Source organism: Triplophysa rosa, linkage group LG5 (assembly GCF_024868665.1).
Source record: "Triplophysa rosa linkage group LG5, Trosa_1v2, whole genome shotgun sequence".
Taxonomy (NCBI): Eukaryota; Metazoa; Chordata; class Actinopteri; order Cypriniformes; family Nemacheilidae; genus Triplophysa; species Triplophysa rosa.
In genome coordinates, this window is record NC_079894.1 from 10419573 (window position 1) to 10527050 (window position 107478).

At 38.5% G+C, this 107478-nt stretch overlaps 2 protein-coding genes across 3 annotated transcripts; one reads left to right on the plus strand and one right to left on the minus strand.

Moving 5' to 3' along the window:
- Positions 1–34660: 34660 nt before the first annotated feature.
- tox (thymocyte selection-associated high mobility group box) lies at positions 34661–89526 on the plus strand. Of its 2 annotated transcripts, none has more exons than XM_057334098.1 (10): positions 34661–35105; positions 60500–60565; positions 62918–63022; positions 74896–75132; positions 80620–80871; positions 81977–82207; positions 83606–83686; positions 83802–84143; positions 87650–87795; positions 87990–89526. In XM_057334098.1, exons 1-10 carry the CDS (start codon positions 35007–35009, stop codon positions 88024–88026), a joined length of 1596 nt encoding a protein of 531 aa, XP_057190081.1. In that variant the 5' UTR covers positions 34661–35006; the 3' UTR covers positions 88027–89526. The 2 variants fall into 2 exon arrangements, with proteins under 2 accessions (XP_057190081.1, XP_057190080.1); XM_057334097.1 differs by having other exon boundaries at positions 34662–35105; positions 74893–75132.
- Positions 89527–94710: 5184 nt separating this feature from the next.
- LOC130554717 (cytochrome P450 7A1) lies at positions 94711–97522 on the minus strand. The gene is made up of 6 exons (XM_057334546.1): positions 97260–97522; positions 96682–96922; positions 95997–96601; positions 95566–95696; positions 95297–95475; positions 94711–95176 (listed from the first exon to the last, which is right to left on the minus strand). Exons 1-6 carry the CDS (start codon positions 97340–97342, stop codon positions 94877–94879), a joined length of 1539 nt encoding a protein of 512 aa, XP_057190529.1. The 5' UTR covers positions 97343–97522; the 3' UTR covers positions 94711–94876.
- Between the last annotated feature and the right edge of the window lie 9956 nt (positions 97523–107478).

A 107478-nucleotide genomic window follows, 5' to 3' on the forward strand; every position in this document is an offset into this window, starting at 1 on the left:
TTGGTGTTTGGTTTTGATTCAGGTTTTTTATTTTCGAAACACACAGCAGGGCCGAAGCCTTTATTGAGTGTATGAGGGGTGATTTGTGCAAACTGTGAAGAGGCTTTGGTAGAGCACTTTTCAACACTGGCAGGGCACTTATCACCATTGATTTTCCCTCTAGGTCTGGAACAGGGAGCTGGTGAGGGGTATAGTGTATGGGGAACACCTGAACTTGTGGTTCGGGTGCCCACCCTCACACGGAAAAAGGGGCCCTTGGGTTGAGAACTTTCTCATCTTGGGTAAAGGGGGAAGAAAACTCAAACTTACGTCCAATGGGCTGGCCGCCTGTAAACCTGGACCAAGAAGCCCCTGAAGGGGCATATCAGGTATGCCTCTTGCGTTTGCCATCCGAAGTGGTGGGGTTAGGGGGCTTCTTTGCTGCGGCTGCAGCTTAAGATGACTTACCCCAGGTCTTAGGTGGCTGGTTAGTCTGCTGGCTAGGCTGCAGGCTGGGTTGCCTGTTGCGGGACTTGTGTTTGGCCGCATTATCAAACGGCCGATTTGAGGCCGGGGCCTGAGGGGGACGAGAGGGAGCCTGGCGTGGAGCAGTCTTCCTAGGCAAGCACAGCTTAAATGCCTCATCCTCCTTCTTCTTATCATCACAGCGCTGCTGCATTAGGGCAACCGCCGGACCGAAGAGAGCCTGGCCAGGCTCCACCGGGGCTCCTGCAATGCGCCTTTTCTCACTGTCGGGCAGACCAGAGAGATTTAGCCAGAGGGCGCGTTCCCCCGTAACTGAAAGAGCCATAGAATGTCTGCTGGCCTGGACGGCCATACGGGCATTGGTAGGCTGAGAGGAGGGAGGAAACATTTAGCGCTCGCACCGACAGAGCAGACGCTTTGTACGAGGTCTGAAAAACCGAAGCCGTAAAGCGGTCCATCTTGTTCAGGAGTGCTGGCTTGGGGGGAGCCAGAAGACCTCCCTGAGAGGGGCTGAGGTGTCTAGCGATGGACGGCTCGATAGTGGGAGGGTCACCCATACCGAGCGATGCCATATTCTTAACCTCCAGACCCGTTAAGCCATGCTTCAGGTCGAGCGGGTCGTTCCAAAAATGGCGCATGTGCTTAGCGCACTCGGGGACAATCGGCAAGAGCTGTTTCCGCGAACCGGCCGGTGGGCCGAGGAGTTTGCCGTCGTAGATGTCCCTCTCCTGATCGGCGGTATTCTGGAGCGGCCGCTCGCTCATACACCTCGAGGAGGATCGCGTGCGGTTGTGCAGCCGCGCCGCTAACCGGAGTAGCCTGGACGGACCTCGTCCTTTGAGCCATCGAGCAAAGAGGGATCTTCATCTTCACCCGAGCCGGAAGGCTCACCATGAAACGATGAATCCCTGGGTAGGATATCGTCGAGTAAGCTCTCATCGCCTGGTCGGCCCAACTGAGAGACGGCAGACTCTGGGAGGCCACCAGAGCTGTATCGCAAGCATCCGATTCAGCATCCGAGTCGCACTGTGCTTCGGCGCCCTGGGTAGAGGCAATCTTAAGCCAGCGCCTGAGAAGCTTCTTCGGCAGGGCGAGGCAATGGCTGCAGTTTTCCGGCAGCGAAAGTGCTTCCTCGGCGTGTTTAAACCCCATACACATGAGGTAATAGGGATGGGTATCCCTTGCGGCGATAAGGGAGTCGCAGGCGGCAGGGCATGCACGCGGAGCAGATCGTTTATCCATGCGGAGAAACAGGCGGGCAGCCTGGTAATAGAAAGGATGGCGAGCGTGGGTGGCAAGCCGACCAATCGAAAATAAATAGCAACCAACCGTAAATCCTGACAACACGCCTGGTGAAGGCTGATCGGAGATATGTCCTTCTGTAGACCAAGTGAAGTAGGACAAGCACAGTAAAGCTGCGTAGCAAAGAGGTCACGAGAAGCGAATGTCAACTGAGGAAAGGTAGCGCGTGTAGTAGCTTTTATGCAATAGGTGAGGGGGTGGGTCCTCACCTGGCATAGGGCTCTCGCGCTCCTGTCTGTCTAGCCAGACTTGGTGCAATTGGATGCTTCTACAGAGGTCAGGTACAGATGCCCTTCCCATAGGTGGATCTCGAAATGAGATGATGATAGAGAGCAGCACTTAACAGCTATTTAAAACAGCAGTAAACACAAAAACACAACCACAGAACATTTAAAAGAATTGTAAAAAGGATAAATCAATGCTATGAGGGGCACCAGTAAGTTTGTCTCTTGTTACAGTTCTGACTCTTCCCTGTTGTACCCCATCTCTATCTCTTGCATTACGACGTCCGCTTAACATTCTGTGGGATATCCCTTTAAAGTGGAAGTTCACCGAAAAATCAACTTTGTGTGATTTTTTTACTCACCCACATGACTTTAAACATGTTTAGAGAACTTCCGGCGTCTTCGGAGCACAAAAAAGATATTTAGGTGACATCCGAGGGCTTTCCAGGCCTCCTCAATGAAACCATGGTGTCAGTTTTTGCCAAGGTCCAGAAAAGTACTAAAGACATTGTTAAATTGATCCATCCGCGCATAGTGGCTCAGTTGAATTTTTTTGAAGTGACGAGAATGCTTTATGTGCGAAAAACAAACCAAAATACAGACTTTAATCGATATATTCTCCTCTGTCTTATCAGTGTATGGCGCGCGTTCACGAGAGCACTTCTTCGTCTTCTGCATGTAAACACAGATTTGCACTTACGCGTTGTAAGTCAGAGCGCCGTCATCCAATGGGGCAAGCCCCATGCGCAGTGGCGGTTCTAGACTACTGTAACTGGGGGGCCAGGCAGGGGCCACTTATGCTTTTAGGGGGCACACTAACATGTGTCATGATTAATTTTCAGTCATTTTTCACTGTCATGTATTACTGTTTTCTCTAGAAGTAAACTAATAAGCTAATAAAACAAGTTCAGCTCAAATTAATGTTCCATGGTCATTTATTTCACAACACATTGTATATAGTCAAAATAACAATGACAACAATAATAACATTTAGGCACTTTTCTGCATCTTAAATGTACATACATGAATGAAAAACTACCCACAAACAAGATCCAAAAATCAACTTAAGCAGTCATCTAAACATGAGTCACATTATCAGGTATTTCCTTTACACAAAGAAAAAAAACATGAATTTCAATTTTCACTCGTGATATATGTGGTTTTGGCACACTTTCATGTGAATGCCATGTTAACTAAATACTCATGTAAAAACTCATGTTTTTCACATGGAATTTCAGGGTTACAAAAGTTGTCTCTCTGCACAACTAAATCACCTTGCTGATGGGTCCTCTGTTCTTCTGGACTTTCTTCATTCTCTAAGCTTTTGTGCATTTCTGACTCTTTTTCAGAAGCATCTTCTTTCTCCAGCCTTGACTGATTATTATCTTTAGTTTTCTTATTAAAAAAGGACATTGTGTCCTTAGAATTTTTTTCTTCATTTAAACTGCAAATGTTCTCTGGCAGCAGCTGATTCTTTGTATAGGCACGAGTCACGACTGCTTTATATGTAGATTTAACATGCGCAACACCGGAAAATATAGGTCAGTGTTTTAATATGATGTGTAATGATATGCATTTTCATTATATTTTTACACAATATTTCCATTACCTGTATGATGTAGACGTAATCTCGCTGCAGGCGCACAGACTCGACATTGTTTGCGTCTTGCTTGCGTAATCTTCCTTTTGGCACACAAGCATCATTACTGCCACTCGCAGGACAAACTGTGCATTGCACCCGAAATTGCTCGGTTGTGGTAAAAAAATCCAGAAACGATTCCCGATTTAGGGGGGCCAGTGGGGTTGCCAAGTGTGCTGACACAGGGGCACTAGCCCCCCCCTAGAGCCGCCGCACAAACCTGTCTACTTTTGAAGTGCTTTCGTCCAAGAAGACGACGAAGAAGTGCTCTCGTGAACGTGCCCCATACACTGAATCAGGGAAAAATCTGGGTTTTTCTGTGGGTAAACCCATAGTGGGCTGGCCCACAGAAAACCCCCACTGGGGCCCAAACGGGCAAAACCACGTTGGCCCTACATGGGCTAACCCATGCGGGACCCACTTTGGGTTTGGTGTGGGTTTGCCCTGCCCACACTGTCCCACAGTAAACCCACACTGGGCCCGGACGGGCATGTTTGCTGGGTAGCAGGTTTAATAAATAAGAATGGGTACATTTTACCCGCACTACCTATTTGTTTAGAGTAACAAACAAATACCATGGTTATGGCAAATAACCATGGTATAAACGGGATAATCCACGGCTAGCCATGCATTAAAGGATTTTAATGCCGCTTCACCTCGGGTGGTTCTTCGCCTCCACGTCTAGCCGTGGATTATCCCTTACGTAAACCACACAAACCAGTACGTTTAGTCTCTCGCCTAAGCCTCACATAGTTTGCTCATCCCAAAAAAATGAATTAAAAATGTTTCGGTGGTGGCATGTAATTGTCTGTGGAAACCCATTTTAAATAAAAAATATAAGACTTCAGGACTGCATGGGATGATTAGATCACTGACTGTTTTTAGATGAAAATGGTGTAGGGCGCCCCCAGCTGTCTATGAAGTAAACTACATCATTCAGAAACAACGTTTTGACGTTAATTGCATTCAATTTGATAAGTGAGTGCAACTTCAAGACACTCCATAAAATATAGCACTGACACAGTTTATTAAGTGTTTATTAAAAGCATTGTGTTGCTTATGAAAAGCTGATAGTAGTCACGGTGTCACATCAGAGAGCAGAATCACCAGATCTTTAATGAGGATGAGGACATTTATCTTGGATCATAATTTAAAGCTCAGCGATGCTGCGTGAATTGCATACGGGAGGGCTTTTATGTTCATGCTCTGACATCATGGTGAATGCTTCATTGAGGTAGTCAAGCTAGTGTGTCACGCTAAATGAAGTGTTTCACTCCAATAATCAGCAGGAAGAGTCGCACAATGCTCATCAGACAGCTAATTCCTCAATCTTCTTGTCCTTATTAAGTCTTGATTAGAGGGAAATTATGGCATGGCAAATAAACAAGATACAGATGTTAATATGTTAATAGCTCCCCCTTGGGCCTGAAAATGCCAGATTATAGCAATCATTGACAAATCCTATTACAAAAAATGGAACAACACGCACGCACGCACGCACGCACGCACGCACACGCACGCACGCACGCACGCACGCACACACACACACACACACACACACACGCACGCACACACACACACACACACACACACACACATATCATATCCTGTATATCATATTCCCTATCCCTAAACCTAACAATCACACAAAACTGTCTGCTCTTTTAGATTTTCAAAAAAGTTAATTAATTGATTTATAAGCTTGTTTCCTCATGGGGACCAAAAAATGTCCCCACAAGGATTTTGGATATTGCCATCTTTGTGGGGACATTTTGTCCCCATACCGTAGGGTTTACCCTTCCAATCCCCCCCCCAACTCACACACAGATTTGTGTTGTGTTGATTTTAAACACAGCAAGTTACAAAAAGTATTACACACATTTGGAACAACTCAACGGTAAGTAAATAAAGACAGAAATTTATTTTTGAGTAAACTGTCTCTTTAAGATAAGCGTGATTGCTATATACCCTTTTAAATATTGTGGACTCTGTTAAATAGTTTGAAATGTTGTACTATATTTGTAAAAATATAAAAATGCCATCAGAAGTCAAATATGTACACACAGGAAAGGTCCTAATACACATTCAAAAGCATACATACACTTCACACACACAGATTGTTTTCTTTGACCAACCTTAATGTGCTCATACAATCTTCTCTCACTTTACTGACGTTCCTTAAATAAAAATAAATATCTGGATTCTAAATACACACATAGCAGAGCTCTTTATTGTGTTGTGTGCCTGTAAGTAAACAGACCCATTATAAGCACTGATGAGGATGCATGAGCACATATCAGACACTGGAATACATCCCTTATTGCACTGAATGACAGTGTCCCAAATCTGCTCAAACCTGTTTTGATCAAATAAGGTGCTACAACGCAGGTACAGTAAGACTGAAGTGTGTAACCTGGAATAATGCAACACAGTCTCACGGCAATTTGTGACATGAATAACTCTACAGTATCTACGTAGAAGATAAGAACAAAGCAGATATAAACCTAAAGTTTGAGCTGAAAAATATAAGATCTTGCATATGTTTTAGAAAGCTATCTTTTTATTTGAGTGGCGTGGATACATTTACAGAAGTAATCATAGCACACAAATCTAAGCAAGGTGATCCGAATATCCTCTGTTTGATGGTATTTGTTTTCCTCCTCACTCTCTCTGGTTTACAATAACACGTTAGATGCAAAATTTACACACCAGAGGGCTGACTGTACACTTGTAGTTATAGTAATGAAACAGCAGGGGGAGCTCTGAGTACGCGATTCTTTATGAGGGGATGGCGGATTAAAAGGTTTAAGGCCACTGGCCATCTAATTGAATGATTTGCCATGACCTTTCACGGTCAAATTATTTCATTTGACATTTCTTATAGTTTATTTTATAATAATTATGATTATTTTGCCAAAATAACAAGAGCTTTAATTTCAGATTGATTAGAAACATGCAAGACTAATGTCAAAAATTCCCCTTTAATATTTTCAAATTATACAACAGGTCGGAAAGTGCACTGCATAGATATTCAACTAAAACAAGCTCATGCATTAAAACATGGCTGTATAAAATCTAGCTCTTCATTGTTCACATTGGACGTAATTGCAGTTGCTCTAATTGATTTGTTTCCATAGCAGAAGATTAGGTGGAGCCAGATGTACCCTCGAGTACAGAGGTATTGCTTCACCCTTTTGTTTTGTATTAATTCACAAGTTTATTGATGTCATTCCCAGAATGACCTTTTGCTATTACAGCTCTAATACAAAAGAGCTTAAAGCCCAAACAGATGGTTGCTTCATGGGTTGAGGGACAACTCAACGCCCTTGTAAAGCTGGTGCATTTCCAGTCCACATTGCTACTCATTTTAGCAACAAAAATATACTGTATTGGCCACATCGGAGACAGAGAGGTCCCTTTACATACCCCCTGCGCAGATAAAAAAATCACTAGTTTCTTTTTTTCTTGCATGTGAATAGAAAAGGACCATAGTTCAACAAAGAGAAATTCCTGAGAATGAGAGCTAAATCCCAAAGGTCCCAAAGCCCCAGGCAACTATACCTCCACAGACATTTAGATGGAGCAGTATTATGAAAAATTATGATAAGGTGTTCTAATGAGAAAGAGAGTGGTATTGAGATAAATCACACTATAGTATTTGTAGTATATCTTGTTTGTAGACAATTCTCTGTGTATGACAAAAAATTCATATGTGGTGAAGATCAGCATTTCTTTGGAATGGAATTCTGAGAGGGGCATAATAATACCAGACATAAATCAAACAACAAAATCTAATCCATTTCACCATGACCTTTGTGCCTAAAAGAGAGAATGTGTGCAGGGACAGAGAAAAATAGGGAGTGGAATGACTATTGTTCCATTAAGCTGCTCTAAAAATAACTGCCATTTCTAACCAATGAGCTGTGGGTTGCTATAACGTCCATATCTTTATGCCAATGAGGGAGATATAAATGTGCAGTATGGAAAGAGAGGGGGAGGGAGATATTGATCACTCACTGCCAAATGGAATTGAGTGTGCTTGACAACACAGGGCTGGGGGTCTGTATAAGAACATGGCCTTCAAATTCTGCTTATAGGCTCGAATAGCAAAAACTTTCTATCTGAGAATATTCAAATCATTTTTTGCTGTTTCTCCGCAATTAGGATGTGTGGGCGGTTTACACAGTTGTCGGAGTCTAGCAATGGCAAAACACAAACAAAATGGTGTTGTGTTTTCAGACAATATTTCTCTGTTGTAATGTAACAGTTGTGGACTCTATCAGATAAGTTTACAAATTAGGCTGTTAAGAATTTAAAGGTCCAGTGTGTAATAAGTTTGGAGGATCTATTGACAGTAAAGAAGTATATTTTACATAACTATGTGTTCAGAGGTGTATAAAGACCTTACATAATGAAGCGTTATGTTTTTATTACCTTAGAATGAGCTATATATATCTACATACACCGCGGGTCCCCTCACATGGAATTCGCCATGTTGTTTCACCCCAAACGGACAAACTGCTCTACAGAACGCGTTTCGTAAATATTTTATCTCCTTCGGCAAAAATGTGAAAACGTGACAACATCTTAGTTATGTGTCAGCTGCCGTAGTGGCTTCAGAGGGAGGGGTGGAGGGAGCCATTGGTTGCAATTCGCAATCTCACCACTAGATGCCGCTAATATCAGTTCTGTTTAAAAATCTTTCACAAGGTGTACAAGAGATTTTTAAAGTCAGCATGAAACGGAAGTTGCGATTGACTTCTTTTCCGCATCGTGATGTTTATCCGAGTGAAACGGCTTCTGAAATTTGAAAAAATTTAGGGCGGGGCTTTATTTTGCCTTTCCCTTTTTGAATGGTTTGTTGTACGTTGGGCCTGGAGGGAAGGGCTAAAAATGCCTGGCCATTGGACAGTCAGTTTAGTCCTACCTCTTTTTGTTGCTGATGTCATGTGGTGAAGAGTTGTTGTTGAGAGGGGGAGAGAAGCTTAATGTTTTCGATTAAAGATTACAAGTGCAAATTAATTTTGAAAAAATAATGGTGTGCACGTGTAACGGAGGCCAGCTAGTGAAGAGCTGTGCAGTGTGTAAAACCTCACTCCCTGCCTTCAAGAGGCGCTCTAGCGACAGATGCTAGAGGCTGCGGTCTTCAGCCTCCTCGTTAGAACGCCCGACTCCCATGCCGGACCGATCCGGTTCGAGGCCCGCCAGTATCCGGTTACACACGGATAAATCATGTATAATAATCACTGCAACACTGTGTAAAACACTTAGAATTTTCCTGTTTGATTTCATGGTGACTTTAAGCAGCCTCCCTCACATTTCTTTTAAGTTTATAAATCGCAATTTATGAGTTTTCATGGGCACTCAGACTTTTTTCAAACAATAACAAAGGTTTTCAGGTACAAATGCCATTGTGAAGCATATAGCAAAAATAGATCATTCCATTTTTAAAGTCTGTTTGACTGTACAGTTTTATAATTATAAAGTTATTTTGTTACATTTTTCATTCTTTAATGTTTGTGCTATCAAATGCTTCTTTTTTTACATGTTTAGCATGTTTTCTTTTGAATGACCATGCTACTGTATATGGTCACTGCCTCTCAGTATAAAAACATGCGGCAAACAAAAAAAGTTTTACAGCACGACTTAATGTTACAAGCTCCTTGCTTTGAAATGCTACATATACACGTTTCCTTTAATGACAAAATCTGTCAAACCCACACACCTTCACAACATGGGTGTTTATTAGCTATCGCAAAGAATCACACCTTGGCCAGAAGCAATGGATGTAAATGGAATGGCACTAGGTTTTAGCAGCCATTCCAGGCAGGCAGCAGAGCATTATGTGGACAGATTGGAGTTGATACGTGATTGTGTGAGGGCAGGGACCCAGAAAATGGGCAGTTATTGAGACTGGGCTCTGAGGGGAGGACAATGTTCCATTCAATTGGTGAATGTGACACAAGTGTTGATGATGAAATGTGAAAGGGAGAGACTAGAAACGATGGAATTTGGTCCATGGAGCCTCCCAAGTTTGGAATTTCATCGCGCTTTAAACTTGCTTAGGTTTTGAATCAATACATTTGATTACATCCATATATAGATTTCGCGTATAAGTCTGACTCAAGTTCATGTTTGAACATATACCTCATTAAAGAAATGCATCTGAGAGAGAGTCGGGCGTAATTAAACCCAATGAGGGGTCATTTAAGTATGGCTAGAGGATAATCAATATAGATTTTTCGACTGTTTTGGAAGTACATTGATTAAACGTCACGGAAGAATAACTGATGCTTGTAGACATGCGTTACGCTCAAAATTAAGCTTTAACCCAAATGTCTGAACATATAGTGCTGAGAAGTGCCGGGGTCCTGACAGGACCCTGCTAAAGGGGTCACTGTGAACTGTACTCTAACAGAAGCAATGACCCAGCAGAAAGAGATCATCAGAGCAAACTAGGTCTGTTGCCCCTCAAGTGGGCTGTGACAGTGGAATCAAAAGACCATTAGAGTGGTATAAGATCCTCCACTGTCATTGAACTCTGTTCTTTTCTTTCTTTCGTCGCGGCACTCGCTGATTAGCTCATAACAACCTCTGATCTGGAGCCCACTGTCAGACCACCAACACTCAAGAGAGCAAATAGAGTAATAAACCCAAATGCTGCACCTTAAAACGTTTGATGATCTGTGCACAATACAATCCATTCATCCACAAAAACCTATAAGTGGTAATGAACGAGTGTGAGGTTGTTATAAAAGTGGAGAGGTGGGTAAGCTTTGCCATGTAGTCTCTAGCCAAGAAGAAATGAGAAAGCAGGAAAACCTCATTTACATTTAGTCATTTAGCAGACGCTTTAATCCAAAGCGACTTACAAATGAGGTAAACAATGGAAGCAATTGGAACAACATAAGGACAACAAAAAGCATAAGTGCAATACTTCTTATTAAAAAAAAAAACAATTTACTAATGCACACGTTTCAAAGTCATACCACTTGCTGTACGTGATTTGCATTTTCAATAAAACCAGCCAACATATATGATATTTTTACATCTTGATATCTTTGACATACAATGCATTTTTGGGATATAGAAAATTTAGAGATATGCAAAACAGCTTTTAGCATTAAAAACACATTTTTAATTCAGAGGCAGTTGTTTATGTCTGTAAAAATTTGATTATGTTAAATAATCAATAAAATATACACCACAGCGACACAGATTGACACATCTTAGCCCACTTTCCCATATACTGAAACTACACTGTAAAACTTTGCTGTAGTTTTTGCAGCAGGTTTGCCAGTAACTTACTGTAGATTTAATTACTACTTAACATACTTTCCAATTAATACTGTTTTCAATTACTTTAATCAAAATAAAACGCTTTGACTTTTGAGATTCAAAATGAGCAAGAAAAGACTGGCATTAGCACAGCAACACTGCAAAAAATGGCATTCTTCCTAATCATTTTTCTTGTTTTCTGTAAAAATATTTAAAACTTCTTAACAAGAAAAGTGACCCAAAATATTTAGTCTTGTTTTATGAAAGAAAAATATATAAACTAGGTAAGTTTATGCTTAAAACAAAAATGTACATTAAATCTACAGTAAGTTACTGACAAACCTGCTGCGAAATCACAGCAAAGTTTTACAGTGTGTGTGGCTGTCTCTGACAGTTTCATCAGACACACGTGCTTGGACCGTAGGTAACTTCCAGTCTGTGTTTGGTTATAATAAAACAATTTATTTTGTATTTAATTTACTTTGATATTCCTTAAATTGAATATTCTATTATATATTAATTGTATTAAATTAAATTACAACTACACTCAAGAGTTCTTGCGGAGGTCTATCGGAAGTTTGGGCCACATATCGATTGTTTATGTTGTTGACGCTAAAACCGTCTATAGGATATCAAAACATTTGCTGGCATTTAAAATATTAATATTCCAGGTGATTTCCCAACAATTCATTTAAGCCTTGTGATTTGCATCAAAGACGGTGTACACATGTATGTCGGCTGTCTCATGTCCTTCATTTTCCTCTTTGCCTCTTGAAAAAGTCAATGTTGTGAAATGTTCGTGTTTATTTACATGGCTTTGCTGAAACAGACTCTCCTTTCACTTTGACAAATCAGCACAAGTCTTTTGGACACAGGAGGGCCAGACTATGAAACTCCAGCAGCATTATGTATATTTTATTTAGTGAGGTTTGTACCGTAGTAGAGTTTCACACCTCCGGTAAGTGCGGTAAGTTATGCTTGGGCCGTATTCTGTTTCACATTCATAATGAGAAGGAATGGGAGAGAGGAATGTAATCACAGCTGCCCCTTATAAAACCCTCCTTGTGTTTTGCAAACCACATGCCACACTGGCCTGGCTGTGCCAAGTCAAATAACATGCATTGTGTAGTAACATTTACTGCCAGACAACAGCTTGATTGAAGATATTCACTTTAAACACAATCTCTCATTATGCTTGGAGGCTCTTGTGACTTGTCATCAATATATTGATCAACAATTCGTCATACTTGGGATACGGTCTGGGCCTGCTGCTCGCTAGTAAATAACAATCATTAAAAACAGTTGCGTATGACGTTCCTCATCCATCAAAAATTCTAATGTTTGTTATTCTTACAATGTCAATGGTATCTCAGTAATAATAACATAAAACTTTTCAAAGTCGACTCATATGTGAATATTGTTTTCCTTAAATGAAAGCTGGTTTCAGCTTATATAAATATTTGAGATAGAAATAAAAATGAACTAAATTTAGGTCATAAAGTTCAAGAACCATGTTTTAACTTGGTCCCACTTTAAAACAAAAGAGGATTTAGAAGAAGTTGCATCACTATATTTCACTTAGAAAGTATGCTTAAAAGGATAGTTCACCCAAAAATGTATTTATATATTTATATAATTTATTCACCCTCTTGTCATTTAAAATATGTATAGCTTTCTTTCTTCTGCAGAACACAAAAGAAGAAATTTTGAAGAATGTTGGTAACAGAACAATGGGGTACCCATTGACTTGCAATGGTTTTGTGTCCGTACAATAGAAGTGATTGGGTGAGTAAACTACACACATTTGATTTTGGGGTGAACTATCCCTTTAATATAAATGCATTTTTTATATTTGAGCTATGCCCAAAACACACGATTAAATTGCAGAAAAATTAAATACATTTTATATAATAGACTGAGTGTTGTAGTTCATCGCAATATGCTATTTCACCTGGTTTGTAGTTTGTACATACCGAAGACATCCAAGCAAATCATTCTTTCAACAGAATTTCTATCACACAGCTGCTCCGCATATCAACACCACCCTCCCCAACCAGACCCCCATCACAAGAGTATACACAGCAAGAGAAGAGGGAAAAAAACAAGTAAAAATTGAAATCCAAAAACTCATCTTACATTGTTTGCTCTATAACATTCTGAGCAGAGGATATCAGATGCATGGCCAGACTGAGCCCAGGTGGAGTGGGAGTGCAATCACTCCAGAAGCAATAAAGAGCTGAAGAGATTGAGGTCTACACTGATCAAATCACACTGTTTCTTCTCATCAAAACCAGCACACTAATATTGATCTCCAACGTAAAAAACCACACGCACCTGAACTCTTATTCTGAAGTCGTCACGGGCTATTACCACATTCATTTCCCCCTCTCCATTTCCCTTTAATTAATATCAAATTGAATTTCTAGTGCTGCCCTAACAACTAGACAAATCGAATAAAATATTTTCTGGCTTGATAAAACAATACATCCGCATGTAGGAGCCGGCGATGTTCCTTGCTTCTGTTGTGCAGAAGTAATCATTACACTGCTGGTGTCAACAGCATAATCAAATCAGATTATACACGGGACTGTGTTTTGCTTGCTGTAATTGATTTACGTTGGTGTTTACTGATTTGTTGTGCAGTCTGCTCGACTCCCTCCCAACTTCATTTTAAAAGCACATTGCTGTACAGATTCTGTATACACAGACGTTCTAATAAGGTAAGAGACACGGGCTGTTGGTTTGTCCCTAAAGCTTTGAAAGGGTAGATGTGAGCAATGTGAATGTGGTACAAAATAAAGCGTAAAAAATGTGAGTTGCGTCACGAGTCATGAGATATATCAACATTGACATGGACTTATAAAATGACTATCCCTATAAATAAATGTTATAAAAAATGTTTTATAGTCTGTTTTACGAGGTGCAGGCTAATTCGATTTGCACTATGAAATGACATAATGTGAATTGTACTAGAAAGTACGATTGGTGGAAAATGCGATACTGAAGCCCCACCCCTAAACCTAACCACCACTGGCACGAAGGCAAATCATACTAAAACTTTTAAATGAGATCGTTCAAATTAATGTGAATTAGCCACCTCATACCAGTTGCCATGAGATGCTGTTTGCTAACATAAAAATGGATTTGCACTATTTCTAGGTCACTAATCAAATTGAAACAAATTTCTTTGTACAAAAAGGTCCGATTTTCTTGTCGCCATTGAAGCACACAGGATGCAATCTTGAATCGTAACATGGGTCATCAGGTTTTGCACAAATTTGTGTAGTCCGTCCCAACTCGAGCACATGCCGTTATAATGCAAAAGTGAACGTACCGAACATACCGAGTACTGTTTGGTTTGTTTAGTCACTAATGTCACACAATTGTTATGCTGATAATACATTTTTAATGCACATTTTTAATTGGATATGAAAAATAAATTATGGACTATATGGGTAAACATTTGCAACATTTGCGGTTTAATATTTAATATGCAATAAATTACAGAACTACACGACTACCATTATATATATTGATTATCATGTTAATTATATGCCATAAATCTTCCTATATCTCTGTCTATCTTTGTTATGCTCTCATTACATTGATGGTAAGTGCTTATTGACTTATGCTCATGATATGGATTTGGTGGTGTTCCTGTAGGTATGTTAGTGATTTAAAGTCAGTGTAAAAATGAGTCTATAATAAGCATTAAATATGAATATTAATGTATAAAATAAATACATGTTTAGGTACTTTCCTACTTAAAATATTCACGTCTTTCGTTTAAAATATTCACGTCTTTTGTTTTTGTTATGTACTGCATAAAATATTAAGCTCACAATTATTGAAGATGAAAATATTTGCTACTTTATTTTATCATAACAATTAAGTGAACATACGGGTGAAATGTTCCGCTTTTTGGTTAGAGCAGATGTCTTTCGGAGTGAAAGGCTTTAACTCAAATCAAACACGGAAGTAAACTTTCAGTCCCTCACTGACTGTGCCATAACTAACTTTGGACTTTGTTCCCATAATGTTAGTTTTCAGTTTCAGAAGATTCTGAAAGTCTTGCGTTCCCTTTACAGAACTCCACCCTCAAGCCACATCACAAGCATACATATATTTTTAAAGTTTAAAAGGTAATAAATGAAGTACACAAATGTCCCTGACTACATTTAGTCTACATGTTGTCCCAGAAAAGAAATGCGGTCTTAGGACAAGACACGGTGTTCCCTGAGCATACTAATCTTCTTTATATCGTTCTTCACTGATATTCAAAAAACCTTGGCAAAAAACAGCTTCTTGCACAATGCTGACTCACTCATTTCCATTTCTGACTAAAGCTATTCAAAGACTGAGGTGATATGTGCGTTTCTGCATGCATCAGTGTGTTTGTTTGTGAGTTGTTTGAGAAAGATAGAGAGAATTTAAGAGAGAGAAGAGGAAAAAGGAGGCTTTTGACAGCACACCATGGCATCTGTCTGAATGCTGGGATTTTTAAAATGGTAAAAAAAAAATGTTTAGTTGACAATCACATTCTGAACTCATTAATGTTTTACTGAACAACAATCAGAATACTCACAGTCTGAGTAAACAGATTTACCATGAGCTATAAGAAAAACTGCATTTGACTCTGTAGGCACACACACAAGAATTATGATATATTATGTTGTATTTCATAATGTTTATTGATGCAAAATAATGCACCAGTTTTAACTTGCAGTTGTTATCATTCCATGTTTCATGTACAGTTGGTTGCTAGTGTCTGTTCTACCATATAAGAACTGCCAAATGAAGCTAAACGTTTTGAAATGAACCAGTGACATACTGTATGCACATGACCTTTCAGTCTCCACCTTATTCAAAAAACTGCTTAACTATGCTTTCTGCCCATTCCAAGTGAAGCGGACATTATGAAATGATCCCAAACAGATAGGCTGTTATTTTTGTCCTATGGAGATAACTTTACCCCCACGAGATACTGACACAATGGCAAAAATCCCAGTTTAAAAAGATTCAGATGGAAATCAATTAGAATGTGACGTCAAAAAATCGTGTTTTTTAATCAGTTGAAAAATATACATTTAGAACATATTACAGGATTGCAATAACATATTAACATATTGTATTTAAACATAAAACTATCATCTTTTTACTTGCACCCAGTTCCCTGATTCTAAACAAGTCACCTTAAGCCGTCTCCTTTAATTCCAGCTAATGCAAAGCATGCTTTTCTTACAAACACACCCTGCCGATACAATTACAGATCTCCACGGCCATAATGTTGCTGTCTACTGTAATAATATCATGTGTGTGGCTACTGAAAATAACCATGAGACAAAAGCCACTAAAGCATAACTGCAAACCAACAGCAAATTAAGCAGAATTTCACCTTGACAGAGTTTCCTTCAAATCATTTTCACTGACCTTGAAACTTATTTACAGTATGTATTTATCTTCATAAAAATGTTCCTGTGAATGTAATCACGTCCAGATGATACATAGAGGCGATTTTCTATTAGTTATGTTAGACAGCAGGAAAAATGCAGAGAGAGACGGTTGCTTTGAGAAGGTTTTTATCCCTTCATAAACAAGTGTAAACATAGAATGAATGATGTCTTTGAGTGAAAAGGAAGCAGTTCTGTTGGCTCTGGGCCCATAAATACTGTGAAAGAAAAGAGGAAAATGAAGTCATATATTAATGTTTGGTAATTGCAGGATACAGTGAGTATATAGGACAGCCTTTGGACATCATTCGAGCTGGACTCGATGGCATGTAAGGAGAGCACCAATTTTCGGTTTGGCCTCATGCTATTAGAAGTCCTGGAGGAATGTAAAACCACACTGTTTCTTTTTTTGTACATTTCAAAGAAAACGAAAACTTAAAATTAAGATTAGTTGTTGTTTTCTCAGTGTGTAGTTTTAAAAAAAGATATGAAAGGTAAGAAAGATGCTTAAAAAAGTGAAGGCCCTTTCAACATAAATACCTTAAATACTTGAAAATGATCTCTATGTTAAAAGTGTTTGGCCATATACATTACATGTTTGACTTCAAGTGCTTTAACTACTTAAAAAGTGAAGACTATGAGGACAAAAGTGCTACATTTCTAGATTTTCACCCACTCTGAACAGACTTCTTTCTAAGATCAACGCATAAAACATCTAAACTTTAAAAAAAAACGTTACTTGTCACATTATTGTATGTACTGCAAACAACTGAATGGAAAATGTTTATTCCTGTTTTTACACTAAAGTGTTTTATAGACAGTTTTATCCTTAACTTACTGTACAGTAATAATACATTCACTCTGTTTGTGTGTTCTTTGGGAATCAAACATGACCTTGGCATTACAAACACAAAACCCACCAGCTGAGCTACAGGAACGTTCCTCATTGACATCACCAACACATGCTGTTTAAAACTGTTTTCACAACATTAATGTTTAGCTGTGTTTGGGTTTAAGGAGCTATTCTGCAGTCTGACTGACAGTATAGGATGGGAAAGTTCAATGTGCAGGTGCTTTAACCCTTCAGATGAGGAGTTATAGCACAGTAACATGAAAAGAAGAAGTGAGCATGCATCCTCATTACCTCTAAATGCAATTAATTATTTATCAATGCAAACTCCGACTTTACATGTTCCTTCTTTTCCGAGAGAAAAAAAATCTGAATTTGTATCATATTGAGAGGGCCGTATTAATAAAACATCAACGCTTTGCGATGTAGTCATCTTTATTCCTTAGTACATCTTTCACCCCGGCTCACAATATTCTCTTTTGGTGCCACAATGCAGGCTAATGAAAAAGAGTGACAGGGCGGATTGCTTTTTATTCTGAGAATCAGGGTGGAATACACCTCATTTGAACACACCTGGAGGCTGCACAAGGAGGTTAGCGTCATTGATCAAAGAACAAACTGATTCGCCGATGTGAAATCTCTGACACGCAGAGCCGGTGTATCCTATTTCAGGGACAAGGACCACATTACAGCCGTTCCTCTTCGAAAAACACACAGCAACAAACTGAGAAGCCCATCTTAACCCAAGACTCAGCAAACAATATATATGCACTGATGAAGGTGGAACGTTCAAATAACATCCCTGCCTGGGGTTCAACCACACCGACACCCCGCGCAGGAACCGTCTATCTCAATTTTTTAGCTAAATGTGTTGTCTGAGAGGAAAGAGAAAGAAAGAATGAGAAATCTAAATTAGCCTGTCGACAATAGGTTGTCTAGATGCACAAATCCTCTCTAGTCCTCATGCATCTTGCTTCTCTTTATTATTGAACTCCATCTCACTGAATCAAAGCAACAATCAGTCTGAAATCTCAGTGTGCTGAAATCTCACTTGATTCTTTGAAGATTTACTGTAGCGAGCTGTGCAAGTTGAAAGTGGTGACTTCTGTAAATGAGGGTTAATACGGAGACTAGTTTTAACAGCCATGAAATTTTGCCCAGGGCATTCAACGATTCAGAACTCTCTGTAATGACACGACTGCTGCCAACATGAAAATTCAAACTACAATTCATTGGTACTGACAGATGGAAGAGACTCAGAGGTGGATGAGTTTCACAGTTCGGAATGAAACAACGGATCGCTGGAATAGCATTTTTTAAGTTGCTGTGAGGTATTTTATAAACATTATTCTTCTTCATCTGCATTTTAAACTACAATCAGTGAGAGTGAAGCTTGTTGCAGCATAAAATGTTTGTAGCATGGTTGTTAGGAAACCTGGCCCATTGTGAGCGTAAATGTTCAAACAATAGCTCTGGTAGTCATATTTTTCCAATTATAAGCGAAACTGAGAAAACAGCATTAAAGGCAGGATGGGTGAAAAAAATGTCATGTTGGTTGGAAATCTCTTTACATCCTGATAGCAATCAAGAAGTATAGTGGTCAAATAATATTTTTATAATTATATATCGTCTGTGTAGGGCATAGGACCAAAAAACGTTCGCCCAATCAAAACGTTCTTGCCGAACGCGGTGACTGGTCATGTGTACATTTTCAGCCAACGTATTTTGCATACCACTGCGCACCCTGTTCACGCAGACATCATACATCATCAGCGCGCTCATGTCCGCTGTGTCAATGTAGAGAGAATGTCGGACAATCAGCAACAATCAAACTTTCCTGCGGAAGCGACAACAAGTAAATCTACAAAACGAAAATCAGTTTTTGAAAAAGCAGTGACGAAAAAAACGTCTGGATCATGAAAGAGGAAAAACTCGAATTAACATCGGTTCATCTTTTACACGATGGAGACAGCTCCGGCAGGCAAAGGATCTGAAAGAGGATAACTTACCATGGTTGCTCTCTTTCTTTTGGACAGGTGCTTCGAAAAGAATTGAATGGATTTAGTTTGTAATTCGTTACATGGATCTACGAAATACATTCATGTGTTTGGAGGAGGCGTGGCTTTGGGCGGAGAATCGCATAGAGGGTGGGATTATAATTTCAGTGCTAGCGTTAGCACCTTTCCAAATCATTATCAACCACCCCACCTTTAAAGCAACAACGAGCCGTTTTTCGACCTTAAAATAATCTCTCTAAAATTATTTTAGTGGTAAAACAACTCTTAACTGGACGACTTTTACTGCCGCTGCTACCTAAGCAGCCCTCTATCGGCTGAAATCACACTTGTAACTTTGGTGTGCGGGTAAATTCACAAGCCCTGCCCATCACCTGCTTTACGGCATACGTCACGTTTCACTTATAGCCTGGGTGAAGTTTGCCAACAAATAAGCCAAAACGATCTAGTTCAACGCAAGTCTCCAAACCATCACCATGGCAGAGCCAGCAAAAAAACAAAGAGGAAAAGAGAGAGAGTGATCGGACATGAGCCCTAACACGAATCAATATCTGACAGATTTACACTCGGTGACGCGAGCTGCAAGAGGCAATGGCGGAGACCTAACGTTAGCCTTCCTGCTACTGGATTTGAAATTCTTATATGTACATTTTTTTTCTTACTGTCCTTTACTTTTGAGCATATTACTAATTTAGCTGTGCTCAGGTTGTTTATAGGCGCACTAACGTTACTGCTTCACAATTTATAACCGTAAGGTAGACTAGAGATAATGTAATGTTGCCGTACGTAGCATGATCTTGCCTCGTCACGAATTTAGTGTTATGCTTGTAAACGATGACTACCAAACCACAATAGATGTTTTATGGTCAAAAGTTGCTGATTCCTTAGTTCACGCACGTAGTACACTAATGTTATCGGTATCAATAGTTACAATGCTAGGCACTATTCCCATAGCGAGTTGAGTGTAAGTTATTGATTGTGCTTTAGTACATGCACAGTTTATGAAGTGACATGATGTAACAGTCAACAAATTCACGTATATTGCACTGCCCACATGGAAGCGTGTACAGCGACAGTATTTACGACATTGATAACAGACAACTGCGCTTATCAACCACATGGGGAAACCATACACCAAAACAGCTCGTTGTTGCTTTAAGTACTAATTTATGACTGATGCTATCAAGGCCAGATTCCCCGCAACATTCATAACTATGAAGCAACAGCAGCCCAGAGCCCCCAGAGAATATAAACAAGGCATTTTCAAGAGCTCGCAAAGTTGACAGTAACTTTAAGCTTTTTGCTGCTAACCGAAAGAAAAAAAGTCATTTCACACCACACCACCAAGACAGAAATCAATTAAAAAACAAAATACATTGCCAGAATAAATCCTGCTGAAGTAATGAACCGACCATTTGTGAATTTCTCAAATACAATTTTGTGGTGGAGTTTTGAAGAGCGTGTATGGAAGATTGCCATTTTGGATTATGGGGAAGCTTCATTCATGTGTTATTGATTATACTGGTGATGTTCTTTTTCCTCTTTACACATATTTCATGATTTATTACCCATGATTTATAGTAATATATAAGTGATGATATATTTGTATTTTGCAAATAATGTATGCAAGTCAAGTATTTGGAGATGGTTTTCCATTAAAGGGATACTTCACCCAAACATGAAAATTCTTTCATTATTTACTCACCCTCAAGTCATTCCATAGATATTTTGAAGAATGTTGGCAACCCCATTGAAGAAAACCACCATGGTCTTCCGCTGTATGGACAAAAAACCACTAAGACATTTCTCAAAATATCTTGTTTGTGTTCCACCGAAGAGTCATACAGTGGTTTTGAATAACACGGGGGAAAATAAATTATGACATTTTAATTTTTTGTGAACTACACCTTTAAAATGTTTTCATTAAGATGTTCATGACACGATGGAGACAGAGCCACCTTCATAGCTGTTGCAACTGATTTTTTAATTTATTTAAAAAAACTAAATGATCCAAACACAGTTCCTGAACAAATTCAGATTCATGAATGTTTTGCACGTCTGTTTTTATACATCCCTGTGGTGATATGCTAATTTTAGGGTTTCTGTGGCTCAGTGAAGACTATTGCTCACACTCTGTATTGTGGCAGTGCTCTCAATTGATCTCATTTCTATAAAGACAGAACTCTTGGATTAGAAGGACATTCTTGCCATTGGCACTTTGTGTCTGTCACAATGAATAGAAGATTGGTCGGTGAATTTTCCATGTTGCTAACATCTGAAGCTTCATTGACTGATAAAGACTCTTGTGGCGGTTATTAATGGCCGTTACATGTGATTTTCCCCCTGATATTTAAAGGGTAATCGATCATGAAATGTGTTTGACCCATTTTACCTCATGTCCCACTTTTGCTGAATTTCCTTGCTATATTTATAAAAAGTAACATATTATATGCAATGAAATATAAAAATATACAGCCATCCAGATGCCTAAAGCTAGACCCTTTATATAAGCAGAACTGCCTCATCTTGTTTTGAAAAACATAATATATCGACTTCCCTCAATAAAAACAAAGTGGATTGCATGAACCAGTGTGTTTGTTTACATGGTCAATAAAAGTGAGACTGTGTGGCTGCCCTATTGATAAGAAAATAGTTCTCAACACACCTCTGGTGCAATTCATCATACCGGCTATTAACGTCCAGTTTTTTTGTCACCAACAACATCCGTGGACGCCGCTCCCTGCATGTATCGACATTTGTTAAAGCTTGGATTTAACATTCGTGTTCTCCTTATTTACTTTATAGAGTAGTGGAATGTGATCATGCTCAAACTAGAGTAGGGCAGTCCATTAGCTATACATAAAGAGACATAAAGTGTCATTAGTAATAAAATGAATAGTCAAGAGATGTAGAGTTTAGTGTAGAAATAAAACATGTCTTTGCTGTCTTCGGGACAGGAGGAATAATTTTGCGAGATAGTTAAGAAGCATCCTTCACAAGCCATTTCAGCTGACAGCCTATTACATTTCAGATTGAGGAGCTGAAATGATTAAGAACATTGTACTATGTTGCCATGACAGCGTGCGTTTTTTCATCCTTAGAGTGTAATCACTATAGTTTCAATGATGTACAATCAAACCAGATGATAATAAGCAGTGGAGACATGGAGATATTGGGTTTGGAGGGAGGTTTCCATGGCAACTGAAATAATAATCCCCATGATTGATGTTTTCTTTTGCGTTTCCCCCTTTGTATGGCTGTAAGATTCAAAGCCGGTGCTTTTTCCCTTTTTTTCTTCTCCACAGTAGCTTCATATAGTTTATTAGTCTGTCAGAATAGTTTATGAGATGTTGTTGCAAAGGAAATAACCAAGTTCTCTTGCTTAATAACATGCCACATTTTCTGTTTACATACTCTTTGGGTATAAAACAAACATCAATGGATTCATCTTTCTCAAACACATTTTCCAGTTGCATCCTGGGTAAACAATTTTGCTGTCTATTAGCATCCAGGTCACACGTAAATGTCAGGGAGATAGGGCTTTTGGGCAGAAATGGAAATAACACACACAGAATGAGTTGCCACTATTTGTTCATGAAAGATGTTAAAAGTGTGACACCCAATTACGCCGACAATAATTCTGCAGTCTGTTATTCTTTACAAATAAAAATCCATTTCTCTTCGTAATGAAAATTTGATCAACTTGAAATAGCTTTAGATAGTGAATAAGTGGTAGAATTGGTAATGCAGCGCTGTAACCTTGTGCGTAGTACAGTAATTAGATGTGTTTGTTTTGTGTGTGAGTGTGTGCTAAAATATTAAAGAACACTGTAGATGCTCTTTCAAAATAGAATCTAGCACGCTAACACACTTGCATTAAGCACTGTTACACATGCTAAAAGCTAACAGGCAGAAAAAACATAGTATAGTCTTCAAGCTTCATAAGATATACATGGCACAGAGGCAAAACAAAAGGTGACCATATGGCTCATCTGCTGTATTTTATTGTCATTCATGTCATTATCTGCTAAAAATCTCCTCCTTCATTGCTTTTGTTATTAATATCATTTCTGTTCTGTTACACTTTTGGTATTATTAATTATACAGTTTCTTTGAATTTCTTTTCATGTATGCTTTCCTAGAATGCGTTTACATACTTTCAGTAGAGTCATGGAGCATATAAACCCCATTTCTGCATTCCACAGACATGAGGCACTTGGTTCTTTCAACGCTATATGGACCACATGGAGAGAATGTTAAGGGCTGAGAAACATGCTTAAACATTTATCACCAAATACAAGAAAAACATATTTGGGCATGCATTAAAAACAAGAAGAATCTCCAAAGTAGTTTTTAAAGACTACCAAGTTATCCCCACCATCAAAAAGTGATGGTAAAAATATATTTTAACCATAATGTGAATAATATTTAATGCTCTATAACTATACATTGAACTCTGCTACTTGAGCCTGATGAAAATCTTATAATAATTTAATCACATAATGATTAAGACTAAAACACTAAGACTAAAAAATCACTACCAACAGTCTGCTGAAGTATAACTTTATGACATAAACTTGCATATTGCTGCTGTCCTTCTGAAACCTCGTATCTCTGTATAAGAGGATATGAGATTTATACTTTGTTTTTGTCACATTTGCAATAGATAGCATGCTTGGCAAAATTGAGCTAGCAAATGTGTTGTCATGATTTCCGGTATTGTGCGCACCTGTTTTATATTATGCTTTATTGCTAGCATTTATAATATAGTTATAATTTAACTAATAATTATTATAATTTAGAATTATAGGTCTGCTTAATGTACTCTATTTGCTCTTTATCTAATAATAATTCATTACATTTATATAGTGCTTTTCTTCTGGGTACTCAAATCGTTTGACATGGAAGGGGTAATCTCCTCAACCACCACCAATTTAAGTTATTGGAAAAGACATGGCTCCTTACTGTCTTTAACTGTTTTAGTGCAAAATTTCTGTATTGAGAGAAATGCATAAAGTTGAGTAAAAAAGAACAAACTACATACTTAGTAGGGCTGTGCAAAAATATCGATACATGTAACTATCGCAATATTATTATCCCTATTTTTTCCGATAGTGTGTCGATAGTGATACCTCTACTATCAATATATTTTTTAAAATCATGTCATATACGTACATACGGCCAAAAGTAAGTGGAAGCGAGCATGGCGAAAAATATAAGAACGCTTCGAGCTCTCAGAGCTGATGTGCTTTGGTTTTCAAAATAAGTCATGGAGTAATGAGTTATATAAAATAATGCTGTTTGTAGGCTTCGCAAGTCATGACACAAGTCACTGCAGTGCATTAGACAAAAAGTTTATTAAGAAAAATAACAATGACATTTATTGTTCTTTCACGGATGTGACACCAGCACATTTACAGCACGGATGAACCAGAGGTTTAATACTGTGCCCATGTTTAGTGTTTTAACTGTAATGCACCACAACAGCCAAGTGACTTGCGTGAGCCACCTTATTCCGTTATATATATTTCAGTTTGAGAACCCAAACCTCTGATCTAAAGGTCCATGCATCCCACATCATGGCCACTCTGCAGAGGTAAGGGATGTTTTTACACTTATCCTTACAGAAAACCCCCGGTGGTGCACAGTATGTTGTATTTCTAGCTCTACTTTTTACATTTTCTATTTAAAGTATTGCAATATATCACAAATGTGTATCGTATCGAAATACATAGCAATATATTGTATCGTGACCCATCTATCGTGATATGTATCGTATCGGGAGGCACTTGCCAATACACAGCCCTAATACTTAGTAAAGGACCGAGTTTGGAAAACTGACAACTCTTCTGCTACAAAATCTTTAAAGTTTTTAACATATGAGTGCCTGCACCATAATGGTATGGAGTATGACTGCTTAATGTTACTACTAATGTTACTAAAAACAATGCTAGGCAAGTTAAAATAAATGAGCTAGCTGACAACTACTCACTATTAGCTAAGACCGACTTAATGCTAACCTTAAGTTAAAGTAACTAGTTACTTGAAATCACTCACCACCACAATGTTGTAAAATACTGGAAACTGAGTCATCTTTAAACCAGAACTATTGGAGGTGTGCCAGTTAAAGAATCCAGGGACATAGTAACAAAAAGTGTGAATGAAGCTTCATGAAATAAACGGTGTGTAAAAGCTGCAGGCCGAAGCATCTCAGAGAGAATAAGCATGACTGAGCGTGTGATTATCTGTGTCTGTCGTGACATGTCCGCTGAGGAAACCTTTAACTTTATCACAGTATCGTTTCCATAGTTACTGTGGCAGAGTGATGCAAAACAATGAGCATCCCACTGCTGTTCTTATCCTATATCGGCACTGGAATGCCTAAGATTCAAGGACCAGAACTAACTGTTATAATTGAGAGAATTGTGAATAATGAAAAAATAACTATGCATAAATTGTCGCTTTTACATTTTACGATTCTTTCTGCATTCTGGGCAGTTTTTAGATAAAAAGCTTAAACGTTTTTGCATTCCATTTGACTTTATAGATAAACCCTTTCTAAAAAGTCCAAAAAATTACACGACATAAAGAAAAAAAACAACAGACAGTGTTAATAAGTTGTCACAGAACAAGAATATGTCAATAACGGAATTTTGACAAAAATGTCAGATAGCACATAATAATTCCAAGGTGGCGATATATTTTATGTAATTTTTATGAAGATGTTATAGAATGCTAGAAAAAATTGTCATTGGTTTATATAACAAGTAATGTCAATAAATCATCAAATTAAAATACAATTTAAATATAAGTCATTTTAAGTTGAAAAGAAATCAATTAATGCACACATCTAGAGCACACGGTCTTCTGCAATGCCCAGATGTGGAAAATAGACATTCCCACACCGGTAAACACAGATATTAGTCCATTCCATCTGTACATGAAATCATTAACATCAAGTAATAATAGCTGCAATGCAATCATATTTTAGAAAACTAGTCCCATCCAAAAAGTGATTATGGCAGGTGGTATGAGGTATAAGGTGAAATTCATGGAGGTGTCTAGGTCCGAGAGTAAGCTGTAATAATGTGACCATGCATATCGTCTTGCTGTTTTTCAGAAAATGGAAAAAACACTGTACTTTTAAAATGATTACTCAAAGTTGACAAGCACTTTTAAATACTTTTTATTGGTTAGATATTTGCAAAACCCAGTGACAAACATAAATGGTGACTAATAATAATGATTTATGGCAATAAAATACAATAAAAAATATGAAGATACAAGGTTTCAGAAGGACAGCAGCGGTATGCAAAAGTGATTTGTTTATTGGTATTCACACACATTCATCTTACCTTGAAACACTAATATCCTTTAGAATTACTGTTTATATTTGGCTTTGAATGCCTGTGAAATAATCTGGGTTTTTTGAGGGAGTTTCCACTAATTTCTTCTGTTTTCTGTGCAGCTATTTGTTGAGTGGTGAGCCGTATTTAAATGAGCTACCACATCGATGTACGTCTACTATTGTGGTATCGTTGATTTCAGATTTACCTGACTTAATGAAATATTCCCAGTTACATCGCATTTAGCACCTGGTCAAGCTGGATTGCGTGTGGTTAATGACTATGACACACTGAAATAACTGTTTTGTGAAAACACCCTAATATCTAATAGCCTATCTGTCCAGTGTGTTTGGCCTCTATACAAAGTCACGTACATTTCACCAAACAATCAAGATGATCTAAAAGATGGTAAATGCAGTCTTTATAAATGCAACTAAAACATGGTAAATGCAGTCTTTATAAATGCAACTAAAACTTACAAAGGAGTTATTTTTTGAGATTTTGTGCTGCATTAAAAGAAGGATTTTTAGCTGAAGATGAGGAAGAGCAGAGTGAACTGGAATGTATTTGGTCTGAGAATGATGAAGAGGATGCCAGAGAGAATCTATTTTCCATGAGGCCCTGTGACATTATTTAATTTAATGATGATGTGCCGCTTTAAGAGGCTGAATCAATCTCATTGTGTCATTGTGTTAGAGCGCTCAAGCGTGTGCGAGTGTGTGTGTGTGGTGTGTACCATGTTCAGCTGTTTGTGTGACTACATGTGTGTAGTAAGGTAATTTCACTGTGCGTTTGATGGTATGAGGTGTGGTCTGATGTTTGCGTTGTTTGTGTCTATGTAGATTTTTGTGTGTGCTGTATTCTTGTTTTATTGTGTGCGTGTGTGTGTGTGTGTGTGTGCGCGTGTGTGTGTGTGTGTGTGTGTGTGTAATTGTGACAATGGGGTCAAATCAGACTATAGAGAATAGAATGAAACCCAGTGGAACAAACTGCTTATGAGGGCGAGTACCCCCACCCTCCCCCCTCCTCTTGCATCATGTAATTCAAATACTGGCTATAATGCATCAATTCTAACTAAACGCACACCTCATGCATACTTTCATTGTCTTTTCATTGTGAGATATTTTTAGAATAAAGATAAATCACTTTGAGAATACCAAATTAGCTTCCTTACGTAGACTTATTCAAGGCTTTTATGAATGCATATGAATGAGGACCTACAACCGTGAGCGATGGATGATAAAGCAGTCTCTCTAATAAGAGCTAATGAACCAATGACAAACTTTATCTGTAGTTGGAGCGCATAGGGTGCTCTGCTGGACCACTAACGTTTCAAGCTAGCCTATTTATTGTGTAGTAGACGTTCTATATGCTACATATTACACCATCCTATATATAACAGTGTTTAAAAATATATTCTGTAATAATGTGTCCTGAATCATTATATGGGATATATGTTTGAAAATATATCTGATCTTATTTTGATATGGCAGTACATTTAATGCATTTGTTTCTCTCTTCATTATGCTTTTGTGGTTGTGGCTGTTGTTTTCCTGATCCAGAAATGAGATACAAAACAGATATGTTGTAAGGAATATATGTGCACACAAAAGCATACACACATGCATACACGTACACACACCCCCACACAGTGTGGGCTGTGCAGACAGCTGCGCACACACAAGTCAGTCACCAAAAACTGTCTGTGACATAATGCCACAGCACAAAATAAGTCTCATGAGCTTTAATGTGGCATCTGAGCGACATCTAATAATATAACATGAAACAAGACAACAGAAACGCATTTGTACTGACAATAAAAAAGAAATTGAGTTTTAAATAGCTAAAGTCAAACTACTCGTATTCTGCTCCTTCTGTTTTGAATTATTTTTGAAAACCATCAGCATACATTACCTAACTCTATGTTCTGGCTTCACGTTTTGGAAAAACAACAGAACCCTAGAAATGAACTTCCCACTCTAGTGTAAAATAGCAGCCCTGTCAAATTCTTACATCTCCAGGCAGTATCTCCAGTCTACACCATGTGACAGGCAAGAGACTTCCCGATCCGAAATCAAAAGCAAAATTGAATTTGATCTGATAGATTCAAAATAATCTGGTTGTCTTGGTGACGAATGTGAAAATCAGAAACAGGAGAGTCAGAAAGGGTTGATATCAACAGAGAACTGGACAGGCTGTCATTGCTGGCACAGTCAATTTTTATCTGACACACTGCACACACGCATACACAGTGCGTGAAATAACACATGGACTTGTGTGCTCCATTTCATCGCTTTACATGCTTATTGATATTGATACCAAGAGGTTTGCTTACACAAATTAAGAAGCTCATTTTGTCAGGTAAAATTCACTTTTTAATTCTCAATGAAAGAACTTGTGTAGCACTAAAAGGATATTCAGCAGGTTAACTAAAATGTTGAACAAATGGACCAAATCCATCTTTACACCAATATGACATAAACTTGTCACTGAATATGCGAGAAAATGCGTTGGCAACAAACGCATTAAATAATGATGAGATTTATGGAGAGGGAAAAGGATAGAAATCTTGAATGCAGAATGGCCCCTGAGCAATGAAAGTGCAAATATATTCAATGTACACTACTTGAAATTCATCTATTGAAAGACAGACAGATCACCATGCAAGCGCGCGCGCGTGTGTGTGTGTTAAAGTGTATGTATATGTGTGGGTGGCTGGGTGGTTGAATAGTGGGGGAAGATTACATTTGGTGTTATATACATTTCTTTATGTAACAGAGCTCATCAAAAAAAGAAGAGAAGGAAACAGTGGAAGAATGAAGGAGAGAATAAATTTGAATGTATGATACAATGTATTCAGCCTGATGCAGTGATGATACCTCACTGTACTGTAGGTGAGATGCATTCACTGGGAATTTGCATGTAAAAACATGACCCAACGTAATATTTATGCACACATGTTTTATGAATTCATGGTTAAAATTAATTTCTTATTTAACATTAAAGAGTATTAAAGTTAATGTTAAACACATATCAGTGACTGTACTGTATTATCTGTACTTAACAGTACAAAAGTCTAGCTGCATGCGTGACACTATAGAAGTTGTATGTTTCTGTGTACAAATATAAAAAATATACAGAACAAAACCTAACAAGAAGTCAATTTGATTATGACAATAAATTATATTTACATATCCATGTTCTCTACTGTTAGCGTAGGTAAACAAGAGCACGTACTTTACATTTATAGATATTTGATATATTTCTTTATGTTCCCTAAAATCAGGGTATGTGCATACAAAGTATTTTCTGGCTATATTGTGAATGTATTATATGCACAGTTAGAAAGGGATTGTGTGTTAGATTAGATATAGATTTGTGATGTATATATATTCACATAGATCAAACTGCGCAGTGGCTGGGGGAGGGTGTACATTTCTATGGGGGAAGGGAGCGTGTGCGAGGGGGTTGTTTGAATGTACTTAATAGGTAATACAGTGGGGGATGGGAAGTTGACATTCAGGAGATGCCTATTTCTGAGGTAAAGTTATAATTCCAAGTATGCAGTTCTGGCACATGTTCAGCTCGCTCAAACACACAAGAGACAAAACAATAGGCAACCAGAGTGCTCATCAATTCTAATAAATCCTCCTGACACCCAAAACCCCTGTATCACTTAACAGACAGAACATACTATAAAAACTATTTGGATACGGTGTTTTTTGATAAACAGGCACCGAACACCGAACAGGCAACAAATCACAGTGAATTCTGTTGAACTTGAAATGAAATTCAGTTGTACAGAAGTTGGTTTAGCACTGCTGGTTATATGTGTTGCTATTAGATTGTTTAGATGTTTCACATTGTGAATTCCCATTGATTTGTGGTTCTGTGTACATCAGTTGAAATAGCATATTGACTAAAATGGAACTTCCCCGTGGACACAACCCCCAACCACTCCATATACCCTTCCTACATGAAAGATTCGCTTTCCTCCAAAAATAGTTTGATGGAATAAAATTGAACAAATAAACCAGTCTTGCATTGTTCACCTCTTGTTCTACATTTCATTAATTAACACTGTGTCCGCCAATTGAAATAAGTCTATTTATGAGCTCTATCATGACGTGAAAGCTGTGTTAGCATGCCAACACAATGCTCCAAATGCCAGCTGATAGTCAAAGGTTAATGGGATAGGAACCTCATTGTACATTTATTCACCCTATGTGGGCAACATATTGTTCTTGGGTAAAATGTCAGCACAACTCAAATGTTAATGATTTCTAGAATTTTGTTGGCTCTGAAATGACCTGAGCTCAAAAGTTGTATCTACTCTACTAAAATGTATCTCTTCTTTCTGAATTTCAAAGTGCCCCCTCTAGTGGCTGGAGTTTCAAACTCAGAAATTTGCTTGGGTTTGAATGTCAAAAGACAGAAATTATTTTTAAAATGCAATATGCTAGACATTATTTTGTTTTTGGTTTGTTTTAAGAACACTTTATGACCTTTAATGGTATTTTTTTGTGTGGCTGATGTTAAATTCCTTTTTCATTTTGTTGCATTGTTTTGTTGCATTTATGTTAAAAATAAGAAACACTGGGCTGTTTTAGGAAAAACACTCCACCATGCATGCTTTCCATGAGATCATGTTGACCTCTTCACTAGGTGGTATACGTACTCATAAGTAAGAGCAAACAGGCCGTGTTGTTGTAGTTGCAATAATAGTGTGTGTGCGTGCGTGCGTGCGTGCGTGCGTGCGTGTGCGTGTGTGTGTGTGTGTGTGTGTACAGGTTTGGCTACAATGAGGGCCAAGTACTTGAACATTTTTGTTTTGAAGAGGTCCTCACTATCTGAAAAGCTCAAATCATGTTTTGCTTCAAACTAACAATCTCAACAGGTTTATGTGAGGGTTAGATGCCTACTCTCTCTCAATATGTTGCCCACATCGGTACCCTACATCTGTATGTATACAGTAGTAAATGTCATTATCATAGTATAAAAACCACTATGTCGGCGAGTGGTCTGCACTTATATAGCTTTAAAAGTCTGTTTGTGTGTACAGATACATTTTGTCTCTTGGAAACAATGTTACTGTATTGTGCATTCCATTGTCTGTTTTAATAATTAAAAATAGTGACGATAAGTTTAATGGCCAATAATGTCACAAAGCCAGGATCGTTTTTTTGGCTGCCAGTTACACACTGTTCAGAGATTAACTGCCTTAAAAAAAAAGCGGACACGACTTTAACCACAAAAAGCAAGCTGTTGTGTGCACTAGCATTCCCAATTCAGAAGCTCCATATCCAAACTGAACCAGAGCTAATTTTACTGTGTCTTTTGATGCAGAGAGGCAGCTGTAATGATACACTCAGATTTGGTACATTTGTTGGCAAAAACATTACAGCAACACTGTGTCGGCTCTATCATCATCAGCCCTGCCATCATCATCATCATCATAATCAATGAGAAATGATGAATAATGCCAATTTCTCCAATGTAATTGACAAGAAATAGGACCACCTGCACCATATTCCTCTGCCCTCTTCTCAACTCCTTTATTTCCATTTGTCAGTGGAAGACACACTCATTTCTCTAAAAGCATTATGCTCTGTCATGGCAATATTTTGTAGTTTTCTCAACCCAATTTCTCAGCAAATGACAGAATAACAGAAATCTACCTATCTGTCTGTCTGTCTGTCTGTCTGTCTGTCTATCTATAGATTGACAGACCGGCGGACAGTCAGGCAGTATATTTTAAACAGACAAACAGTGTTTTCCTCTCAGAGGCACATAATCTTGTCGACAAAATGAATAGAAATGTAGGTCTAAATGAGAAATCATTCTACTGAAAAAAAAGGCAGAAGAGGGCGAGCTCAATTCACTCAGGGATTACAGAAATGTGCTAAATCGTTGAGAAAATCTAGCTTTATAAAATGATTGATGTGGTCAAGTAGAATATTTGTGTGGACAAAATCCTAATTCTAATCAATACAGACCACGTAAATTCAAAGGAAACGTGGAAAACATGTACTTTTCTTTTTAATGTGGTGCATTTTTGCAACACAAAGCAAAAACCAGAGCCAAAACAGTTTTTCTCAGTCGCTTTGGAGCATTTCTCAGATCACAAATGAAATTTTCAAAACTAGTTATTCAACCTTCACATCATCTTGTCACTTGTGCACATCAGAAAAGTAGTTTCTTATTATTTTGAACAAGTTGCAAATGCTTTAGTACATTCATGCAATTGATTATGTACAATGGTCTGTTGTTTCCTATATACATTATCAGTTGCTATTGTCATGTTACTCAAAATGTATCATATAGTTCTCTGTGCAATTGTCTTACCCCTCTAAACATTTAGTCATTTGTTCATCGTCTTAGTCATTCAATGCAAAATGGTTAGACCAGTTGTCAAAATCTATCAAGCATATTCAGTTTTCTTACACTTACAGGGTTATTGACCCAAACTGTGACTAGATTTACTTTGTTCACAGGTTGCTTTCACTGTTAGAAACTCAGATCCTTTATTCATACAACACACACACACACACACACACGCACGCACGCACACACACACACACACACACACAGATTTTCCACAAGGATCTCATCTCTGATGAGGAGAGGGCTCTTGTTTCAAGATGATTTACAAAAGCATGTGGTCTTTTCGGATATCGTTGCATTCTACTGCTGCGTTGCAAGAGTAAGACATCCCAAAGCCAAAGGGGGAGTAGAAAATATGCAGTTTGATTCCTCATACAGCACTGCATACAGTTCTGCCTGAGGGGTCTCTCCTATGTTTATCTTTTTTTTTGCAATTTTTCCCATTGTGCTGTAAAATAATGTTGCATTTTCTTCATCACATGTACTTTTTTCAAGCTTGATGTGTAATTTGTTGACAGACCAACAGAACAAGTGTAAAGTGAATCCTATTCAATCTTTTGCTATCAGTGTCACACATACAGTTACGTATAACTTTGTACTATTGAAAGTGAAATAAGTCAGTCTTGTGCATTATCAATGAGTGTCATTACAAACTGAAGCCATAGTTTACATCCGAAAATACTCAAAAAGAAATAATAAAGCACCCGTTATATTGACAACATGGCTAAACATTTTGACTGTCTTGTTCACGAACAATGACACAAGGACTTGCTATTTTCATGGGACTGACATGGTCACTGATGTAAAAATGTATTTTGAGAGATGAACTAAGGATTTTGAACAAGTTACACGCTTTTTCAGAAAATCCATGATGTTGTGCAGTTTGTACAAATTGTTCTGAGAAATGCACATATTATTTAGCTAATTTTAAGAATGATTCGAGAAATGCTCCAAAGCGACTGAGAAAAACTGTAATGTAAAGTAGACTGCAAAAACTGGTTCTTGAAGAACGCATCTTGAACTCTATGAGAAACTAGTATCTAGTATAGCTCAGGTCGCTCTTTAAGCTTGTGCACAGAGCTGCTTACAGTAATAGACTGTTGTGTGGTTTGGTCTGAGAATGAGTAGTGAAGCCTGTCAGCTCTCTATTTTAATTCTAGCAGCTTTGGCTTTAGCTCGCTCTTCTGTGAAATGCTTATCTTCATGATTATACATATTTCTTAAGATGTTGCCTATGATGAAAACGGTAGAAGTGAATTGACTGATTTGCTATTATTTCAGAACAATTATGAAAAAAACTAAAGAAAAACGAATTCTTGCTTTCTATCAGTGGCAAGCTAAACCTCTAAACCTCAGAAAACATCACTATTGTGAAATACAATAGGTTATATCTTACATCTTATGACTAACTTGGACGTTTTGTCATCTACAGTACATCATTGTATGAGAACTGTGAATTCTGTAGCTTTCTTATAATGAAGGATTCACGTAAACATACACAATTTCTGTTTTCGCCCAACATTAGCTGTGTAGGTTGTAGATTATTTTCCGAAACTAAACAGCATCATTCCGTCACAATCTATGCAGACAGTATCATGCAAAAGTCATGCAAATTCTCCATTAGGTGCGCACTTTGCAGCGCCCCCTATGTGCCGCGCGGAGGCACAGCCGCGTTTCTTGCGAGTCTTTTGTGTTTGAACACTGGCAGAGCGCTCGCTTCTCTCCATACAGCAGTTACACTGAGCCACAGCTGCACCTAGAAGATACACATCTCTACTCTCAGCAGTCAACACAGATACTCACATCAAAGCAGATGCTCTTGTTCTCTCCAAGCTCGAACGCTTTTTTTCAGCGGCATCTCTCCGTTGTAAGACGCCTGCGTTAGAGGTTCATATAAAAGTTTTTGTGAAAACCGCGGAACGGATGTGAGGCGCAATAGTGTGTCTCAGTCTTCAGTTTTCACCTTCTTTCATTTGCGTTGCGATCTCTAAGTGAGAGAGGAACACGATTTCTAGTGGAAAGGCAATAGGGACCGGTTGATGTTTTTACTGAAATGGACGTGAGATTTTATCCACAGCCGCCACCACCATCAGCAACAGATCCTTCCCGACTGGGACAGTCACACTATTCGGACTCTGCGTATTGCAATAAGGTAAAGATTATTTCACGATGCATGTTCTTTTGTGTAAATGCAATGAATTTGTGTTTTGCTTGGCTGAACGTGAATGGACACTACTGTTGTGGACTTGTCCAAAGTTTCACTGACTGTCACAGCGGGTCTGAAAGTAGGAGCGTTGAGCGCGGGACCGAAAATGTATGCAAACTTGTATCCACCGCTTACCGAGTTTAGGATTTTGTATTATTTTGTATCGTTTATTACATGTATGTAACATGTACATGATGTTTATTACATCGCAAAGTTTAAATGCGCTGTTACGCGGCTGTCAAAGACAACGAGCGCGCGCAACATGGTAACAATTAAAGATGTAACGTTAAGTCATTAACTTGGTAGCTAGAAGTGGCGCGCGTTTTACAAAATACACCTGCTTCATCAGCCCCAAACTCAACATGGACATGAGCTATATAACTATGTTCTTTGAAAATGCGCAAGGAATAAATAACATAGGCATACACTTTTTGACGTTTGTCTTTGACTTTAAAGTCTATGGCATCATTTATTCCCTGTGGAACAACAAAGATATGTGGGGTTTGTATTCCTCTCCCTTTCCTAATGATGGTGCTGTTACTGTGTGAGTGTGTGTAGTGCTTGTAGGATAAAAAGAGAGATGGGGAGAGTGTGTGTGTGTGTGTGTGTGTGTGTGTGTGTGTGTGTGTGTGTGTGTGTGTGTGTGTGTGTGTGTGTGTGTGTGTGTGTGTGTGTGTTTGAATGAGGAGGGGGTAGGGTTACTGTGGGGTGATTGGAGTGGGGGTTGGGGTTGTATTATTCCTTTCAGTGCTTCTTGATTCACTGCCATAGGTCTCATATGCACGTCTAAGTGTAGTCACATACACAGTAACATGTTTTATGGATGAATCACACGTTTTGGGAGGCACTATTATGACAGGCCTAATTAAAAAAAAGTAAAAACACTGAAAGCACAATTTCACCAGCATTGTCTCATTTGTTAGATGTAATTTTGATGCAGTTGTAAATTGTTAATATCTTTGCAGAGTTTATAAAACCACTTCAGCAGAGCCAGAGAGAGAGCGAGAGAGAGAGAGAGAGAGCGAGAGAGAGAGAGAGAGAGAGAGAGAGAGAGAGAGAGAGAGAGAGAGAGAGAGAGAGAGAGAGAGAGAGAGAGAGAGAGAGAGAGAGTTGTGGGAGAGAGAGAGAGAGAGAGAGAGAGAGAGAGAGAGAGAGAGAGAGAGAGAGAGAGAGAGAGAGAGAGAGAGAAGAGGTTGGTGGGGGTAGAGAGGAAAGGAAGAGGGAGGGGAAAGGCTTTCAGATATAATCTATGTAGTGTAATTTTACTGCAGAAGCAAGTCAGCCTATATCAACTCCACTCCAGAATTTTCATTTTAGCAATTCAGAGAGAGAGAGAGAGAGAGAGAGAGAGAGAGAGAGAGAGAGAGGGGGGGAGGGGGAGGGTTGGGTGGAGCTAGAGTTATAGAGTAAGGGGGGCAGGGGGGAGACATACACAGAGCAAACAAGTGAGATTGTGACAGTGGTGTGTGGTATCTCTAGAACAAATAGACAGAAATTGATGGTATGTGGCTAAATGAGGGTCACACTGCCACTGAGGATGATTCGGTCTGTGCACATAGTCCCCATCTGATTACCTTCATCTCTACCTGCTGTACTGCTCTCCTCACATGCATCCCCGAAGTCTCCACTGGGTCTATCTGATGTGGATGGGAAGATATAAAAACGAACAGTGCGTGCTGTATTTTTATTATTCATATAGTAGGGATTTTAGTTCCTCGGTTTATGGTTCAGCCTTAGAGACAGATTCTGAGCATTCTGTGGCTGTGCACTTTGTTGTGGAATTTCGGCATGCAATGTTTATGTGCGTTGTATAGCGTAATGCTTTTTGTATAGCTCAAGGTGGATATATTGTGCCTCAAGTTACGCTATTGTAAACTGTATATTGCTGCAAGGAGGAAAAAAAAAACCAGCCTTCAAATTTGAGTACACTCTCTAAACTCAATGCTCCACACTTCTATACAGTATGGGCCTTATCGCTTCTTGCTTATCGTGTCACTTACTAAGGCATTTGTCACAAGGCACAATGTTGCCGTGGTAAGAAAGCGTTTGCTAAGCAAATAAATGGAAAAGCAATTAAATATGAATTGGGGAAACTCACAGAGGTGCCAGGCGTCCACCGGTGAGGCCGTTCTTGATTTGAATCAGCATTACTGCACGTGTCACCTCTGATATGTGTTTTGATACGAGAGCACTGGTGTGCCGTTGTCGTTGCTGTTGAGAAAATCAAGAGTGGTCTTGAGGAGTGCTCTAGAGCGAGAGTGTGGCATCATGGGTAGGATTGCATTACAGTCTGTTTGGGATTATGAGATGCAGCCCCTGACCATTAATGGCCAACAAAACTACTCCGCTGAAGCCAACCTATATCAAAGTCTATGATTTATTTTATGCCTAATGACTTTCAGCTGGTGCTCAATTCGCTGCCCTAATGGAGTTTGCAGGCTTGGAGTTATTACAGCCAATGAGATAATGCAAGCAAGCTGTTAACACCACGCATGACTCATTGTCTTGTAAGCCTGTCGTTGACGTGGGTTTATGGAATGATGAGACAAGGTTCTCGCTCGTACGCTTCCAAATTTCACAGTTCTTGTTTGTTTACTGGCAGGGTAGAATAAGAGGTTCTGTCAGTCGTTGGGATAACAGAAGTTCAATTGATTTGGTACCTGCGAGGTTTGAATGATGCTTATGAATGAATGCAGTTGATAGAGTTGAAGAGGATTTAATCGCTTGCATGTTTAAAACAACTTAAAGATATTTAAGAGTTGGCGAGCGCAACAGGGCTGCAGATTTTCTTTTGACACAGTTAAGAAATACCCAGTAAACATATGGTTTTAGTTTTATTACAGTTTGACTAGAGACATAACAGACATCTTTAAACATGTTTTCTATGGCAAATTCAATTTTAAATGGCAAAACCACAAGATAAATTCAAGCTCTTTTGATTAAAAATACCCAAAGGAACATTTTATCGCTCAGAGTTTGATGTTTTATTCCTCAGGAGATGTTTCATGTTAAAGTATTAACTTTTGTCTATGTTTTCTAAAATTGCTTAGACATAATACATAATACATAATGTGGTTTGTGATTTAATCTCAGTTTGTTACATTGTCAAGATCTCTTCTAAAATTCTATTGAGACATACAATATGAGAGATTTTTGGGTCTTTCTCAAACGAAGACCCATGGAGACTTAAAGTTCACGCAGAAATGGAAATTCTGTCACTATTTACTCGCCCTCTTGTCATTTTAAACCTGTATGACTTTCTTTCTTCTGCAGAACACAAAAAAAAGATCTTTTGAAGAAAGTTGGTAACCTGACAGCATTGGCACCCATTAACTTCTATTGCATCGACACAAAACCAATGCAAGTGAATGGGTGCCAGTTAACAACATTCTTCAAAATATCTTCTTTTTATTTCTGGGTAAACTATCACTAAGGGTTACAGTTGGTCTCCATTTAATCTCATTCCTGTGTGGTAGAAACAAAACAGATATCATCTGTCAATTTTAAATGGACCACAACAATTTTGACCACAACAATATAGTCCCTTGAATCTTTTGTGTGTGTATTTGTAATTAGTCAGAAAAATGACTCTTTGTGGAAAAATGTAATATTGTTGGTACATTCCAAATGTGATTTCTGGTCTTAAGGAGATTACATTAAAAACGGATGAGAAATTAGATATCCAAAATATGTATTGCTGTCACGCACCATGCATGCCCTGTAATATAAAGTGTGCTATGTGCGTGTCTTAGCCGCAGGCATTTTCAATTAAGTCAAAATTACTGAGATCTTTGGTGGTCCTGGATGTCAGAGGGGTCTCGGGATGTCGACCCTGACATAATACGCTGTCTTTTGTGTTTGTTAGTCAAGAGCAGCACTCAAACTCCACTCTTAAACTGCCCCCACCCCAAAGTCCTTATACTGCAGCTGCAATGGACATTACATGCATGTGCATTTTTAACAAAGGAACTAACAGTCTTATCATCTGAGTGGAAGCTGATTTGACTGTGAGCGAGAAGGCAAGCTCTGATAATTTCTGTTTACCAGGTCACTGCTCTGAAGAAAGAGTGATGCGATGACAGGTGAGACTGAGTGGACATTTAATTCAAAATGATGAGAGGAATTATGTTTGGTATTTCGTGTTGTATCGTTCGTGTGATGTCTTCATTGTAACTGGCTTTGTGTAAAAAAATCTGAACTGTTTATTGCCATTGGCACAAAACGAAACGCATTAAATTCACCAGATGCCTTTATCAAATGAAACTTGCAGTGCATTCGAGCTGTATATATTATTAGTATGTGTGTTCCTCGGGAATCAAAACCATAACCTATGTATTAGTAATGCCATGCTCTACCATGTTTGAGTAGTTTTAAGAGCATTGTACTGTAACTAACTCCGCAAACTCCATCTCCTCCTTTAAAGAGCGATGTTCTTTCACTGACGGATATCTGGGAGTTTTTCCTGTGTCAACAGCTTATGTCAACATCACACCGGCAGGCCACGCATGGGTGGATTGTCATAAATGTGAGATGTTTACATAGTCTGTGATCTTTGCTCATGTTGTGCCTATGTCATGCTCCAAGCACAACACAGCACAAAGAGCTGCACATCATCCCCGTTTGATTTCCATAGGATGATACTGCACGTCCACACCAGCGCAGGTGTTTGTGTCAATGATTGACGTTTTATGTTGTTGTCAGAATGGCCAGCAGTAGTCACTGCAGTTCCCTGCGAGCGTGCACCCTGTTGAATGGCAGTGTGGGTTACACATGGCCGGTAGCCCTCGCATCTCCAGAGAAAATCATACATTACAGCGATCCTGTTTGAGAGCTGCTAAAAGCTTATTCAATAAGTAAAGTGCATTAGCATTTTGTTGAGCTCTGAGTCAGTCCATATAACATACAGAAAGATGACAGATGATGTTGAAAAATAATGCTTATAATTGTATAAGTTAGTATTGCATAGTGTGGGCTGGCATAGCTTTTTATGTAGTTACTAGTTGTCAGTTATTAAACCTTGGTGAAAGAATAAACCGTACAACCCCAATTAATGTCTTGTCTCCACAACATCCATATATTCTCATTTAAGTTAAACTTAATTGCATCCAAATGTGGTCTTGCTGGTAACAAAAGCCATTACTGTTTGAGTTCCCGTTCAGTGGCTAGCTGGCACGGTTCACTGGCTACTGTCAGAAAGGATTTGCTTCTGATTGACAGCCTCACTGGAATGTGAATGGAGTTTTTAATTGCATATCATGTGTGCATATCTAAAGAGACAGGCTCTGTGGATCAGGCTACTGTTCATTACTACTTTACAGGTCAATGTACATCCGCGTACACATGCGCACACAAATAAACACAAACACGCACTTATTATATAAAACCATTACATGTTGTGTGCTTCATCTAACTTTGTTGGCCATTATACGGTAGGAAATCTGCTTAGTGTGTTTGCTTTGTCTTTATGGGCACGTCCAAGAGAAATATTCCTCCATGCAGCTATCGTATACATAATATACTTTCCAAACACACAGGGACTGTAGGAGAGCGCAGATTATTTGCACAGCGTAAATGATGTACTTTATCAGCGACTGTGCTATCGCAAAACTCAACCGGCTACTTGTTTTTAAATATTAAAGGAATAGTTCACCTAAAAATGAAAATTCTGTCATCATTTACTCACCCTCTTGTCACATGAATTTCTTTCTTCTGCAGAACACAAAAGAAGATGTTTGTGTCCATACAACAGAAGTGAATGGGGACCAACGGTTTTTGGTGACCAACATTCTTCAAAATATCTTCTTTTGTGTTTTGCAGAAGAAAGTCATAAAATGTCAAGAGGGTGAGTAAATGATGACAGAATTTTAGTTTTTGGGTGAACTTCTCCTTTAAATATTAACATAAACAATCTCTGGTTATCAATTTTTTCTAGGAGGGTTAATTTAACAAGATTTATTATTATTGTTGTCAAATGATGTTGTTGCTTGTTACAGGGACCCAGAGGGCCAAACTTGAAAGACAGATAAGGTGCCATCAAGCGAGTTGCTTTGGGAAATCTATCAGAGATGATAGAACTTGTGAATGACAGGGATCTGAATAATGAGAAGGCCTTGTGAAGAAGTGAAAAGTGGTTGTCGCATTCAGTCAGAAGGTGCAAAAATGGAAAAGATGGAAAAATTCGTCTTGGGTTGGTGTGTTTTTGTCACTGTGGAAAATCTGAAGTCATAAACACAAGAATTACTGCTAGAGAGACAACATTCAGTTACATTTTACGAGCCTGAATTTTGGAGACATGTTTATGTTGTCTGTCTGTCTGTGTTTACGATGTTTTTCATCAGTTCCAGTACGGCCCTTTCTAATCTCCAAGTCAGCCTCTGCGCTTAATTCAAACAAATGTGACATAGCATTGTAGCCATATTTGTTACAGAATAAGATTATTTTCTCAATATAATTAGCTTTCCATCTCTGCAACCGTATCAGCCAGTGCAGCGTGATGCAGAAAATGCCAAAAGATCAACTCATTAAGTAGCTGAACATAATGATCATAAAATCTGGACATGTGTTCGCTTTATTTTGGCTGGGGAAATGGGTTTTCTCCAGCACGCCATGCGCATCGAGAAAACTCTGGCACAAATCTGTGATTGCGATTCATTGGCGGCATCTCATTTTTTGGGTCTGCTTTGCCCAATGACAGTCTACATATGAATAGCTGATTAGGCTCCCAGTTTGAGGAAACATCCAGACAGATGGCTCTGTGAAAACCAATCCAGAATAGCTTAATTGTTTGGTTTAATCTCACTATGAAACATATTGCAATCATTTTCACATAAAGGATTTTTTCCCGCAGAATCTAATGAAAAATGTGGTGCAGATCCAGGATTTGTGGAGCGGCGTGAAAACATCCCAAACGTTTTCCTCTGCCATCAGTATAATTGCTAATATCTTCAAAGGTCCCTCACCATAATAATTTATTGTTTGTAGCGTTTGAGTGCACGTAGCGTCAACATACGACTGTGTCCCACAGTTTTTTCGTCCACTTGCTTCTCTATCATTTTATGGCATCTGTCTGAGTTTTCCCAGTGTTTGTGTGTGTGCGACAGAGGCCAGCATCTGTTAAATACATATTTGTGCATGTTTGTTGGCGTGGTTTGCGTGCTATTTTGGCCACGATATTAGTGCCAGTCTCTCCATTGTGTGATGCTTCCTTGCCTCCCAGCCACACATCAGGACCCATACACACCATCTGTAGGTGAACTAATGGCCTCATGCGTTTCCCCTCATTCAACTCGGCCTTTGGTGTTTAAGTGGCACCTGTCAGTCTTTTGTTGCCTTGCCCTGTCCTCCTGTGATCAGCGAGGACACATTGAGAGTTCCTGATCGCTGTCTTGTGACAAGTGTAAGATCACATTTCAGTGGCGCTAGAACAGGTGGGCCCCGCATCGTTCTCCTCGAGAACATAATCATCGAAATGGACTCCACGCTTTGTGGTTTATCATTAGCTGTAATCAAAACCCATAAGCGCTGAAAGTTGGGCGGTGCTTATAACATCAATATTGCACTAAACGTGATGCTGTGTGTACTATGACGGGCCATTTTGATGACTTGTTTTAGATTGCTGTTTGTAAAATCATGTTATATTATTAATACAGTATTGGTTCAAGTCATTGAGAGTTTAATTTGGAAAGCTACAGCAAGCTATTTATTCCATAACAAACATTTGAGTCTGTCTTACTTCAACATATTGCATTATAAAATGTATTGTTTCGTACATTCGAATAAGGATTACATCACAGAATTTTCACACGACCCAAATTATATTATGATATGGTTCACTTTGTATCAAAATAACAGTATACAATAAAATCCTTTAAAATGGTTTGGTCTGTTTAGTAAAACCTATTGTATGTGAATGAAATGAACAGTATTTAAATGACTTTTTGATTTAGATCTTGATGTACGCAAGCTTGAAGAAAAAGATTATTCATGACACATGAATAGTACATCTGGCATTTCAGATTATGTAACACAAGCAAATAACTAACAAGTAAAACGAATGCACAAATTCTTTTGTACTGTATGTACCACGATATAAACTGTATTTTAAAACCTCAATTTCCAAAAACAGGCTGACACATTTGACCATTGCATGACATATTACTATCACTCTGCTCAGCCTTACTTAGACTTTCTTGAAATCACAGACATGCTGTTTTTTCTTCAGATTTATAGTGTGCGTATTTTTGAAAGTCCTCTGAACGTTTCCCTTACATGCAAAATTCAAGCGAAAAAATAAAAAGACGTTTTCAACAAATATCTCCTTTTATTTTTGTTTGAGGTCAAAATCGACCCAAAATAACAGACTTAAAGTTATAATTGCACGCTTGACTCTTAGAGAAACTCCCCTCAGCTTGTTCATGGTCTAGTGAAAAGCTTTGAAGCCAGTCATTTACCCAAGTTATTATTTGAAGGGTTGAGCCTGATCGATGTTCCATATTTTGGGTGTTTACACTTTTAGAGGACACATTCAGCCATCAACCTAAATTTAGGCACGGAAATATGCGTTGCTCTGACTGCAGCGTACGAGAGAGCAATTAATTTCAGCCTGGCAAGTGCATATGCTGTTCATAAGCAAAAGAGAAGGTAATTCAAAGAGACTTAAACCTTATCAGTACCGCTACAAGTGAAATGGAAATGAAAGGCCGCGGACAAAGAAAACAAGGAGCTCATTTCAACAGGAAACCAGCAGAAAGTCATACTCAATTTTGTTTTGTATTAGTCATACCTTTTTTTGTGGTTTCCCACTGAAAGAATAGAAAATGGCCTCGGAAATGCTTCCAAACCCATTTGTTTCATAGAAACACGTTGAACACGTTGTGGTCGGGTCTAACATTAGATTCGTTTGGATATTGTCTGTCATCACCATACAAAAAACTCCCTTTGATCCACTCCCATTATTTTATTTTAAACATTTCTCCTGAACGTTAAAGTCTTTCACAACATTTCAGCATAACTTTGAATAGAAAAACCATCTCTGTGATTTTCATAGTGTAAGAAAGACACAATATACTAAAATCTGTCTAGAAGGGCAACTCTCTGTCATCACAAATATAACACCAGATCTGTAGAACAATTTATGAGTTTGAGAAGCCTTTCCGTTCGTGTAAATGCAAATAAGTATTATTACAGGTTTGCTATGGTTTTTAAAAGCTGGAAATTGTTCCTTTGTTATTTTAATAACATACCATACCTTCCATTTCAGTCAGTAGAGGTTTATAAGTTGAACTACGAAACCATCCCTGTACTGAGTCTGATGGCAGTGGAAACATAGTGTTTTGCTCTCTGCAAACAAGGGCCTGAAGAGAGAGAGAGAGATAAAGAGACACACGCACACGCACATATACACACACATTCAAATATATGACCCCAGTGTAAATGAGGAACAGCTGCACCATTGTAATTAAACATGGGCAAAGAAAACTACACAAACAAATGAACCTCACAGCCGTGGGTCCTGAGGCACATTAAGGGGGGTGGGGGAGAGAGAGTTACAAAGCTTCCTACAGGTGGTTAAAACACAAAATTGCTTCTTGGAAGACAAATGAAGCACCCTATAAATTTGACATATAGGAAGTTAATGCTTTTAGTGCTGTTAGCAGAGATCGGGCGACCGCAGTCGCATTTGACACGTTTAGATTCACTGGGTGGAAACTCGCAGTGCTCAGCTGTGGTGAGATGAATCCAAATATTATTTTAAACCATCATCACACTGCTATGCTGTTATATTGATCGTTCCCAGTTTGTTTCTACTGATGTTTTATTTACTGTTAAATATAAAAGAGAACAGCTCATCCAAACATGAAGATTCTGACGTTGTTTATTCACCCTCGTGTCATTCCATTCTTATGTGCTGTTCATTTTTCTCTGAACAACGTTTTCTGTTTTGTTTTTATGGATGCTGTGATCTGTTGTATGGCAAGTTTGCATTAAAATTCTTCTCATTAAAATAATAATTGAAAACATTAAAAGCATATGGGTTTGAAACACGAGGGTGAGTACATAGAATAGATTTTCATGCTTGAGTGAACTATCCCTTTTAAGTAAACATGAAAGCAAAAAAATCCTTGTGACAAGACGGATGGAAGTGCTCACATGAAATTGCTTTTACCTGTGTTATGGTTGTGGTTTTAATACAGCGAGTATAAATATCACGTCATTCGGGTTTTTTTCAATCTTCGACCTCTCACAAAGTCTAGGCCGAGCCCTGTGAAGCATTACTCTGCTTGATTAATATGATTATCCGTCATGTTTTCTAAAGGAAACTTCAAAGTAAATTTGCAGCTCAGGTTCAGCCACAATCAATACTGTAATTTAATAGAGATATTTTCGTCCTCTTAGCAAATGCTGGCTATTTGCAGACTTCACTTCAAGAGATGATGTCCAAAGCACCATTAGCCAATTAAGAGAAGAATGACAGGTAAAAGCAGGCTCTCAGGTTTACCCCTTATCAATAGTTTTATTGTTAAATTCAAAAATGATGCACCGCTAATAGGGATACAGGTGCGAAGCGCCCTTGGCGACGTCATGGAGACCCGTGTGATGCCGATCAGCCCGAAACTCATTAGCCGGGCCAGATTTGTGTGATTGCTCAGGATGCCAAAATCTCGCACCGAATGGATCTTCTGGATGCTTGTCATGGCAACAGCATGTATCAATAAAGCAATCTTTATTTCCTGACAGGGAACAAGACCTGCATGCTAATGGCGGAGCTGTTTTTGCGCCTTAGCATAAACGCAGCAGTCAGACTGGATTTAGCTCACCCATACATTTCTCTGTTAATGCGCGATCGTCGACAACAGGTTTAGATGATTGACACGTAATGGGATGTTTGTGCCCGGTAGTGTCCGAGCTTGTTTTTCAGGGTATGTTTTTGGCGGCAGCTCATTGGTCAGGCCGCATTAATTCCTACGTGTTTTCTTAGCAGGGGAGGTAATGAACAGGAAGTGATTGTGGTCATGCGTTCAGATAGGAGAGCTTGTGTCCCAGCATCCCTGATGCTTATCACCCTCCACACCAGGGTGGCAGCTGCAGAGGAAGTACATATAGCTCCATAGCAACAGCCCAAGAGATGACAATTCACTTTCAAAAAGCTCATTCAAAGCTCAAAGCCCGTAAAAATCCATCTCTGGTTCAGCTTGACACAGAGCTGTCAAATCAATCGTTTATATTGTTTTCTGTTACTATTCGCAGTATGAATGCAGCATTTACATTATTTCAACTAGTCAGGATTGATTCACAAATATGTATAATAAAACATTTGAAATTTGTTTTTAATAATATCTGTTTATTGAACATTATAAATGTTTACTATAAATACAGATTTGTATGATGCTGCGTGCTACATTTTAGCAGCATACCTTGAAAACACTTACATTTAGGCCTGTCACGATTATGAAATTTGGCTGACGATTAATTGTCTAATAAATCATTGCGATTATGACGATTAATTGTCTGTTTTAGAGCTTTGACTTTTAATTCTCATACATTTTTTATTCAGCTTTGAAACGACCATATTGTTCTGAATATAAAGACTATGTTCTTTTTCTTGGAAATACGTAGGAAAAAAATGGGTCATCATACTTAAGGTTTAGGCTTTTACCTGTCAATAATACAACCGCCAAATACTTGTACATTAAGTAGATTGATCAGGAGTCATAGAAAAGCTTCTAGTCTGTTTTTTTCTCACTTTCAATAAAAGTTACAATAAAAGTTTACTTCTATGTTAATGAGATTTTGGTAGACTGGTTTTCACACTGAAATAATATTAAATTGTACTGCAGGTTATTGTATATGCTTTAGTTTTTTTTAAGTGATTGTGTTGTGGTGGTACATTTAACAAGTATTACCATGCTTTAGTTACAATATATACAATAAAATATGCAATATGCAGATGCACTACAGCTTCCCCTAGTGTCTTCTATAGAGATGTGCAATAATTGCGATGATCTGAAACCATTGCCATGAGGTCAAACAATCGCGATGAGACGATTATTTAATAATCGTGACAGCCCTACACTGCAAAAAATGACTTTCTTACTTAGTCTTTTTTTCTTGTTTTCCAGTAAAAATGTCTAAACATTCTTGAATCAAGAAGCATTTTCTTGATGAGCAAACTGACCTAAGAAAATAAGTCTTGTTTTTAGTCAAAAATATGAAATTTCAGTGAATTTGTGCAAGATTCTTTTTCTTACCCCATTGGCAGATTTTTTTGCTTGTTTTAAGCACAAATTCACTGAAATTTCATATTTTTTGACTAAAAACAAGACTTATTTTCTTAGGTCATTTTGCTCATCAAGAAAATGCATCTTGATTCAAGAATTTGTAGACATTTTTACTGGAAACCAAGAAAAAAAGACTAAGTAAGAAAGTCATTTTTTGCAGTGTACTTACGTACATTGTTTGTGCAAATAAAATACAATCAAAATACAAATAACTGCCAAGGACAAAAAGGGTGAATAAGCTTTACCGTACAGAATTTGATAGAACAACTAATGTTTAAAATTGAAAATTCAACAACCTAACTTTCCCATAAGTAATTGACACAGCCAAACAGAATAGTGCATGAAAGTATGTATGCATACATCGTCAAAGCATGAGCTGTAGATTGAATGGAACAAATGTTCAGGAGATGCTTGGAATATTTTTTCTGAGTATGTCCGGCACTGATAGCATTCCTGGTCTCTCATGTGGTGTCACTGTAAAAGGCAGGGCAGCTCTGGGGATGTGTAGCACTGCTGTGCTGTTGACTGAGGATGAGAACACAGTGGCCCATTGTACCGGGTTCAAATACAGGGGCCGATGTGTGAATCCGGTCAGCTCCTGCTGGGAGCTTTTGTCAAGCGAAGTAGCGCGCTCAAGGGTGCTTCTTTCCCCCTCCAATACTCGCTTGGATAGGCCTTTCGTACATCCCTCTTTTGATTTGTCATTATTGCCTGGGACGGGCCGCGCAACGCCCCTTTGTCGACGTGGTGTCAGGGTAAATGATGGATTAGCGGATTGATTTAGCCAGATATTCCACTTAATTGTCTTTCGTGTTTTGCAAATTAGCAGAAAAATGACTAAACACGATTCTCATTGTGGCTTTTAGTGTTTTTGCCAGATGGCAAGAGCTGTGTTATTGATTAGAACTGTATGTTAGACTTAAACAAATGCAAACAGAAGAGTTCATTACGTTTTCATTTACAGGCATATGCAGTTGATAAAAATAGCTTGTTCATTGGATCTAATGCAGCGAGTTACCTGCTTGATGTCAATCAGGTGTGATGGGGGCACATCCTTATTTCAAGCGAGGCAGATTTATATTTTAATAAGCCACTGTGTGTGGCATTCAGCCATATGGTAGGTAAAAAGACGAACGTAAACCCAACATCTGAATTAATCACATTGGAGGTTAAATTCAATTTCATGTAATGGGACTTGGCACAGGTTTTTTTCTCCAGCACAATAGCTGAAATTGCAGCCCTTTCAGCTGGCTGCTGGCATCTGTCCACCCAGGTCATGCTGGCTCCTGCCTCCTTGTTGTCTGTTTTTTTCCTCGGTGAATAAAGATACAGGCAGAAAAATGTTAGTCCTTTCAGTGTACCGCACCTGTTGACTTTTTTCGGGGTCTATCATTTCTGCGATTACCGCGATTTAGTGTAGCGTACCTCCCCAAAATGCTACGCAAATTCTTTTGTGTCCAGTTTCTTGATGCACCAGGAAAAATTCTTAGAGTCTGTCGAAAGTGATTAGATTTCTCGAGGGTCCTTGCCTCAGAAATACTACCCTACATAAATTACTCATGCTCTTCTCTCATAGGCTCGGGGAACGACTGCCAGCGCTGCAGTTTGTGAGCCATTTGCCTGTTTAAAGGTTGGTGTAGTGAATTTAGTAATATAAAATTGGACTTTTCTTTGAAGGGATACTCCACCCAAAAATGAAAAATTTGTCATGAATTACTCACCCTGCAAGTTTGGAACAACTTGAGGCTGAGTAATTTGTGACAGAATCTTCATTTTTTGGTGGAGTATCCCTTTAATGCACGCTTAGTAATGCAGAAAATACATCTGAAGTAAAGGTATATGGAGAAACAAAGGAAGTTGCTTTTGTACCTCAAGAGCATGTTTTGTATAAATCGCTTATGTTTGATGTATTCGTAACGGTCTGTGCTGGTGACAGTGGTCTGGTGTTTTGTGTCATGAAGAGGTTTCATGTGCGTAGCTCTGTGGTTGAAGTGCATTGTGGGACATTGTTGTAGACATATGTCGGACTGCATCCTAGACACCATCGCAGCCTTTAAAGTAGCACACACACACACAAAACTCCTGTTGAGATAAAAATAACGTGACCTACCTTTCAGCTGCAAACAGCCTCAACTGAGCAGATACACTTAAACACTCTCCCACACAAGTTAAACACTGTTGACCTCACGCAGCTGCACCAAAATCTGCACCATTTATCAAAATATCGAAATGAAACAGACACCAAAGACAAACAAGGAGAATAAATGTTGTCTTTGGGCTTTCAGTGCTAGAACAAACTTGTTCAAACAGCCTTATCAAACCAGATTTTCCCCTCAGCCAATCGTAAAATAAAGCAATTAAGTGGTCATGTCACCATCTATTGGTCTCTGGTGAAATATGCCTTAATTTACCTCCGTCGGGATTCCTGAGGCAGTAAATTATGATACACTGTAATTTTGTCTCACTGTGAAAGGATATTTAACAAGCCACTGGCTGCTCACTCTGAAACTTAATCATTTTCATCCCCATCCCTCTTTTTTTCAGGTCAGCTCTGTTTTAGATGAGATTCAGTGTTGAAGCGTATCTAAAGACCTGGTTAGAGGAAACAGACATTAAAGGTTCTCTAATGGTTTAAAAGCTAATTGACGGTCTCTGTGTAATTGTGCTGGCACCAGTGACCAACACCACAAGTGGTTTAAACTGATAAGGCACTTAAAGGGATAGTTCACCCGAAAATTACAATTCTGTCATTTCCCAACCTCTGTGTTATTACAAATTCATATGACTTTCTTTCTTTTGTTAAACAAGAAAATATAATTTTTGGTCATTTCTCATAGAAGCCGTCAAACTCTGAAATGCCAAAAAGCATCTTTTAGATTTGACCTCCCAAAGCTATCGCATGGCTTCAGATGACTTTAAATATCGCATAAGTCACACAGACCTCTTTCTTGATACTTTTATGGTGCTTTTTGTCATTTTAGTGCTTCACAGCCGCAGTCCCACTCCCCGCCACTTTTACTATAAAGCCACGGAAACTATTTCAAAATTATTTTCAGTTTTACTGAATTTACTGTATGTGTTTAGGTAAAATGATCAATTTTGTTTCATTCGGTAAACTACTAAAAATGCTAAAAATCCCAAATTTCCAATAAAAACATTGTTTCTATTTGCATTTATTTGTAGAAAATGAAAATTGGAGAAACGGGTATTTTTCAGACTTCAAATACTGCAAAGTAAAAAAAAAGAAGTTCATATTCACTTTTAGGCAATACAACAGTAATATTTAGGGAAATATTTTTTTACATTTACATTTATGCATTTGGCAGACGCTTTTATCCAAAGCGAATTACATTGCACGATATTTACATTTGTATTCGAGTGTGTTTTTAGTATGTATCAGAAAGAGCTTTATTGCCAAGTATGTTTGCACATACAAGGAATTTGTTTTGGTGACAGGAGCATCTAGTACACAGAAACAGCAACAACAGTACACAGAGACCATAACACAATAGAATACAGTACACAGATGATTTATGTATGTATTTTTATGTGATAACCTTGATTTTATCACAGTTTTCATGTGTCTTGTCATGCTGTCTTTCACATTGCTGTTGGATGACTTTATGTCACTCCCGTGGTTTGATTTTGTTGAAATTCAACAGACACTGGACTGGAATGACCACAATACATCTGATTAAAGGAAAATTTGGAGTGGTTTCTTAATTTTTTTCCGCGGCTGTATATTAAAGATATCCTTTATTTTTATCTTTTGTGTTTCACCAAACAAAGACAGTCATACGGGTTTGAGTATTTGACGACAGAGTTTTCTTTTTTGAGCGAAGTGCATCGACGGAGGTGGGCGAGCAGAAAAGCAATATGTCATCGTTCATGAATCATTAAACCAATGAAGTCAAAATGTTTCCCAGATGCTCAGCTGTCTTTTTCCGCGGACAAAGTGACCGTTTCACGTGTGGAACAGGAGAGCTGTGTCACCGTGTTATTCCCCCTTATACAAATTACCATTCAAATGCAAACTGCCGTTTTTCACAGATCTACGTCGTCGGGCCTTTGTGGAGGTAATTGTAACATAGGAGGGTGGTTTCTCGTCAGCGTTTGTCTCTCAGCGTGGAGTTTCCACCTATGTTCAATCAGCAATCAACCGATCGAAATGAATACGTGCATTACGGAGTAATATATTCTAAAACAAATCCCTACAACAGTTTCGAGGCAGAGCGCAAGGGGAAAAGCCCAACATGGCTCGACATGAAATCGTACCAATTCAATAAGAGCTAGGCAGTGATTTATACTTCATCTTCATCTGTGGGCCTAATATCAGAGTGCCTCTATAGGTAGTCATGAAAGTCACTCTAGCTCACTGTAATAAATTACAGTGGTGGAACACGGATGAAGACGCTTTCTGTTTTTTTCAGCTTCAGGCTCTCAGAAAATTGCCATTTTGAGGAGGGGGGAAAAGAAATCACTTTGTGCCATAATGCAGTACAGACAAAGGTTATTCATCAGAGGAATGATTTGAAGTCAAAGATGACTGCCACTCTTGATATTGAATGCTAGGGAGCAAAGAGAGAAACACCCCCGCCTCTCCTTCTCTCTCTCTCTCTCTCTCTCTCTCTCTCTTTCTCTCTCTCTCTCTTGCTCTCTCAATGTCTCTTACTTGTTTTCTCTCCATCTCTCTCTCTCTCTTTGCCTCCATTTCTCTCCATGACGACCCTGACCCACTTTTGTGGCTGCTTATTATTCAGGCTACGGTTTATCCATGGAAAGAATGTGTGTAATTTGGTTTGACAACAAACCCCTGCATGTTCCTCTCTGAGGAGTGGTTGCTATCGACAGTGCCTCCTATCGAGTAATTTTTTATTTCTTTATTTTAATAGAAAATAAACCATAATGCACTCAATATTAAGCTATAATTTTCGACACAGGAACCGATTTGAGTGTGCGCCTCGCTCACAACTATTGCTTTTAGTAACTGCCTTTGACCTTTACATTTCATCTGAAATGAAACCACAAGAAAACCTCTCCTTTTTCACTCTGCCGCATGTCATTATCTTCACATTTTTCTTGCCTATCTGTGTTTTATAAACGTTGACATGTTTATAAAGTGAAGTTTCGCCGGTGACTAATTACACCGAATATGTACGTTTGGCTGTTGATACTATTCATCGCACGAGCATCTGATGATCACAAAAGAAACAGAGAGCATTTCTGGCACGTCTCCAAGAAAGCATTAGCATCTTGCGAGAAGGCAGAGAAATATTCTTTATTGATTGACATAGTGGCGCTTTTAAGGGTCCGCGCATGTTGAAACAGAGAGGTCAACTGGTGGTCCGAAAGGTCATGTGGTTATAATAGTGCATCAGTGAAATCCAAATATCTTAGAGAGAAAAAATTAAGAACAAATTATTATTTTGCACTTTTACAACCGATTACATTTTGTTCATAAATTATTTTTAGCATAACCATTTTAATTTTAAAAATGGTAAATGTAGTCTTTCCAGGTTTAAATTAGATTCTCATATTTTTACTATGGGTTTCACTGTAGGTTAAAGTTTACACTGAGGTTGATAACAAGACGACAGGATTAATTATTTCCTTACGTCTCACAGTCTATTATGCGGCACTGTATATATATATACTGTATATATATATATATAGCAGAAGTAAAATGTATTTATATAATCTTATATAAATATATAATACATCATTCCATGTATGTTTTGAAGGGGGCGGGGCAGGGAAAAAGTTTTTAGAAGGAGGTATTTAACCACAGCAGAGCAAAATCTAAAACAAAACGGTATCTACTTTGACCATGACTGGACAAAATAAAGCAAAACATTTGTACATATCTTATATTGTAAAATGAAATCTCCAGACACAATGAAGTTAAGTAAAAAAAACGATATTTCAAAAATAATAATGAAAATACCAGTTTAATCACATCTTGTACATTCACATCTTTCATCGTTGCACTTTTTCTAAAATGAAGCGAAACCACAGTTTCACTCCGAGTGTTAACAACGTGACCATTTTAAATGTTCGAAAAATCAAATGCAGAGATAAAACACAGCCCTGAAGTATTTCATGTTTAAGAACAGCATTAGCACTTTGAAAAATGCATTATATCCATTTCTATCAGTTCAAGAGGTTTTTATAATAGATATTTTAGGGGACCCATATATTTCAGCAGCTCTGAGTCCAACATAAAAGGGGACGAAAATGAGCATGGTGCTGAGTAGTGAGTGCATTTAAACCACAGGGTGTGGAAAGAATACACATTCGCAGTTTGATTTTCCCATACTCTGACCTTCCATAAGAAACTGATGAGGAATGAAATTGGTTCCAGTCTCCTGAAAAAAATAAAAGCTCTGATTCACATCTGGACATCTGAGAGAGAGAGAGAGAGAGAGAGAGAGAGAGAGAGAGAGAGAGAGAGAGAGAGGGAGAGAGAGAGACACACACACACACACACAAAACATCCTGGTTGGTGCAGCAAAAATGGTTTCTCACTTTCATACAATGTGCGCTTACGATATGAGAGGAAAAGCTGTCTTATTAACAATCACGGCATATTCTACATTTCTACATTCTACAACTGCGTTTAAGGACGGAAAGCTTCATGCCACTAAAACATTTGAGAAAAAAAGATAATGTCATTCACATCTGCGTCACATGAAATGATGAGTACAGCGCAGCAATAAAGTCTGCGCACAGGTGCAACGCCAGAAATAGGATTCGTTCTATTTGATTACAGTATGTATCACTGAGCAGGAGATATGTCACTTCTCGACATATCATCCAGTTCCAGAGAAGCAAATGCATAAAGCCAATTTGACAAAGGGGTCAATATACAGCATCCAATAAAAAAGAAATCTACAAGATCTGCCAAGAGCTATAAACATCAAAATAATGGCCTCACTGTTCAACAAATATATTCAATTGGCTCCTCTTTTCTTATTTGTTTCTGGGATCATTTTATATTTTTTGCCATTTACAAAGTCGTAGAAGTCAAACATGATACATGACTGTGAAAAGTACATCACGTCTGTACTGCAGGCAATCATGGGAGATGATGCGGGGCTCATTGATTGCACGCAAGTTGCATGATTATGTTCAGCACCGAGAATTCCATTGCACTCATATCTCATTACACTTCTTACTGAATGGCAGCCATTTTGATCGGGTGCTGCTAAAGCACATAGAATAGTGTTGAAACAAGAGAACACCATCAGCCTTCACTTCGACAGGAAATGTCTTTATGGTTTTACTAAAATGAAAATCCTGGGTGGTGTAAATTTAGAAATTAGGATTTTAAAATCTATCGTGTCACCAATGCATCATGTGTTTCCCCTCCGTCCCCTTTCCCCTTTTATGATATCTTGTTTATATTGGACTGTACAATATGAATAATGTAGAGTAACCAATCTCATTACCATGCGCAGATATAGAATACAGATTATTGTATAACATTTGCATAAAATTATGCTTCTTGTTGAAGGAGAGGGAGTGTTTCTTTCTGGAGTTGATTTATTGGGTTCATTTTGTTGAGAAAGATTAGGTTTGAGTTACATACAATTGGCATGAATGTAAAATGTGTGATGCTTTAGTTGGAATTCTACACCTCGAAAAGCGATTTTAAAAATGACAAATTTTAGACCTATTTCAGTCAGGAGGACTTGAGGAGAATAACACACAAACATTAATTCTCATTAGCACCTTCAAAATGTAATTGTTTCATAATGCAACGCATGCATATTTTGCACCTTCTTTTGCATAATATGCTCATTTACAAATCTTCACAGCTGATTTATTCTTCTCATAAAGCAAATGCAACATTTCATGGCTGTTGTTGTATTATACACGAAGTAGAGACAGACTAAATGGAATTTCGCTAGAAATGCGGTTTTCAGCTCCAAACAGAAATCTAAACAAGACTTGATTTCTGTCCAGTTTAGTTCTGTCTGCATTTAAGTTTGTCGTCTGCTGTGCATAAATCAATAGCATGTTATGTTGATACAGTACAAACCATCATTTTAGTTTAGTTTAGGAAAAACAGCAGCACACTTAAAAAAATATTTCACTGGATGTTTTTTTGGAGGACAGGACAATATAATTAGGTGGAGTGGCCAAGTGTTTCACTCAGAGGAATAATCGTGTTTGTAACATAAAACATAAGGGATTAGCTTCTTTCCAGAAGTCTGTCCTTGCCCAGCTAAGTGGTAAATAGGAGTTCCTCATATATTTTAATAGAGAGTTGTCCTTAGAGCTGGTCAGTGCTTGGTGTTGGCAGGGTGCCTTAGTACCTTCCTCCTGAATAGCTGGTACATTTATATAATATTGTATGCCAGGAAAAAGTGTTGTCAGGATGAGGGAGAGCTGTGGGTGGGGTTATACTCATAGAAGGGTTATATAGGTTTATAGAGAATGTTTTCATTTTATCAGTGTGCACGTTGAGAGGATGAGGCCGGGCAGACGGGTTCTTCTAAAAACACTGCTGACCTCTGAAGAGCTCAGAAAGTAACTCAGTGATGCTAGACTGCACATGCTGAAAGAAATTGAAATCTGGAGTTTAATGATTCTGGTTCCATTTCTAAATCTGTTAATAATTCTTTCTGAGGCAACACCAAATAATTGATCCCATATAGTATGTATTTTTATACAGTATAGTACTGTATACAAAAATATGTGCATATATTTTTAAACTGTATGTTGCTCAATGTGTGGCCCCAAATTTAAAATTCTGTTAACATTTACTCACCCGCTTGTCATTTCATACCTGTATGACTTTCTTTCTTCTGCATAACACAAAATATATTTTGAAGAATGTTGGTAATCGAACAACGGTGGTACCCATCAATGGGTACCTCCGTTGTTCGGTTACCAACAATCTTCAACATATCTTCATTTGTGTCCTGCAGAAGAAAGAAATGACAAGAGGTACAGAAAATAATGACAGAATTTTCATTTTTGGGTGAACTATACTGCAAAAAATGACTTTCTTACGTAGTCTTTTTTTCTTATTTTCCAGTAAAAATGTCAAAAAATTCTTGAATCAAGATCCAATTTCTTGATGAGCAAAATGCCCTAAGAAAATAAGCCTTGATTTTAGTCAAGAAATATGAAATTTCAGTGAATTTGTGCTTAAAACAAGCAAAAAATTGTTCTTGAATTAAGGTTTACCTTTTTCTTGTCGCTCAATTCAAGATTATTTTTCTTACCCCTTCGGCAGATTTTTTTTGCTTGCTTGTTTTAAGCACAAATTCACTGAAATTTCATATTTTTTTACTAAAAACTAGACTTATTTTCTTAGGTCAGTTTGCTCATCAAGAAAATGCATCTTGATTCAAGAATTCTTAGACATTTTTACTGGAAAACAAGAAAAAAAGACTAAGTAAGAAAGTCATTTTTTGCAGTGTATCCCTTTAAAGCTGCTACCTGTAACTTTTGCTTCTCTGTCTCCATTTGCAGGTTACTTTATGTTCTTATTTATATGTGTGTTGAAAAACAACTGACATTTCCCGTGAAATCCTGACAGCTCAGATTATCCCTATTTTAAGCACACTTCAAATATTTATTTGAACTAGAAAAGATATGGATTGCAACTTTAAGTACAGCACAATACAGTAACAGTGAATGAGCGAGACTTTTTAGACCCGTGTGTTTGTTTGTGATTCAGTTTAAAAAGCATGTTCTGTTCTGTTCTGTTGTTTTAGTAGAAATATAGCAAACAATCTGAATATTTAGGTATGGATCTCCGTTCACGCTGACAGAAAGATGCAGATGTTTAACCAGGAACAGCTCCTGTCATCTAAATCTTACACATGTTAATTAATTGAGGAACCATGTAATCGTGGGGGAATCAAACGCAGCTTTTTTAAATGCCTCGATCTGATCGTGCGTTAACGCCGGGACCCTCCTGTGACGCTAATTAGAATGAATTAACACCGAAACCCTCGTAAGATAAATACAGGCATTAGCAAACGTACACATTTCTGGCCACAGTTCAGTCCCCGTGCGCTCTTTGGCCCGTAGGCCTCGTCGTTCTGAACCAGGGGAGTCGTTTAAGGATGAACAGTTTAATTACAGTGCTAATAAGTGTTGCCACAGTCGTTCTAATATTATTCTGGGAGAATACTACCATGTCATTACCCTCCTCCCCCAGAGGAGAGCTTCCTATTAATCATAATGAGGAATTTGTTAGCATGTGGTCATGTCAGTTGGGATCAATTTCTTTTACCTAAGCTTCATGTGAAGCTGCCAGACGCTCGGGGCGGAGTGTGGATGGGATCGATTTACAGTCCCGCAGCTATTAGGCCCTGTTTTGTTTTTGTTGTTTTTGTTATTGGATAGCTCATTTGCATCGCCGCAGCAGCTGCCGAATGTACATCGTAGTCGTTTGTTGACCTACTCGCACAGATACCTTCTTTCTTTTCACACTGAACGTGTTGTTTATTTTGGGATGCGGCTCATACTCGTGGCCATGTTGCTTGACGATAGATAGATTTGAATTGCTAAAAACAAGATCATTTGCTTAAGTAGTTTTTGCAATGAAGCTGTCAGATTTGATAATCACAATCTACACCGGGCGTGGTTTTGTCAGAAGCGAAAAGAGAAAAGCTACGATGACGCAAAATGGTTCCCAGCATGCCACAAGATTAAGAAACGTGAATCTAAGAAAAACTGGCGAAATGGAGTGCGTGCATGTCAGGGTTTGTTCTGAAAGCAGTAAGCACATTCGGGTGTAGGTTAGGGAGGCTGTTGGCCAACTGTTGCTAGATGGAGTTGGTGTCAGTTTGATGGGTTTAGCTCTGAGGTTTCACTTTTTCAACTAAAGGCCACCTCACACTTTCCACTGGTACATTCATATGCAAATAGTGGCTGATAGAGGGTAAGAGCTAAGCAGATAGAACAGTGCACGGACATAGAGAGTGAGAGAGAGAGACATGTGAAAGGTCACAACAGTGAGAACACAGAGAGAATCTTTATAAAAATGGATTTGGTGTGGAGCTGCTGTTATAAATATCTGGCTGCCATTTGAGTGGGAGAGAGAGCGACGTTGAAATGAGAAATGAGGTTGTATTAAAGATGCTGTCTGTAATTAATTTTTTGGAGGATCTATTAACAGAAATGCAATATAAATATACACAACTATGTCTTCAGTAGTATATAAAGACCTTACATAATGAAGCGTTATGTTTTATTACCTTAGAATGAGCTATCTACACCGTTGGTCCTCTTGCATGGAATTCGTCATGTTCAACAGATAAACTGCTCTACAGAGTGCGTTTCATAAATATGTTATCTCCTTCAGCTAAGAAGCGAAAATGTGGCGACATCTTAGCTCTGTGTCAGCCACTGTAGTGCTTCGAAGGGGGGGAAGTGAGGCGTTGGTTGCAATTCGCAACCTTACCACCTTAGAACCCTATAGTATGTAAAGCATACAATATTGGTCATTTATGTGGTTAGAATATTGCCTATGTAGGCAAATCAACACAGTCATTTAAAAAGAGAGCCGTTATCATAAATTTACAGCAATGAATGCGGTTTGGCTGAAAATGGAATACTATGCTTTTATAATAAAAAAAAAACATTTTTCTCCCCTTTAATAGAATGTAGTGGCCTCATGGCACCGGTTGTAATAGTGTTTCAAAAAGAAGCACATCTCATAGTTTAAGAATAGCCACATGTTAGATCAGCCTGATCACATTAATCACAATCAATAAGCTAGCATGAAATTAACTGTCATCCGTGCGCAAAAACCAATCAGATCGGCCCATCAACTCGCGCACTTAAAAGGTCGCAATGTGATAGGCTTTCATTAGGATTATTGCCATTTCATTTCCATAGAATTATCTCGAGCAGGCATATTGAAATGAGATGTGCTTCTCGGATGAACAGAAATACAAACATCCAGCCATTGACAGCCATCAGACACGTGTCCCTGAGATCTCTCTCTTTATTTCTCTCTTTCGAAACACAAACAAACCTGAACTGAGAATACCTCTAATGGCAATTCCATATTCCCCCATCCATCTCAGCAAAAATATACCTGATTTATACTTTTGATATTCATGTTTCATGGATTTGAACAATATATAAAATGTAAATTGGTGTATGTTTGTGAAGCAGACAGATCAGCAGAACTTGCAGTGTGTGTGGTGCTGAGTGGACTATAGCAGACAGGCAGTCATTGTAGGCTGCTGTAATTTCCCAGGTGTGCTGCACAGATGGGTCATGAGCTTTATCACACAGTTAACCTGCACTGACTCAGCTGAAGCTGTTTCGAGCATCTTCAATGTGTGAACGCACGAGCTACACGTCTACTGTAAAACAAGCACGGCAGTCTGTACGTGCTGAGGGAATAGGTGGGCTGTGGGTCAGGAAGGTTGTTGGTTCATGTTGTCAAAACATGTAACATGTAGTGTCCAACACTAACTAATAGTTTGTTCCTTGTGAGAAATGTAATAAAAAAATATTATAAATGTTTTTTCTGCATCTATTCTTGAGGCGAATCCCGTGAAACCTAAACTACTTGCCTGCAGTAGTTCACGTACAAGCAGAAATAATACTTACAGTTGAGCTCGCAAAATGAGTCAAAATTTGTGTTTTGATTTAGATCATCAATCAAATGTGTCTCCATTTTATATCGATTCAGTGGTAAGCTGATCATATAATGACTCAAAATGTTGATTTAACAGACTGCTGTTGGTTTACATTCGAGCCACCTGCGTTCGTCCTGCACAAGTCTATCCACGCATGGCTCTCTGTTATATTCCACAGCTCACATGAAAGGATTTCGTTCACCCCCTCGTCCAGCCATTTTAATTACCACTGTACTAATTACATCAAATCACTGACATCTTTATCTGATACAGCAGAGACTTCAAAGACTAATTGTCTGTCTAAAGGTCTGTGTTCAGGGAAGAAAGCATTCAGCAAGATCACCATCCTCACGTTCAGCCTTGTTCCCCAGCTCGGATTATGTGTTGACCGAACATTTTTGACTGTTTATTTATCGTTTCTCCCCTTCTCTCTTTCTACTTGCAGTACAACAGTGAAAACATGTTCATGAGTATGCCAGAGCCCAGCCAGGACTTTGTGCCAGGGAACCAGGTGGGTTAATTACTGCTCACTCCTTTTGTTTTAAGTCGTAATTAAACAAATTTAAGCCGGCACGTCGCAAATTAGAGCCACTATCAGTCGCCACCATAATCAGGGGCTATTATAACATGTAAACAAAGCGTTTAAGGCTTTGTTCCGGCTTAATGAAATGAAGCTTTAATGCATATGGTCGTAGCCTTTCATTTCCTGCATTTACACATTCATTAAAAACAAACTACACATCACGGAACAGACAGCAAACAAGGTCTATAAAAGGCAGAATGTGCAGCCCCTGAGCCACACTCCTCCAGTTAAGGTCATTACTTACCGACGGAAGTTTATTTTAGGATACTTGAGCTTGTTTTATTTCCGAACAACCAAGATAAAAGCCTTTTTTCACCAGTGACACCGCTAGAAAGTTCAGCACATAGATTTTTAAAGATGGCTGTGTCTTTCTATAAAAAGCCTAGCTTGGTTAAATATTTAAAGTGAAACATGGAAGTCAGTGCATTGAGGTCAAGGGTGAACATGCCTGCTGGAGGAGAGCAGGTTGTCTTAAGGGACCTTTAACATGTTTGCCTAATGAATTAAGGCTAGAGATTAATTAGTGCCCCTCAGGACACCTGACACGTTCTGCGGCATGGAAATAAATGTGGCAGGCGGGCGGTTTTACCATAGATCGTGTGCATGTATGTTTAGGCAAAACACTACTTGTATTGCCTCACAAGAAAAAGAGCAAAGAATAGAGTCCCTGTAAATTATTTCTAAAAAACAAGCAAAAGAAATAACAAGTAAATTACATTGCCTAGCCAGTTAAAAGTATTATTTTGGGTGACCAGTAGAAGAACGGTTACTTGGCTAAACTTAAATACGACAAAGTTACACGACCCATTGAACAAATTGTTTATTTGAAACAATTAAGTACAATCAAATTTAACAGATTGTTTATTTAATAAAGTAAAATATTTATATAAATGATTATTAATATAAATACAATATTAATAGTTCTATTATTAGCCACTAGCCAGACCAATCAACAAACACAGACCGGAAGTTAACTTCGGGCCGGGCACGCGCATGCAATGAAACGTCTATAAATAATGTTACTGATCCATTAAAATATTTCCTGCCTGCTTCTGTCATGGGCTGTTTGGGTTTTGCCTATTTTTATAAAACCATTGATCTGAACTATGTGCTTGTGTTCCATGAAATTTATCCGAGCTACGCTTTGACATTTCAAAACCTCAGATACAACCACACACAATAGGATTCGGAGATATTATACAAGAACTTGTCTGCATGTGCCTTACCGCAGAGCCCTAAATTCAATCTGTTTTGCGGATCACAGAGTTTGGCCTTTAATGTTATATACTGTATGTAGACATGAAACAGCTCTCGCTCGAAAATAACTCCCCACTCCCCCTTCCTCTCTCACTTTACAAGTCATAGAAGTGTTATGAATAATTATTCCATTTGCAAAAGTAAATTTAATAATGAAACACGTTTAAAAAAGCTGTCCATATGGGTTGGCAACCTGCTTCAAACTTCTCCTGTCTTATGGTTTGACATTAGTAACGTTTAACAGGTCTCAGTTCTGCAGAAACGTGTGAAGGTGCAATTCACACCTTCCTCACGCATGTCGAAAACTGTATATTTAAATCTAATTGTGAACACATTCGCAGCAGTTTGACAAAGTTGCGGCTCTTTATTAACTGGCAGAAGTTTGTCGGGCGAAGACCTGCCATTTACATCATCTGCAAAAATGTTCCACTTATTAGATCAAATAGTCAAATCGCATGTGTTTTATGCTTGCCATGTGACAATTTTATGTGGTTCCCTCCACTTCTAAAAGCTCTTAGATAAGCGTTCACAGTGGATTGTTATATAGAGAATCAGAAGGTATTACTGCGTAACCTCTAAGCTGTAGAAGCCTGGTAGTGTTATGGCTCTCAATAGTAAGAGGAAGAATAAATAAATGATATACGAGTCATGTATTATTCAACACTCCGTAGCAAATGCATTCAAGAGAATGTAAAGAAAAGTGCACTAAATTACAGGTCACTAGTTGGTTTTAAAAGAGTTGATACGGCTTTAAACAGGAATGGCTGCACACTGTCTTATTCCCATTACACGGCCAGAAATTGATTTCAAATGTGCTTTCTGCATTGGATGCTCTGGTCAGTATGCTCACGCTGCATGTTTGCTGTAGATTTAATGCAGATGAAAGATACATTGTGAATGGAAAGCAGCTCAGCACCCAAGAAAGCGTGGCAAAGTGATGAAAGTTAAATAGTATTGCATGTGCTGTCAATTCTTGTTTCCCTACTGTGTTGGTTGACCCCATGGCCTTGAATCCCACTGTAGTTTCGCATACCTGCCAGTCCCAGCCAGACGCAGCACGGCAACAAACAGGCCAGCCACTGGAAAAGAGAGACCCTTAACCACACGGACGGCCCGCGTCTGACATGGGTAAATAGCTCCGCACCAGCCGAAAAATATCTGTTTGTGTTTAATCTGTACTGTGCTGCGTGCAGTCTTAAGACTGATGTGTTTCCCTACATCTTGCACTCCATTGTTGGGTAGATTGTGTATTCTTTTGCCATTGAACTCCACCTTCATGTCACATTTATGAATGGGATTGCTACAGCTTTTGGAGCTTGAGTGAAATATTGCTTATACTGTATGTATCCCTTGAAGTGTTATTGTGACACGCTGTACTGTGGTACGTTTGAAACTATTTTTACATTTGCGGCAGCTCATTAACCTTTTAACTGTCACTGAATTTATTGAGAATACACATAAAATGCACAATCCAAACTTAAGTGGTCATTCATCAATGCTTTAAAATACAGAACGATAAAAGAAGTCACTTTTGCTGACCAAAAAAATCACTTTAGAGTCAGGCCAATTACTTTTTCCTACATTCTTTATATTGTAATAAACTATGGGATTACTTTTGTGTCAATAAAAATGAACGCAAACTTTAAAAAAACGAACAAAAATATACAATGAGAAAGAAAAAAAACACTTTGATAATGAAAACAATAAACTCAATTGCAAGAATGTGACATGATTTTCAAATAAACTGCTATTTTTCTTAACAATTTTCTAAGTTTTGTTTTTGCAAATAATAGTTTTGAATTGCTAGATTTTTCATTTGCGCTTTTCGAGTTTTCATTTACGCTTCTCAAGTTTTCGTTTGCCTCTCTGGCACAAATCTCACGTGTAGGCGGGACTTATGGCTGCTTTACCCTGATTGGCTAGTAGGGCTGTGCAAAAATATTGATACATGTAACTATCACAATATTTTTTTTCCGATAGTGTATCGATAGTGATACCTCTACTATCGATAATTTTTTTTAATCGTGTCATATACGTACATACGGCCAAAAGTAAGTGGAAGTGAGCATGGCGAAAAATATAAGAACGCTTCGAGCTCTCACAGCTGATGTGCTTTGGTTTTCAAAATAAGTAATGGAGTAATGAGTTATATAAAATAATGCTGTTTGTAGGCTTCGCAAGTCATGACACAAGTCACTTGGCTACTGCAGTGCATTAGACAAAAAGTTATTAAGAAAAGTAACAATGACATTTATTGTGCCTTCACGGATGTGACACCAGCACATTTACAGCACGGATGAACCAGAGGTTTAATACTGCCCATGTTCAGTGTTTTAACTGTAATGCACCACAACAGCCAAGTGACTTGCGTGAGCCACCTTATTCCCCTGTGCTACCCACTTGAGGGGCGCAATCCACAGTTTGAGAACCCAAACCTCTGATCTAAAGGTCCATGCATCACACATCATGGCCACTCTGCAGAGGTAAGGGATGTTTTTACACTTATCCTTACAGAAAACCCCCGCTGGTGCACAGTATGTTGTATTTCTAGCTCTACTTTTTACATTTTCTATTTAAAGTATTGCAATATATCGCAAATGTGTATTGTATCGAAATACATAGCAATATATTGTATCGTGACCCATCTATCGTGATATATATCGTATCGGGAGGCACTTGCCAATACACAGCCCTATTGGCTAGTGAGTTTTTGATTGATAGCTCCCTGACAAGGAAGTCGATACTGAAGACAGTCCAGTGCAACGAATTTTAGAGAACGATCTGCATGCTGTTATCTTTATTGTTTGTACTTAAAACTACTTTCTTATTTAGTTAGTATATTAGTAATTGGTATTTGAAGTTGGTAAGTCATGCAGTGTGGATCCAAGCGTCTTCCTCATCATCGTCCTCCTCACCCTCAGGTAAATGAATGTAATTCAGATAATAAAGAAAATCGCTTAAAGTTTTATTCCTGTACAGTAGCAATTCTGTCTTTACTTAGCTCGTTCATTGTGTGCTTTATATTTTTTGTCAGGTACTATTTTATGGACTATTAAGATTATTTTCTTAAAAAGGAACAAACAACTTGCATTATAACATCCAATAAAGACACGTTACAGATTATTGGGTTGTGAGAAATGAACATGCTAAATGAAAACATTGCTGCATAGTTACTGTACAGAGATTAAAACTTTTAGCGATTTTATTATCTCGGTTACATAAAGGTTCCTGAGAGTGACTTGTGTCCAGCTGAGGAGGAGGATGACGATGTCGCTCTTGCATACAGTCTCCTTTTAAAGAATTAAGTCCACTTATAAGTCTTTACATTCACAGAAAGTACACCTCATAAAACAGTACCAATACATTCAAATGACATTTTTTAAAACGCTACAACAAAACAAATTCATAAGGTGACATAATTAGAGGCCTTTAGATTGTTTTATTGATTTAGTCTGCCTTTTGCAAACAACAATTTCATTATGTATTTACACACCTACATAAAACAGGTTAAAGAAAAGCAGAAGAGAGACTTCTTAAAATATAAACACACATTTAAAGATAAAAACAATACATAAAATGCCACCACGATTATAATCTATAAATTATAAATATGAACTGGAAGCATAACACTTTATTGTATATCTCCTCAAAACTCACTATGTCACGCACTGGCAGAAAGAACCCAATAGCAGGCAGGCAGTGAAGGGGTTAACAAATGAAAAACACGAACAGGACAAGGAACAGGACCACGGGTAGCAACACCAGCAAGACCACACGAGACCACAGTACACCGTACGCACACAGTACACAACGCACCAAACACAATGACCGAGCACAGGACAAAGAAACATGAGGGTTTAAATAGGGAAGACAAACGAGGGATAACGACATGGGGCAGGTGTGGGACATTAAACACTCAGGGAAAGATAACGAGGAAACAAGAGGAATGGGGCCAATGACAAGACACTGGAGAGAACATATATTATTGTCAAACGGACAATAATATGTTTCTCTCCACACATAACCAAAGACTTTGTCATGGCTCTGCTACAGGACCAAGAAAAACATGACTAAGGAAGCAGAGCCATGACAGAAGCCCCCCCTTTAATGAGCACCTCCAGGTGCTCACCAAGGGGTAGACGGACAAGACAAGGCAGACCGAGACAAAGACAAAAACCAGACAAACATGGTGAACATGACAAGGGGTAGACAGGACAACAAGACTACAGGACTGGGGTGGGAAACAAAACAACAAACATGGGAGGGGGGGTGGGGCAAAACAAGGGCCCATAGGGGGCAGTCCATGGGGGTGGGGAATAGTCCCAGTCCCCGGCTGCGCTCGAGGGCGCGAGTCCTAGGGACTTAGGAGGAGTCCTGGGGGGACAGTCTTTGGCCCTGGGAGTCTCCCAGGGACCGGCTGGAAAGGCCGGCTGGAAGGGCTGGGGCCGGCTGGAAGGCCGGCTGGAAAGGGCTTGACGCCGGCTGGAAGGCCGGCTGGAAAGGCTTGACCCGGCTGGAAGGCCGGCTGGACAGGGCTTGACCCGGCTGGAAGGCCGGCTGGACAGGGCTTGACGCCGGCTGGAAGGCCGGCTGGACAGGGCTTGACGCCGGCTGGAAGGCCGGCTCGGGCTGAGGGCTGTACCGGCTGGACGCCGGCTGGATCACCGGACTGGATGCCGGCTGGATCACCGGACTGGACGCCGGCTGGATCACCGGACTGGACGCCGGCTGGATCACCGGCTCGGGCTGGACTGGACTCGGGCTGGATCACACGGACTCGGACTGGACCGGCTGGCTCACCGGACTGGACGCCGGCTGGACACCGGACTGGACGCGACTGGACACCCCGGACTGGACGCCGGCTGGACACCGGACTGGATGCGGCTGCACCGGACTGGACACCGCTGAGCCTGCACCGGACTGGACGCGGCTGCACCGGACTGGACGCCGGCTGCACCGGCTTGGCGACCGGTTGCACCGGACTGGACGCCCCTCCCTTCGACGCTTCTCCCTCCTTCTCCGCACCACCGGTCCTAGCCACTTAGGCGGAACCTGGGGACCGGAGGGAGTTCGCGTCGGGGAGCCGCCGACGTCATCCCCGGTCCACCCTCTCCCCACTCGCACACGGCGCCGCCAGAGGAACCGGGGACCGTGGAGTCAAGCCGAGGGTACTGAGTCCCCCCGGAGCGGCAGCCAGGCGAGGCCCTCCGGAGCGGTCGACCGCGAGTGGGTCCCAGTGGAACCCCACCCCCGGGACGTCCGGTTGGCCAGAACCTGACCATTTCCGCGAACCCAGGGGACCAGCAGCCTCTTCTCGACGGGGAGGCGCTGAGTGAGGCAGCAGTTGAAGATCGCTTCAACTCTGCCTCGTTGAACTCAGCGACCTCGCCACCCTGAGAATGCCCCGGCGAACTCCCGGTTCCCGTATCCCCTGGCGGAACCCCAGCAGCAAGTGGGCTGGGCGGCGTGAGGACACGCCGTGCCGTCCATTTGCTGCCCGCTGGGTTCTGATGGCTCGGTCATTCTGTCACGACTGGCAGAAAGAACCCAATAGCAGGCAGGCAGTGAAGGGGTTAACAAATGAAAAACACGAACAGGACAAGGAACAGAACCACGGGTAGCAACACCAGCAAGACCACACGAGACCACAGTACACCGTACGCACACAGTACACAACGCACCAAACACAATGACCGAGCACAGGACAAAGAAACATGAGGGTTTAAATAGGGAAGACAAACGAGGGATAACGACATGGGGCAGGTGTGGGACATTAAACACTCAGGGAAAGATAACGAGGAAACAAGAGGAATGGGGCCAATGACAAGACACTGGAGAGAACGTATATTATTGTCAAACGGACAATAATATGTTTCTCTCCACACATAACCAAAGACTTTGTCATGGCTCTGCTACAGGACCAAGAAAAACATGACTAAGGAAGCAGAGCCATGACACACTAGGCATCTCGTTTCCTGATATCATTGTAATTATCAATTATAGACTGCTGTTTTGACGGCCTCTAAACCCACGTAAAGTTGCATGTGAATATGGCTATCTATCCTGTCTTTACTCGACGTTGGCTTGTTGTTACGGCGTGATAGAGCCTGGAAGCGTGTTCCACTTTTAAGTGCGTGAAAGTTGGCAACCCTGCTAATATACTAACAAAATAAGAACGTAATTTAAGTACAAACACTAAAATAATACAATACAGAAAACCGCAAGTAGATTGCTCTCTAATCCGCTGCACTGTCTTCAGTATCAACTTCCTGGTTAGGGAGCTGTCAATCCAAATCTCACTAACCAATGAGAGAAAAGTGGCCATAAGTCCTGCCCACACGTGAGATTTGTGCCAGAAAGGCGAACGAAAACTTGAGATGTGTAAACGAAAACTCGGAAAGCGCAAATGAAAAATCTAGCAGCGAATTCAAAACTATTATTTGCAAAAAACGAAACTTAGAAAATTGTTAAGAAAAGTTACAGTTTATTTGAAAGTCATGTCACATTCTTGCAATTGATTTTATTGTTTTCATTATCAAAGTGTTTTTTTTTCTTTCTCATTGTATATTTTTGTTCGTTTTTTAAAGTTTGCATTCATTTTTATTGACACAAAAGTAATCCCATAATAAACTGATGTGTGAATTTAATTGTGAACTTTTAAAGTAAACTTAAGTGTTCCACTGAAAGAACAGTGTCATTTAAAAGGTTATTTTTTTAAAAGTTGTTAAGAAAATTTAGAAAAAAATGTTTAAGCTTAAAACTTGAATATACTACAAATTTAAAGCTAAGATTAGTGTTACATTTAAAAAGACTTTAACATAGTTGTTAAATAAACATGTTAATTCTAAAATCATTTTTACATGCATTGGAGTCTAGCATAAATAGTACAAACGTCAGTCTCTACAGAACAGTAGATATGTTTTCTCAATCTTGATGTTGGATTTTACGTCAAAGAGTATGTTATGCATCAACTTACTTCCTTTTGTCGTTGTTCTGCGGTCTCTATTTTGTGCTGTGTTTTTACTTCCTCCCATTTTGTTCTCTCTCTTTCTTTCTCTATCTTTCTTGACTTTCCTCTCTCCACGTTTCTCTCTGTTGGGAACAGGTAATTACTTTTATTGGCAACAACAGTTGAATTCACCTTGACCTCGGTGTGTGGTGCGCAGCCACCGAGCTTCTCTTGCTTTTAAACACACATTAACTGAATTGACTGAAGTGTACCCATGTGCCTATTTTAAACTTCACACTCGGGAAGCTAAAACTAAACCTCAAAACCATCCTCAGGTCCAGCACTGAAGGCAAAACATCTTCATGCAGAAGTCTGTCTTTTTAATCTGCTTTATAATACAAAGCAAAGGATATCTGTAAATCAGACAGGGCAATTTGACCAGTTAGGGAGAAGTTTTAGTCTCGTCTCAAAAACCAGGAGGTGGTTTCCTTTCAGATGGCAAAAGGAGCATCGTGGATGGTGTTTGGAGGGATGAAACTTGGATTTTAGTAGTGGGGACATCTTAAGATGTGATGGTGATCCTGGTGCACAAGATCCGATACTGACTAGAAGGAAAGAGAAAACGTTGTTACAAACCCACATAAAATCACTTGATGAGGACTGCTTTCTGTTTTGTCTAGAGATATTTTTAGATTGAAACCAGACATTTAAGTGGGACGTTTGAATGGCTCGTTAATCTGCTTTATAATTGGTTGCAGGTGGTATTGGGGGAGGAGAAATCTAATTCTAGAGAGTCTGATTGGACAAAAATGTGTTCAGTGCACGACGAGTGACTAATATTTTTTCCAGAGGAGGAAGTGAATTTTAAATGTGTATATTGTGAGAAATGTGTATGAATGTGAGATTTTTAGTGGTTGGATAAGGTATTTAGAAACTGAGCTGGTGACGATGTGACTATTGTAAAAGAAAATGATTGTTGTAAAATGGTGTTTAAAGCTGCAGTCTGTAACTTGTTTTGGTTGGAAAGAAACAAAAATCAGCTATTGTGCAACCTTACCCAGATTTGCAAAAGTAAACATATAATAATGATTTATAATGTGAGCTGTCGGGTGAGATTTTACAGTAAACATGTAAAGTGTCTTTCAGTTTTATGTTTCAAACAGGGTTTGCCATAACGAGGCAAAAGTTACGGATTGCAGCTTTAAAAACTAGCGCCAATCTCACGGTTGAAATCTCTAGCTGTTTGCCATCACAACCCTCCTGTTAGGCCGACAACACTTTTTAAAACCTCATAACTACTTAAAGTGACAAAACGTGATACTGTTCTCCATCCAAACAACCCAGAGATCTGTTTCTCCCTATTAGACATAACAATAATATCATCCCTGCAAATCTCAAATCAATGAGATGTTAAAATACACAGAGCATTCGCAGAACAGAGCGGGTCTGCTGTCCGTCTGCTCACAGGTTCCTCGCTATCTCACCATCTCCTCTCGTCCCCCCTCTTCCAACCCAAACCATGTGTTTCTTGGCTTTTAAATAAAAGCCACATTTATTAGCCCAAAATGGTGGAGTGCTGAGCACATGTTGGCCCACAAGCGCTCTGTAGTTTATTTATTTTAATGCAGCAGCAAGATGAAGTGGTGTGTGCCAGCGATGCTAGATAAAGCCGACTACAGCATACACACACCGAACACTAAAAATATACACAGTTCTCATATTTCTGGACCGGCCTCAAAGGCACTGCTTCAGCGAGGAGTGAAAGCGCTCACTTTGACTCGCAGAGCAAGCAATATTCGTTAAACGTTCGTAAAACGTGGTTTTTTAGCGCAAATTTGATAAGAGCGATGTTTAATATTTCATTGAGCTTTTGGGTGCCCGGTCCGTGTAATAGAATATGCGATCAAAGCGTATGTATACATATGCTCATGTAGAAAAAAATACGGTCATGTTATTTTTGTTTGTTTCTAAACAGAATGTATTTGCATAGTGGGATGGTTTGACGTGCATATGTGATGGGGATGCTGTCAGATTGTTGTGTTGGTTTATATACTGTAGAGGTGCTGGTGGAGGAGTCTCCATCCCTCTCCCCTCCCCCCAGATGTTGCAGAGCTCTTGGGGGACCAGCAGAAAGCTGTGCATTTTAAACATGCATAAACTAACCTTGCACTCTCCCCTGGGACTGAAGAGGCCCGTTCTTACTTGTGTTTTTAGTGCATTTCAGATACAGTATCTTGAGCCAAACTAAAATACTGTACAAATACGACATATTGAGAGAACGTTATGCAGCCCGAGTTTGGGGCTGAAATCATCTAGGGTTGTTTCTCCCTGAATATGCATTATTCAGACAAATTGCATATTCATGCATGCATAAGCCTTAAGCTCCTCAAAAGCATCTATGCAGCGCTTCTGGACAGGGAGTGGTCGCTCCTGGACCGCACTACTGCGGTTTTGATCCCAATCTGTATATCAGAGACTCAGGGGTGTGCGTCTTCTCTGATGTCACGGCTCGGGTCAGTCAAGTAGACAGGAAAGCTTCACACGCCCTCCTGTCACCCCCATTAGACAAAGTAAAAACCTCCTCCGAAATGCTTGACCTTGATGGTTGCACAAGACAGACAAGCCCTTCTCCATTTATCCAGAAGCTCTCAACAGTAATCGGCAGCTCAGCAGGTTCGAGGTTGTTTTGGGGGCCCAGCCAAAGAATGTTGCATTCAAATGATCACCGCCCCTAGGTCCCAGAGGTATTCATTACAGGCTGAATTGCTTTCCTTGCTTCACTCTCGCAAACTCAGCCTAGATGGCAAATGAAAAGCCGGGTGGAAAAAAATGGGCCACCTTATTAAGTTTAACTACTGTAGCATTTAACTTGACATCTTCATTATTCAGAATTACATTATGAAAAGGCCGCCTCATCCGCGGGCACAGGTTACCGTTGTTTACGCTTCCTTTTGCTCTGCTTTGGCAATTTAATTGGCGGAAGGGCACGGCAACATGTCGGAGCACCCCTTGTGCCGCACGGAACTCTGGGTAATGATCCACAGCCCATCCAGGAGTGATTATTTAAATACACTTCAAAAACGCCCCGTAAATCGTATTTAAACAATAATCAAGATCATTAGTCAGAAAAGTAACATTTTTCATAGTTAATGCAACAATGGTGGGTATCTCTTATCTCGAAAGTGCACGTTTTCTCAACCACCTCATTCAGAGTCATATCTCAGTTTTGCGTGCGCTTCTTTTATAATGACTCGCCTGTCAAGATGGAAGGCTAATCGACAATCTCCACTGAGATTTGAGAGCGAGGTCATTTAATGCATAATTTCTGCTAGCGAAGCATTTCTGCCACTCATGGCAACACATGTTAAAAGCACAAGTGTTCATATCGTTCCATTCTGTCTCATTTCTTTCCTTATTGTGAGTGTAGACTAGTGTAGAGTGTACTGATGACTGTTCACCCATTTCATGCTTTTCTCTCTCTGCTGTGAGGCTTTGATTGACTGCTGACTGTGATGTCGTCCATAGACAATGATTCCATACAGCACATCATGACCATCATCAGTAATTGATAGTAGATTTAAATGACTCTCCTGCTCATTTGCCATTCATCTCTCAGCAGTCCCATTACCCTTGTGCTATTTGACAGGCAATCACCTCGCTGCAAGATTTGTTGTCCGGTTGGAATGATGTCACACGAAATGGGCTAGGACCGGCACATTGCGCATTTTAGAAGTTGTTGTTTCGCCTGCCTCGCAAAAACGCGTATCGCAATGGGGGTTGTTGGGAAACTATGTGTCAACCAAATTCCGAAGAATCAAAAGCGAGGTGATACGCACAGAAATGTTTTTTTTTTGTCTCATTTATTGTTAGAGGCGTTTAGAGAAAAGCGCACACTATTTGGTTGTCAATCTAGATTAGGGGTTAAACGTAGCTGTGATCTGAAGGTACTTCTATTATGCATAGTAAACACTGGACTGGAATGTAGAGATGTAGCATGGGTAATTTTTCATTCATTTCAACAGTTTTTATTAAGTTATTGAAATCGCCACTTTGTGACCCTGGTTTTTCTTAGCTTGATACAAAAATATTTCAATTACCACAGACACGACTGTGGAACGATAAATGAAGCATGTTTAAATGTCTCAGCTTGGAATTGGAAAAAATGAATAACTGACTCGTGGTGCAAAATTGCTTTATTCAGGAAGAAAATGTATTTATTCAGATTACCTGGAACGTTTTTGCAGTTGGAAGTTAAATAAGTAGATGATGTTATCAGATGGCACAGTGGTTTGGTACTTTTACACTGACTGTGTTTGAAGTCTATAAAGGAACGCATGTTTGCATTGCTCTTAATTTTTGTACATTTTGTACTCTTTTGTCAGAGCCGCACACCACAGCACAGGGTTTTTGATTTCCTGTGTTGTCCTTCTTAGCTGCTTGTTTATACATCACAGTGTCACCCCCAAAAAAGTGCAAAAACATGGAAAAAGAACGACAAAGAAACATTACAAATAACCTTTTTCATTTTTTTAAATGTCAATAATTGCAAAAAATAAGTACATTATTTGCGTTTATCAAAAGCAATGCAGTCAAACAGTCATCTTGTTTTATGTGATTTGTCATTTTTTTAAATTTGGCAGTCAAATCATTTCTCTATGGGCTTTACTGTATGAATTATGCCAGCATATTTCCCGCAAACAAACGCAGACATCTGTGAAGCACAACACAATCAAATATGCAAATGAGCATGATACATTGGCTTTTAGAGGCAGAAGTAGGAAGCTCATTAAAACGATTATTGCAATCCTTAAAAGTAACAGTTGGACCGTTATTTGAGTTGAGCTTGAATTTGGAAGCAATTTCATACCTAATTGCCTGTAGTTGGCTGTCTGACAGGTTCATTTAGTTTGCTGCAAATAAAAGCTATGTATTAGAGATAATAAAGCAGGCAAAAAGAAGAGCCCCTTTGAAGGTAAAAAAGAGAGGAACCATATGAGTCATTTCGAGTTGAATCGGAGGCGCATTTGCCGTTCTCTTTTTCTCGTGAAGTGTTGCGCTCTTAGACTTGAATTTAAACTATGGTTTTGGGGGCAGGGTACGGCTTCATATGTTCTCTGGTGTAGATAATAAACTTCATACATGCAATTGCGATCCACTCTCACAGCCTGCAGATAACTGTATATGTATATTTTTTCCACAGTATTTTACTCCAGGGGAGTGTTTACAGAATAATTCATGATTTTGCTTGGATTTGTACAGCCTTTCATCTGCTTATCTGCTTTACATCTTTTTCATCACGTCTAAACTGACAAGGGCCAGAGGAGGGTGTACTGTATTACAGAAGCCAAAGCAAAACTTCACAGTCGAACCAAAGGGACCGTTCAGCTTCATAAAAGCAGCCTTTTGGTGTGGTTTAATGAGATTGATTGACCATTTGCATATAATTTTACTTCCTCAAGTGCTCAAAATGCATCACTGTAATGTGTAAGATGCTATGCCGTACTTTATTCAGTATTTCATTTGTTCTGTTTATATAGTTGTGTTTAGTCTCTTTTCTGTTATTGATACAGTGTGAATCATAGCTATCGCTGCACGGCTTCAGCTGCAAAATATAGAACATCAAAGACCGTCGGTTTTTAGCGAGACTGCAGCAGAGATTTTTTGTTCATGTCATAACCCACCTTATTCTCTTATTTATAAGTATCAAATGGACAGCCTGTCCTTGTTCTTGCCTGCGGTTAACCCCCCATTGTGCCGTATTTCAAACTAACTGTTTGCAAAAGCCTTTTCATACTGCCATTGGAGACACTCCACAAGACCGTTGCATTTCACCATCGTTTGCTTTTAAAGTTACAATGCACCATTTTTATCAGGGTGTTTTGCTTACAAATAAATGTACTGAAATGATAGTAGAATGAAATGAAATAAAATAAATATAATTGTGATTTTGTTCATGAGCACGCAGCCATCTAACTGTACATAAGTTGCATCGGAGTTGCATGAGATCACACGCAGTAACCTTTCTGTTCTGTTTCTCTGCTTAAATCAGCAGTCCTACCCAGTGCCCAGTCTTGGGGACGAAGACTTCAACATCCCCCCCATCACTCCCCCCACCCTCCCCGAACACATGCTGGCACACTTGCCCGAATCTGAGTACCATACTCTTTGCCCCCCTGTCTCCCAGAATGGACTGCACCCCTTTCACCTGCAAGGAATGGACCTGCCTGGCATGTCAGTCCCCAACATGTTGGGCCAAGATGGAGGCCTGCTCACCAACTCCCTCTCAGTGGTGAGTACCTGTGTGTTTTGTGTCTGGACCCGAAGCGTTGGGGAATATTATTCTGGTATAAAACGGATGAGAAAATAAATATTAGTTAAAATGTGATCAAACCTGCAGTCATCTTTACACTTGCAGTATTTACCGAGGATTTGATGACTAATGGTCCGAAAAGAAGGTGACTATAAATAATATGCAACCAAATGCCAAGAACAAATAAAAGCTACACAAAAATTGACTTATTACTTTTGATTAAAATTTTGAAGCAATATAAATCAATCAATAATGGCATTTTATGTTTATATTAAGTGGAATATAAATGTATTGTTATTAGATTATTAGATTGTGTCAAGTAAAAGTTGTTTCTTATTCCTTAAAGCCAGAAATTGTGTAAACATGACATGGAACTAGAACATGAATCAAAATAGAATCTAAAAACCCAAAACCATATTGGGGACATTCCCTCCTCATTTCAGGAGTCCGCACGCCACTGGTATGGAAATAGCTGTTATTCAACGTGACCAAGAATACAGAGTTTCTTTCTTTGTGGATGAAAATGGCATTGTGAGACTGACGTCTTGCAGAGGAAAAAAGACCAGCGCACCCGCTCTCCTTTGAGATGTCGCTAATGCATTTCTCATGACCGAATTACGCAACACCAAAGTCGTTCAGTGCACAAACAATTATTTAATTGACACAAATGAAATACCTCAACAGAGATTATAAGAGGCTGAAGCGACATATAGAATGATTGAGATAGCGCACAGCAAATGAGAGCTAATGTGATTTAATGCACATTGAAACAATGCCAAATTCCCATTGGATTAAGTTAATTGAATATAATTTAGCATCAAGGCACTCTTCCTAATGCGTTCTTGCCATATAGCTACTACATAGTTGAGTAGAAAATGCACTTTTGAAGCTTGAAGAAAAGTGAATTAGAAGGATTACTACAACCATGTATCAATTAATTATTTGATTTAAATTCATAAAAGATGATTATATATTATTTATTTGGCTCCAAGTTATTTTTTACTTATTTTTTAATGAATTACTTTTTCACATATTTTATCAATTATAATTAAACCCATTTTTAGTACCTTACCTTATCTTTTTTAAATACTGTCCAAATCATTGTCACTTCTGAAGAAATGAAACCCAAACCTTAAATTTTGGTTTGGTGCAAGAAACCTCATTATGTGATTATGATACATATCTGGCGCCGGTGATGTGACTAACTGTGGTTAGAGATGGATGGGAGATGCGCTGTTAATCTGATGTTTGAGTCAAACTGAAACTTCACTTCATCTCTCACCTATTGTTTTCCACACACTCCATGTTCACGGCTGAACCAAAATATTGAGTGTTAATTTCGTGCGTGTTAAACCCCTGAACGGTCCTGCTTTTTTTGCTTTTTTATTTTGACCTTTGTTTCACCATGATTAGAATAGCACAAATGATTTATTCAGTTTTCAAAATGAACAAATAATGGTAAAATAACAATTGCAACACTGTCCGCAACGGAAATAATAGTACGGCCAATATTTTCTATTTCTTTGTAGAAACACATTAATGTTCCATCATAGATAGTGCCCCTCTCAAACTTTAGCTTACAAAAAACAAAAGAAATGCGCACGGGTGGTTAAAAAACACAGAACGACATACACGCTGAAAGATATTGAGATTCACAAAGGCATTTGTTCTTTTCACCTTAATGTTCTCAGTGCTCGGAGAACATCCATTTAGAGCGGCTATGAATTATGGTTGCCAGGCAACGGGACAGAGAGCTTGTAGCTGCAGTGGAGAATGAAAGAGCTAGCTGATGGAATTAATTTTCTCTCTGCATTAGCCTGTTGGAGCTGCCTTCTCTGCTGGAACATAGAGTGCATTTATGTGTCTTTTACATTTTGCATTCATTTTATAGGTCTCCCAGCTTGCATTGTTTAGAGATAGTCGAGCGCTATAAAAAGTATTAGATTAAAAGGAAAATTATCTCCTAAGGTTGCCCCTCCTCGTTGCATTAAAAAGAATGGAAATAAATGTAACAGAATAGCTAAATGGATCTCCCGGTCCCGAGGAATGGGGAAGGGCTCTTTGGTGCCGAACATAATCTGACTGCTTTTTCAACATAATAATGTGAGAGATGAGATCTTATCGGGGAGTGCTGATGATTTCGGTGATTCGCGTAAAACGCGACTAATTTATTGAAAATGCTCAGGTCGGTTTGCTTTCCAGAAAACCACACGTCCGCCTAAATAAGCACAAGTTGATGTGTGTAAAATGTGCAAATCTAAACAGAGCTGACAAAGGAGGAGAGAGAGAGAGAGAGAGCGAGAGAGCAGTAAACAGCAGTCACATCGTCCATCATCACAGCAAAAGCCACTAAATCCTCAGCAGTGGCCTAAATAAAAAAAAGAAACCGTAATGGACATAAATCTCCATTTATTGTGAATTCGCTGCAAAGCTTTCAGTTTACAGCACTTTGCTGCGCACATCAAAACTAGAAGCACATTTCAAACATGGTGCAGGTTGACACTGCTATTAGATCTCTTGTGCAGAGATCATTTAGGCTACTGTAAAATTGAAAAGAAGACATAATTATAGATTTATTTAAATATGTGTTCATTTTCCTTTGGATCAGGTCCTTACTTGAGCAACGGATTTTTAAATATTAGTCTTTTCTCTGTATTACTGTAACCTTGAGTGTAAGAAATATGTGTGAAGCCACACCATTCTTCATTTTTCTTTAGAACATTCGAGACGTTGAAAGCGCCGCGTGACATAAAATGGCACAAGTTACTCCTATTAGTCTGCTTACACATAAATCATTTACAGTAAAGTTAAATAGAGAGACAGGTATTTGCTTGCAGTTGGGTAAAATTTAGCCATATAGCAATTAAACCCTGGCATGTACAAATGACAGATGGTTTAATATGGCTTCAAGCTTTTACGTTCCGAATTACCTCACTTCTCATATGTACTCCTGCGTGTCATAAATATTGGGTGTTTTCCATCATGTAGACTTTGACAAGCTATTATTACCAAAACGCCAAAGCCATTTGGAAGTGGATTAACTCACGGGGAAAGAAAAGAATAACCGAGATTATGCAAGTCTACAGTCATATTTCACATGCACTTAGCGTTTACATTCCTGCGATGGAAAAGTGGTGTGTTTTTTAGCTTAGAAACACCTACAGTCTTACACAAGGACATGAAATACATACACCCTTATTCCACCGCCTGAAAAAGTCCTTATCATTGGCCTGTGGTTTTATTACCCTGCGCAAACAATTGGCTCTGAACTAGTCCAGTACTCAAGCTATTTATACCTTTTTAATGGAAACAGAAGGACATGAAAGTGCCCCTGAAGTGACAGCCAGAGTAAAGTAGATATTATTTTCTTTCCTTTAAAATGTCATTGGACTCTATAAAAAAGCTGGCTGGCTCTCTTTCATACATCTCTGTCCGACACTACTGGAAGATAAGCATGCAAATAGACTTCTACTGTAAGTGTGATTACAATTTGCCCTGTGATTTAAGGGAAATTGATATCAAATGAGTATGACCTCCCTTGCAGCACGGGTCAGTGGATCTGATGAAAGCCCAGCCAGCCATTTGTTATTTAAAACTTAAAAAGTGCAGAACAGGCAACCTTTAGGGCTTTTGTGTGTGACCTCGTCACGTGACCTCTATTCATCCCAGGCAAGCCTTTGTCCTCTGTGTAGTGGAGATTAATGGTGAGCTCAGATGATAAATACCATCACGACTTCGCTCTGACAAACACGATTTAATATTTTCCAGCACATTTATGTTTTTTATACATTTCTCATTGGGAAATTTGGATTGGATTTAAGAATCTCGTGAGTGGTCTGGCTGCGCCTCGATTAAACATTACGGGCTTGTATGTGATTTCGCTCTTTCTGTATGAAGGTTACTGTCGAAACGCTTGTAGGTTTTGTTTTACCAAGAAAAAGAAAGGTGACCTTTATGAGCGTGCGTGGTTTTTAACTTGAAGTGTTTTCGACAAAAAACTGACCACATTATCTTATTACCCAATTCATAACACAAGGTGGGTATTGTCTGGTTAACTAGTGGAAAAAGTCCCCCTAAAAACATACAGATGTTTGAAGAGAAATCGAGTGGGAGGATGTGTGGAATACTAAAAACACAGAGCGTATTGATGAGCTGTGTGTGAAGGTGGATGCATTTCATCGTAAAATGAAACTTCCTTCTGTCCACGAACATTGTAATGGTAAACCTCTTCAACCGTTTTCCATTGTGAACTTTTTCCAGCCATTTCATGAGAACGTGACATTTTTATTAGTCAGTTTATGATTACTCAGTTTACCACTAAAGCCGCAACAATTGAACATTTTCCTGCCCATTGCTGCGTAATGTCACGTCATTAGTCCGATCGACACGACATCCGCCACAACATCCCGGCACAAATACAAATGTTTTCTCGTTATATTAGCTTCAGCTTTCGGATACTTGTCGAATTCTCGTAAATTAGTGGCGTCTTCTAGACGCTTTGGGACATAAAAAACGTTCATCTTAAAAAATAAATTGACAACGAGAATAAACTGGTATAAGAAGGAAAATGCATTTACTGAATGTACAGTAAAATGAAAATAAATTAAATATATATATATATATATATAATAAAAATAATACAAATATTAAGTGACAAATTATTAAAATAACATTACTTTTTATATACATATTATATATCATATTTTAAAATATTAAACTCCAAATATTAAAATATTAAAATAATTACTCTTTTAGAACAGTTTTTTACTACAGGTCTATTTATAGATTTAATAAATTACATTAAAGGCTACATTCAAACCAAAATATCATATCTGAATAATAGGAAACTTGCATTGTAATCAGTTAATGTAAAAAGTTACTGTTGATTCTATTTTATTTAATGATGGTATTTATTTTTATTTCATTATCTTTTATTTGATTAAGGCTCCTTTAATGTTACACATTTTTAATTATTAGCATTCTTCAGTGCTCCCCCATTATAGACATACAACGTTAGATTGAAGCTACATGTGTTTAAATTGAGAGTTCAGTATGTCTTTTCAGTGTTATGATGGGGGAGTTAGAGTCACCTGGCCTTCAGAGAAATGCCTGTGGCCTCTAACCCCAAAGCTCCACCTGTCGGGTGTATTGTGCTCAACACAATGGTGGGCGTGGGCTACATTTCAGGTCACCTGTTGCTTCAGACAGTATCAGGTGACGGACAACAGCAACAGGGCTTGTGTTTGTCAGAAGTGATTTATTCCCCAGTGAAGGAAAGCAATGTTTTCTACACCCTACTACAACCTAGTATTCATAACAACAAAACCATGAAATCTAAACCAGTCATATGGTATGGATGGATAAATTAATGCTTGCTAACTTTAGAATTATCCTCTTATCTACGGCCTTGTGTAAAACAAACCTTCAGGGAGTCATTTTAGAAGAATATTAACATTTCTTTTCCAGATGCAGCAAATGGTGAATTCAGACTCCCGCTATGGTGGCCACCCTCAGGTGGAGACGCTTAGACCCAGAGTCCAACCTGGCATGGTTCCGCAAGGTCAGCTGACCACTATCAACCAATCACAGCTGAATACCCAGTTGGGGTTGAGCGGCAACAACGGCACCCATGGCTCCCCATCTCCACCAGAGAGCAAGTCAGCCACACCTTCCCCCTCCAGCTCAGTGCACGAGGACGATGCAGATGATGCTGCCAAGGTGAGAGAGGAAGACTGTTACAGATTCTATGATCTCATGAATATAAAAGCTTATCTTCGCCTCACACTCAGACACAGTTTTATGCACCTTGGCAAAATACAGTGTATTTAAAGGGATGAGTCAGTACTGACCTTTCACTAACTTGTATTGCCATGTTTCCTCATACATAGATTTGCTAAGACACTGATCTGCCTCAAGTGTGTTCTTACAGCCCAAATACAGCATATTTTCTCAAAATATTCACATTTTCTGGAAGTGTAGCCATTTATTCACACTGCCAAGATATTTCTTGTTTCTTAATGCAGGAAAGAGAGATTGACATTAAAATGTCAAAAGTTGTTAACATACAGGATTATATCTCAATTTTGAGTCACCTATAGACCACTTCAGAAAATGTCAACTGTTTCAGTTTTTAACCACTGCAAATTACGTTTGAACAGAAAACAACCAACAGAACATTTATAACCGAATTAAAATATAAACAAATATTTTTAAGTTTAATGATACAGTATATGTAAGATTTAAAAAATGAAACCAGAAGTGCTTCTGGAAAACTGTTTACGTCTTCATCAAATATCAGGAAATAAAAAAAATGAGTTTCACATCAGGTTAATGAATTAATTTATCATTTATTTTAAATCATTTATTTACAAGAAACTTGAAGGCTTTGTAAACAAATATTACACGTGGTAGAAAATGTCATTTTACTTAATGTACTTTAAAAATACTATGAAAATGATATATACATAAATATTTAAATATACTTTTAAACTTCTTAAAAATTTCATGGCATTTGTGTAAATATAAACAAATAAAAATGTAAAGAGAACGATTGTGTTTATCTCAGTTATTCATGCTAAAGAAATTATGTAAGTGTTATTAAATGATTGAAAACAATTAGGAGCATCATAGCAAGAGCGCGATGCATTATTTATATACAGTATACAAATAACATACGCAAGTTAATATAAGTTGAAAAGTAGCTCCAGGCACTGAAGACAAGGCTCGCTAACCAGCTTTATGATGATTCATTCATAAAACTTTTATTATGGCTTTATCTAATTGGATATCTATTGTTTACTATAATGAGCTTGTCTCCTTCCAGATGAATGGGGCAGAGAAAAGAGCAGCCACAGACATGGCCAAGAAGCCCAAAACCCCCAAGAAGAAGAAGAAGAAAGACCCCAACGAGCCTCAGAAGCCCGTGTCAGCATACGCCTTGTTCTTCAGAGACACACAGGCAGCAATTAAAGGCCAAAATCCCAACGCCACATTTGGAGAGGTTTCCAAAATAGTGGCCTCAATGTGGGACGGTCTGGGAGAGGAACAGAAACAGGTGACTTTCTCTTTAAACCACACAACTCAAATGCACATGTAAACAAGTTGATTTATCTCGTGGCGATCTTGCGGCTGACTCATAAAGGTAAAGTGCTGTGTGTTTCTATATACACGATTCAATTCACGCAGCTCTTTACACAGGTACAGTACATGTTTTGTTTTTTTATCTAAGCTATTATCTACTGCATACAAAAGTATATTCACACAATTTATTTGTTATGACAGCCGATGTGATGACGCATATCTTGGTCAGAATGGTTGCTGATTTCCCCTTGTGCTATCACATAATAACATCATCTTTGCGCTGCCTATTGCGGTCTAAAATCAAGTGCGCTTGTACGTGTAGGGGAAGTCTTAACAAAGCCAGGTGTGAAAACAGTGCAATATGTGAGAGAACATGTAAGACCTAGGCCTTGTGCGGTCTGGTATGATATAGATCACTGTTTCAGGACATATTTAGCACGAATACAATTCTGCATGTCATATTCGGTTCTGTTTTCAATCACAGTCGAATTACACAACAGTAATGTTTTGCAGATTTGTTTCTTGGGGGATTTTGCATGGCTTACGTGCCTCGAAGCATTTAAAATATAAAGCGTACTAAAAATGTTGCCGTGAACTCATCTATTGTTCATTAAGTTACACATTCATTTGCTGTCAAATAACAACTGCTTTGATATTTGCAGTGCGTTCAAACTAAAGTAGGAACCAAAGTGTATATCAAAATGTAATATTGGACCTTAAATATTAGTAGTATAACCTCATAAAGGTTTATTTTGACATTGGAAGCGAAGAATAAGCATAATGTGACACAGAGACTCTTTATGAGGTTTGAAGTGAGCTTTTGGGACTGATTCCTCAACCAGGCAGCAGCTACAGACACACAAAGCTAAACAACTCTTTTAGGTTTTTTGTATTGGTTGATGTGCGGTCCTTTTTTCTGTGCACAACACTCAGCCAAGTGAGGCTGATGAAAACACTTAAAAGTACTTTGACGCAGGAGAGGATGTTTGCCTGATAAAAGAACATCATGTCTCTCCACCGCTTTTTTTCTTGGTCTCTGGCTCTCTCTTTTTTTTTTTGCACTTCTCTCATAAGTAGAGGTCTATTGGTTGAGGTAATGACAGCACAGATGTATTGATTGGCAAATAATTACACATATTCCCTTACTGAAAGAGGGAATATGGACAGTCCATAAATGCAGAAGAACAAGCGATGGATAAAGTGGGCTGTACTCAAGCGCCATTTCAGTGCTCCAACAACAATTACACATTAGGGCTCATAAATGGACCGCCATTAGAGAGATTTCTAAGAATAATTGTGCGCAGGAACACGAGGAACGGCTCTGACCTCCCTTAATATATTTTTTCTTTGTTTGTTTGCTTTACCGTGGCAGATGTACAAGAAAAAAACTGAGACCGCAAAGAAGGAGTATCTCAAACAGCTGGCTGCGTACAGAGCGAGCCTTGTGTCTCAGGTAAGTAAATGGCCGCGGGCTACTGACATGCGTCTGCGCTTTGATAGGCATGTCTTTTCCTTTGCCATTGTGGGGGTGTTTGTTTTAAGGCACATGTTTCTGTACCTTCCTCTAGAGCTACAATGACCCGGGGGATGTGAAGGCATCGCAGGCTTCCCAGATGCTTGGACCAAAGCAAACGGTTTTTTCAGGGGCCGGTCAGTCCCACCCAGGCCTCTATATGGGTCCCCAATACCACCAGCAGTCAGGACTCAGTCCCCACCTGCCCCCCATGCATCGGGGCCCGATCCGGCCCAGCGCACCCATGCCGGGAGCGGTGAGCATGGCCAGCATGACGGGCTCGTCCCCCCCTCCGCTGCAGATCAGCCCACCCTTACACCAGCACCTCAGCCTCCACCAGCAACAGCAGCAGCTCAGCAGCCACCCGTTGTCTCTGCATTCCCCCTCTATGGCTCAGGTGAGACACACTTCAACACGTGAGAGCACACACTACCTGCACATCAATGCACCAATGACGCTTAAAGTGACAGTTCACCCAAAAAATAATTCTGTCGTCATTTACTCACCCTTGAGTTGTTCCAAATCTGAATACATTTCTTTTTTCTGATGAACACAAACAGTTCTTGGACCTCGTTGACTACCATAATAGGAAATATGACAATGGTAGTCAATAGTGCCCCAGAACTGTTTGCTTTCCTACACTCTTCAAAATATATTTTTTGTGTTCAACAGAACAAAGAAACGTATAAAGAAAGTTTTCCTACTATGGTAGTCAATGGTGGCCAAGAACTGTTTGGTTACAAGCATTCTTCCAAATATCTTTCTCTGTGTTGTTCATCAGAACAAATAAATGTATACAGATCTGGAACAACTTGAGGGTGAGTAAATAAAAACATACTATCAGATGCACAATAAAAGTAATCTTAAATAAAAAAGGACCCTGTTTAAAAAAAACATTTTTTACACTTTTACTACTCTCCTGTCCAGTCAATTCCGAATGGTTACAATCTAGTCACTCCATATTCCTTTTCATTCAATGTCTCGTTTCTCAGAAATTATGCTATAAAAATAGGTTGTGGACAGCATAACATGTTGACTTTAATCAAGAGAGACAATACCAGTCTTTTCGGTATTATTAAACCAAGACCAAAAAGAGAGACATGACAGACACCGGGGTCAGACCAATTAAAAGATTTTTCTCCCTCCTATCTGTTTTCCATAAACCTCTTCAAGAACCCGTCTGGTCTGATACTCTCCAATTTCCATTCTACATTATCGGCGGACAGATAGCAGAGCGTATATGTGTGTGTATATATGAATGTGAGAGTGGAGGAAGTGCTGTTTATGCAGCAGATGCTGCGCCGTTTCATTTTTCATCATTTCCGGCCCTTCAGCCTATCTCTCACGCTGGCGAATGAGGTCAAGAGAGAAACCATTAATATCTGCCAGCTTGTTTTATGTCCATGCGGTGCGTATCACACAGACAGATTTTCAATTTTCTCTCTGTAATAAACAGATGCATTAGGATTTGGATGTGACTTAAGGTTGCGCAAAAAACCTCACATTGAGATTGATGAATACATCAGCGCTGACGACAAAACGCCTTGCCTATCTGATGGAAACAGGGTTTTAGGCTGGGGCGAAGGAAATGAAATTAGTTCTTTGCTAAAGTGTATAAAGAAAAGATGGCTTTTCTTGTATTTTTTTTAAACCAAAACATTTGTATTTTATTCAGCGCAGAAAAGAAACTAAATAAAGGCTCAACCCATTCACACACACACCCCAAAAATCTAATTAAATAGAAAACGACCTTGTCTGGAATAACATTCATTGGGTTTATTGCCTTCTCCGCTTTTACCTGTGAGGAGTGAGAGGCTATTTCAACCACAGCCTCGTGTTAGCAACACAGCCAGTTTGCTTGATCTAAAGTGCACTCAGTCTCATTATTAGCATCAGTGCTAATTAAACCCTCGTTCTCTTAATAGAGATCTCAAATAGAGGTGGTTAAGGAGAGGTTTGAAGCCACGGTCTTCTCAAACGCTCACTGCGATGGCGAGAAAGTCGTTAAGAGTTGCGTGTCGATCCGTTTCGCGTCCTAATAGCCCTGAGATGTGCTGGAACTTCAGTGGGATTGAGATGAGGTTGTAATGAGGTCCTAATGAATAGCACCCTTGTGCCTTGAAGCTCTTTAAGAGATGAGCATCAGCTGGGAGGCAGGACTGGCTGCTGCTGCTGGAGAGAAAGAGAAGGGAGGGGAGGCAGGGAGGAGAATCACATTGTCTTGGGGTAAACAGAGATTAGCTTCATAAAGAGAGATGAATCAGGTGGTCAGGTGAACAGGTGACACGCTTATTCAGCAACAGCGGTTTGATCATTTACTGAGGGATGCGTCGGTCTGACACCTAACGGACGATGTGTATTGGATCATTAAAATTCATTTCATTCTTTTTTGTCTTGTTTTGTCTCAGGTGTCATTATGGAACCGCATAGCAATGTATTAATTCCTTCACAAACTCAAATGAAAAAGCCCTATTTCCAATTGAAACTTGCTGCAGAAAAAAGTGAAGCATCTGCATTTGAATATAAAAGGCCTATTGTTGTAAAATGCTGTTCTTGTGCCCGCTGGGAATTCTGGGAAATGTTGTGTTTAAAAGAGCAACTACTTGATTGAATTTCATGTGCTTCGTTTTATCACTCGTCGGCAGGAAAATTAACTATTCCTGCGGATCATCATCGTCATAAGGCAAAAAGCATCTAATTTTCATGCAGATTATAGTGTGAATTTGTCTGAAGTCCAATTTTAGATTACCACAGGGCTCCTTGTATGGCTGTGTCAATCTTTTGGAGGAGAGTACGAATGCTTCAACTTGGCTTTTCTCTCCTCCGTTCGGGGAGTTCTTAAGCCTGTTCCACAGATCCTGCCTTTATGGGAGAGTTTTTAAATCCAGAGGGGAGTAATAATCCTAGCTCATTTTGCATATTTGTGGAGAGCAAACAAAAACGTGCGGTTCAACTTTTTCGGTGAGCCGAGGCAGGGTGGGGGGAGGTGGGGCGGTGTTGTTGTGGAGGGGGGACACAAAGGGGCAGATGGAGCCTTTGTGATCGAATGAAGGAGAAGAATTTGAGGAACAATTCATGAATAGGTAGAATCTCTGGAGGGGGAAAAAACGCAGCCACCTGCTGTCTTGCTCTTTCAGGCAGATTCTCTTGTGTACCACTCAGATTAACTTCTCTTTCACATGCAGTCTTTCGTAGGCTAAGAACAGAGAAGAAGTCTTCATATTAGAATATCTGCTTCGTTTATTTTTCGTCTACCCCCTCTCCCCCCCCACCATCCACCGAATGCAGTTCCTCATTAATGATCATTTGAGGCTGTTTGCGTTACGTTGGAATCACGTCCGCTTCGGATGGTGTAACATGTTTTGCTACGTGAAGTTAGAATGGACGAGCTGGTCTGTGCTTTGCTCTGGTTTCTCACTCAGACTCTAGTTGAGCCAGATATGGTAATTTTTCAAATATTATATAGCATAGTTTCATTTAAAATTCCTAAATGTTTTACCTGCGAGTAATTTTAAAGTCACTGACCATAACATTATATCGCTGTCCTTATATCTTCATATTTGGAAATTTGTTGCCATAAATCAACATTTTATTCACCCGTTATGTTTGTCACTGGATTTTGTACATGCCTAATTAAAATTATTACAAAGTGCTTGTCAACTTTGACAACACAGTATTTATTCATTGAAAAGTACTGTGTTTTTTCCGTTTCCTGAAAATCAGCTAATTTGATTTCTCAAAGCCCTCATGACGATACATTAAATACAAAACACATTAAATATACAGTATATATTAGTTTATACAGAACATGAGGGCTTTTAGAAATCTCAAATCTAAAGATTATGCATAACATACCCAACACGGGACATGCAGTATGTAATATTTTATTTTGCTCTCTCTCAGGGTTTCCCGCTTCAGGCAGAGTATCAGAGCATGGTAAATGTCACATCCGCTGGACCCGGTCTGTCCCCTTCAATGGACTACCGCACTGGCTGCAGGAATGGCCCGACCCAGGGCTTGGACTGGCCCCCTGACTACTGCGGCAACGGGTGCGTGCTGACTCCTCCACCACCCCTCCCCCTGGCTCTTAAATTATACCGCGGGCAGTAATGCTCGCATCAATCTTTCATGTTTAACATATTTATTGAGAAGAAAACATGAAGTTAGCGTATTCTGTAAAACACAGAGAATGCTTGTGCTTTTTGTGGCAGCCATTTTGATTTGTTTATATTTCTCTCCACAGAGCTCTGCAGAGGGACAAAGCCCTGTATCTGACCTGATTAACATCATCACCCACACAATCCTTCATGCTCACAGGACCAAGGCAGTTCCTCATCCCAGTACAGCCATTCAGGGCCTGGTAATTCAGGCTTTATTTTAGACACAATCCACGCATCAGCAAATCCATGTCTGAATGTTTTCTTTCTCGTGGCTCACGCTTTACTTCACCAACCGCGGCGGATACGGAATTTGTATCTCCTTTTAGCTTCTGACATTCAGACATTTTGGATCTTAAAACTAGAATCATCAAAGCATGAACATGTAAATTGTATTCTACAAATTTGTTTAAATGCAATCACCTCGCTCTAATGACTTTTAATGCCCACCTATTGTTTCGGGTCCTTGTTACATAGCTAATAAGAGGCGGTGTATGGAAATCTCTCTAGACGTGTGTTTTATCGGCGATTGCTCATGGTTTAAGAAATCACGTAGGGCAATTCTCCTGGCGGAGGGTTGTGTCAGTCCACCGGTTTCGAAGCACTTACTGCTGTGTGTCAGGAACTCCAAGCTCTTACTCACAAACAGCAGAACGAAAACCAAAACTTATTTTGTATAGAGGAAAAATCGCACTCTGAGAAAAAAAAAGACGAAAACCCACACAAAAAGAATGTGGATGATGTGACTCCGGCATTTCTCCCTCCTCCGACACCTCCTTTCTCACACGTTTTCTCCTTGTATCATTCTTCCTCTCTGTGGCGATCTTTTCTAGTCAACTGCCTTAGAAACAGAGTTCTGTTGTAAGTATAAAACGGGCGCTCGTAGCGACGCTACACACGACCGGACGGGTTGCCTCAGCCCTCTTTCAAACTGTAAATAGAATCTGTGTTACTCCTAGAGTATAAGAATTAAAGTTTTTTTTTTTTTTAGTAACAATGTGATTTTGAATTGGGCCACACCAGTTCGTTTGAAAGGGATAATCAGCCAAGTGAAGCGATTTCTTGGCATCGAGAGTCCCTGTTGTTTAGACTAAAAAGAGACGTATGAAGAAGTATTTCTTTTCCCAGGTTTAATCAAGGAAAGTTGAGTCTATCAACCCGTGAGGTAGCATGAAATGATTCGTTTAAGAAAGTACTAAAGAAAAAGTTTATTTTGTATTACGCAAAATACTTCTTTTGTATCACTTCTGGCATATTGATTAATGTCATCCAAACCATGTGTATGAAACTGTCAGATGCTTATATGGTGTTAATTAGAAGAAACAGTGGCAGATTGGAGAGTTTGCTGTATAACCCCGGCATATGGCTGATCATTACTATTCCTCTACACTGTGTCTATATGAGATCTTTTTATGGTACTTGTTTGCGCCTATTTATGAAGGAAAAAAATAACTGTAGGTGTTTCTGAGTAATTATGTTAGAGTTCCAGGGATGTTTTTCTGTTCATTTGTTTTGACAGAATTGATCCAGGCAACAATGTGAATAATTCTTATTTAGTTTTTATTGTGTTTGAAAATAATAAATAAAGGCAAACCTGCATTTTTGTGCAGTAAATAATCAGAATGTGTCAAGTGTGTTCATTACCGGGAATTCGGAGCTAAATGTTTGTGTTAGATTTGGTTGGAAATATTTATACCCTCATAACTCTTTGCTCACAGAAAGAAAGGTCAAGCTTAAGTTTATGTATAATGAAGGCACTAATTCTCTTCCTCAATCATCTCTTATAACTGGGTCACGGTAACGTTGATACAGAGTATAATAATAACAATAGATTTTCCAGCCGTGAACACGGCACAAATAAACCGCACTGTGTCAAGAACACATTCCTGGCCTGCCGTAGGGCTGCATACAGACTGATGCACTCACTTTCTCACACACACACACGTTTGACATTTTACATACTCTTGCACTAAAATGGAAATGTTTCATAATAATTGTCAACTTAATTGTTGCCATAATTTGGAACATTAAGAAACACTTCTTAAATGAACAAAACTTTGCTTTAACCTTTACAAATCTGACTGTAATCTCACTTCTGCAAACTATATTCATACAGTAGCCTACAGGGACAATCAGAGAAATGAGTATGCACTTTATTCAATAAAACTTACTGTTATATTTTGCCTTGTTTCTTTATGGGAACTGTGTGAATGAAACTTATTGAAATTTATTCATGGTTAGTCACAAATGTTTATGGATGGTCTAGGATTATAGTGCTGGTGTAATTCTTTATTGTCAGACAGTCTTGATTAAAAAAAATAATAAAAATCATAAAAGATATAAATCATAAACCACTTAGCCTACTGTACAACTGACTTGTTTTATTAGCTGTAGTGTGACGTGGAACGTCCACATTTTCTTAGGTGTCTCATTTCTTTAGCAGTATTACACTATGACCTTTGACCTTGCCAATATCCAGCTTTAATTAAACTGGTATAGGAGATTAAGGCTGTCATGATGAAAAATCTAAAATTGCACCAATTAAAAGATTTGGCGTTTTTACCAGCACTGCAGCGCGTTGTCACACATTCATTGTTGTAATGGAAAGCCATTGCCATCTAGTGGTGAAACGCAGAATTACAGCATATGCTGTGATCTATGAAAACAGCTACAGTGGTTGACGAAACAGACAGTGAAAGTAGATTTCAAGCCTGGTTAAATTAATTTCAAATCAGTGAATCTGGGGTTTATATGCTTTATATGAAATCTCCACTTTTTAGGTGACTCAGTGTGACAGCTTGTACAGTACAGTATACGGTGTATCCCAAGGAACTGACAAAATGTCCCTTAAATGGACTTTGACTGCTGATACAATGTAACCTGAATGTACTGTTAAGTTCTTAAAGCGGTTCACATAATTGTAGTCAAAATGGTACAGAGCACTAGGAAAGGCCACATACTGAATGTGAACGGTCATTAAGAGAAATGCCGGGATCTATTTATTTCCCCTTCACCCCCGAATTATAGTATGGTACATTACAGTATTTGGTACAGTATACAGTGTACCAAAAACAAAAAAAGTACATTCATCATTTTAATCATGTTTTAATATTGTTATTATTTTCAAATGTTGGGTACTGTTCCTCAAATAATGTTTTGACCTGGAGTTAAACATACTGCAACTGTTTGTACTTTGCAACGCTTTAATCGTAAATGTTTCCTGAGAATAGGCCAGCAGCGTTTCTCAATCCTGCCCTTTGAAAGCCCCCAACATTACACATATATACAGTAGATATGTCTGTTTTATCCTTAAAATTTTAGCACCAGCAAACACTTCATTAACCTAACATGGGTAGGATATGTCAGATTAGTGAAACACCTCAGTTGTGAAGTTAAAGGGATTCTAGGTTAAAAAACACTACTTCATGCTACTGTAAGAAATGCCAACTGGGATTCATCCAATGCTTGTGTTAGCTTTGTTTAGAATAATTCATCAATGTATTACATGCAAAAAGAATGAGTAAAGCAATCTGTTTGAGTTTGCCATTATGTAATCCTGTTCAATGAATACTGTTGGCACCACCGAATGACTGAAAATGCATGTAATGTCATTTATATCGGGTTGGAAAAATTTATAGGCACTAATTCTCTTCCTCAATCATCTCTTATAACTGGGTCACGGTAACGTTGATACAGAGTATAATAATAACAATAGATTTTCCAGCCGTGAACACGGCACAAATAAACCGCACTGTGTCAAGAACACATTCCTGGCCTGCCGTAGGGCTGCATACAGACTGATGCACTCACTTTCACACACACACACGTTTGACATTTTACATACTCTTGCACTAAAATGGAAATGTTTCATAATAATTGTCAACTTAATCACAGAAATTGTAGCTTTGTTGAGAATCATTCATCAATGTATTACAAGCAACAAAAGTCAGTGAAGCAATCCGTTTGAGTTTGCTATTATGTAATCCTGTTCAATGAATACTGTTGGCACCACCGAATGACTGAAAATGCATGTAATGTCATTTATATCTGGTTATATCAAAACACATGTACTGTACCACTTTCAATCTTATTGAATTGAAAACCTTTTCTTAGAGTGATAGTTCAGCTAAAAATGAAAATTCTGTCATCACTTACTTACCCTCTTGTCATTTCAAAGCTGTTTGACTTTCTTCTGCAGAACACAAAAGAAGATATTTTAAAGAACAGTGGCTGCATCCATTGACTTGCATTGGTTTTGTGTCCATACAATAGAAGTAAATGTGTACCGCTGCTGTTCAGCTATACCAACTTTCTTCAAAAGATCTTCTTTTGTGTTCTGCTGAAGAAAGAAAGTCATAAAGGTTTGATTTTTGGGTGAACTATCCCTTTAATAAGCAAAACTTAATTATTCTGGCAATAATATATGGGCTATAGATGTCACTGAATTAAACGTTACTCTTGGAGTGCATGTGGGATTCGATAAGAGACATATTCTTCACTACTTCTGTCAGTCCGAATATATAAAACATGCCTAACCAATCTCAGAAGCGAGGAGGAAGAGCCAGTAGATTTAAAGCTTGAAGCCATTTCATTGACGCAGTAGCGGCTTGATTTTACTATGCAAACATTCAATGAGTGTTTGCAGTGTACAACAGTAACAGATTTTTGGGCGAAATTGATTTCCATTTGTATCACCAAAACTGTACTATAATTAAAACTTAAGATCAATACAGCAGTAGCTAACAGAAGCCTATAAGATCATGCATTTCAAATAATATGCTGTCAGAAATTTTGGTCAACAAACTACTGGTGTATGTTTACCCTAGGTGGAGATCTTTACATGTTCCTAAGTTGTTGTATCGGGCATGAAAAGTAACTTGAGTAAACCCTAGTTGAGATAACTACTAGATAATACATTCACATATCTGAACTCCCATTATCTGAAGCATTAACTATCTTATGGCCTTGAGGTAATCTCTTTCGAAGAAGTTAAGATAATATAACACAATGGACTACATCACTACAGTTATACCCTACTATTACTCTCAATTAACGTTATGTGGATAAAAAACGCTGAACGTTTACAGGGAATGTACATGGATACAGGATGATTGATAGTAACCTAAAGTGTCCGGATGTCGACATTTGATACTCATCGTCTAGCACAAACAATTCCAACTCTGCAATAGATTAGGCTATCTAGCTCACATGCAAACAAGTAATTCAGCTGTGTTATTTACATTGGCAAAACAGTATCTGTCTGATGTCTCTGCCATCAAGTTCATTGGAAACGGCAAAACAATTCCACATTGAACTACATTAAGGAGACTCAAAAATCGGTCATAATATATCCACCGTCAAGTTGTCTAGACTTGTATGAATAGAACACAAAAAGAGTTTGGAGTTAGCTGATTGTTATAAAATGACCTTCTGCAAAATTCACTTTGATGACCATTCACTTGTCTAAAGACAAAAATAAATGGTCTTCCATCAAAGGAAGTCATACCGGTTTAAAACATCAAGTGCTTTACATGGAAGTGATAACAAAATTAAAATTTCCTAAGAACCTAAAGCTTTTTAAAAGCTTATTAAAGTCATCAAATATTAACTAAAAGAATACGGCACAATCTGTACGGCATACTGTGGGTGAATAAAGACATTTGTAGATGATCTATGCTTTTAAGTACAATCTCTGCCTTCTGTATCCAACTACATATGTTTTTTATGCACATTCAACTTGCGTAACATCTGTCAAAGGGATAATGAACCAAAAAGAAGACACATTATTAGGCATATTGGTTTATTCATCTGTAATTCATGTAACAAGCCACTTTCAGGTAATTCTTGTCACCATTTCCTGAATATCTTAATGAATACCTTAATGTGCACGTTGGCAGTCTGTTATGTAATGAGGTCAAGGATAAATGTGTACAGCGCACACAAGTTTACTCTTTCACGTTGTACCCTAATGACACCTGTTGTATCACAAGTTTGAGTTTACTACGAGTCACTTTAATATTTGTATACTAGCTTTCTCAACAGAATGGGGTGGTTGCAAATGCTGTGACCTTGACACAGTCTATTTGATCTTTCTCTGTTTATCATATTACATCACTGATGCCATGATTGTTTTTTTGATTTGGCTAATGCTAATAGAAGTTAGTGAAAAGGTGAACATGTGTGGCTCACATTAACTTTACAAACAGCCTGTAACCCTAGACAGACATCTAATAGATGAAAAGAAGATTTAGAATGGATGTGTGTAAATACATTTATATTAGTGACTGGTGATTCAATTATTACTATATATCCTTTAATGCTTGTGTAATAAACATAATTTAATATAGATGATTTATTGCCAAGAATATCATATAGATAACATGTTCAACCCATTCATGTTCATAATTCGGCATGCTGTCATCGAAGGAAAGAATTTTTAATTAATTTACTTGTTTTAAATAAAAGTTTTTGACCATTACTTAAAGTCTCTCATAATTGTTAACGAGATTTTATTTACAGGTTATTTAATTGCTCTGAGTATCCAAAACATCTCCTTAACACTCATCACATGAACAGTCATGAGACAAAAGCAAATGTTTCATTTCAATAGAGCAACAACTGATCATTTCAAGGTTCAGAAGTGAAGTACAAACAACTTTAGAAGTTTTTTTTTTTTAAACTAAATTCATTTAAATGTACAAATATAATCAAGTAAATCTTAAAGCCTGTTTTTCAGCATTATTTAAGTGATCTAAGGACAAATTTTGTTTAGACACAAAGCTCACAAACAGTAAATGTTACTGAAAATTCTATAAGAAGTCCTGTGTGTTTTCTTTAAAACTTTTTAAAATCACTTTCAAATCATCTTGAATAGAAAGAACACAGCTGAAGCCTATTTACATTTGTCTGGCCGGACAGGGCATAAAATGTACATGATTTACAATTCACAGTCTAGTCAATAAATAAATGATCCTCAATGAGTTTTCAGTCTGTATCGAATGTCGACATCATAGGTAGGCTGCAGAATACCCAGACCGGCCCGGGACTGGTCCAGTGGTGGTACTTTCACATCTGAGTCCAAGAGTTCAATCTCAAAATAAGAGAGAATCAAAGACAAAAACTGCTTGATCTCGTGCACAGCGAAGAAGCGACCCGGACACTTGGTGACCCCAGATCCAAAAGGCATGTAAAAGTAACGAAGTTTGCGACCGTTTCTGTAAAAGCAGGTGTTCTCCTGTCCATTTTCATCAAGGAATCTGTCATACTTGTATGTCTGTTTGAGGCAAGATTTTTACAACATGCATGAACATTCACAAGACAAATAATTGGATGTATAACTCCCACATTCTCTACTAACTATTTCAGATGTATTTAAAGTAAACAAAACACTTACCAACGGATCTTCAAAGATTTCAGGGTCAAAGTGAAGCAGCGGGGGGTACAGAGCTATGACATCATCTTTACGAATGTGGTAAGATTCTTTATTGTCCAGGTGAAGGAGAAAGTCAGCCTTGGCCACTCGGACGTTCAGAGATGCACTGGACAGTCTCATAGCCTCTTTAATGATGCTGTCTGTTGTTCAAGAAATTGCAGCGGCGTTCATATGGCACTTCTTCATATGGTAAATAGAAAACCTTAAAATATTTTCAAATCGTCTCTTACCTAGAATGGGCATGTTGTCTAATTGTTCCCTTGTTAGTACAAGTCGAGAATTTCTAGGATCGATTTTCTGGTTAGATTTGTCAAATATTTTCTTCACCTCCTCGCTCGCTGCCTTCAGCGCCGCAGGGCACCTGAAAGCAAGCACAAGCTTTGTAAGCAAAATCTGCAGTTTCAAATTCAATGCAAAATATTACTCTACAATATAGCGGATCCGTTTTACAATTTATTCTTATCGCTTACTAAAGATAATATTTGTGCCTACACATGCAGGTGCAGTAAAACTCCTGGTCAAGGACACCAGTAAAGAGAAAGATATTAGATGAAGTAATTCTTATCTCTTCCACCTCAATTAACACAGCTCTATTCTCTGTGCACGATGATAATGCTGAGGTGTGACTACTGTGCAGGATTTTTGCTGTATGTGTTGGTACCTGATCATATAGAACAAGGTCCAGAAGGTGGCAGGTAAAGTGTTAGCCTGAGAAGCCCACAGAATGGCCACGTGAGTCCTGGCTTTGCTCAGCTCGTTGAAGGTAGACAGCGTGTCGTTCAGTAGCATGCGCAGGGATATGAGGTCAGACACGTTGGCACGCTTGCTCAGGTTCTCGTGGAGCAAAGTCTTGGCCAGGTTCTCACGGGCGCTGTAGGCACTCATGAAAACGTGAATGGGAAGCCCGGCGATCAGAGCGGGAAAGATCTTATCGAACTCTTTGAAGTTCTCCAGAGCATTGAGCACCAGCGCTTTCTGAGCCTGCTGACGTGCGACACTCTTGTCTCCATCCAGTTCCTTGCCGAAGAGGGTCAGGTAGCCTGCTTCAAACATGATCTTGTAGCAAAAGGCGAAAATGCCATCGGCCTGCCACTCTGAGGGTTTAGCGTTGAGTACGCCCGGTTGTAGCGCTGTGCTCTGCAGGTTTTCCATCATTGTCTCAATGAGAGCCGGCAGTGCATCACCTTGTAGGGTTTTGAGAAAGGTCTGATGCAGGTTTTCTGTGGTGTAGCCGTGGCTGGGATCCATGCTTTCATGACCAAATGCCTGCAAGATCAAAAACTATTAAAAGAATGAATTTGGTACGTTAATTACAGATAAAAAAGTTATTTTGTGCTTTCCTGTACCTTTGCAGAGGCGTCAAAGTGAAATTTCTTCCAGTCCAGATGCCTTCCTTGGCGGATGACAGCATGGTAGGAGAAGGGATCACAAAGAAAATGGACGTACTGCCCAGCAATCTTACAAGTAAAAATGTGGCCGAATTTCTTCTGTCTGCTGCGGAGGAACTCCAAAGGGTTGGCGCCAAACTGAAGAGCACAACCAAGGTAAGGGATCCATCCGTTTTCCAGTGGAGGCTCCCCTGGTTGTCTGAAACACCCATCGAATAGCTAAGAAATGTATAATCTAATAGCAAATTCTATCATAAATTTCTATCATGAAAATCAATTAAAAGATGTAAAAGATGAAAAAAACGGATCATAATAATTGATTCAAAACCATACAAAGCAAAAAAGTTGTCACTTTGAAAGATTTTCAGATCTGGAATCTGAGAAGCAGGCAGTAGGCAGATTGTGATTTAGAAGGACATCAGTTCAACACAACAAATGTGAATCCAACCATCCAGTGATGTTGTTTCAGCTTAGGCAAAGTCCAAGACAACAAGCAACTAAATGAAGCTTTATATCACCAAACTCTGAGTACTTACCTTCTGCGTATTCCTGTGATGAGCCAGAGGCAACAACAGAGCCCTACCACTACAGCCCAAATGAGCGCAACGCTGAGGATCATGACTGCCGGAGTGAAAATCTGGTGAAACTCGGGTTAGGTTGTAATCCTTGAAGGTGCACTCAAGAGACTCCAAGTGCTCTATCTGTTTTTATATGCTTCAACACAAGCCACAGCCCATGACATGAAGTAACTGAACAAATTAATGATTGCCCCCCACCCTTTCTCATGCCAAATGCCTCTAGGAAATAAGCATGCATAGAGGTGTGTTTGTGTGTGCACGTGTCCTTGATCGGAGTGCACGGACACCTCCACCTGAGGGAGAGACTGTACTTTGATAGTATTGCAGAGTTGGGAAACAGCTTCAAGGACTTTAATTTGTCGGATTTTTCAGCAGGGGCCGGTTGCAAAAACTGCATAGACTTGTCTTAGATGTAGTCATCTAATTGTTTTCATCAAGACTGGTCATAACTTCTTTAAATCAGTTACATAAAAAGATAGATTAGGCTAATTGAAATATTTAAAGTAAGACTAAATAATTGCTAGTCAGTGAGACTAGTTGTTAAGACGCAGTCTTAACTTAACTGCTAAGTTTATGCAACTGGGCCCTGTGGTGGTCTATATAATATTTATTCAAAGATTTATGTTTGTGTATTAAGAATTTGCAATGTTTTTAAAACAATACTTCACACTGACAACTATTTATCTGTCAATGACTTGGTGAATGAAGTTACATCAGTGTCACAGCAATATATATTTTCAGATATACTTGCATGCATTCCTCTAGTCAATTGAAAACTAACTATGTCATCATTTTGATGTTAAGCAACAGGATACAATTTTATTAAATTATCATTAATCTGTTTTGCATGTGTCAGTTTGTTTGTTGTTTCAGACCAACAAGTTCACAATTCAGAATGATTTGTCATCTTTTAAAGCTACCAATTGATGATAAGGGAAGATCTGAAAGCTGTATAAATTGGCAGAGTATTTATTTGACAAGGCAGAAGGTTTATACTGTTGTAAACTTCATTCAAAAAAGGTCACTTTTGGATAAAGGGACTGTCGCCAAGTGCTCTACAAGAAAAGAAAGAAAAGGCATTTATTCTATTCAAATTCTATTCTTTTAAAATCAAAATTAATCTGACAATTAAGATGACATTTAAGATGAATATTAATTCTGCATTCTCTTTGGATATTATTTGCCGAACTCATCAATAATCAGCTTTAAGTATATCATTCTGTGGCCGATCTTATCAAAGTAAAAGGTTTTAATCTCAACATCTGACGTCTCACACTGAAATGAGTGGACTTCATTGATAAAGACTAGATGAAGGACGTGTTCATTGGCTTTAATAATTAACACCGTGATGGCCAGGCATTTGACCTTGAAACCAAAGATAAACTACTTAATCTGCTGTGGTTAAAAAGATCTATACTGTATCCTGAGTAAACTTTTTCACAGTGTTTTTCAGTCTCAATGCTACGATCTGTTCTTTTGAAAATTAAAGCATCACATGATCATAACGATAAATGAGAGTTAGGGGTTCTAAAGTGGCTTATAAAACTTTACGACTGCTGTACCTTCCACAGAAATTCAGAGACTTCCGTTAACCTGAAAACATGTTTTACAGTATATACTGTATTTAAACTTTAAGCTGTTATTCTAAAGGAGAAGATTTAGGTACACCCTTTTTGCTCAAGTTTGTGGTTGTGAGATCCAAAATGTCATTTACAGCAGATGTGATTATCCCACGTCTTCCCTGTGGAAATGTGTGATACATACCGTAATTTTCTACAGTTACTCTACAATTATCACATTTGTAAAAAAATTAAACACATTTCTATCACATGATTGGTTAAACACTCAATATACATCTATGCAAATATATAAAACTGCCATGAGCATGAATTTATATTCTGATAAAGGGTATTCTAAAAACCTCTACACATGTTATGAAAATCTGCTACAAATATGAACAGAAAGAAAAACATAATAAAATGCTGGTTAAACTGTAATGACGTACCTTTCAAGAACAACTGAAAAAAAAATCATCAATGAACTGATTTAATATCATTTGCTATGCACATTATGTGGTATACATTATGTGGTATGCTACACACATGCACTATGCACTATGGCCTTTACAGAACCATAAAAAGAAAACAGACACCAGGAGATTAACACAAACACTAGAACTACAGTATAACCTTGAAGCTGTTATGGCAATGTAGAGATAAATGTTTACTGTAACATATTAACAAATATTCAAGTGATTTCTGTTAGACCTCATTATAGTAAAACTGAATGGAAGAAATACAGATTACTAAAATTAAAGTTCTTATTGTGTTTCATACTAACTGGTTCAAAGCCAGCACACCAGAGTATATTCTTTTGAAGATTTGGGGGCATGTAATTATTTGCATAGTTCAAGGACAAGGTCAAATTCAACCAAGGTTGTTTTTAAAGGATACATTTTATTTGTCTTTTATTTGTGTATGGCTAAAGCAGTTTATCCATCAAAAGATAACTATACTAGAATGGACTGTATCATTGTATCACTTTTTAGGGTCATTTGTTTTGCATTCTGGATTATGCTAGCCCGTGTTAAAGTCTCACTGAGTGAGTTTGACTCTCTGAACATTGATTTTTCCTGGTCAGTGTTGTATGTTGAATTTACAAACAATCCTCAGAATTGTTGTTTGTGGACCAGTGCCCGGTATATACGTCAGTCATTTTGCAATGTCTAACCATACTGCAATGTCCTGGAGTCTCTGTTGAGCAGACTCAAGTTGATCTTCTTTAGTATTAATATTTCTGCCATCGTTCTCCTATTGCTGACAACAGATGAGAAAAGAAATATTAAAAAACCTTGAACATGAGTTATACAAATATATAAGCAATGTCTATAGGCATATGCAAATGTGAAATGAAAACAATTAGTGCAGGTTTTAGTCAAAAAGAAAACATCAAGCATATAGACCCAAAGGCATTAGAATTGCTTCATCAAGATGTGACAACCCTGATTATAAATGTTACCAGTTCCAGTAACTGTACCTATTCTAGTCACTGTGCACATCTGTCAGGTCACAGATCAGTGATATAGTTTTTCAATTTTCACATAAGGGAAGGCAATTATTTCATATTATTCTCAGACGACTGTACCAATTGTGATTTATTTTACTATTCAAACTATGGCTAGAACAATGCTGTTTATAAGATCAGAAGATCCTATATTTTCAACACTGGTCAGTGGCTATATCTTATTATTATTTTGATTGTCTACGATAGAAAAAAATCATTGGATACAGTATTATCATTGATAGCTCAAGTGCTGTAATTCAAGGACAGGGGCCGGTTGCATAAAGCACCTTAAGTGTAATTTTCCCTTAAGTGTGTCCTTAAGTATACCTTAAGTTTTACTTAAGTTATTCTCCTATTGTCTTTGCTAAAGGAAAATCACCCCTTAAGTGTCATACTTAAGGGAAAAACTTAAGGTGCTTTATGCAACCGGGCCCAGGCCCTAATAAATTCAACATATAAACACATTTTGGATGTTATGGTTCATACTCCAAGCTCAAGGCACATCTCTATGATAATGTGAAGGTATGGGTAGGTATGAACTTTAAACACTTTCCTTTAAAAGAGCTTCGTTTTTGAAGGTTATACTGTTAATACTTGGGCCACTGAAAATAAAGTTTGAAGGGTTTTAGATTGAAGGGTGAGTGGTTGTGCTGTTTTATTCTGTTCCGTAAGATTGCTATAACATTTTAGTTGGTTCCTGTGCAGTTTCAAGGCAGACAGACTTATAACAGGATATTTAATTGTTCGCTGTGGAAAAAATGATCAGTTACACAATCCAGTCAGTTAGAAACCAGAACATGCTGAAAAACCCTTGTCCTTCAGTTTACATTTTCAATGTACTAAATACAGCTTTCATTGCAACAAAGAAAGAGATGAGTTCTGGTACTTTTGGTGATGCTTTCAAAAATTGAAAGGGTTCATCTGAAGTATTATTTGCTGTTGGACTGTATTGTTCTCTCATTCTCCTGTACACTTACTGTAAAAATTGCAAATGTACCTAAGGCACATTTCCGTGCCAGTACTGAACCTGATTTGGTTCAGTCAAATCAGACACAAGCAGACTGCAACGGACTGCTAAAACAGCTGAGAGGATTATTGGTGTGCCTCTGTCCAATCTCCAGGACTTGTACAACTCCAGGGTGAAGAAACGGGCAGGTAACATCATCAAAGACCCCTGCCTGCCTAGACAACCTGTTTGAACTCCTGCCATTAGGCAGACGATACAGATGACTGCGCACTAGAACATCCAGATACAAGAACAGCTTCTTCTCGCAGGACATCTCATTCCTAAACAACTAGTACATCAGTGTAATATATTTACTCTTTACTCTTACACTTTATGTAAATACATATTATTATATTTTTTTATGGTTATAAAAATGTACAGTACACAATTGTAATATACAGTACTTACTAGGCACACTTGCACATAACTAAACTGCACCTTTGTATATTATATATTTTTATCCTCTTATATTTTTTATATTCTTTTCTATTTCTCGTGTTACGTGTATACTGTGTGTTTAAGAGCTCTTGTAACCAGAACAAATTCCTTCTGTGTGTGTGCACACTTGGCGAATAAAGCTTATTCTGATTTGCTTACTCACAAGTGTTTAAACCAGGGCTATTCCATTCCAGTCCAGCTACTGCATTTCTTAAGAGCTGAAGAAAAACACATTCTTCAAAGTTGTGAAAGAAGACTTTCAGTAAACAAAGTGTATCACAATGTCTGAGCGGAAATTTTCATTTTAAAATGATATAAAAAAGCTGGTTTATTCCTTCTGTAATTTCCGTAGTACTGTGAATCGTGAATACTATGCACATTTTCTGTATTCGTGGATGACCTACAAAACTACATCTGTCAAAATCAGCAGTATAGCTCACATCTGGGATTAAAAATAAAAGGTTGTCATTGACGACCACAGGATCAAGAGAATGCTGAGACATGTAATGTCAGAGCATGTGGCCGTGTGTGTTTCAGACGTGTAGCGCAACAGCGCTTCAGGTAACCCAAGTGCACGTCCCAGGTCATATCCTTTCCTGATCCTACTGCCCTATCTCCTTCCCTATTGCTTCCTATCTCTCTACTGTCCTCTAAACAATGCACGCAAAAAGGCCAAAAATATAATAAAAAAACATGCAATGAGATAATCAGACAATGGGATAATGTCAGAAAAATGGCATACTACTTATCATTGAATAAGTAGGCCAATGGTCTGTTTCACATACTATTGTTATAAAGATAATGAGAATACAACACATAGTGTTCTGTATAAGCTTGCACTTCATTTGATGTGTTTGCTGCCCTCTTCAGGCCAAAGCTTCGAGAAGACGTCAAAATGTTGATTTGGTTTTAGAGTTTAACAAATGCAAAAAAAATATTAAGCAAGGTATAACAAAAACATTTGGACCTTTCAATGAAAAAAAAGAATAAAAATGAAATTGCTTTGCTGTGACTTAACTTGCGTTCTTAATGCAGGAAGCATAAACCACCACAAGAGGGAAGCCTATGTCTGTCGTGATGTCGTAACACAGATTAAAACTAATCTGAAATTTGACATGCAAGCATCCAGGATCAGTGTCAATGACTGCATTTGAAAGAAAAATATAAAATATAAAGGATTATATATATAGTATATATGATTATATTTAGCATCACACATACATCATTTATAGCAAATAAAAAGTGACATTTAAAGGGATATAGTTCAATGACAAAATGACAGTTCTGTCATCATTTACTCACCTTCTTGCCTTTAAAGCCTTTGTGATTTTACTGTGTGGTGGCAAAAGTAACAAAACGTCACCATGCAAGTTCTTTGTTAAAGCAACTCTGCAATACTTTTGTGTTGAACGAAACAAAGAAAATCATAGAAGTCAAGAGTAAGTAAATGATGACACAATTTTCATTTTGAGATGAACAGTCACTATCACTATGGCTTACCTTTATATCTCAATATCAGATAAGGATCCAGACAGGGTTTGTATTCCCTTGCCAAGAGTTTGATACAGAACAGAAATGAATACTTTTTAGGTCAATTATAGTCCTGCCTGACTGACCACCCAACCTCACTGCTGTAACCTCAAACCTACTTGCACATCGTATCCCTGATACAAAGCAAGTATGTATGTGTAGTACAGAATACATGTCTAACTGTATGTGCATGTGCACAATTTAATTTTGAGAAATATTTCTTTACTATTCTTTCTGTACTGCTATTTTACGAAAGAGGCAACGTGGATTTTCAGATGGACAGAGCAGAAAGAAAACATGTTGGATTAACCATTAAATGTAGCCTAATTTAAATAATACAGATACGTGAATATTTTTCTCAAAATATATCAAAAAGTAAAACTATTTTATACAATAACCCATTACGTCATAACAATACCATTATATTCATCACACTGATATAAGATCTGAACATTATTTCAACGTCATGCACAATAAAGGTATCCTGAAATTGAATGGCTAACACATTTTCCATCAGAATATAAAAAAAACGTTGCTTATGTGTAGCCTCAAACCATAGCTCTGTGCTGAGGCAAAACATGCATGTACGTATTATCTCTTTATAAATATTTGAACTGTAGGTAATACTGTAGCTATAAGGAGCTACACTGTTTAAATATATATGGCATACGAGTTTGTTTTATTACTGTATAAGAATCTTTTAAGAAGTCATTTGATACAAGAGAGGATTCATCAGCAGCAGATGCTGGTTGGCAGAGGACTGTACCATTTGAATTTCAATTTCAGGAGCATTCAATCCGCACAGAACTCTCTTGCTCTTCTAGAGCACAAGTGAATGCTGGTTGTTGACAAAAAGTTCTGCCAGGCTATTGGAATGTTAATGATGGGTGCCTCATGTTTTCTAATGACATTTCTTACTGACAAACCACTTACATTGTACACATGCTTGACAAGGTATAACCTCTCATTTCCTGTAAAATCTGGGTATATGTAAGTGAGACCCAATCATCTGAGAGTCTCAATTATTACAGTCCTGTTAAGGTCAACAGGAAATTGCATTCACAATGCGTTGGGGAAAAAACATAGTAAGTATTTCTGAAATTCAACAAGAAATTAAAGTGGCATGGAATCAGGAATTTACTGGATTATTATAGGTAGGCCTATAAGTGGTAGGGAGGTATTGAAAATAAGAGGGCTCGGTGATGTCCGGCATATTGTCATTTTAAACCAGAGCAAGACAACTTTTTTTCTGCCCAATAGGGCACAGGCATAGGAACGAGTATAAAGATGTGAACAATTTTACGTTGATCTTTAAACCGTTTCCAATATAACACAGATTAGTCAGTTAAAGCAGTCTGTATTTGTAGCCTCAATATAAGGATCTGTTTGATAAGTACTTTGCACTTGGCTCTCGTTTTATGAAGTTGATATTAAAAAAACATTCCAATGTCTTATCACACATTCTGTGGCATTCTTGCCTTATCTGTGAGTTTTGGCCCTACTGTTTCCTTGATGTCTGCGACATTGTACATAAAGCATGGAGATAAAGTATTTTTTGAATTTTTTGAATAACTCGCAGTGCTGCTGCAATAGCAAAGCACAAGTCAAAAGGATAAAGAACACACTTTTATGGTAGAAAATAAAGCCGAAATAAAGCTTTAAAAAACAAAGCCGATTCTCCCTCTATTTCATCAAAGTAAAGGAAAGCAATTAACCTTTAAGGTGAACTTGATGGTGAGACTCAGGAGGTCAAAAATATTATAAGATATTTTGTCTCATTCCAAAATTTCTAATTTAACAGACTCAATATTCACATCGTTTTATCGTTGAGAAGTTTAGGGTTACTTCTGTCTAAAATTAGCAATGTGAAGAAAAAATTGTGCTATAAATTTATTTAATTACAAAACAAACATTTAAAAGATGTTTTTGAAATGGAATCATTTAAATAATGATGGAAAATAACAACCAATAAATAGGTAACTCCATCAATACAAGCACTCAAGAAGCTGGTTCATAAAAGGCCTTTTTGGAAATACTGTACCTTGAAGATGCCAAAATATAACATACTTTTGATTTTTTTTGTCACAATATAATTTCCATTATTACATTTGTAAAATTCCACAGTTTTTATGAGTTTACTGTAACTACACTACTTAAATAATACTTTAATAAGAATAAGTGGACCTAAACTTTAGTTTTAGTTTACAACAGTGTATGTAATTTCATAAGTATGTATATGAATTTTAAAGTTTGAATACAGTTGAGAATATAAACAGAAATCTTTAGTTATTTTTAATGCTATGTTAATTGTAAGTTAAATAACTGGTGGTCCGGTGGACGGTTTGCCAAGCCATGGAATTGCAGCTTTGATGCTGAGGAAGTTCTGGGAGAACAATGACATCCAAAGAACCCCAACAAATCCTTTGACGCAGGTCAAAGCATCCTTCCAGCAGAGAGAGAAAGAGAGACACTATAGAAAGGGCATTCATCAATGCCTCTTTTGTCAGGCATGTAAGATGGTTGACATGTAAAATTAATGAAGGTGTTCAGGAGGGGGTTTGATGTCATTAGTGTACCTTCAGGAAACCAAACGGAAAATTTAATTTACCTCCCCGTTGTTATCAAGCCTGCGTTTTGCCTGAGGTGCCATTTTGTTTCAGTCCAGGTCCTGACAAAGAAGTCAAGGCTTTGTGCTGTCACAGCTCCACAGTCTTGTGCTTTCCTCCCATGAACAGATAAATTCCCATTAGTCATTTCATCTATTGAGAAATGATCTTTATGTCATGTAAAGCTTGAGGGAGGTTTCGCTAATCCTACATTACACACTTTTTTCTAGGGGGAAGGAGAGAGGAGGGGGTGCTTTGTGTAAATGTTGTTTAACAGGCAGCTGAACGCTTTTACAAGCAATTTATCATTACAGACACTAAAACGACATTCAATTTCAGAACACCATACAAGGGCAGCCATTTTGTGCCTTAAAAAACAGACATGACTATTCTGGTTATATAAAGACTCCTGAATCTGGACCAAGTCAACAGCATGATATAAGAACTGTCATTGACAAGATATTAATACATCAGCAATACATATATTCATATTATTAATCCATAAAGTTGTAAAATTTGTTGTGTGACTACTTGTAGAAAAATAACACCACCTCTACTTAAAAATGATCTGAGGTATCAGTCATGTCTGTAGTACAAACAGTTAAAAAAAAACATCTCAAATTGTAATTTTTTTTGGTATTAGGATCAAGTATGAGCAATAGTAATAGTGATATTGTCTTGGCAAACATCTTTATTATTTTAGTGCTGTCGATTGCATCAAGTTCTTTAAGCAAGTGGTTGAAAACGGTTTCACATAAACGTTCCAACTTGTGACCTGTGGCTCTCCTGCTTGTTTATTGGAGTGAGTTAGGTGCTCTAGGGAGTGAGGGGGCCTCTAGTGCAGCAGTCTGGATTTTCTAAACATTTGTGATGAATTAGATCATTTCCTCTTGCCCTGAGAAAGCAGGCAGCACAACCAACTACATAAAAAGAAACCTAGCTTCCTGCAGGCAGCCACGCTCCGCAAGAAAGTCAATAGCTACAATAAGAGCACAGACAGATGTGGGAGGATTCTGGATTATGTATAAGGTGTGACTATACAAGATTTTAATGCTTTTTCCTCAGGGTCAGCACTAGGATCTGTGCACTAGGTTAGTAGATTAAAATCACTACAAAGGGAGAATTAATAATTTAGCTAAAAAAAGATCACTTACTCACCCAGACCTTTTCTTCTGTGGAAGACAAATAACTTTTATCATGATTATTAGAGATGCACCGATATATCAGCCAATAATCGTTATCAGCCGATAAAAGCAATTTTTCAGACTATCAGAAGATAGTTTGAAAAGAGTTGATGATCAGGGCCGATATATGCTGTCAATGAAAAGACGACAGGAAAATGCAATGAATTTGTGCTCTTTATATAGAAAATGTTAAGAAACATCACCAGTTTGATGTTCAATATTAATAGTCATTATATGAAATAATAACATTCAGAAAGTCAAGTTATAATTTAATAAATAAAATATTAATTTAATCTTCCGAATTTAGTTAATGTGAGTTAATATAACCACTATACTATCGGAATCGGCAT

Coding starts and splice junctions, on each gene's coding strand:
- LOC130554717 (XM_057334546.1), bottom strand. CDS start 97,342: ATGATCCTCAGCGTTGCGCTCATTTGGGCTGTAGTGGTAGGGCTCTGT. Junction 96,923..97,259: donor ATCACAGGAATACGCAGAAG/GTAAGTACTCAG, acceptor TGGGTGTTTCAG/ACAACCAGGGGAGCCTCCAC. Junction 95,177..95,296: donor AAATCTTTGAAGATCCGTTG/GTAAGTGTTTTG, acceptor TGCCTCAAACAG/ACATACAAGTATGACAGATT.
- tox (XM_057334097.1), top strand. CDS start 35,007: ATGGACGTGAGATTTTATCCACAGCCGCCACCACCATCAGCAACAGAT. Junction 80,872..81,976: donor ATGCAGATGATGCTGCCAAG/GTGAGAGAGGAA, acceptor GTCTCCTTCCAG/ATGAATGGGGCAGAGAAAAG. Junction 87,796..87,989: donor CCTGACTACTGCGGCAACGG/GTGCGTGCTGAC, acceptor TTCTCTCCACAG/AGCTCTGCAGAGGGACAAAG.